Source organism: Nelumbo nucifera, chromosome 8 (assembly GCF_055504915.1).
Source record: "Nelumbo nucifera cultivar China Antique chromosome 8, China Antique-T2T, whole genome shotgun sequence".
In the NCBI taxonomy this organism is placed as follows: domain Eukaryota; kingdom Viridiplantae; phylum Streptophyta; class Magnoliopsida; order Proteales; family Nelumbonaceae; genus Nelumbo; species Nelumbo nucifera.
In genome coordinates, this window is record NC_142656.1 from 10,130,587 (window position 1) to 10,258,758 (window position 128,172).

General features: G+C 37.8%; 7 protein-coding genes, 2 non-coding genes and 2 pseudogenes across 11 annotated transcripts; 8 read left to right on the forward strand and 3 right to left on the reverse strand.

The window, feature by feature from the left end:
* Positions 1 to 23,692: 23,692 nt before the first annotated feature.
* Positions 23,693 to 25,216, forward strand: LOC104592180 (uncharacterized). The gene is made up of 3 exons (XM_010251402.3): positions 23,693 to 24,678; positions 24,842 to 24,919; positions 25,044 to 25,216. The coding sequence occupies exons 1-3, from the start codon at positions 23,944 to 23,946 to the stop codon at positions 25,053 to 25,055; spliced, it is 825 nt and encodes a 274-aa protein (XP_010249704.1). The 5' UTR covers positions 23,693 to 23,943; the 3' UTR covers positions 25,056 to 25,216.
* Positions 25,217 to 30,900: 5,684 nt separating this feature from the next.
* LOC148789610 (cytochrome P450 89A2 pseudogene) lies at positions 30,901 to 34,356 on the reverse strand (annotated as a pseudogene). Its single transcript, XR_016079222.1, has one exon. The product of XR_016079222.1 is annotated as a cytochrome P450 89A2 pseudogene (transcript).
* Positions 34,357 to 39,215: 4,859 nt separating this feature from the next.
* On the forward strand, positions 39,216 to 50,735 carry LOC104592182 (protein CONTINUOUS VASCULAR RING 1-like). Its single transcript, XM_010251405.3, has 7 exons — positions 39,216 to 39,770; positions 46,309 to 46,361; positions 48,226 to 48,335; positions 48,728 to 48,895; positions 48,977 to 49,074; positions 49,520 to 49,646; positions 50,229 to 50,735. Exons 1-7 carry the CDS (start codon positions 39,630 to 39,632, stop codon positions 50,324 to 50,326), a joined length of 795 nt encoding a protein of 264 aa, XP_010249707.1. The 5' UTR covers positions 39,216 to 39,629; the 3' UTR covers positions 50,327 to 50,735.
* Positions 50,736 to 52,662: 1,927 nt separating this feature from the next.
* On the forward strand, positions 52,663 to 57,047 carry LOC104592183 (uncharacterized). Its single transcript, XM_010251406.3, has 4 exons — positions 52,663 to 53,035; positions 53,435 to 54,012; positions 55,612 to 55,797; positions 56,453 to 57,047. The coding sequence occupies exons 2-4, from the start codon at positions 53,548 to 53,550 to the stop codon at positions 56,729 to 56,731; spliced, it is 930 nt and encodes a 309-aa protein (XP_010249708.1). The 5' UTR covers positions 52,663 to 53,035; positions 53,435 to 53,547; the 3' UTR covers positions 56,732 to 57,047.
* Positions 57,048 to 57,937: 890 nt separating this feature from the next.
* On the forward strand, positions 57,938 to 64,362 carry LOC148789611 (putative protein phosphatase 2C 52 pseudogene; annotated as a pseudogene).
* LOC148789612 (small nucleolar RNA Z43) lies at positions 60,891 to 60,988 on the forward strand. Its single transcript, XR_016079970.1, has one exon. It is a non-coding gene; the product is annotated as a small nucleolar RNA Z43 (small nucleolar RNA).
* Positions 61,371 to 61,463, forward strand: LOC148789613 (small nucleolar RNA snR60/Z15/Z230/Z193/J17). The gene has a single exon (XR_016079971.1). It is a non-coding gene; the product is annotated as a small nucleolar RNA snR60/Z15/Z230/Z193/J17 (small nucleolar RNA).
* Positions 64,363 to 68,120: 3,758 nt separating the features above from the next.
* On the forward strand, positions 68,121 to 75,891 carry LOC104592184 (protein disulfide isomerase-like 1-6). The gene is made up of 13 exons (XM_088893348.1): positions 68,121 to 68,371; positions 68,596 to 69,154; positions 69,251 to 69,380; positions 71,467 to 71,632; positions 72,013 to 72,131; positions 72,747 to 72,827; positions 72,912 to 73,001; positions 73,116 to 73,187; positions 73,274 to 73,342; positions 74,083 to 74,163; positions 74,265 to 74,399; positions 75,412 to 75,465; positions 75,545 to 75,891. Exons 2-13 carry the CDS (start codon positions 68,646 to 68,648, stop codon positions 75,662 to 75,664), a joined length of 1,626 nt encoding a protein of 541 aa, XP_088749474.1. The 5' UTR covers positions 68,121 to 68,371; positions 68,596 to 68,645; the 3' UTR covers positions 75,665 to 75,891.
* Positions 75,892 to 76,773: 882 nt separating this feature from the next.
* On the reverse strand, positions 76,774 to 80,671 carry LOC104592185 (chloroplast processing peptidase). 2 transcript variants are annotated; one of them, XM_010251409.3, is made up of 6 exons: positions 80,037 to 80,671; positions 78,893 to 78,961; positions 78,745 to 78,813; positions 77,567 to 77,653; positions 77,308 to 77,375; positions 76,774 to 77,190 (listed from the first exon to the last, which is right to left on the reverse strand). In XM_010251409.3, the coding sequence occupies exons 1-6, from the start codon at positions 80,643 to 80,645 to the stop codon at positions 77,064 to 77,066; spliced, it is 1,029 nt and encodes a 342-aa protein (XP_010249711.1). In that variant the 5' UTR covers positions 80,646 to 80,671; the 3' UTR covers positions 76,774 to 77,063. The 2 variants fall into 2 exon arrangements, with proteins under 2 accessions (XP_010249711.1, XP_010249712.2); XM_010251410.3 differs by lacking the exon at positions 78,893 to 78,961 and having other exon boundaries at positions 80,037 to 80,641.
* Positions 80,672 to 88,853: 8,182 nt separating this feature from the next.
* On the reverse strand, positions 88,854 to 93,444 carry LOC104592186 (sulfite exporter TauE/SafE family protein 3-like). The gene is made up of 12 exons (XM_010251411.3): positions 92,526 to 93,444; positions 92,236 to 92,395; positions 91,127 to 91,327; positions 90,936 to 91,000; positions 90,800 to 90,827; positions 90,612 to 90,703; positions 90,453 to 90,539; positions 90,252 to 90,302; positions 89,859 to 90,080; positions 89,590 to 89,683; positions 89,337 to 89,477; positions 88,854 to 89,217 (listed from the first exon to the last, which is right to left on the reverse strand). The coding sequence occupies exons 1-12, from the start codon at positions 92,739 to 92,741 to the stop codon at positions 89,132 to 89,134; spliced, it is 1,443 nt and encodes a 480-aa protein (XP_010249713.1). The 5' UTR covers positions 92,742 to 93,444; the 3' UTR covers positions 88,854 to 89,131.
* Positions 93,445 to 99,087: 5,643 nt separating this feature from the next.
* Positions 99,088 to 100,102, forward strand: LOC148789614 (AT-hook motif nuclear-localized protein 17-like; the record flags this gene model as incomplete). The annotated part of the gene is given in 2 exon segments (XM_088893067.1): positions 99,088 to 99,252; positions 99,254 to 100,102. Coding segments are annotated over 2 exon segments (408 nt in total), but the record flags the coding sequence as incomplete, so codon positions are not given.
* Between the last annotated feature and the right edge of the window lie 28,070 nt (positions 100,103 to 128,172).

Sequence of the window (128,172 nt, forward strand, 5' to 3'; positions counted from 1 at the left end):
AAACACTGTAGAAAACACCCAAAACAAAAATACTTTTGCAACAAAAAGTAAAAATTCATATTTTTCGAATAAATTGCATATTAGTATCTTATACTTTGAAGATAATCTCATTTTAGCACCTGAGATTCAAAATGTATCATTATTCATTGTAATACTTAAACTCCCAAAAACTAAATGTTTAGTCCTTCACCGTTAATAGATGATACATTGTGTAATAAAATTATCAAACTATCCTCAATTTAAATGATTTCCACCATTGTTCTTCAAAGTTTCAACCATGATTTCCACCATTACAATAGAAGGTCGAATGCATAGTAGATTCCCCAAGGACCTGTCCCAAATGAGAGTGGGCATGGGATGATTTCCCCAAAGGAATAGGGATGGAAAGTGGCACCTGATGGCCCCGCCTTGCCCTAATGCCATTTTTAGAGATTACATCAGCACCCCACATGTACATCTCCGTATGCATTGGGAACATTTTCTAAATTTGTCATTGGGAGATGTTCCCAATATACGATTGGAATGCACTGTGGGGACACTGTGAGGCATGCCATGTGGGGTGCCGATGTGTGTTGCTTGATCGATACATTGACATGGAATACCCTGATTGTGTGAAGTCTTTCAAACAGATCAATAAGCTTGTGGCGTTCTATAATTGTTGTGTGGCAAGAACATCAGAGTATCCTGAGGTGCAAAGGATTACCAACAAGCTTTTGGAGATACTGGAGGAGTTTATGAGAGGGATAAGGCAAGGAGGTCGAATAGCCTTGAGAGGCCCCCTGAGGAGACCCCTCAAGAAGAGGAACCAGCAGATGATATGAACAAGAAGATAAAATGATCTCTCTCCACTAGAAAATTATACTCCTCCACCCCAACTTGAGCTAGAACCCAAACCGTAGCCACAGAAAGTATCAAATTAAAAGACTTGGTGGGTTTAAGGGATAATGGGAATTCTGTTGAGGATCAATCAAACAGGTTGGGCCTGACTCTAATTTCTGGACTCGCTATTGGAAACGCCAGTGGATCATGGGAATTGGGAAGCATTCCCATTTAATGGCACTACACTTGAGGAGCATGAACAATGGTGGATCTATGTATCGGTCGGTGTGGATAGCGCAATTGCCCCCACTGAGATTTAAAATTGTTTTATATGTACATAAAGTTTTTTTTTTTTTTTTCAATTGCCTTCGTTCAAATAAAATAATAGGGAGTTTAAATTAAATATTTTTCATGATTTTAAAAAGCCAAAGAGGTGAGGTCATAGATATATCCCCACTGATCAAAAGTCCTGAATCCGCCTTCCACTCATTGCTACTAAACGCCATATATGATTGATTAGGCCTTAGGGGGCCGTGAGGCAGCATACGAGCACATCAAAGTTGAGCAAGCAGTGTGGCATTGCCGAAGAAAGCACTGTCAACACATCTAATAAGAGTCCGGATCTCCTGCTCACGAGAATTCTGCCCACGCGTTAATCGTAGTCACACGTGGAGAACATCTAATCCTCTGTATAGTATTGTATAGGGGGAGATGTTCTCAATTCACGGGGGGTAGTGTATTGTGGGTAGGCGTAGAGGTATAAATCGGGTCGTGCCGACCGCCGGTACAAATTTGGACTGGCCCAGCCCGGCATGATGGTCCGTGCCATGTTGGGCCTGGGGTTTTAGGTCCACAGGCCGGCACGGTCCATGTGTATTATTTATATATTTTTATATAATATTATATAAATAATAATATATAGTATATATTATATTAATAAAATAAATATTTTTTTAAATTTTATTATATTAATTTATTTAATTATTGTATAATAAGTAATTATATACACAAAATTCATATAAAATTAAAATTTTAAGTTTTTTATCAATTTTTTTAAATAAATTGCTTTAGCCCGATGTACAACCTAACCTGGCCCAAGGCTTGGCCTACAGGCCAGCCCGGCCCGCACGGGCCTGGACCATAGGCCGTGCCAGGCCGACCCCCAAAATTTTCACCAAAGAGGGTAGCACGGCCCAACATAACCCGCGGACCAGCACGATACGACATGACCCACAGAAAAAGTATAGGCTACTTTACACCTCTAAGTAGACATGAACAGGAGATCCGGAGTCATCTAACAATGCGATGCGCATTGCAATGCTTTTTTAGCTCTAGCTTAAAAAGACTTTTGGCGAATTAATGTGTTGGTTGATTAGAACCTTACAAGCGTCATTCGTGGTCGGGTAAATGAACTCAGAGGAATCTTTCCAAAAAACAAACAGCCACGTTTGATGGAGGTTGATTAGAACTGACAGACTACTGAGACGGAGACTAAACTGATGGTTTTCCGAATGTATTATAATGACGCATTTTAAACTTTGGCTATTAAAATTTTGGAGGCATCTTAATAACTACTTATTATTCTTCATGTTAAATTATAAGCTTCTAACTAAAAAGTAAGTTCATTTCTAGAGATGAATTTGAATCTCAAATGCGAATTTTGCAATGAAAATTAAATATATGAGCATTTGTTTATTATGTTCTCCTTTACAGAGCAGATTTAGTTAAGGGTGGGATCCTTGTTGTCGATCCCAAGTTCTAATTATAATTCGACAAATGATTAGTGGTCCAGTGCTTTGAGAAACCAATATTCTATTAGTGAACAATTTGTTAAAGAAAAGTGTTGCTTTGGTTTATTTGGATTAATAGAAATGACAAATGCTTTAACAATAAATCAAATATTGTTTTTCTTCCGGTCCCAATGAGATTTCTGAAGAATGGAATTTTATAAGATGGCGTAATCCCAATCATGGGACTATCAAAGTTAATTTTGATGCATCCTGCAGGTCGGATAGTTGGAGCTCCATAGGGTGCATTGCTGGGACCATATGGGTTTTATTTTGGACCTCAAAGCCTATTGTATTGGGGTCTCTTCAATTAATCAAGGTAAGGCCTGTGCTACTTGGGAGGCCGCCTGATGAAGGGGAATTTGGCCCAACCTCGCAGTTACCCGACACGTGGCAGAAACAAGCAACTCGGGACAGTAGAGCGCCCAAAGCAAGCACCGAAAGCAAAGTCCAAGCTCGCTACTAAGCCCGAACTCCAGACCGCCCTACTAGGGGCCCGAGCTTCCCACCAAGGGCCCGAGCTCCCCGCCAAGAGCCCGAGCTCCCTACCACGAGTCCGAGCTCCCTGAAAAGAACCCGAGCTCCCCGCCAAGAGCCCGAGCTCCCCACCAAGAGCCCGAGCTCCCTATTAAGAACTCGGAGCTCCCTACTGAGAACCCGAGCTCCCTCCAAGGAGCACAATATATTGGGCCCCAAGCCTCGCAAAGCTGTGACCCGAGCTGGCCCGTGGCAGCTCGGAACACTCCCCAAACCGAACTCAAGACATCTCGCTCACTCCAACACTTCACCTCCGAAACACCAGGTTGATCAAACGTACCTGACGCCAAGGACGTCTGTATCCTTGGGCGACGCACCTGACTGATTTGGGATCCGGCGCCTAACAGCCACACTTCAAACGGCCTCCTGCTATCGCCACCTGCCACCGTCGTTACTAACCGCAGAGACGGCTCTGGCAAAGGAACAGTGGCGGTTCTGACCGGCCAGAGGAAATGACATCCGAACTGGCAGGAGTTCAGAAGTAATCATGCCCGATCTGACAGAAGCCTGGGAGTGAGAGCGCGAGGTGGTTATAAAAGGCTCCTACCCCCCATAAACGAGGGATGCTAACTTTGCGCTATCTGGTTTATCTTGCCTTTGAAGGATTCTAACTTGAGCTTCGGAGCCCTTATGCCGGGTTCTCCCCGGAGCTTCTCTTCTCCTTCCGTTTCAGGTCCCTGTTACTCAGTTCAGAGGCAATATCGTTGACAGCTAAGACCGGCTAGATTGTGCATCATCAATTCGCGCCGTCTGTGGGAACGCTTCAAAAGGCCTCCCTCCAAAACTTTCATACCCCTTTCTTCTCCTTCGAAAAACTCAATACTCATGGCCTCCTCCAGCAACGCCGGACGCGGCACGGAGACAAACACCACCGGGGAACAGCCTCAAGTTCCCGTGGTGTGTGTTGGACAGTTCACCATCCCCCTCTCGGTGGACGGAATTCCCAATCTGAATATGCCACAAGCAGTGGCGCCTGCAAACCTACCTGCCACAAACATCCCCTTCCCTCTCCCCATCGAAACTACCCTCACTGAACCAACCGCCATCCCCCCGGCAGCTAGCCAAAATCGGTTGGACGACCTAATGCAGTGCATGCGGGCAATGCAAGCCCAGATGCAACAATTCCAGCAACACCAGCTTCACCAGCACCAAGTGTTGCACAACCTCTCCCAATATCACTATCAACAGCAGTTCCCCCAACTGCCACCGAACCAACCATTACTTCCACCTCGCCACCCTGCTCCGAAGCCGGTCAAGGCCTCTCCGCAGGATGGACGCTTCCACCAAGGAAAGGCCTCCAGGCCCCAGATCCCCCCAAACAGCCAGGCCTCGTCCCCAGGCCGGAGAGAGAGAAAAGTCATCCCCGCCTCGCAGCTCGCAGGCGGGTCAAGAACCTCGCCCGCGAGATCGGCACCTCGGGGCTCCAAACCGGAGTTCCCACTCGCGGAAAACCGATTCGGCGCACTGGCAGCAGCGGACTACCAGCACTCCGGGCCCATCAAGCTCGGCAACACGGAGGCCAACAGCGCCAGTACACGGCCCACTCAGCAGCGAAGGCGCCGTCGAGGTCGACGAACCACCACCCGCGTCCTGTCAGATCTCAGAGGCAAAGGCGAGACGAGCTCGGACGAGGTAGGAGTTGCCCCGATTCTCTCAGTTCCTTCCCCCCTTGCATCAGAACTCCTTGCAGTCCCCCTGCCCAGAGATTTCAATCTCCCACCTCTAGACAAGTATGACGGGTCCTTCAACCCCAACGACCACGTTGACGCCTTCCAGTCCCAAATGCACCTCGCCAGAGCCAGTGAATCATGCATGTGCGTGGCTTTCACCACCACCCTCAAGGGGGTAGCCCGCACTTGGTACAGGAACCTGGCCCCCAGATCGATAAAGTGTTGGGCTCAATTCGTGCAGGTCTTCACTGCACACTTTGTCACCAGCAAACGGTGCCCCAGAGCAGAGGAAAGCATCTTTGGGGTAGTCCAAAGGGAAGGAGAACCCATACGGGGCTACATCAAACGATTCAATGAGGCATGCTTACAGATACCGCGGTTAGACCCCGCGGTGCAGCTCGCCGCAGCAAAAAGAGGGGTGACGCACAAGGAATTCAAGTGGCACATGGTAGCTAACCAGCCCGCGACCGTGGCCGAGTTCCTCAAGCTCGCGGACAAGTTCATGAGGACTGAGGAGGAAATCAACCAAAGAACCGAAGGCGGAAACGAGAAAAGAAAGAGGGACGGCGAGCCCTCTAACTCGGCCGACCGAAAAAACCCGGCCTGGGACCCAAAATCGAACTAGTCGTTCCGAGCTCCCCTGCCAGTTCGGATGGATTACACGCCACTGAACACGAGGCGGACCGAGATCCTAATGACGATCAAGGACGCCCCATACGTGAAATGGCCACCTCGCCTAAAGGGAAATCCGAACGAAAGAAACAAGAATTTGTATTGTAGTTTCCATAGGGACCATGGTCACAGTACCGAGCAGTGCAATAACCTCCGAGACGAGATAGAGGGGCTCATCCGTCGCGGATAATTAAGAAACTTTGTACAACACAACAATAATAGCAATAAAGCAGATCAGCCAGGCGAGCACTTAAAGGACGCCCCCGAAACTAGCAGCAGGCCTGCTGAACCGATGCTGCGACAGCCTCCGGCAGAAAGGCCAGTTCGGGGAACCATCCATGTAATTGTGGGAGGTTTGGTGGTAGCGGGATGCACATCGGCTGCAGCCCGGACTTCAGTTCGCGAAGCAGTCCTCGAGGAACGGAACCCTCCGAAAAGGCCAAAGACCGAAGAGCCAATCCTCTTCACAGAAGACGACGCGCGAGGAGTTCGCTACCCTCACGATGACGCGCTTGTCATTAAACTAAGGATCAGCGACTTCGAGGTTAGGCGCGTACTCGTAGATTCGGGCAACTCGGCGGACATCCTCTTCAAATCGGCATTTGATCGGCTACAGCTGCCAAGGAGCGAACTAAAGCCCGCAAGCACTCCCCTGGTGAGCTTCAGTGGGGAGGAAGTCAGGCCCCTTGGAAAAATAACGGTGCCCGTGGAAATCGACACGTGGCTTTGTGCGGTCAGACTCAACCACGACTTCCTGGTGGTCGCGACCCCCTCCCCATACAATGCCATAATAGGGCGGCCAATCACGCATATCCTGTGGGCGGTGGTCTCCACCTACTATTTGGCCATGAAATTCCCTACGAACTACAGTGTGGGGGTAGTGCGGGGCGACCAGCTCGAGTCCCGCAAGTGCTACGTTGCCGCCCTAAAGGGAAAGACCAAGGCGGCCGACGACCTCGATCTGGAGCGGCCCGCGGAGCAAGGCGAAGAACGAGCCTCGCCCACAGAAGAAACAGTCGCGATCCCGACCTCGCCTACGGACCCAGCTCGCGCACTCCAGATCGGTGCTTCTGTCAAAGAACCCCTACGAACCGAACTAGTAAGTTTTTTACTCCAAAATTTAGACATTTTTGCATGGTCCGCGGCCGATATGCCCGGTATTGACCCTGGTCTTATAACTCACAAACTTAATACTGACCCTTTAGTCAGACCCGTTAGACAGAAGAAACGGAACTTAGCCCCAGTGCGCTGGAAAGCGGTCGACGAGAAAGTCGAGAAGCTCCTCGCGGCAGAGTTCATAAGGGAAGTCCATTACCCGAGCTGGGTGGCCAACCCTGTGCTGGTGAAGGCGAACGGCAAGTGGCGCATGTGCGTCGACTACACCGACCTGAACCGAGCCTGCCCGAAAGACTGCTTCCCCCTTCCTAGGATCGACCACCTAGTGGACGCGACCTCGGGACATGAATTGCTAAGCTTCCTGGATGCCTACTCAGGCTACAACCAAATCCGGATGGACCAATCCGACTAGGAAAAAACCAGCTTCATAACCGAGTTCGGCCTATACTGTTACAAGGTCATGCCCTTCGGGTTAAAAAATGCTGGGGCGACCTTCCAAAGACTTGTAAATAGGCTGTTTTGGTCCCTGATCGGCACAAAGATAGAATGCTATGTAGACGACATGGTCGTCAAAACACAGTTTTCACAAGAATTAATACAAGACTTAGATTCTGTCTTCCAAATCCTGCATCAGTATAACATGAAATTGAACCCCAACAAATGTGTCTTTGGCGTCACCTCGGGCAATTCCTGGGCTACGTTGTCAATCGACGCGGCATCGAGGCCAACCTGGACAAAATAAAAGCCATCCTAGATATGAGACCACCTCGAAAAATAAAAGAAGTCCAGAGGCTAAATGGCCGCATAGCCGCTCTAAGCCGCTTCATGTCCAAGTCGGCAGATCGCTGCCTACCCTTCTTCAAAGCAATCAAAGGCAAAGGATTCGAATGGACCCAAGACTGTTAGCCGGGTTCTCCCCGGAGCTTCTCTTCTCCTTCCGTTTCAGGTCCCTGTTACTCAGTTCAGAGGCAAGATCGTTGACAGCTAAGACCGGCCAGATTGTGCATCATCACCGCCAACATTGCTTTGAATTTTAAGGATTCCTCTATCATTATTGAAGGAGACTCGAAGCTCATGATTTGCTGCCACAAGGAAAGAGTAAAGCCCCCGTGTTTAGTCCAAGCATCTCCTTCCGCCATACTTATCGTGAAGCATACCAAGCAGCTGATTGGCTAGCACACAATGCACCTTCCTTTCGTCCATCTGGTTTAGGTTCAGTCCCAAAGAATCTCAGCCTAGGAAAGGGCTACCCCCCATCTTGTGTAGCCCTCAACTTTTCCCATCAAAAAAAAAATTGGCTATTAAAGTAATTACCCCCAAAGTACAGGATATTAATCTGCAAATTAACTATTTTTTTTTTATTTTTCCCTTTGAATGTAATTTCACACAAAATGCATAAAGCTTTGGGAAGAGTACAAAAACAAATATGTATAGTGCCAAACCTTAAATATTATATTTTTAAACCTTGTATTTGCATCGTACGAATTTATATTTGTATTCTTTCCAATGAAAGAGTGCAAATATAAATATATAATGCAAATGCATACAAAATATAAGGTTTTACACTCTACATATTTATACTTATACTCCCTCCAAACTGAACCTAAGGTGCAAATTAATGTCATATAAGGATGCAAGTCAACTACCGATTTTAGGATTTTACAATTCATGGAGAAAAAATCCCAACTTGAACTCACCCAAGTTGCACCCTAATGTCACATGGCAAAATATGTGCTACAAGGCACAACTATGGGTCATGATGCAAATAAATATATGCCTATGGCAGAATTTTTGACATACAATAAGATATATTGTTATGCTTATTGATGTTGCACGATCTGGGCACTCTTAGCTGGCTGTGACCTGGCTTCCGGCTGGAACAAACGACACCTGAGAGGAAGGAGGAAGTGAAGAGTTCCTGGGGAGATATCCCGGTGGGAACACTCTGACGGCTAAGTTAGAGCTGGGGAAGAACCTCAAAGAGAGAGTAGAGAGTAAGAGTGTTGAAAGTGTTTAAGCTTCAATACCTTTGCTTCGCGAGGGTGGTGGTCATTTTATACCGGAGGTTGGTCACATCAGGTGTAACCGTCACTGCCCTAGCCGTTACTGTCAGGACTGAGGTGGCAGGTGCAGGCCGCCCCTGCGAGCTACTGCTGCAGGGTACGGACTCGTCAGGCGTGCTATGCTTTTCAGGGACAGCAAGCACGACGCCGCCTGGCAAGAGATGTGGGCACTGCTACCAGATCCGGCAGCTACGGATGTCAGGCGGATCTTCCCTACAGGCTTCCGAACTACTTTGATCCGGCAGGTACGGATTCTGCAGATGCAGTCCCGAGGTACTTCTCTCTCAGGACACTTAGCAAAAAGCTGAGATGCCCCCTCCTCAAGAGAGGAGAGCTGGGGCTCCCTAGGAAAGGAGAGCTCGGGGTTCCCTTAGGAGAGGAGAGCTCGGGGCTCCCTAGGAGAGGAGACCTTGGGGATCCCTAGGAGAGGAGAGTTCGGAGCTTAAGGGGAGCTCGGGCTCCTTCGCGGGGAGCCCAGGTCCCTTAGGGTTGTGGGAGCTTGAGGCGCTTAGGCCTTGCGCTTGGGGCGGGCTAAGCCTCACCTCCTAGCGAGTTGTTACTCCCGCCGAGTCGCTTGGTCGGGCTTCGTCGAGCTTGTTACGCCGGGTTGTGGCTAGGCTATCATGCTGAGTTGTTGTTCATGCCAGGTCATGTTCACGTGTCCCCGTACAACGAGCATCACTTATAAATATATGACATGTGGCATAATAGCAAATTTGTGAATATGGCAAAATATACACCAAGTGTCAAAATTAACAATATATGGAAAAATATATGCCATGATACCCATACATATACAACACATTGCAATTTTATGAATATGATAAAAATATATGTCATGTGTCAAATTAGTAACATGACAAAATGCATGCCAAGTTTGTTATAGATATATGTGGGATATATGTCATGTGACATTAATTTGTGCAATATGACATAACCAAGGGTCATGTGACATTTTTTATATTATAAATTTCAATAAATAACAAGTTTGACATGTGGATATTATCATGTCATAGGTGGTATAGTAACGTGGCATAACTAATACTTATTTATACTTTTAATTTTAAAAGTCTGTTTTCACAATAATAATCAATGTTTAAAAAACTAGAACGGACCGGCCGGTCGAACTGGTTGAACCGTGACTCGGGGCATTGATTGGTTCGGTTACACCCCAATAACTAGACTTGCTCAAAACCCAATGAAAACCGGATGACCAGCTGGTTTAATTGGAAAATCAATGAACCGGTCCCGGTTTCATGAAACTGCTCGAGTTTATACATAAGTGAAAATTTAAAATGATGTTAAAAATATTTAAACCCAAGACCTCATTTTCATATATTACTTAATTATCACTAATCCACCTCTTTACTTATGCCATTTAATGACTCTTTATTGTACATATTACATTATTATGTACGTATTTTAAAGTAAACGTAAATTAAAAGCTTGAACTCTAGTTATTTGTTTTAAAAATTAAGAAGCTTTCCATCCATCCATCATATTTAAGTATATTAAAAATTATAAAATATGTTATATATATAGTATATATGACCCATGGTATATGTATGTATTTGCCACATCATCACAATTCAACCCCGGTCAAACCTCTGACTTGTGAACCTCTCCCTTCTGTAGTTCTATGACCGGCCCGATTCTCTGAACATTGATAATAATTACAAAAGTACAAAAGTACAAAGTAAAAGCACAAAATATGCTTCATGATTTTATGATCTAGAAAATACAAAAACTTATTCAAACATAAACTTAGTTTGATACATGCAACATCCTTTCTTGTGTGATAGGAGAGGTAAAAGGTGGCACACTAGTGTTATGTTAGGATGGTTGTTGGAAGTGTCTTATTTGATCTAAAACCAAGCCCCATATATATTCCACAATTTCCCCTTTCATTATCTTTCATATAAAAATATTATACTTTCTATTTGCCCCACAAATAAACAAAAATAAATGGGATAAGTTTGGACCATTATTGTTTTTTGAAGTAATGTTCGTATGGTATTTGGCATGAAAAAGTGGGAAATCAATTTTTTTGGTAGAAAAATATCATTCATTAAACAAAAAAAAGAACACCCAATTATAAAACTGCATGGGAGGGCTGCCCATCCTGAGTAGCCATGTCCTAAACCTAACTAGGACTAGGAGTGGATTCAAGCCGAGCCAAGCCGAGACGAATATTTGGCTATTTGAGCTTGACTCGCAGAAACAGTGTTGGGCTTGAGCTCGAGCTCGATTCGAGATAGACACTTGATCTCAAGTTCAACTCGGTTCAAATGCTCACAAGTTTGAGCTCGACTATAAGCCAATCCTTTTCTAAAAAATAATTTTACATACAAAAAATAAGAATTATAAAAATAATTTACTGTTATGCATAAAAAATAAAAATATTATATATATGTATATGTATGTATGTATGTATGTATGTATGTATGTATGTATGTATGTATGTATGTATGTATGTATGTATGTATGTATGTATGCATGCATATATATATATATATATAATAAAAATTATTTATTTATTATTCTAGGTTCGCGAGCCTCACAAGCCGAGCTTCACTGGGCTCGAGCTTGGCTCGATTAGCAAACGAGCCTATATATCGGGCTCAAGCTCGGCTCATGGCCACCCCTAACTAGGGCAATTGTTTAAGAAGAAACCATACTCATGGAGTCATTTTTTAGCCAGTTCATGGACAAGAACATTACCATACCTATTAACACAAATAACAAAAACATCTAGGCCACTAGCAATAACCAAAATATCTTTGCACAAAAGAAAGCATCTTTGGCCAAGCCACTTTCACTCTGGTTCAAGGCCTTGACTAAGTTTGCGCAATCACTTTCAATAACTACTTTTGTATTCTATAGCTATTGCAAAATCTCCCAACTCTTTTTTAACAATGACAGTTTCAACTTGTATTGGTGAGGAGGATTTGCCAAATTGCACTCCCACAATCTTCCCGATGTGATCTCTAATCACCACCCTAAAACCTGCCAGGCCTTGCTTCAAAAAACTCCCATCTGTATTCACTTTAAGCACACCAACCTTTGGGGGAGACCAAAAAACTTTGGAGCCTCTTTGATCAGTTGTTGGGGAAGAAAGTTGTCAGTCTTCTTGGGAAATCTAGCTCTTCTACTTCATCTTCCTGCAAGCCACAAAAACAGTTCTACTTGGATTAGGAAGCTCATTATTAAAGATGAAATTATTTCTATTTTTCTAGATTTCCCACAGGAGATAAATTGAAAGATTCAGAATTACAAACTTCATATCCCCCCATTTTTTGCACTCGTCAACCCAAAAGATAAACCAAGACTTAAAATCTACAAAAGAATTGAAATATGAGATTTTTAGGTATAAAGGGCTCGCAAATCATGTAGCCTTTGCATGATGACAAAGAAAGAAAGCATGGATGATTGCTTCATATTCAAAGTGACATAATGGACAAACCCCTGATTCTATCACTTCTCTTTTTAATAAAATTTCCTTTACTACTATTGCCTCCTAGTAACACTTTCATATGAAAGCCTTTATTCTGTGATCTACCTTTAAGCTCCATATTTGACTCCAATGTTTTTTCTCCAAATATCTTGATTCCCTATCTACTCTTGTCAAATCCCTTTGATCAATTTCGGGGTTGTTTTCAGCTACCCAATATATAGATGTCATAGAGAAACTTCCCACTTTTATTTGGTTGCCAAATCAATCTATCATTCTGGTCCCCTGTTGCTAAAGGAATGTTTCTGATTTTTTCATTATAAAATTCATTAAAGAGGTTCTGAATTTTTCGAACCTCCCATTCCCTCCTACCATCCAGCATTAGGTCTTTAACCCAAAGCCCAACATGGTTATGAGGAGCTGGCCCCTAAATTTTAAAACCTGAAATCATGGGAATCTAGGGTCCTCCAAGACTTTAACATTTTCCCTTGAGTTAACAATCCAGCAACACCCTTTTTGAAGAATACTTCCTGTAGCCAACAAACTCTTTGACCCCCATGAATCCTTCTTTGGCAGATTTGATTCAAAAAGCTCTTATTTTTCAAATATTCAGCCCTAATTATTTTAGCCTACAGACTATTTTATTCTGTACACAAGCACTAGGCTTGTTTTGCCGGTAAAGCTAGATTGAAACAGTGTGGGTCTCTAAAACCTAGGCCTCCATTCAATTTATTTCTACAATTTTATTTTGCCAATTTAGATAGTGCATTTTATTTTTTTGACAATTTTGTATTCCACCAAAATTTTCTTTGGATTTTTTTTTCAAATTTTCACACATTGACACTAGTAAAAGGAAGCAAGACATAGTGTAGGAGGGTATTGTTGTTATGACTAATTTTAATAGAACCTCTTTTCCTATTGATGAAAGACAAGGTTTTTAAAATCGACTTGGAGAACGAACCGGTCAGGGGTTCGGTTCCCGGGTCGAATGGTCTGACTGTTCAAGCCGAATAGTCAGCTCGTTCTGACAAAAAAAATTAAAAAATTAAAAATAAAAATGGTCAAAACTATTCGAATGGTTAACCGCTCGGGTCAGCGGTTTGATGACCAAAATCAACGGTTTTTGGGAAAAATCTAGTTTTGAGGAAAAACGGAACCGGTCACCTAACGATTCCCGATTTTCCGATCAGACCGTCCGGTCCGGTCCAGTTTTGAAAACCATGATGAAAGAAGAAAACTCTCTCAACTCTGAGTTCCGTTCCCAGACCTCTCCACTAAAAAGTTAAAAAATATATATTTTTTTACTTTCCTACATCAGTGGGTAGGCCCAAATAAACTGAAGGGTGATCTATTTTTTCATTCCTAAACATTTTATCCATCACTTTTTGGAGCCTAGGATGCATGTTCTTACTGAAAAAAAAAAAAACCTCAGATTTTGCCAAGTTTATATGTTGTCTAGAAACCCTCTCATAAGAATGGATAGCCTCCAAGATGACCAACCCTTCTTTAGGATCAACTTTTGATAATAAATAGTTGTCATCTATAAAAAATAGATGTGAGATGGTAGGACAATTTTGATTAAGCTTTAAACCACTGATTTGGTTATCATTGACAATATTATTTCAATTTAGTTTATAAGGCTTCAAAGACAGAGAGGAATAAATAAGGGGATAAGGGGTCACCCTGCCTTAGTCCCCTCTTAGGAATTATTGTGTCTCCCGAGGACCCATTAACAAGAATTCTATAAGTCATTGAAGTTACACAATCCATAATCTAGGCTATCCATCTTTCCCCAAATCCAATTATTTCCAAAACAACCCTAAGAAAATACCATTCTACCCTATCATACGCTTTACCCATATCCAATTTTCCTTTCCTTTGGTTTGCTTCATATAATGAATCACTTCATAAGCATTGAGGATGTTGTGCTAGATTAGTCTTCCAAGGTTGAAGGCAAACTGGTTTGTCCCTACTGTCTTGTTGAGAAGAGGTTTCAACCTATTTACTAGAACTTTAGCAATTATCTTGTAAACTGAATTGCACAAGCTAATAGGTAACTTAGGACTTTTTATTTTAGGGATGAGCGTTATAAAAGTATGATTTAGCTCTCTCAAGAGAAAACCTCCAAAAAAAAATTGCTTTCAAAACATCTTCCCCAACCACTTCCAGTATTTTTGGAAAAACAAATTTGGAGGCCCATCTAGTCCTAAAGCTTTCCAAAGAGCCATTTGGAATAAAGTTTCCTTGACCTCTCTCCTGAGTCACCTCTCTTTCTAGTTGAAGATTCTCTGATTCATCTATTCTTCTTTCTAAACAATTTGTGTTGTCTTCTATACTTTCAGGCCTAGAGAATTTGAAGATTTCCTATAAATGACCATTTAGAATATTCTCAGTTTCCTTATCATCCTCACACCAAACTCCTTCCTCATTTTTAGACTCAGAATTCTATTTCTTGCTCTTGTTTTCAGAGTAAGGGCAGGAAGTATTTCGTATTCCTATCTCCATGAAGCAACCAATTAATCCTTGCTTTTTGATGCCACATAATTTCCTCCTTCTTCATATACCCATTCAACTCTTTTTCCAACATTTTCAACATTTCTTTATGAAGCTCATTTCCTGGTTTCTTTTGGACTGATTCAATTTTTTCCTTCAATTCTTGGATTTTCCTCCATATGTTACCAAAAACTTCCTTATTCCATTTCTAAAAAAATTCCTAATTTCCTTACATTTTTTATAGAGTTTGAACTAATATGATCCCATTGGTTCAATTCCCCAACTATCTTTGACTACTTGTTCACATTGTTCATGTAACATCCACATTTCCTCAAATCTAAAGGGTCTCTTCCTCCATATTCTCTCTCTCTCTCTCTCTTTCTCTCTTAGTTTCCACCATTATAGGATTATGATATGATCCTAGGGCCACCATTATCCGAACAAAGGCTTCCTAAAATAACTGCTTCCACCCAATGTTGCACAGACCCCTATCCAATATACCTCTTATCATCTCATTGCCTTTTCTTTTATTAGATGAACTAAACCAAGGTCCTATACTAGTTAGCTCTTGTAACCCGTAATGATTGAAATTTTTTTTTTGTAGCCGAGAGGTCCTACTCATCCTACCCCCTTCCTTCTCATTTAACTGGAAGATTATGTTCAAATCCCCTAAACAAAGCTAGGGTTCTGAGGTTAATTCATAGATGAAGGAACAACACCAATTGCCATTAATTCTATATAGAATTCTAACATGGATAAAATTACTATCTGCATACAGGACTTTTAACTTTATCTCTTCCATCCATAACAGGGCAAGTCTCCCACTCAACCCACAGGAGTCCACTCCCCAACACTTCCATCTTTTAAGAAAGTTTAATTTCTTCCCATAGTTGATTATGGTTGTCTTAGTTTCCATTATGAAGATTATTTTAGGTTTTTCTTTTGTTTGGATTTCTTTTAGGGCATGAACTGTCAAGGAGGATCCTATTCCTTGATAGTTCCAGCCCATGATCCTCATTTAGCCCTTGGGTTCTATTGCGGGACAAAACCCCAAACCCATGTATTTGACAATCGAGAAGGTTTTGAAAGCAACAAAGGCACCATTTTTTTTAACTAACTCTCAATTTTTCTTTTAATTTTACACATAACTCTTGTTCCTTATTTTTGTGTTGTCCTTTCCAGAAAACATAATCAAATTCCTATGTTTTTTTTTTCTCCCTGCATTTTGCCCCATAAACCGCTTCATTTGGATCTCTTCCCTCTTTTTGCCTTTTGCTTTACACTCTAAAAAGCGGGAAATCGATGGTATTTTGTACATAACCCAACATACTTTTATGATATCTAGGCACCACATAAGATAAAAAATGAGAAAACACTTTACCATTACAACAAACATTGAGGCCATGTTCGCTTTTTGGGAAGTTACTTACCCAATGTAAGGTGACACTGTTATGATAGTCTTAGTTCTGGAGGATGTGAATAGAATGCAAAGGGAAGAACATGGTGAAAAAGGCAACTTTAAGGATGGATATAAAGGATGAAATCAAAATTCTAGGTGAATAATGAGAGAACTAATGTGTATGGAATCACGTCAGGGACCCTCTTATTTACAAGCAAAAGGGAAAGCCAGTTATATATATATATATATAATTCCAGAAAGTTCATTGGTTAGTTATGGGTTCAAATCCCTGAGCCATTGAGATGGTGACACGCATTGGGCTGCGATTCAAGGAACAAATTCGCTTTTATTCATTGTTCACAGACTCTTACCATGTGTCATTTCTGAGGGGACATGCTCTATCGTACTTAATGGGTGTTGTAATTCTTTGCTCACTATGTTTTGTCTTTAGTGGGTACAATTCACGGGCTCGCTTTTTGTACTTAGCGGCTTTTCAGCTTTTTCGCTCCCCATGTTTTGTCTTTATCGAGTACATCCGTGGACTCACTTTAGATAAACACAAGGATCTATTCTCTTTTTAAGAAGTCTACAGATTTGTTTGGTATTGTCGTAGTAATCAGTCTGTGGTGCAACATAGGCTGATCCTCTTACACCCAAGTACATGCATTTACCCATGTTTTTTTATTTCTCACGTAAATAAGATGATGACCATCTTAGCCATAAAATTCCATTATAAAAAGGGACAATTTTGTCCTAAGTGTTGGCAACTTTCCCCCAGGTGAGAAGGTCACTTACTTACCTGAGAAATGGGTATCACTTACCCCTAGGGAAAATAAATTTTCCATACACCCCACATAAATCTGAAAGGAACATGGGTATCTTGGTTAATAGGAACCAAAATCCCATTGACCAATTTTCACCCTTTCAAAATCCAAAAATAAAAAAGGCCCCAAATGTTTCTTCCAAAAAGTGGTTTTACATAACCTAAAAAAATGTTTTAATACAACCATTCACTAACAGTTCAACCAAACAAAAAGTGAAATTCCATAATTCCAGAAAATGCCTCTATGGCGCTGATCCACAACATTTTTCTAATAAACACGGTGATGATACCAAACCATGGTTTTTAAAACCAAATCGGTCAGGAGTTCCGTTATTGGGTTGAATGGTCCAACCGTTCGAACCGAACGCTCGGCCTGTTCTAACAAGAAAATAAAAAAATAAAAAAATGGTCAAAACCATTCGAACGATTAACCACCCGGTTCAGTGGTTTGCTGGCCAAAATCAAACGGTTTTGGGGAAAATCTGGTTTTTCCGGTCCGGTCCAGTTTTGAAAACTATGTACCAAACTACAAGGTCAAACTTTAAATAAAAATAAACCATGATTCTTTTGCATTTACATTACATCACAAATAAATTAATAAGGGAAAAAATGGAAAGCTCCAAAAACAACTTGTCTTACCATCATGTAGTTTAACGGTTTAAGAGCATACGATGATGATACTTTTGGTATAAGCAATCTGTTATCCGTTTGTGAGAAACTTGTACGTTAATTTCAAGTGAGAGCTACATCCGTCCACTTTGTCAGCTGAGCTAGGGGAAGGGAACTCCCTTCATCGAGTCCAGATCTGCTCCTCACATAGCGTATCTCACACCGAATTTACAGTCCCATTCCATCATGTATCATGAACATTTCATTATTCATGGAAAAATATTCCTAATGCACAGTAGATAGGGCTGTGAGGTCAGTGTAAGATGTGCTCTGTGAAGAGCAAATCTCAATTCCCCTTATTCATGCATCACGGTGAGCATCTAGGTCTATCATATATTAATTCTACCATGGGGAGATATATGATTCAACTGATTCATGCAGTTGGATCAAATATTTTCAGCAGTGAATTTTTTGCTAATATTAAATTAGGATGCATTTGGTTTACAGTTAGAATTAGAATGGGAATGGTATATTTCCCTCATCTATTTGGTTTACTTCAGACTGGAACTGAAATCAGAATTAGAAAAGGTTGGAAAAAATTCTCATTTCCAAGAAAAGGAAAGGGAACATCCATTCCCTCAAATAGGAGAATGTCATTCCAACAAGAATGAGAATGAGATTCCAAATCCACTCAACCAAATCATTCCAATTCTGATTTCAGACCCCTATTCCTGCAAATCAAACGGGCCCTTACTTATATTCCCATAACTTTTACTTTGCTTCTCATCGACTGCATCAAAAAGTCAAAAGGATTTATATCCGCTTAATTAATTCTTGATATATATAGTTTGTTTGCTTAGTTTAATGAATGTTTTACTTTTACTTATAAAAAAATTCATGGAGTAAAGTGGATTGGAGATCTTTGGGATTGATCACGTGTTCAATTTCATTGCCCACGTCGGTTTTGTTCTCTTACCATTTACGACACATCAAGATTCAGGTTGTATTTTTAAACCTGTAATTGAACTGTACATACTTTCAAACTGAGTTTAAGTATCAATGACACAAGGCATTGATGAGGGGTTGATGAGGGGGTAATGTATTAAGAATTTAAGATAGGTGGCATTCCATATTATTCTTCATGTGTGGGTATCAATATATCGACATGTCTGATATTAGGAGTGCAAGTCCGGCAGGTTAGGCTGTGTTTATGGTCAATTAGGGCTTGGCACTAAAATTTAGGCTTAAAGCCCGTGCCTGAGGTCAAGCCCGATTTTTCCAACCCGAGCTTAGCCCGTAGTGTAATTTGATACACTCGGGATAGGCTTGGGCCCGGGCTTGGGTTGGCCAATGAACACAATCTAAAATTATATATATATATATATATATATATATATATATATACAAATATTTATGTATATATATATATACAAATATTTATGTATATATGTATGTAAAATATATATGTAAGTAGATAAATATGTATACAAATGTATGTGTATGTGTATAGTTGGGCCGGGTTCAAACTATCTAAGGGCTAGGCCCAGGCCCGAGCCCAGCCCATGTAAATTTTGGGCTGGGCCGGTTCAGGCTTGGATTGAGTGTGCCTAAATTGCACCCTTATTTGGTATTCAAAATTGGGTATTCGTGTGCATTAATATCATTGACACTTTTTTTTGTTATTTTTTTACATTTTTTTCATGTGATAATCATTAAGGCTCAGTTTGGAAAGAGTATAAATATAAATATGTATAGTATAAATACATACAAAATACAAGATTTTGTACTCTACAAATTTGTATTTATACTCCTTCCAAACTGAGCCTAAAGAGAATTGGACCCAAAGTTCCAAAGTTTTAAATTCCTACATAACCCCTCTGGCTCTATTCCTGATTTCTATATGGGCCAATCGCCTAAAATTACTTCACTTCTCCAAATGGTAGGATTCTTGGGCCTGGTTGGGTGGGTTAAAGCCAACCCAAGTCCAATTACCCAATCCCAGCCAAGGGTGTCTCCAACTACGGTGATCATGTGATGGGCTGGCCAGCCTGGCCCAACCCACGCTTTTAGACCTAGGAATGTTTTTTTGAGTTTTGACTTCAAGATGAGTGATAGACTTGATGAAATGGTTAACCTATTGTATACACTATACTCTAATCATTATAAAACACTAAGGATAGTGTGCCATTTAATGCTGTGATGTATGGTTTGTAAATCTAAAAAATAAAAAAGAAGTAAGATTATGCAATATATTCAATAATCTTGATGGAAAAAGCAGCACTTATCTCCTTGTTAATTATAGATGCAATTTGGGTGTTTCTAATTTAAGCTCGAATTGATCTAGCCGAAATTTTACTTGGGTTGGTTTTAGATTTTTGGTCTTTGGGTTGGGCTTAAACTCAAGAATTCAAGCTTTTTTATTTTTCGAGTTGGGTACCCAAACCTGGCTTGATTGTACACATTCATACATATATAGATATTGGGGGTGAGCAAAATGGGTAGATTCTACCCGAAACCAAATGGAACTGGCCCTATCCAATTTATTATAGGGTAGGGTCTGGTTCCAAATTCTTGGAACCGGCCCCCACCCAAGTCGGTTCTAGGGTCTAGGGGTTTACCCTACCCGAATCGACCTGATGAATCGGCCTTGGTTGGCCTTGAAACCGAACTTGCCTTGAAATAAACCCCATAAGATTTTTAAGGATGTCAACCCTGGTGTCACTTGACCATCGATTTAATTAAGTGGTTTGATCATTTGTTTTCATTTTAATATTTTCATGTGTATAATAAATAATGTAAAAGGTAATATTTACAAAATTTAAATTATAATGACATTTTCAACTATATATTAATATATTATGACAATCTATATATTAAATTACTCAATTTAATCAATAAAGATAATATAAGTTTTAAACTATATATTATCATTATTGAAAATCAAATTTTTGAAGGACATATTTATTTATTTTTCTTAAAGGAGGAGAATAAAGAAATAACAGGTTCTACGGGTAGACTCTAGAACCAACCCCATAACTTCCAAGGCCAGAGCCGACATTCGTAGGGTAGGTTCCAGTTCCAAAAACCTAAAACCGACCCCTACAGGGTAGTTTCCAGGTTCTGCTATGGAACCAAACCGAACCGATCCATACTCACTCCTATATAGATATATATTTACATATATACATACATATTTGTGTGTGTATATATTAGAGGGAGTTCATTGATTGACCCAAGCCTAGCCCAGGCCCAAACCCAACCCAAGTGTATCAAATTTCAATATAGGCTAGGCTTGAATTCGAAAGATCATGATTGATTTTGGGTTCAGCCTATACTTGGGCCTTAAGACCAAATCTTAGGATTGGGCCTGGGTAAATTATAAACCCAGCCCAACCCGCCTGACTTGCACCCCTATTCTTAATTCAAGTAATTCTTAAAAAACAAATCCTTACAAATTCTAGTCATTTACATTTAAGGCGCCACTCATATGGATCCACTGAGAATGCAAACTTGATGATGACATAGGGAAACCTGATTCATGTTTGTACTTTGATCATGCCAATGAAGACGAGAATAAAATATTTTTTATTCACTAGAATAAAAACAAGATTTTTAAACTATCCAAAATGATTGATAAAAAAAGCGCCAACAATTGCTTTGTATTTCTGCATTATTCATCTAATTCTATGGATGTGTTACGATTTATTTGTCCCAAATTAGTACGGGATGCTGTTGTGGGGTATATATGTGCTTGGGTTCTCTTCCTCAACAGCTAGCTTTTAAGGGTGAGTTCTCCTAACAAATGGTATTAGAGCCTACACTATGCCTCTCAGTTACAATTATGCGGCGTAAGTGATGATATCAGTATTGTAGTGTTCAATCGGGAGTAGGTGGATTAGTGCAAAACCAATTTGCATGGGTGCCGTGACTGCGAAAAGTGGTGAAATATTAAGATCTATTTATTCCATATTGATAGTATGAAATGCTAATATGAGATATCCCCATCGATAATATGAAATGCTGTTATAGGGTATATATGTACTTAGATTTCCTCCCTCTAACAGTTACCTTTTAGGGGGTGAATTCTCCTAAAGGACATAACAGGATGATAAAAAGACAAATCATTATGAATACTCTTTTGTGACCGTTTGGGAGGGTTGATGAGCCGAACATTCTCAACAAAGTTATTTCTTCTGGTCTAATATAACGAGGCTGAAGGAGACCGGAAATAGCCCAAGAGATGACTGACAGTTGATTTGGGGGCTCCCAATTTTTTACAACAAAGCTTAAAAAGGTGGCATGTTTAGGGCTCACCTTAGAAAGCCAAAAGCCGCTCTACATTAACCACCCAAACGGGTTATTGGTATGAACCTGCTTCTGAATTTCTGATTTTTTTGTTTTTCTATTTATCATAACACCTTATTCATGAATTTCTCCCATTTTATTGTGGAGTTGAAATCAGCCCCTCACAAGATAATTTACCACGTCTCACAGCACATTCTCATCGTGTATTGGGAACATCTTTCGATGATACTCTCAATACATGGCAGGGATGTGATGTGGGACGTTGTGGGAAATTATCTTATGGGGGCTAATTTCAATTCTTTATTGTGACGCAAAATGAAAGGAGACATTTGATTTATCATGTATTATTGATTAGAAAAGCTGGGTATAGTTAAGTGAGTCTGGATCTTTTGTTTACACAAATTTTGCCTACGTTTACCCACATAACATTACAGTCACATATGGAGAATATTTCATCTTCCTACATGGTATTATGCAGGGGGAGATGTTCTCAATTTATGGGAGGTAAGGTATTATGGGTAGACGTGGACAGGAGATTTGGAGTCAAGATTAAAGAATGGAAAATTCGAATAATACATAAATAGTCTTAATTAGACCTGTTCATGGGCCGGGCTTTGGACTTAACTTTATACTATGTCGGGCTCGGGCTTTGGGTCAGACCTATTTAAAATTTGGCAAAAGCCAAGCCCGAGCCCAACTCATGAATAGGTCTAATCTTAATTAAACCAAACAACCGATTTAGCAGATTGACCCATAACCTAACCCAAACCAATTTTTCTGGATCAGGCCGGGTCATTCTCAAATTCAGGTGGCTAAATATGAGACCCTAACCTTATTTTTGTGGTTAGGTTGAGTCGGATTTACGAAATGGGTCAACTTTTTGACAGGTCTAATTTTATGAATAAATAGTAAATGACCTTCTAAACCTTCTCACTGTAAACTTATTTTGAATCTTAACTAAAACATTATAATTTATCATATATTATATAAAGTGAATATTGGCTTATTTAAAATGCAGTCATTAAAAGTTAAATAATCCAAATAAATCTATGATCGTACAAAGATATCATATAAAAGAGCTCTGACCAATCAAATAATTGGTCACCTTTTTATGATGCCGTTTAATTGGTTGTAAATTTTCTGCAATCATGTGTTTGCTTTTGAAGGCTCTAAAATTAAATCAAATTACTCCATAGAAAAGTACATATATATGGTTTTTAATTTTTTTCTCCTTATATTCTTGCACTGGTGGGTTAAAATACGATCTTTGACGGTTGGTAACCTCGTACTCGTGATTCCATCCAGATCCTAATCCAACGGTTTTATTTTCTTATATCAGTTGATCATTCCAGATTCCAGATGTGTGGTGCAGGATGAATTTCTCCTCGCTACAAGAAAAATATATATTTGTGCAGCCGCTGTATCAGCCTTGCTCTATCATGTTAGGTGCGATTCGTAGCTGTGTGACGCTTGATGATCAATTGTGAAAACACGTAATACCCATCGTAACCTACAATGAGTGCAAATCGACAAATGGAATCCCACTATTCTCGAATCTCAATCTAACTTGCGCGCTGTGTGCAACCGCTCAAACTTCTTTGTCTCCTGGAGCTTTGACAAGTCTACTTATCGAGTGAGTGAAGGGCTGTAATCTAATTACAAAAATTCTTTCAGAATCTAACGGACAGGCTTGATTCTATTCATCCTAGCACTGTAGTTCTATTGCACATCAAATTTTCCGTCGATGGGATGGTATTTGTAGCCGGAAAAATTTGGCTGCGACCCGCGAGGGAATGGGCTAAGGCCAAGCCAAGCCCACTTTTTTGGTGCGTATCGCGCACAGCAGCGCATTATAGAGTATAAAAATAGCCCAAATTAAAACCCAAGAGCCCAATTGCATTGCCGAACGTTAAAACCGCTCTCTCTGTTCGCTTCGGAGTTTCTCTCTCCCGAGTCCCGTGTATATGAGCTTCCCGGCGTTTTCAGGGGTCGTGATCAACTGAATTCTTTCTCGTTTCTGTAGATTCCCGCGAACTCCACAGCTTCGTCTTTCAAATGCCCAGAAGTCGACAGCTGCAATTGATGTACCAGAGAAATTGAGAAGAAGGTAAGTTTCCACCGGAGCTCTGCCGCTCAAGCTCTCTTTCCGTCGGTTCATGGTGATTTCGGGAATTTCAGAAGAAGAAAGACTGTAAATTTATGGAGATGGGTCCTGAGAAATCAAAGCCTTTGCACAATTTCTCGATGCCTCGCTTGAAGTGGGGGAATCAGAAACTTCTCAGATGCATGAAGGTTGATTCAAAAGGAGAAATTTCTTCTGTCGAGCGCAGGTTTTCGGCTGCTGCAGGTCAATCGGGAGCTTCGATCATCCGAGGTAGAGAATCCCGGTCATTGAAGCGGAGGTTCTCGAATGGTTTCGAGAACTCCAGGAAATCGCCGTTGCCGCCGCCTATTGGAAATTCTGTTGAGAAATCCAAGATTGACAAGGATGGAGACGACGGGATTGAAGCAATTAGGGAAAAACTCGAGCTTCACCTCCGAACGGCTGCTGATAAGCTAAACGTTACGATTCCGGAGGTACGAGAAGAAAATGAAGCATCGGCAGCGGCGAGGCCCTGGAATCTCAGAACAAGAAGAGCGGCTTGTAAGGCTCCGACTGAGACTACTGCCGGAAGAGGAGGGGGAGGTTCCTCGATAAATGAAGAGCGTCAGCAGAACTCATCTCCTTTTCGAAATGGTAATTCGACGATGAAATCGAATCGGCTGCAAGGTGTAACTACAGTCCAGGTCGTGGAGAAGGACAAGAAAGAGCGTCCGAAGTTCTCGATCTCTCTTTCTCGATATGAGGTAGAGGAGGATTTTCTGGCAATGACGGGAACGAGGCCACCTCGGAGGCCAAAGAAGAGGCCTAGGATTATACAGAAACAACAGGATGTAAGATTTTCTCCCACTTCAAAATTCCACTTCCGCTTTGCAAAAATTGCTTCTGTTTCTTTCCGCAAATACATATACGCTTGTAAAACCTTCGGAGTTTAAGAGTTTTGTTATTTATCGCCGTCGGTAATGAAATTCTAAAGCCGGTAATTGGGTTTTGCAGGCAATTTTCCCTGGTTTGTGGTTGACGGAAATCACACCAGATACATACAAAGTTCCTGATCTTCCTGAACCTGGAAAAGTAATGGTTTTGTTTTTCACCCACTTGTTGTTATTAGATTCTCTGGTTTCTGCTTCCCCTCTTCTTTCATATAATTCCTGTACTGTTAAACTATAAACTAACATCTTGAGCATGGTTTCTGCAGAGATCAAGGTGAACCCACTAACGGTATTTGGAAATTTCAAGTTTTCTGCTTGCTGACCATGGGCACACAGTAATCTCAAATGGTGGTATATGAAACCATCCATCTGTAAATTGGGAATTTGATAAGAATGTTGAATTTCCTGTTCTCTTAACATGATGTGCAAGTTCATTTAAGTTCAGTCCCATTTATTGTCTCCATTTTGATTCCTTTCTCTGCTAAAAGTGACATAAACAGAATAGATTCTTCGAGCTTGATTTAGTGAATACCAAGTAACATCTGTTCTGGGTAATGAGGAATTCTATCAGTTGCATGCCATGACCATGAAGATAGTTGCTTGTCTATTCAGTTAAGAGCTTAACATCAGATTGTGAAGTTCATATTTTAGCTGGCTTTTCAGCTGATTGACTCCACTATAAATGGGTGATGCAAGAATTGACCATGATGCAATTACTATATGTATTCCTTTCCATATTTATGATGGATGAGTTATTCTATTGTGGAGCAAAATTCAGATATTCAGGTAGGCATAGGTTTAATGGTGATTACTATCTCGTGTCATGGAACTTGGTGAAAATAATGTGAACAATGAGAGACAGATAAACCCAGGCAAAATTTCTATGTTACTGGTAGGACCAACCGTTGAAACTCTGCTACATTCTCCCAAACACCAGAGCAATTTATCCACAATAATTTTGTTGTTGTACTTGATAATTGATCCCAAAGCTATTGGGTTTCCTTCTGTTGAGATTTTAAAATTTGTTTGAGGGAGAACATTTTCATTTATACATTGGCCTTCTATTTGATTGGATTTTGATTATTGCTCAATCTTATTTGGTGCTCTGCGCATGCTAGAAGGGGATGGACTGCATCTGAGACTGAATGCCTCATGAAAACTGCATAAAAGCACGACTAGGATCACCTGGAAAATGGCTGTTCCAGCCATACGTGGTCACCTGGAAGATAAAACCAGTCAATCATCTCCTTCTTGTTCCTTACTAGAATTTGGATTTTAACTGTTAGTTCTTTCATCGAATCTAATGGAATAGAATGGTAGTCCATTAAGTGTAGCTCTTGCTTCTCGATCTCTGCTAGATACGCAAGGAAGGACCACCAGGATTAGGAATTAGGATAATAACAAGAAGAGGTGAAGAGTAATAAATTAATAATTCAGAAAAGAAGATATGTAATGGGTAGTGACCATTGACCAGATACTTTTTGTATAAACTTTTCTGAAAAGATTTTTTTGTACGGTCAATGATGTTTGAACTTTGAAGTTTGAACTATTGGTATGCAGTTTGTTGTGTTGTGCACGCCGGGATAGATTTTCATCTGGTTTTTAAAATCGTTAATCGTCTGATCAAATCATATTTTTGGGAAATTGTCGTGTCCAAGAGAACTGCCTTCTCAGGCTATGTTTTGTAATGTGCTGTCTGTCACATTTTCTTGGCAAGATGTGTGTTGAAATGAAAGGTGAAGCTTTGCAGGTTGCACTCTGTGAAGTCTGAATTACGCGGCCTTTTCACTTCCTTCTTACGCGGCAACTTTTTTTCTTTTTTCCTTCTTAAAGAAACCCGGTGGGCGAAAACGTCCAACTTAGACGTCGGAAAAATTGGAGGAGATAACGGAGGAAGCAAATTAACAGATAATAAACTCGTTCAACATCAAAGGCTCGAAATAATGATCAAGGAGAACGAAGAGTTACTAGTTGTGGGTCTCATTCTGCTTCAATGTAATCCTTGGAAAAGATAAGGCTTTGGTTCGCATGAATAGGGATCTGGAATCTAATCAGAATGGGCTATTTTGATTCGGTTGAACGGAATCGGAATCTCATTTCTTTTCTTGTCGTGGCCATTCCCTGCCCTCCTTTGGGAATGAAATTTTATTCCTGCTGGTCGACTGTAATCAAACGGGACACAAGAAAAGGGAAAACAAATCCGATATTAGTGAAATTTGGTCACAATTCCCACCACTTCAACGTGTTGATGAATGATCAATCAAAGATGCATAGACAGAGTCACAGAACAAAGAGGAGAGCAAACAGAATTTCATATTTGCTCGCTTTCGGCTTCAGCTATTTCACAATCTCACAGATAGGAATTGCAACGGGGCGGAGCCTCTCCCCATTTTTGTTCTCGCGAAAATCTCCATCTCCATTTTCGTTAATAGGGACAAAGTTATCCTCATTCTTGTTCTCACGAGGATCCCCATCCTGTGGAGATCCTCATTCATCGTGATTTTTTATAATGTTAATCATTTTGTTTTTGTTTTTATAGAAAAATAAAATTAAAATAATTAAAATTTATAATCCTATTAGAAAATATTTAATTATATTTTTAAAAAATATTAATATATAGATATATCTCGGTATTGGTAGGATACACGTCTAGTCGTGTGACAAGATATAGATCAATATATCACACTGTATCGATCAATACGTTCCGATACACACTGATACACATGCACATCTCTTGTCTTATTTATAAAATTCTCTATGAAGATTCAAACTCAAGTCTCAACACCCATACCACTATTTGCTACCATTCTAAGCCACTGTGTCATCATTCAACTTGTGATATAATGTGAAATAAAATATATTTTTTTTAACTTTACCGTTAACATGAACCTAGACAAATACATATATGCTTATATTCAATAATTCTAACATTAAAAAAAATAATATTAAAAATTACTATTTTATAAATATTAATGAAGTAAGCAAATTATCAAATATACATTTATATCAAAAATTGTTTTTTACTCTCAATAAATTTATACAAATAAAAATATTAATAATAGATAATTGTTTTAGTTCTTAAATTTCATAAAATTGTACATTATACGTATCTTCAAATTTTAATATTTGTTTATAAATTATCCATTGATATTTTAATTTAGACTAAATTATAACATATTTATTGTTTACAAAAATAAAAAAATGTTGTTTACAAAATATTCAAGAATATAATATTAAATTGAATCTATCAAATCCACTAATTTAAATTTATATAAAAATGGTTTGTCGTTTCAGAAAAAAATATAGAAAATAAAAATGTTAACAATGGAATCGTTACTTTAATAATTAAAAATTATGAATTTCATATGATATGTACTTTAGAAATTTTAATAGTTTTGATATACTTTTAGTTAAGATTAAAAGTAAAAATATGATAATAATATATGTATCTTAGAAAAATTATAAATTTCATATGATAGTAATTTTGATATTATCAAATATTTCAAAATTTAATATTTAATTGCCTTTTTGTTAATGTTGAAAAGTAAAAATAGAAAATAATTGCTATAGTAATTAAAATATAATAATTGCATATGTTTTGTATCTTGGACTTATAGAATTTAACATAATAATGGTTTTGTGCAAGTTTTATTTTGTAAAAACTATATAATATAAGTCTTGGGCTCTTGATTGTTGGATTATCAACAAAATTATATGATATTTATGTATCTTGTTATATTAGTAATATATTTCTTTATATATTTATGCTTTATTTGTGGCTATTTTGACTTTTAAAATTAGTGTAATTGATGTATTTACAAAATTTGTATCATTTTCCTAGTGTATCCATGTGTTTTCATATCTTTTGTTTGTATATATTCATATCCAAATTATCTGATACGATACCCGATACTTTGATATATATATCTTTGTTCATAAAGTTAAGTTTGATATGTGACATCAACTTATATCTTTGTCATTTATTTATACACATGCATGTGTCCAAATCCTATATTTAAGGTATTATTTCCCATTATCTCTTATTAAATGTCTTATGTAGGATATTTTTGTTTCTAATTATTAAATTCCATGACTTTAATTTATGGATAATAACTTTAATAGTATAAAAACCTATATTTTTAGAATCAACCCAAAAGTGAAACTATCTTTTTACATGGAAGTGAGCAATTCAACCATCTAAGTGAAAGTGAATCCATGATGCTATAATTAAATACTAAAAATTTAAGCTCCATTAATTAAATCCATGGAGAATAATTTTAATAGTATAAGAAACTATTTTTTAAAACCAACCCAAAAATAAATACAAGGTTTTTTATGTATAGTGGGTAAGTAGTGAATCCATGCTGCTATAATTAAACACTAAAAGAAAATTAAGGTCCACTATTAAAATCCATGAACAATAACTTAATAGTATACAAAACTATTTTTTAAATCAACCCAAAAATGAAACAAGTTTTTTTTTATGTGGCATATAAGCAATACAACTATTTGGGTCAAATAGGTGAACCCATGATCCCATAAATAAATACTAAAAATAAAAAAATATATAAATATAAATAATAAAGAAATTTTGTACAAAATTTTGGACACAACTCTAATATTATATAGTTGTCATATTAAACAAAACTAAGTTTGATAAATAATAAGTATTTTTATTGATGATGAAAATGAATTTCAAAATTTAAAACCAACCTAGATGTTTTCTATAACTATCCTTTCCTCACTTCTTCACATTGTCTTTTATTTTTCCTAATTTTTTGAATAAAAACTAAATGACAACCCCCCCCCCCCAAAAAAAAAGGGCCCTGCCCCAGGTCTAATTGCTATAAACTGCTTAAGGTTTAGCATTTCTTTACATGTTTAGTTTGTTTTCCCCTCTTTTACTAAAGCTGTGTTTGGTTACAATACAAATAAATTTGCACCGGTACAAAACTATGACAGTGCAAATGATTTGAGTGTAAATTCTGACTTATTTTTGTTTCAAAATTTAGATTATTTTGTTTGATTGCGGTACAAATGAAACAAATTAAGACATGAAGCAGAATAAAATAAAACCCAACACAAAATTAAACACTAAATTGGTGTGCAACCAAACATAGCATAATGGACAAAGTGATACCTCAAAACCCATAAACTGAATTCCAACTTAAATAAATGGCTTTTAGGTTTTTAAAATGTGTAATAAGAAAAATAAAAACTGCAAATTGTGTCAGGCCAGTATCGGGTCGAACCCTATAGGTTTAGGTCGGGTTCAAATAAGAACATTGGAGGGTTGTGTTAGGATCTAGTCAAATCCTAATGAACCCGACCCATTGTCATCCCGGGCTATATACAAGAGTTTTCTACATGTAAGGGTGCCAATGGATCGTTTTGAATTGGACCCCGTCTAATCCAAAGTCTATTTGGATGGATTGGATGGGCCAACAAGACATATTGGATTGGACCGAGCTGGTCCAAAATATTTATTATATTGAATTGGGCTGGGTCCATCCGTAGCAAATTTATATTGGATTGGGTTGGATTAACCAATATTTAATCCATTGATATAAGATAAGAATATATGTGTCAATAGATCGGATTTGGGTTTAAATCAATATAAATCAAAATGAATTTGAACATATTGGATGGTCTAGACGTTAAATTAGACCGGTCCAAATTAGTCCAAAACATTCATTGGATTAGATTGAACCTGGTCCATTTATAATGGACTCACATTAGACTGGATCGGATTGGATCAAATCCAATCCGATTGACACCCTACTACCATGTACTTTTATTAATGATAGGAACTAATTGCCTTTTGTTACAATCCACGAGTGGGAGAACTCATAGGGCTAGGGTTAGCCTCAATAAAGTTGGAAATGGTGAATTATTTAACTAGTTCATTTCACTACAAACTCCATGTAATGAAAAAACACATGGCTTAATTTGCAAGGGGAAAAAATATAGGCATAATCGGCAATTTGATTTCTCCATTTCAATCCTCAAGTAAACAAAAAGAAAAAGATCCTCTCTCTGAACAAAGATCAAACATATGCAGAAAAGGCCCAAGTGTAACATCAATGTCGAGATGCCAAAGCAAAAGCAAAGGCTAAGATCATAGAAGAAATCCTCAACTCAACTTTGTTATACATAGGGGTGTTCACTATATAAAAAACAGAAGTACAAAGTATGCGTATAAAAATATTTTTTAAAAGTCTATTCAAATAAAGCTTAAATAATTATTTATTCAGATAAATACATGTTTTTTAATCACTTATTTTTAATATAAACACTCTCAAACATGGCCTTAATTTGCACTATCCCCAAATGGAGCCATTTTGGAAGGAGCAAATGTGAGACTTCTATGATTACACTCTCCTTGGAGACATGTGGGCCCTTAGAGGTTTCTTCATCACGATGGTGAAGGTGTCAAGAATCCCTGACCGTCCACTCAAATTCCCTAACCAAATTGGCCATACAAAATGCTCCATATGAAGCAAGGCCAAAGTAAGACCGGGGCATATCCTCCTCCGGTCCTCCCTGCCCCAAACGGCATCATCGCAATCTCTCTAGTCCCGGTTATATCAAACTCTTCCGCTCCATTGCCACGTGTCAAGAATCTTTCCGGCCTGAACTTTCATGGGATCCTCCCAAACTTTTGGGTCCCACCCCATCTCTGCTATCATGAAATTCACTATATCGCATTGTTTGGTACAAGATACCCATCTATGGTGACATCCTCAATTACTGCGTGCGGCAGCAGGAAATGTCCCGGCGGATGTCTTTTCAGACCGCCGGATGTTATATCAGCGCTGCCGTTGAGAAACTCCCGCACAGAGAGACTATTTCCTTCCCCGTGAGCATCCGTCCTCCGTCGGGTAGCTGGAGATTGAGTAACGTATCCACGTAGCCGACGACTATCTCGCCCTTCCCTTCCTCGCTTTGCTTCTTCTTCTTCATCTGTTGCTCTCGTCGGGCTCGTATCAGAGGAATCAGGACACTTTCTTGATTACATCGCAGCTGATAGAGTTCGTTCCACTTCTTCCGAATATGAATTTTCCCGATTTGGGCAGCAAAGCAAGTATGTCGAATCGGCCGAAATTAGTCAAGAGCTTCCGCTGAGCACTCTCGACGTCTCTGATGACCTTCTCATCGAATTTCTCTCAAAAACACATGAATACCGATAAGCAGAACAGCGTGTAATGGAAGTGATCTTCCACACAGAGGGGTTCGCCGGATTTGGCTTGTTTCCTTAGCCTACTGATCAGTATGTCCAAGACCCATTTGCGGGCGTGGCCATAAGATTTGACTCGTGAAGGGTGGATGATCTCGGAGGTGAGATTCCGGCGGAAGAGACGCCAGAGTGGGCCGTATGCGACGGAGTTGATGGTGTATTGGTTGTTGGGTGGCCTAGAGCCGGCGGACGATCGGCAAAGATGGCGCCGTGCTGGATGAGGGCTGTATGGGCATGTTGGTGGGCGGCGAAAGCCGACGTCGAGCTTGAAGATGGAGCCGTACTTGGCGCGTAAGTGGCGAAGAACGGATTCGATTTCGGAAAAAGGTGTGTCCTTCCATAAGAAGTTGGTTAAGAGAGGCACAATAAAGGGACCTGGTGGGAGCTTTCTGTATATGAGATCAAGAAGGAATTTCAGGGATGCACAGAGAGGCGACCACGATGAACCACACCTCCATGGGAATGGTCTGAGAGCAGGTCCAGCAGGATCAAGGTTACAGACGATCCTGATAGTGGATTTGCTTTACTATAACGACTTTTGCTACGAATCAAAACCTTCGATGTATTCAACGAAAATAAAGAAAATACTTTGATGTATTGATGCAAATTGTAATGACGGAGAACGTAAGACAGCACATCGCCTCCGTGTATTGGGAAATGGGAGCATCCTGATGATTGATAATCCTAGAAATCATAATGCCATTATCTGGAGATATTCTCAATACATGGCCGGGATGTGCTGTGGGACGTTGTGGGGGGTTGATTTGAACTCTTAACCAAATCAACCCCGCCGTGTATTGAGAATATATCCCAATAATGACATCATAATTTTTGAGATTATCATGGATAGATGTTTGGCGGAAATGTGGTGTGAGCAGTTGTGGGGACAATCTTGTGATGGCTGATTTGAACTCGTAATGAGACCAAATCATCCCCTACAAAATTGCTCCCCACAACAGTCCTACAGCACATCTCACATCTCTGAAGTAGGACCACCCCTTTCTCTTTAATATATATATATATATATATATATATATATATATATATATATATATTAGAGAGAGGTCGTGTTTTGCAGGGCTATCACTCCATTATTTCAGTTGGCCTAAACAAAAATAAAAATTGTGATCTTTATAATTTTAATGAATGGGAGATGAACCATCCAAGTTATAAAACTGATCATGATTGACCACTCTGTTCCATTATGCGTAAAAGCATTTTTTTCCTATGTTTTTTATTGGTTTTAAGTGTTGAAGCATTACCAACAACTTGGCTGCTAGGAAATATCTCATTAGGCTTTGCCTTTTGAGTAGATATCTTTACATCTTCCTTTCAAACCATACCGCCTATAAGCCTTCTTGCACCTCCAATCTGCTTTTAGGTCGTGTACTATTAGGAGACCAGCTATTGACCGAAGCCTAGCCATGGTTAATTTAGGAAATTCTCTCCTTTTTCTTTTATATATTATTCAAATGCAATTCAAAATTAATATCAATTCAATCAACCATTTCAGCAATCTTATAGAGATTTATACAGGATATGATTTAAAGGAATTGGTTAACAAAAATTAAGCAATTAAGAACTCATAGCACATATCATTTAGGTAACAATGTAATACTATCACCAAATAACAATAAATAGAATCTATTAGGGAAAAAAATATCCGGAAAGTTAAACCCACAATAAATAACATATTATATGAATAAGATCAATACATTTAAACCATTTACAAATTCACACGTTCAAAATGAATCCAGATCACATAAATAATATGTTGTATGAAATACAGATAGTTATCCATCTTGATGCCTGGTTAGAAATGAGATTCGCAAATATTTAAAGGGCACAAGGAAGAATGAACTGGAATAAGAGATCAAGCTTCAAAATTAAATCATTGAGTGAGAATGTAAGATATGTAGCTGACTGAATCAATTGGTAAGAGATCAAACCTCAATGAACCAGTTTTGATTTTGTTAAAGTCTACCGAAATCCATCAGCATGAGGCCCTTACAATGATTTTCATGTGAGACATATCCCTATCCATGGTGCCAGCTACCAGCTTCGTTGTCTTGAGAACTGCTTCCCAAAGACTTGGTTGCCTTCACTCAGGAGCACATGTTGGTGAGGCTTTCTAGGGAGAGTAGCATAAGAGGGAAACGGCTCGCGTGACTGAAAAGAAGAGGGAAGGAGAAGACATATTGCGAGCATGAGAAGAGAGAGAGAGAGGGTGGTAGGGAACCTGCAGAGATAAGGAAGAGAGAGAGAGAGAAAGAGGCCACAGAAAGGGGGAACTCGAATGAAGTAGAGAATCTTTATAGGGGACTGGGGGAATCAATAAGGTAGAAACTCCACCGTCACGTTCACATGATGTTACACGGATAATACCATTCAATGGACTTCGCATGCTCGCTTTATAATTCACACATACTATATCTGCGGATACCGTTTTTTCAATGGAGAGGTTGCCACGAATATACCAATCCTAAAAAGTACGAATATCCTCAAGAATATTTTTGGAATTTTATAATGACAAAATCTACCCTTTATATTTAAATTTATTGATAAAAATAAGGGTAAATAGGATAATTGGTTATTGATATTAAATAAGTTGAAAAGAGGTAATTTTAAGATATCCAATTCATTCAAATCACTCTCATTAAATCCAACACTTAAGGTATTAATTTGCATTTACCTTCATTTAATCACATATTTAAGGCATTTTTGCTTCTTCTCATCATTAAATTCTATTAATTAAATCCATATATAATAAATTAATAATTCTAATAACATAAAAACTTATACTTTTAAAATCTACTTGAAAAAAAAAATAGTGTTTTCATCTAGGAAGTGGTAAGAAATTAAACCATTTTGGGTCAAATGGGCCAATCCATGTTGCTACAATTAAATCATAAAATTCAAAATTAGATAAAATGAAAAAAATATAAAAAATTGGGAATATTTTTAACATCATATATTTGACATATTAAACAATAATAAGTATGATAAATAAGAAATGTTTTTATTATTTATGGAAATATAATGTAAAATTTAAATAAAACCATTTTCCTATTCAATTTCATTAAATCCTATATTTAAGATATATTTTTTTCTCATCATTAAATTCTACTAATTAAATCTACAACATTAATTTTAATAGTATACAAAATATTTCAAAAAATAATTTGAAAACAATACCATTTTCTTCCCTCCTTGTGGTGGGAAAGCAATTAAACCATTTAGGGTAAAAAAGGTTAATAAATAATACCATAATTAAATAATAAAAATTTAGAATATATAATATAAAAAAATAAAAAAGAATTGGGCATGTCTCTAATATTGTATATTCGTTATACTAAACAAAAATAAGTATGAAATATAAGAAGTAGTTTTATTAATGATCAAAATGGAATACCAAATTTAAAATCAACTTAGAAATTAAATGATTCCATAGTCAAATAATACATTTTTTAAAATAAAAAATACAAATAATCACAAAAATTTAAAAAAAAAGAGAAAATTTGGGAACATATCTAATGTTATATATTTATAAAAAAATAAAATATTAGGTACATCTCTAATATTATAAATTCACTATATTGAACAAGAATAAGAATTATACATAAGAAATAATTTTGTCAATATGGAAATGTAATACAAAATTTAATGTCAACCTAGAAATCAAACTATTTTACTTTTTGGGTGGTGGGTTAGTAGTTTGGGTCAAATGGATTAATCGATGATATGATAGTTAAACAATAAATCTTAAAAAATATAAATAATCAAAAGAATATATATATATATATATATTGTCAAACAAAAATTAGGTGTAATAAGTAAAAAATATTTATAAAATATAGATGAACTATATAATTTAAAACTGATCCGAAAAACAAAGCTATTTTCTTATCTAGATGGTGGGTCAATGATCCAACTTTTCAAAGAAACTCATGATGTCATAATTGAATAATAAATATTTAAAAAAAGATAGAACATAAAAAAATGAAAAAGTATATAATTTTGTTGAAAACATTTGGGAACATTTATAATGTTATATATTCATCATATTAAATAAAAATAATTGTTAAAGTAAAAAATATTTTTATTTATAACAGAAATGGAATACAAAATATAATAATAATAATAATAATAATAATAATAATAATAATAATAATAATAATAATAATAATAATAATAATAATTGTTAATGTAATTTAAATTTTCCATGTGGAATGTGCATGCACATTTACTACATACATTTATGTTTATTTTTAATCAAATTGTTACTTTTGTTAATTTCCAATTTCTATCTTAACTATGTTATATCTAAAATTCAAGTAATTAATATAAAGAAAATTTTCTTACTTATATATATATTAGATAAGATTAGGAAACAAAATCAACAAATAGCAGTTTTGTGTGGTACAACTTGTATAGACTAGAGGCAGAGTATCGAATGATTCAGATCTGACTTTATGATTAGTTGATGACCAGCTAGCTCGTTTCATTTTCTGGTAACTCACTTGTAAAATATTATCCAGGTAAGTTAGTATAGATGTGTTATTTTCTAGATAAGTCTAATTGTATGTTTTTAAATGCTCTTTGATGGGCATTTTCATTTATATAGGTTCCATTTGCTTTTTGTGGTAAGTTATTTATTTGGGTAAATGCATTGTTTTAAAAGGTTGGGAAAAGAGGTATGGCCTCAATGTCAGACCCCATCAGCAATTAGGCCTTGAGTTGTTTGAGGCTTACACCTTTGGGCCTTTGGCCTCAAAATGTCCAAGGCTTAGGCCTCAACTAATCATCATATTAATGTGGAGCATGAATGTTTACATAGGGGAACATAAATTTAAGATAAAAAAAAGCCTTATTTTGTATATATTGGTGTAATGAGCAAATAAATAAACATATAAATAAAAAGAAACTTGCATATAAAATGTGTAAGGTAATAACTTATTTTATTGTTCATGCTTCATTCTTACCCACTTACCCATTTTTATCATACTTGATAATTTATTTCTTCTAAAGCACATGCATCATATAGATGGACACTCTTTGCTAATGTATACTATTGCAAAAAAGGAAATAGGAATGCCTTCTTCTTAAAACAATGTTGGTTCATATCCCTAAATTAAAAAGTTTGATTTCTATGGTTTTTTTCTTTTAGGAAAAACAATATGAAAAAAAACTACCTTGGTAAAATTCTAATCCAAATTGTAATGTTTCTTTGGGGTACCAATACCCCTTTTTACGGCATTTTAAAAAACTCTTTTTAATAATTACGTAATATAATTGTAAAACTAAAAAATAATTGAAAAAAAGGCATACATGGTTCAAAGTGTCGATACTCAATACATCCCTTTCAGCATATTGGGGTGTATGGATACTTTGAACCATGAATTCATGTCCAATATATCATACAAGCCAATCCATATAAGATCCTAATTTTATGTTTTCACGTCTTTATTGTTTATGGATCATATCATTTTCTTTTTTTGCTCAAGGCTGACACCTTAAAACACCTTGAGGTTTACGCCTCACCTCCGCCTTTAGCCTTTTAAAACCTTGGGTAAATGCACTTATCCAAGTAAATATTTCTTAGGTAAATAACTCAATGGCCATTTTAGTCATAAAAAAATATTGGCAACTATCCCCTAGGTAGGAAAGTTATTTACCCACCTGGGAGATGGGTGTAAGTAATAACCTTTCCCTAATCCCCACATATATGAAAAAGGAACATCGAATTCTTGGTCGATGGGATTGTGAATTTATCCACTTCCAGTTTGGTTCGGTTTGGAGAATATCTCATATCAAATAAGTAACTTATGATTTGAGAAAATCTCAAATTAAATCAAATTATTTTAGTATAAAAATCAAATTAGACTTTTAATAAATTTGGATTATTGTAGTGGGCTTAACCCAATTAGAAAGCACAAATAACATGGTACCTACATGAATAATTAATGGAACTTAAATATCAAATTGAAATATCAACAATTGCGACATATTACTATTATATAAATTATATTCACACTTTCTCAAATCAACATATACTATTCCACTATAAAAAATGAAAACCCCTTGCGTGGGTTGATTGTGATGTAGTACCTAAGCTTGAAAATCCCTTGGGTGGGTTGCCTGAGATGACCTGAAACACAACAAAAAATGAAAGGAAAAAAAAAACAGATATGAGATCAAGTATTATTGAGATAATAAAACACTAGAAGCCTAGAACTGAAAAAAATAAATAAATCTATAATAGACCTAAAACAAATCTACAACACAAGAAATTTAACATAAACAAATGTATTTGAGACCAACACCATCAAATCTAATGACAAGTTTGAAATAAATATATAACACATAGCAGATATAGAAAAAACACCAGTTCTAGAAAAAGGCAAATACCGGAAGCTAGATCTGGAGCTTCGGCGTTAAAATAAACGCCTTCAATGGTAGATCATATGTTTTTTTGGATCTATATGACCACAGATGGCTCTAGGCATTGGGAAAATTTCGTGGGGAGCTCATTCAATAAAAATAGGTAAAAATGGTACAGAAACGAACAAAAATCATGAGAGGAACCCAAATATGAGCTTACCTTCGAGAAAGGTTGCCGAAAATGGCGCCAGTGAGTATATGCTTGGACAACAGCTGAGTAGAAGACGACGCTCAACTTGCCTCCTTCGATAAAAGTTTCTCGGTTGTTTCCTTTCTCAATGGGGTCACATTTATTTGGTAAGACCCCACGTCCCAAAAATTGAGAATACAGTTCTCATCACATCTCATTATTTCGCCCAAAACAAACGTGGGAAAATAGAAATCTTTGAAGAATATTCTTATTTTCCCATCCCAGTCGCACAAACCAAATAGACCATAAGGGTACTTCAAGAAAATTTTCTTAAATTTTATTATAATTAGATTTATATCCAAATACTCAAACCCACATATTTTTAATACTTACCCAATGATGGAAATCATTCTCGCCTTGCATAAAGGTAAGCAATTCAACCAATTCATGAAAGATGATGCACAATCCAACCCATATTTATTATGTCAACTCATGAAAGATGAGGCCTAATCCACCCAACCGGCCCACCCCAACCCAAGCAGCAGAGTTGTACTCTTGAGACTCGAGTGTTTAGTCCCTCTCCCCTGTCAGTTATTTCCAATTAAGCCAGCTATCTGGAATTGATAGGAAGGTTCGAGTCTGTGGATGCCTTTGACTCTCAGTCTTTTCTTCTTCTTCTTTTTCCTTTTTTTGCTTTGATATGTTCAGGTGGGCCACTGGATCAATGACGAGTATTGAGCCAGCGGCCAAAGGGCTGTGGCGCTTGGAAGGCCGCAGGCCACCTTTGGGCTTTGTCCTTTGAAAAATCCGTTTTGAAGCGGTAGAACCGTAGAAGACAAGACAGATTGCCTTTCAGTTTTTATTTTAGTCTATGACCAGTCTTTAAGATTAAAATAAGCAATCTTAACTCAACTCTGTATACGTATTCCTGTTTTCTTTCTGTAAAAATCGTATAAAATACGAGAGGAAAGAAAGGGAGAAAAAGCAGCGAGCCAAGTTTCTCTGGATTTCCCCAGAGGAGCCGTTCGGAGTTGTTTGCTGGTGATGGGCGATGATAAATTATCTATTGCAATGGCGAGTAGAGATCGAGAGCTTCTCATACCAGTCGCCGATGCTGTTGACGATGACGCCTCTTCCAAACCTTCTTCGTCATCTGCTGCATCGTCTCATCATTCCGGTAGAGAGGTCAGCTGTTTCTCTCTCTTCCTAGCAATTCCTTCTGTTACTGGATTTGTCTTGCTGATTTGGTGGTGACTCACTGACTCATGCTAGGTTCTTCCCCTTTAGTTTGATTTGTTCTTTTTGGGACCTTATTACTTGATTCGGTTTGTTGTTAGAAACACATTTGCCTTTTTTTTTAGGTTTTTGCTCCTTGTAATGAGACGCGTCTTATTTTTCGATTGGGTTTTCGTAGAAACCTCTGTTTGGTTCCAGAGTTCCGTTGATACCTTATTTATGTTGACCCCCAAATCGATTTTCCTCGTTATCTCCACGATTTGTTTAAGGGTTCCTTGATGATTTATTTTAGCTTTGAAATAGCTTTTTCATCATACTGAATCAATATCTAATCAATGAAAGATTGAAAAGCTCTTTCGCACTAACTGTTCTTTCTTCAAGACCAAACCTTTGGGATTTCCTGCAGAACAATCAATCTTGATGTATCGTTATCTTGAACCATGCACCCAAATTTAGATACATGAGAAGGCATATTAATCTTCAACACCAAATTAGTTTAATGATGTATTGATCTAGTTTTCAGCAATCAAAGGTAACAATATATTTCACTGGCTTTTCTGGATCTCCCTATGGTCTTTCTGATGCAACTACACGTGGTGCTAGACCTTGGCTCTGATAAAAATGATGTAACATAGGACCCTTTAGGGAGGTGGAGTTTACTGTATTTAGGGGTTGGGGAAGGCAGAGGTTCTGCAGAATTTCTCAATAAAGTTCTAGATGCCAGATATAGCAAAAGAAAGGAAAGGCAGGATTCAAATTGGGTTTGCAGGAATCATTTGTAAGAGAGAAAGCATTTGAAGTATATGAAAAATTTTAATACATTAAATTTGTGATTGAGTCATTGAGAGGTATCTGAGCAAGTGACCTTGATGTAACAGTGGTATAAGGTTTACTGAAATCAGACATGTGGTGTGTTGGTAACTGATGATGCATGATCTAACGCTCCCTTCTGGTAGATAGCTTGGACGCTGAACTGAGTAGGTCGCCTAGCTGATCTGCAAAGAAAGAGATCAGAGTGTCCGGGTTGCTTTACCTGGGGTGAGCACTCCGATCCTTAAGTCAACGAAGAGTTTTGAGAGAGCTAAAAAGCGAGAGAACTAGAGAGCTAAATACCTCTTCTGATTGAAGGAGATGCCTTTATAGGCGCAGGTAGTTGTGACCGTAATGCGTCTGAGATCTCCGGGAGGACATGGCCATAGCAGTTTCTTAGTTGGAAATGGAATCCGCGTAGATTAACTCCAAAGCAGGCGGCGTGGGGAGATGGGTCTAACAGTCGAACAATGTGATCCCGTAGGAGTCGGGCATGGTGTTTCACTTTGAAGTGACTGGTTGCCACGTCAGGCAGGTCGCCAACTGGGTCCCAATCAGGTCAGCATGGTCTTAGGGGAGGTCGTCCCTAATGTCGAGGTCCCTAGCTTAGTTGTGATGAGGTCGCCACCTGAGTCTTTGTTAGGTTGGTGGAGGTAGGTCGCCTCTTTTGCTCACCTAGTCTTGTCGAGATCTTACGCCGTCAGGTCGGCGGAGGTAGGTTGTCAGTTGAGTCTCCGTCAGGTCGGCAGAGGTAGGTTGCTAGTTGAGTCTCCGTTACGTCAGCAAAGGCAGGTCGCTACTTGAGTCTTCGTCAGGTTGGCGGAGGTAGGTTGCCTCTTCCGTCGACCTAGTCGTATCGAGATCTTACACCGTTAGGTTGGCGAAGATAGGTCACTAGCTGGGTCTCTGTCAGGTTGGCGGAGGTAGGTCTCCAGCTAGATCTTTGTCAGGTCGGCGGAGGTAGGTCGCCAACTGGGTCTCTATCAAGTTGGCGGAGGTGTAGGTAGGTTGACCACCATGCCATGCAGGTTGCTACTTGGACCTCAGTTTGGTCGGTGAGACCTCGGTGGGAGGTCTCCCTTCGTGTCGAGGTCTCAAGCTCGGTTCTAAGGTGGCCGTCCCGATCTTGGCGAGGTGCTTACAGGTCGTCCATGGCGAGGTGGTGACGAAGCGCCCTCAGGGCGTGCGAGGCGCATCCGACGTGGTTCTAGGTAGGTCTTCGTCATTTTGGCTAAGGCAAGTCATCGCCTACGTGGTGCCGGGGTGTTATGCGACGATTCTGGGATCACCAGATGGTGCGCTGTCACTAGAGGGCCAAATCTGCCCTCATCAGTAACTAAAACAGCAAGAAGTAGGGCTGGATTGTGCTGTATATGCAGATATTTGATTCCAGCAGGTCGAAGAACATAGAAAGAAGTTAGCGAGGAGTCTCAGAAATATGCTGTTGTAACAGGATCGACAAAGAAAATAGGAGGGGAAACTTAACCTGCTTTATATGTTCAAACACAATATTCAGTTTCATCCTTATCTCCATTCAATCACAATAGGAGAGTCTATTGATAGATATACAACCATGGTTGGGCCAAGTCCTACAACTTATTCCTAAAAAATCTAATTGCTTGGTACTTAATACACCAACGTCACTTGTAGATGTCCTACCAATAAAATAGCCATAATAGTCCAAAAACATAAAACATATTGGATTTCCAATATCTTGCTCCCCATGGATGGATAGCTGAACAAAAAGCATTTAGAAATGATTAACCTATAGCTTCAACTTTTTTTAATTCTAAACATTCTAATAAGACTATTAAACTATATTGACCTTTTATTCACTATTAAACCTATTCCTGAACACCAGAAAACTAGAGATGTTTCTCAAAACTCAAATTGACCAAAAATAGGAATCCAGAATTTACAAAATTTCCATTGGTGGAGAGGAACCTGGAGAAATTTGTTTTCTTTGCCTTTTATCCATCTCCTTGTCATAGTGTCATACCTCCATGGAGATGAAAAAGTCATTCCTGTCACCTCCTTGTCACCTCAGAGGTGACAACTTCACCTCTTTTGGTTCATGATCAAGTGCTCCCCTTACTATCAAGACAAGTAAAAAAAGAAAAAAGAGTAAATCTAGATTTAACATGAATAACTATTGACTTATTAATGTACATGCAAACAACCCTATAAATAAAAAGCCAAATGCCTAAGAACGCTCTGTGATCCAATGCTTTAATCAGCAACAAAGATGGGCCAAATGGTATTTTGAGTCAAACACATCCTTTTAGGGGCAAGGAGGTGACAGGATCGCTTATGTTGTACTTGTTGGACAATGTTATTCAGGTTTTGATTTATGGGTTGCTTATGATGTACTTGTTGGAGTAGCATAAATGTGTATCTTATCAAATTAGTGTCCTGCACGCAAAAAAGTGTAAAACTGAGTGATAGATGTTCTTACTTAGTCACAGAGCTATGGTCGTAAATACTCGAGGCATGTAGGTAAGGGTTATGACAATTAAGGAGCTACATTAGGGTCTGTTCTTATACCTATGTTCTTTCACTCAAGAATTTGGAGCTGTTGTCTTTTTGGATCCTTAGGAGGCTAAATGAGATGGTATGTCAATGGCATCTTTTGAAGCTGGGGCCTAGTGACAGGATCCAGTGAAGATTCTTTTCTTTAACCATATGCTGGACCAAGGAAGTCCTGTATCTTTAAAAACATACCAAGTGATAGGATCCATCAAAAAACATACCAAGTAAGAAGTAGGCAATAGAAAAGGGGTAGGTGCCCTGTTAACATTGCCATCTGTTTTGAAATTCTTCAAGAAAGTAAAATTTTATGATTATATATGTGGTTGGAAGGATCCAGTTGGGAACCCAACGTTACCTTTACGTTGTTCTTTGTAATGGAACAAACTTTTTACCCACATTTATTTATTTGATTTTTTAACTTACTGTCTGCTGCCCAGTGCCCATATTTCTGTGTATCTGTACACATCCTCTTATATCCTCACATTTTTTATGCATAATCCTTCAATATGGTTCTCGTTTCTCAAATAGGATACATCTTGTAGAGCACATATTAAATCAAATGGTTTCTCCTTGTTAATATTTCCCTCTTACTGTTGTTGCACTGGGATAGCTTCTACATAGGGGTGTCAATCGACTGGTTTTGGATTGGATCCAATCTGATCCAAACCTTATCAAGTCGGATTTGGATGATCCATTATAATTATTGGATTGGGCCAATTCAAAATAAATTGGTCCATATTCTTATTGGTCTGAATTGGACCTAAACCAAATATCCAATAATCCGATCATGAAACCAAATCCTTGTCCAATTTGAAACCTATCAAAACTGAAGTCGGCATAAAATCATTTTTACGGAAGCACTTTTACGAAAACGCTTTTACAAAAGCACTTTTATAAAAGTAATTTTATGAAAAGTACTTTTATGAAAGCGCTTTCACAAAAATACTTTTACGACAGAACTTTTACGAAAGTATTTTTATGAAAGCACTTTTACAGAAATAGTTTTGTAAAAGTACTTTTATGAAAGCACTTTTATAAAAGTACTTTTACATGAAAGCACTTTTATAAAAGTACTTTTACATGAACACTTTTATGAAATCACTTACAAAAGTACTTTTATGGAAGTACTTTTATAAAAGCACTTTTATGGAAGTATTTTTATGAAAGCACTTTTATAAAAGCACTTTTATGAAAGTACTTTTACAAAAACATTTTTACAAAAGCATTTTTATGAAATCACTTTTATAAAAGCACTTCTAAGAAAGTACTTTTACAAAAACATGTATACGAAAGTACTTTTATAAAAGCACTTATATGGAAGTACTTTTATAAAAGCACTTCTACAAAATTGCTTTTTTGTATTTTTCAGATTTTCTTCATTTTAATATATTTTTGTAATTTTTATATAATTTTTGATATTTCATTCAGTTTGGATTGGATCCAATCCAGTCCATTTACATTTTAATGGATTGGATTGGATTTGGTTTGTATTGGATTTGGACTGGATTGGATTTGGACTGGATTGGGTCCAGTCCATTTGTAAGTGGACTCACATTGGACTGGATTGGGTTGGACCAAATCCAGTTCAATTGACACCTCTACTTCTACATTTAATTTTCATATTTTCTACCAATAATTACATTTTTTTATAATTGAAAGAACTTTATTAATTAGCAATGATAAATAGTACAATGTCTCCAAGGAGAGGCATGAGATGCAACCTCTCCAAGCTAGTTAAGTACAGCTTTCCAATATACTATAACAAGTTACAATGTAGCACAAAAAAGATCCTCCCTGGAAACCCCCTGTTTGGCCAAAGAATCAGCCATAGTATTAGCTGACCTGCTTACCCATTTTACCTCAACTCCCATATTACTAGTTAACCACTTTACTTTTTTGATGAGGTCTTTGTAGCCCCAAATGGTAGCATCCGGGTTTAGAAGCCACCTTGTTACCACCTGAGAGTCCCCTTCAACTAGGAGATGCTCCACCCCAAGTTGGTTAGCGATCTGAATTCCGTGTACTGCAGCTAGTATTTCTGCCCTTGTAGAGTGCCCCACTCCCACCGGTCCTGAGAATAAGGAGATGATGTTGCTGTCCTTATTCCTCAGGACACCCCCTATACCTGAAGGCCCAAGGTTACCTTGGCTGCTTCCATCAAAATTTAAATTGATGACACCTTTTGGACTCGGATCCCATTCTAACAAACTTCTATTATTCTTTGTAGAAGTATTAGCTATTACTAACCAATTCCTCAACAAGTCATCGAAAGAGAAATCAGCAAATATATCCAAGGTTTTCAGCCAATGTATTGCTTTTGTTAGGATACAGTCCTTCACTTCATCTAAGCTTCTTTCCTTCTCTAAGAAGACTCTTGCATTCCTTTCCTTCCAGAGAGTCCATAAGGTGGCTCCAAAAATGAATAATTACATTCTTCATATAGAATACATACATTTTTTAGAATATAAAAACAAAAAATGAAGAAACAACTTCTGCAGACAATTACCTCTGTTTTTTTTGGTTGCTCTTGTTTAACCATTCTCTGCCTACTTCTTGATCATAAATTCATAACTTGCTTCTCTGTCTAAATACCTTAAGGCATTCTTGAATGGGAAAACATTTCCATATGGTGGTGAACCATTTCATAGGGATGACAGTTTGTTCTTTTTGCTTTTCTTAGTGGCATGGCTTACTGCCAAAAAAAAAAAAAAAACAAAACAAAAAAAGTCAATACTTTCTAGTTCTTTTAAATTATCACTGTTTTGTAACTTTGTTCCAGTTGGAGGCACAGAAAACAAAGTTTACACTTTTAAAGAGGCAAAAAATATAACTGAGGTATTACACTCTGAAAAAAAATCACCTATTTTAAGTTGAAATAAATGGGTTTTTTGGTTTATATTAGTCCTTACTTAAGAAGCTCTTATGCTAGAATGTAATATGCTAATTCTAAAGTTCTAATGATTGATCCTCTTCTGCACATCGGTGGAATTTCAGGCACTGTAATATTCACCTTTACATGCTACTTTTTTTTTTTTTCCTGCTTCTACTTAGTTGAATGATTTATGTTTGTCGTTATATAAACTTATTCGCGTATTGTTTCTCAGACCTAGTTTAATAAATTAAACCACATGTGACTGTCAATTTGCAGGCTTTCTACAAAGTCATTCGAAGTTGGGCTTCAAAAAAGTTCATGACTGGATGGTGAGAATATACATACTTATCTTTGGATGCTTGTGCATGTGTTCCTTTTTCCCAGTTGTTGCCTTGTGTTCATATTGGCATGCATTGTTGCTTTAATTGTTGGTTGTGCTTTTTCCTAGATTGGTTCATTTACTTTTCTTATGCCCACCTTTTCTCAGATCAAGGATCGAAATTTCGATATGATACACCCTGTATCGGGCGTATTGTATTGTATCTTTTGGGTTTCAACCCCTCTTTTTTAATAAAAAATATATAAAAAACTATATAAAAATCAATTTTTGAAAAAAAAACTAAAAAAAAATGCGCAAGGTTTTTTAGTACCAATACACCTCTGCTGATACACAGAGGTGTATCAATTCTTTGAACCTTGTCTCAGATCCATTTATGTGAATCCATTAACTGAAACTGTAGAGTGTTGATGGAACTACCCTAGTTGGGAAAAGTCTTAGATGATTGATGGGATTAACTGATGGGGAACCTCTCTTCTTTTTTTAGAAGATGGCATTCCTTTTGCCTATCATCCCTTTTTGGGAAGGTTGAGCGGGGCCTGTAAGTTTATATGGTTCTAGGTATTTCTTTATGAGCTATAAATAGTTTTAAGTTCTAGGTTCAAGAAATGAACATGGGTAGTCCGTAGTCAGTAGATGTCCTTTCTTTGGAAATATATGTTGGTAATTTCTGATTCCTTGTTCTTCTTGTCAAAATTGAGTGTTGTAGAGGCTTTTGGCTGAGAGCCTGAGAGAGGCATTGCTCTGTGTTTTAAAAATGTACAAGGTTTGTACCTTGAGGCACATGCCTGCAAGTATAACAGTTAGATTCTTTTCGAACTCCTCGTATTCTTATGATTCTAGTTCATGTGATCTATTCATGTATATACTTTTCCTATATAAAAATATGCTCCTTAAGCATGTTTCTACACATTATGCATCTAAAGGTCTTGTTTCTTCGTTCCATGTCCAACATTTTTAAACATTGATTGCTACCTTCAACATGCTTCTAGATGTTTCCTCTGGATTGATATGACGTTGACTAAGTTGTTAATTCTGCCACAACAGGATCATTGTAGGATGGGGAATGCCAAGTGGCAGTAGGTTCCTTTCAAGGGTGGATGACCCTTGGTCATCAAGATTCATGATTAGGAAGTTGGTGGTTTGGTGTCCAATCTGAATTTCTCGCTCTGGTGGATTCTAAGGCCAACAAACTATTTGGCCAGAAGTTTATCAGGAATAGGTGTGAGCAAAAAATGCCTTAGAATGTGGAATGCCAGGCCCAGGGATAAGTCTAACATTTTAGTATTTTTAGTTCTGCTACCAGTCATGTCAACCGTTGGCTAATTCCATACTTAATGTCTCTATCTGTCTGAAGTCTTATGGAGAGTAGAATTTTATTTCTGGTTTCTGATTAACAAAGTTTATTCTTGTCACTGTTGTTGGGAGAGTTATGTTTGTTTCCTTATAAATATAATACTTTACCTTTTTAAAAAAAAGTTAGTTCTTGTAATTATTGTCACTGATAAAAAAGGTTGTTAATGATGCAAGTAGAGAACTTTCAACATATTTTAGGAAGTTAGTAATTTATTTATCGTTTGGACTCTGTTGATTCCTGGGACTTCCTCCATAAATGTGCATGGTAAAATTGCTGAGATTCATGTAAAAATCTAATTGAGGAACAAAATATAAACCTTTTGTTGTGGTTGTTAATGTGAACTGTGAAGTATATACGAGTGTACTTTGTGATGTTTTCGAAATTTGTATGGCCCTTATTTCACTAAATAATGTGGTTGCCTGAGAAGATCCAACAAAAAAAATCACAATTTATTGATTTTATTCAACGGTTCCCATTAATGTTGGTTTTTGATATGCAGTGTTATTCTATTTCCTATAGCAATCACATTCTATATCACGTGGTGGTTTATACATTTTGTGGATGGCTTTTTCTCTCCAATATACGCTCAACTTGGAATCAACATATTCGGTATGCATATGCTTTCCAATATTACCTATGTATTGTGTTTTTTTTATTTTTTTATTTTTTTTTTTATTTTTTTTGTGGTGTAGGCTGGGAATTAAGAATATCCAAAGTTCCCTTTTCCTAGGTTGATAGGTTTACATTTGAGTTGCATCATTTTGATAATTTAGAACAGGTGGAGATATCTAGCTAAAGGTCATCTGTACTACAATACTTAGAGTTAGAACCTTAATATTATAATATGAAAGTTAACAATAATGTTATAAAACTGTTGACTGCACTATACAGTGTTGAGTTTTTCTTGAGATTTTGTTGATTGTTCCCCAACCTCTCCTAGTAAACAATTTTGTTGTTATTCTTTTCTTTGATTGTTGAATTGACTTGTTTAATGCAATTAGGTCTTGGGTTTGTAACTTCTATAACTTTCATATTCTTGGTTGGGGTTTTCATGTCATCTTGGTTGGGAGCATCTGTTCTAAGCCTTGGAGAGTGGTTTATCAAACGGATGCCTTTTGTTCGACATATCTACAATGCATCCAAGCAAATCAGTGCTGCCATATCACCTGGTAATCATTTTAATTCTTTTTCCTGTCCACTTAAATTACTTCAGGCAGGCATTACTAAGGTGCTTTTATTTATTGATACAGATCAGAACTCACAGGCCTTTAAGGAAGTAGCCATCATTAGACATCCACGTGTTGGAGAATATGCATTTGGGTTTATCACATCTGCTGTCGTTCTTCAAGTATGAACTTATTTCTTTTTCATTTGTTTTGAGTATCTGCTTTTTCAAGTTCTAAATCATACCTTTTTATTTTTTGGTCATATTAAGGACGGAGCAAGTCATTTTCTACTGACTAGAAATGATCCCAGATTGGGTGTTATTAGTTTTCCTGCGTAGTAGTAGATTATTATAGAACCTGAAGTTCTACATCCTCCCTCTCTTATCCTGTGCATGTAGTTAATTATGATTGCAGCTTATTGATTTGCATTTGTATACATGGTCTTTTAGACACTAATCTTGGAATGTGCAATATTTGCCCCTGTGAATCTATTCAATATGAATAATAATCCATGATTTCTTTTTGGACTACCATCATTAAATGGTAAATGACTGGCTGCGAATAGTTGGGGTTAAAGTTGACTTGAGTATTGTTAAATGCCAAAATTTTGATGATGTATATATCCAGCATTATTCGGGAGAAGAGGAGCTGTGCTGTGTGTATGTCCCTACAAATCATCTTTATATCGGTGATATATTCCTCATCAACTCCAAAGATGTCATTAGGCCAAACCTGTCCGTGCGTGAAGGAATTGGTAAGTATCACATGTTTTCTTGCTTGTTTCAGTGTACATGCATCAGGACTGGAGGATGTGAAGAAGTTCCCAACTTGTCTTTGTCATTCACATGGTTCACCTGGGAAACAGTTGAACCGTCAATCTTGTGATAACCATTTGATTTTAGAGTCTTTTTGGAATAAGTTGGTATATGATGGTAAAATCATGGGACAATTGCTTGGTGTAATGGTGAAATATTGGGCTGACAAGTGTGAGAACTCAGGTTGAGTCTGGGAACAATCCAGTCCACCACTCCCCAAGACCCCAGATAGCTGGGACCAACATTGGGTAATGGCCTATTTATATATTTTGATCAGAGGGGAGGGTATAAAAGATGTACTCAGATCAGAATTAATCTTTGATGTGATGATTTGCACCCTCTGTGTCCATCCGTATATATCTAGACCCAGAAGGATTGCTCCTTGTTTATAATCTTCATACCCATCTAGATTTTGTTGCTTTTGTTTACACTATGAATTATTTAAGTTTAGTTTGTGTTATAAGTTATAAAATGGGGTTTGTATCAGAACTTGATGTATTCCAAATGTGATATGAATGCAGAGATCGTTGTTTCTGGAGGCATGTCAATGCCTCAGATCCTGTCAACCGTGGATTCACGGATAATCCAGGTGGACAGAAGTAGATCAGTGCGCAGCTGAGAACAAAACAACAAAAGAAGTGATAGGAAAGAGTTGACAGATTTTTGAAGATTCCAGTTTGAGGTGTGCTATCAGAAGTTGAGAACACGACCGACCACGTCATCTACATGTGTTAGACTGGAGGGTGAGGAGGGAATTTGGATGATGGATGGGTTGTTTGTTTGGCCTGGTCGGAATTGAATTCTGATAACATATGTGTAACATTTCTTTTACGGGGGAGTTGGCGATGAATCCCATGTACATTGTAGATGAAGTTTGATTGATAAAATACATGTTGTTGCTGTGGATAATTAGGCTTTTGGACACTTTTTTGTATTTATTTATCATTGGTGGTGTATGCTCCTCATCAGTCTCACATCTCCTTCTTCTTCCATCTTTGATTTTCTGTATCATTTGGATTGTTTTGTCACTATTTGTTCGTTCTTGTTACGCATTCATTCATGCATCGGCACTTGTATTACTGAAACACAAATCCACGCAGCAGTAGCACTGCACACGACCTTCATCTTTGTATCTCCTGCTACTTTCACAATGTTCCATGTGTTGCGATTCTTTTTGTCAGCAGCATTATTATTATAATTAAATATGAAGAGGCAATATGTTATAGGGGCGAGGCATGGCAGGAGATGATGGGACCAAGTATCAGTCGGTGTCGGTCGATTTGACGTTTTGAGCCAGAAAAGAATCTCTTTCTTTCTCGGCATTAGGCGGGACCCATTTATTTTTGTTTTGTATTAACCAATCCTTTATTCAATAATTTTAGAGTCCGTTTGGTTCACAATTGGTATTGACGTCAAAATCAAAATCCAATCACGAATAGTCTATTCCTCCCAACATGTTTGGTTCAGACTGGGAATCGGAATCGAAATCAGCTAGAAACTTAGACTCAATTCTCATTCTAAGGCGGACAGGGAGGAATTCCTGGGATTGGGATTTTGATTCCAGCCAACCAAACGGTTGAAATTTGAAATTTAGACTCTCTCAGCTGGCGTGTGGAACCCACACTTATGTTGCTGACGTGCCATATCGTGATTGGCAGCACTAAACATAATCCCTAGCCCTCTCGATTCTCCTATCTTCTCTCTCTCTCCGTCACTCTCGTCTCTCGTCTTGTGTATTGTGACTTAATTCTTAAAAGTTAAAAATTCTTCCTTTCCTTTTCCTCCTGTGTATCCGTACTTCTCCATTCTTTCTTTCTTTTGTTTTTTTAATTTTATTTATAATTACATGGACTTATTGCAAATAACAGTAAGTCCATTCCATCCATTGCAAATAACAATAAGTCCATTCCGTTCTTTCAATTTTCAACGTGCAGATCCTTACTTTTTACCAAAAAAAAAAAAATGCAAATTATTGCAAATAACAATCTTGAAGAGGGCCCCCCAATCGTAGTTGTTACTTGTTAGGTTAGCTCAGAAATTTTAGAAATCCGACAAATCTGCCTTCCATTCCATCCATTTCTTTAACAGAAGAAACAACTTCTGAACACTCTACTGCACACACTACATTCCTATTGTTTATCCCCCCAGGCCCAGCCCACACAGAGAGAAAATATTACCGCATTTGGATTTTGAGCTCCCTACTCAGTCGCCACGTGGACACTGTGGGCATCTCCAACTCTACACGTTGCACCCCCAGGTGTTTTTACGTTCTACTCCTCCAACTAACCACCATCAATGGGCCAGTGATTCATTACTCGTATTTCATTGGCCCATTATAGACAATATACTCAATGGGCCCCGCCGTTTATCGATTTTATTCTACTATTGCCGGTCCAATTTTTATTCCCTTTTTTAAATTTACCTTCTGATCAGAACCACCATGGCTGTGATTGATCCGACGGTTGAGAGAGATCGGCTGGTGCTGGAGAGTGGGGTAATAGTTTTGGCGGGGAACACGTGTCTGTTTGTCACGACCGCTGCCTGTAGCTTTGATCCAACGGGCAAACCGGCAGTTAATAGAAAACAAAACGTGTTAATGATTAATGAATTCGAGACCGAATCAGCCCCCCACAAGACTGCCCCCTACAACATCCCCACCGTGTATTGAGAACATCTCCCGATGATGATATCATCATTTTTAGTTATCATCGGGAGATATTCTCAATAGATGATGGGGATGTGGTGTGGGACGTTGTTTGGGGCATTCTTGTGAGGGGCTGATTAGGAGGATTAGGTAAGCATAAAGTAGAGTAGAGTAGAGTACGCGCGCAAGCATTGGCTGCCGACACTTGTTTCGGAAAAATCGGAATAACTGATTAGTTTGGGTCTCAGGCTCGGGCCCGAGCCTGATACCGAACCTACGCTTGTTGCTTTCTATACATATCACCTTCGTCCAGCTGCCTTTACTCTGTTCTGAAGATACGAAACCCACTCCCTCCGTTTCCATCACCATGCATACTAGAGAGAGAAAGACAAGACAGCAGTCAGAGTGGTTCAGATCTGAACAACATCTAGAAATTCCAACTCGGGGCAGAATTCATTGAAACACTTCTGGTGAAGGTTTCGAGAACCGATTCGAGATTTCGAGCTTATCTTTTTTCTCGGTTTCAGTGGTTTACAGAGACACTCTAATTGTTTGCCGTACCTCCGTATCCGTGCTTTGAGTGAAGTCTACTGGAAACTTTATTTCGAGTGCCTTCTTGTTGGCGGAATTGCCGTGCCGAGCCGAGCCGAGCCTTGTGGAGACATTCTTCTCTTCTCTTTCCAGGTGAGAAATTAAGAAAACTTGAGTTGAAGCCCAAAAAAAAATCTCGTTTTTTAGCTTTCTGTTTGTGAATTATGAGATTTAGGTTAGGACTCTGAAAATAAATAGTCGAGTATTTCTTGGGAGCTTGCAGAGTGTGGACGCTTTAGTTCTCTTTCTACGACTTGGATTTGGCTTTGACAAATAGTCGAGTAATTCTCATTTTTATTTCCCTTGTTGGTTTCTTTTCTCCCATACACGGTTTCAATCTGTCGAAGCTCACTTTCGGTTGATTTATGCGATCCTCTGTTTTATCATTTCTGAACACTCCAACAAACGGAAATTCTTTCTTTCTCATAGAGGATTTTCTTCTCCTTTTAGATTTGTGGAATAATCATCAATTTGCCTTTTATTGTGAAGCAGACAACAGAGGAGCTACCTGCAGGAGTTATTCTTGCATCGATGAGTTGAGCAATTCAACAATTCGAAATTAAATCTGAGTCATTTTTGTCGAATTCAACAATAAATCTTCAAAGATGATGCACGCAAAGTCTGACTCCGATGTTACGAGTTTGGCTCCTTCGTCGCCTTCACGGTCTCCGAAAAGGCCTGTTTACTACGTGCAGAGCCCCTCCCGGGACTCTCATGATGGCGACAAGTCCTCTTCCATGCAAGCGACCCCCATCTACAACAGTCCGATGGAGTCGCCTTCTCACCCGTCGTTTGGGCGTCACTCTAGGGCTTCTTCCTCAAGTCGGTTCTCGGGAACATTTAGATCTTCCTCGGGGCGGAAGGCAAACCGGAAAAGGAACGATAAGGGATGGCCCGAGTGTAATGTCATTCAGGAAGAGGGGTCTTATGATGATCTTGATGGTGAAAAGGGTCTCTCTCGTCGTTGCCAGGCCTTGATTGCTCTTTTGGGTTTTGTTCTGCTCTTCACCGTCTTTTCCCTCATTATCTGGGGTGCTAGTCGGCCTTACAGAGCAAAGATAGTTGTGAAGGTATGAAAATTTGCCTTAATGATTTACGACTGCGTTTGTTTACTTTAGTAGTGACAAAAATATTTCATTATGAAAGTAATTGGCATTTTCTAGCTAAATTGTCATTATCTGCAATTCTGCATTAGCTTCTCTATGAAAAAAAAATTGAGTCTGTGAAATGATATCACATCCTGATTGTTTATTAGAGTTAAATCGGTGATCTTAAGTTGAGAAAATCAACAAATGATAACCAACCCAAGAGAGAAAATAGTGCTGAAAACCGGAATTTCGTTTCAATCGCGTCTTCCCAACGTTCCGTTGACGGTGGACTTGCTTTTGTCTTTTGTTTTTCTAGGTACTCTTTGGCTTTCGTTCTTAGAGATAAACGGACAAAGGAATTTACTAGGAGTGATGGTGGGCTATTTGTTATATTCGTTTGCTTCAAACCTATATGAAATTTTCATCTTTATTATGCTTTATAGTCGGATTTGTTCTGTAAATTGGCTTCTCCATTTTTAGCTTCATTTTATCCTTTGAACAACAAACGAGGGTTACTTTGAATAATTGGGAACTGGGTACTTTTTTTTCTCTTATAATCTGCAATTGTGACACGATGCTCATCCATGGAGTTATTAGATGCCACATCTACGTTCGTCTGACTGGTTTTGCTATTTCCCTATCATTTATCTCTCTCTCTCTCTCTCTCTCTATATATATATATTAATTTTAAAACAGTTTGACTCAGCTTTGTTCAAATACATGGACCTGCATCAGTGAATTTCAGCTTTGCCTTGCCTTGTAAAGTAGTAGTAGTGTTTTTTTTGGAGGGGGGGGGGGGTAAAACCAATTGGAAGTGGCCTAAGTGATCAGTCGCTTTGTTACCTTCTCCATGAATATGGCTTAGCCCATTCAGGACCTTGTAACTAAATGAAGGGAATTGTGGATAAGCTGGACATGAGATATTGTTGAAGTTTGTTACCCTTCAAAGCCTCAATCACTACTTTGCTGTTGCCTTTGGATATGAATTTTCTGGAATCCATTGTCAGTTGCACATTTTAGTGCAATAAAGATGGCATTTTACCATATGACATCCTTGAGCTCTATTTTTTGGGGCCAGTGAAAATCCCAGTTCAACTTATCTATTGTTGCAAAGTGATTTGTGGAATTGGACACGCCCCCATCGAGTATTGTTGGATTTCTGATGTGATTTTACCTGTAAGGGATGGTAAATGGCTTTTCCATTACTCTAACTACAGTTTTATTCTGCTTATTAAAGCTTTGAGGACAACATTGAGTATCTTCCCCTTGGATAGAGGGCCCTAAATAAAGGGAGATAGTCTTGATTTGTAGCACCCCCAAGCATTCGCTTTGAAATCTTTTACTTTGTAATTGATGTAGGGAAAAGTAATTTCTGGTTCCATAAAATTTATTTTTGTCAAGATGGCTCCCTGTCTTCAAATCCTGCATTGATTCTCACAGGGTTGGGAAGATGTATTTGTTTCTGTAAATTAACTATTAATCTATTATTTTCCTTTCTGTTCTCCTCTATACGATAGCTCTGTTCTTACAGTTGCATATCTTTCTATGTTTATTCCATTAACAAGACTTCTCACATCACAGAGCATGGCAGTAAACAATTTCTATTCTGGCGAGGGATCTGACTCCACTGGTGTCCCAACCAAGATGCTGACACTGAACTGTTCATTGAGGATGAGCGTATACAACCCAGCCAACTTGTTTGGTATTCATGTTAGCTCTACACCTGTCAATCTCATCTTTTCGGAAATTGCAGTTGCAACTGGCCAGGTAAGAAATTTATTCACCTTAGTTTGTAGTTGATAAATGTGTTGAAATAATGTAACAATATTGATAGAATTCAAAGGTTGAATTGAACTGGTCGCCCTCAATTCTGCAATTCTCAAGATTACACTGTTGGTGGCATGGAATTTGATAATTTGAGAAACAATAGGCAACAGATTTTCTACCGGAAAAATAACCAACAAATTTTCTTTCGTAGCCTTTTAAGAAAACGGATTGCATGTTTTTGTGGGTATCCATATTCCTCTGGTTAGTTCATTTCAAATCTGTGAGATTGCCGTGGGAATGGAATTCAATTCCAATTCCACTTGGTTATTCTTTCAGAGTTTTAATGGAGAAAACTAAGAACCCACATGGAAATCGAAAAAGGTGATGGATTGAGAAGGCTAGAGTTAGAGAACTGTGCAAATATGGACTAGCCCTTGATTGAACCTAGAGACTGTTACTGTTAGGAGGGCCTATTACATGGTGTAATGGTAAAATCTCAGGTTCAAGTCTGACTATTTTTGAGCTGCCACTTTGTGCGAAAAAAATGCCAAAGGTAATGGCATTAGGTAATGGCCTCTTTTCAACATAAGACACGGTTAGGAGAATTTGTACTGAAATTTAAGTATGAATATGCATCTCCACATTGTGGTTGCAGTTGAAGAGATACTATCAGCCCAGAAAAAGTCGCCGTATTATTGCCGTGTCCCTGGAAGGAAATAAGGTTCCTCTGTATGGTGCGGGGGCAAGCTTGGCGGTCTCTGATAATAAGGGTGCAGTTCCATTGACGTTGGATTTTGAAATCAGAACACGAGGAGATGTGGTTGGAAAGCTGGTGAGGACGAAACACAGAAGGCATATATCTTGTCCTGTAGTCATTGATCCTAGTAGCACCAAACCTATCAAGTTCAAAGAGGGTTCATGTATATATGATTGAACTCAACCCTGTTCCAGGATCGAGTCCTTGCCATAGTCGGATGTTTCAGCCTTGAGATTAGCGTGCCGATTCTACGCAGTGACAGCACCCTGCTAGCCGAGGGGCAAGAAGTTCTATTCTGAGAAGTATCAGCAGCATCCTGGTTGCTGTCTGTGGTGATTATTATTTTTTGGTTTTTTGGTTGGGGTGATGAAGTTGTGAGAGGTTCATCTATATTGTCTTATTGAAAGGTTCGTTCTATATAATTTATTTGTTTTGTACTTGCTTCTCATAGTCAGTACACCGAAAAGGGTAATTTATTCTTCGTTCTTTGATATCTTATTTTCTGTTTCTGTAGTTAGATGATCTGATATCTTGTTTTCTGTAGTTAGATGATCTTTCCCCTGTTGTACCATTTTCTTCTTCCTATGTTGTTTGAATTATTTTCAGAGAAAGCAAAATATAATAATAACAATAATAGGATTTGGCAGACCGTTTGTTTTTTGAAAATAGCGATGGGTGGAATGTAAAGTTTTACATGATAAAATCGATATAACTTCACTCTATCCAAACACAAGCGAAACTGAACTGGAGTGTGGAGATTTACATCGATAATAATTACATCCTCTTTCTAAATGCCTACAAAACCGAACCGATGTAAATTTTACATCGGATTTTGATTTACATCACATCTAAATGCAAAGGGATTGTACAGACAGAACCATGCTCTCGTGAAAGTTCATCATAATCAAGCTATGCTATCTATTGGCCCTCGTAACGACATTCTTTCATTAGAGCGTAGGTGTCAATGAATTGAAGCATTTACCCCTCTTTAGATGAAGTATATGTTTGGTATTGATGCTGCAGTTGCAGCACCATTTTCTGATGTATGACTTGGAGCACCGTCTATTTGGAATCGTTGTTGTCAGGTAGGAAGTTTCTTGGAGCAACAACTTTTTCTCTGTGGTACCATTGTTCTAAGAAACGTTTCAGCACTGGTACTCATTATCCAATGCCACATTACTGTCCTATTGGCAGCAACGAGCTGTAGCTCCAGGAAATGTCAAATTTAGTGTTACTCTAAGCCATGGTTTCCCAATTTTCGAGACATGACTTGGAGTATCATTTTTTATGAAAAAACGGTTTCAAACAAATACTCATTTCTTAGAGTATTGTTTTTTCTAATGTGGTATTGATGTGGCACCGTTGCTCCAGGAAACGGCAACGATGCCAAACAGCCTCAAAGCAATCCGGTGCTTGAAGAATGAGGATGTATCTGTCTCTTTGGCCGTTCAAGTTTCAAGCAATTCTTTGGAGCTGGCCACAGGGCTGAAGTCAAGAGATGAGATAGGGCTTCGAATAAGTTGGATCTGATCTGATTAATTGGAATCTGGATTTGATTCATTAAGATTTAAGAACCAGATTCGGCTATCCTCCTTGATTCAAACAAATCAAATCGAAAAATTGTAAATTGGCTTATAAGCCTAAGCCTAACGCCCTAAACCAATCAAAATTGTCAAGTTTCAAATCAGCCATTAAGATAGAAGAAATCAAATTCAAATCGTAATTTGTAAGATCATCTGGAAAGTTCATATTAAATTCGTATCTCCTTAAGGTTTTGTCAAATTGGATTGGATCTTACTCCTAAGTCCTAACCGAATTCAATTGGATCCATTTGAAACCTTAAGATGATTGCTCAGAATGAGTGTCCATTAGAATGAGTGTTATAAGGTAAGAGTTCATATTTGCGCCCCACGAGTGTATCTCACCGTGCATTGGAAATATCTCATCTCCCTTTTTATTAGAATGTGCATTGGGGCGCCAATGTCAACTCATTGGGTAAGGGGTGCTGAATGCTACCAAAACTCAAGTATAAGTAGGGGTGTCAATAGTATTTGAAAATCTGATTTCGAATTTGAGATTCGATATAATCAAATCATATTTAGATAATTCGAATATCTAATCGATCGAATTCGGATATGATCTGATTCGATTCGATAAATATCCGAATTCGATCGATTATTTAATTCTTATATATAATATATAAAATATTTAAATGTCTTAGTTAATCTATATATAATAAATAAATTATATGAATAATTTATATATAATAATTAAATTATATGAATAATTTATATATTTATATATTTTTTATAAATAAAATATTTATTAATAACCTAAAATAATTAATGAATCAAATTCGAATTGAATCGAATATTCGAATATTTAATCAGATTTGAATTCGAATATTAATTTTTAAAATTCGTCTAATATCAAATCGAATTTGGATATCGAATTTTCTAATCAATTCAAATTTGGATATTGCTTGATCTGATTCAAATTCGACCTGTTTACACCCCTAAGTATAAGTGTAGCACCATTTGAGCTAGGGTGCTCACGGTTCAATTAACCGAACCGTGGGCCATTTTTCAAATACCAGTGGTATTGGTTTTTGGAAACCGATAACTGAAGCCAATCAATTTGGTTTGGTTCAATTAACTGAACCCACCCATCTCCTAGGTGGGTAAATAACTTTCCCACTTAGGAGAAAAGTTGTTAACACTTGAATGAGGCAAAAATGCCGCTTGTAATAATGGATTTTTATGACTAAAATGGTCATTGCCTTATTTACCCGAGAAATGAAAGAACATGGGTAAATGTACTTACTCGAGTAAGTGTTTCTCGGAAAAAACTTACTCAGATAATTGCATTTACCCGGGTAAGTAACTTACTGAAAAGCGAACGGAGTCTTCAAGAATTCTCATATTTTTTTGCTTTTAAGAGATCCATGCTTCATTTTTTAACACCAAGATCACATCAACCTTTTCCATCCATATACATATGGTATGTATGGTTAAATCTTGACTCAAGAAGGGCTACCTCCACTCTAGCTAGGGTTGAAACTTAAGTAGGATGGGTTGGATTGAGGGTCACTTTAGCCGCAACCCTAAAGATACAAACCTCATGTCCACTCTATGAATTTATCAACCCTGAAGGTACAAACAAGGTCAAACATGAATTAATAATTTTCATTTTAGTTTTAACTTAACCCAACACAATTGGGCCAGAAAAACTTTGGCCATAAAAAATAGCTTGGGCTGTTTTGGTAGGCTGATGTGGATGATATCTCATAATGAGTGTGGGCAAAAAATGTATTTAAATTCAATATTTTTTTAGTTGAAAAGATAAATGAGGACATGAATTAGCTAAGGTATCATGCGCAAAGGCTCCCAAAACAGCTCAGGCTGTTTTTCAAAACAGCCAAAGTGAATTCCAACTCAGCCTGGGGCTTAGGCTATTGGGCTTAATAGCCAAGTTTGGTGTAAACTCTCAAATGGTTTATACTTTATATAATTTATCCTGATGGGCTATCTAAGGCTATACTACAATTTTATGCAATGCATTTATGAACATGATATAAATGGGTCAAAAGTAGAAAATCACCTTTATGTGACTCTTTCTTATGATAGGGATGGCAACAATGATGGTTTTGTAAATTCTAGACCCTATTCATTTTGAGAATTCAAACTCTCTTTCCACATGAAAGTGTAAAACCCTTCTCGACCCTACCCTCCTCACATTTAAGGGTAGGGGCGAGTTGACATTAAAAATAGCATCTAATTTCCTAAAAATTCTTGTCATATATAAACAATAAATAAGTAAAATAACACAAATAGACATCAAAATTTGTAATTCTACATATAAAAAACACAAACTATCAATTTTTTTTCTCATAAAATTTAAAATATTATTAAGTTTAACACCTAATATATAAATTTTATATGCTTCCCAATAATATATAATATGAAGTGGAGAAGAGTTGAATTTAGGCTAAAACCGGATAGGGTAGAAATTGTCATCACTTATTAATCGTTGATTTGTCATTAGTCTAGAGTCCAAATCGGATACACATACACAATAGTACGCGCCGCGCGTATTATTTGGGTGGGCGTGCTGAACGTGGATGCCCGATTTATGAAACCCTAACCCTAACCCTAGAGCACCTTTATAAATACCAGCTGACGGAGGTTCTGATCAAATTGCATACAGAGTTTCAGCTCGCCTCTTTCGAGATTCTGGTTTCCTACTTCCGATCTGGTTTTTCTTTAGATGCAGTTTATGTTTTTGAGTCATGCATTGTTGATTTGAAGGTTGTATTTAGGTTTTCACAGGAGAAACGGGGCGATGACGATGTTATCAGTGAAAGGTCTCGTTCGTCGTAAGGGCTGATCCGCCTTGCCGACCAACCTGATATATCACCACCCATATTCCGAGTCCCTCCCGACAAAAGATTCAATTTCTTTTGAGGTTTTAAATTTGTTCCTTCTTTGTTATTGATTTTTATTTTCTTGCTTATTCGTTTTTTTTTTATCACAGTTTTCGTTAAAATTGGCCGATGATTAAAATCCATCAAAGACAAGCATATGTCTGAAATAATCGGTGTTGACAACTAATCTTCTCTATGAGGCCTCAGTTTTCTTCATTTATTGTTATTGAATCGATATTATTTCTAAGAGTCGATGATGAGAAGTGGTATTTCTGAAATTATTTAGTGATTACAAAACTCAGTACTACTACTGCCTTCCTTCTGAGGCTCTTTTCTTCTCATTATTTCATAACTTTTATTTTTTTTTTCGTTTTCTTTTGTTTCGTTTCAATGGAGAGTCGCGTGATGATGAGATAGTGCATAGTTCAGATGATAAACCCCTGATTATGTTATTAGCAAGTCTTTCGCTCCTATCTGATGACTCTCTCTCTCTCTCTTTCCACCCTTTCTGAGTCGTGTTTTTTAGATGGTTTTGTTTTTCCGCATGTCTCGAGGCTTTTGTGTTTTAAGTCTTTCTTAATCTATCTCTAACCTTTTTTTTTTCCTAAGCCTAGCTCTAAGGTGTAAATTAGAGCTTGGGGAACAGATTAATTCACTGAAAAAGGAATGCATCTAATTGTGTATACAGAACCCAAGTTTTAACCTCGAAAGTACATTTAGGAAAATAACACCATTGCTGCGCAATTGAATTGCACATAGATAAGATAGTATCAAAGAGATAACGAGGTATTGATTATTGAACAGCAAGAAGCATAAAGCGAATCTGTTAATTCAGCAATAACATCACCTAAGAGAGCTTGGATTTGAGTGCTCTACTCAACTAAAACCCAGCTATTTGAGATCGCTCAGAGCTTATCAAGGTTTAATTGCTTCCCTTTTTAACACTTCTCAAACCTTCAAATACTAAAATACCGAAGAGAACAGGGTGAATTGGGCGCATCACTTAAACCTGCAAATGCCTCGATTCATCGTTGTTCTTATTTGAGTCGGGACTTTTCTCCTATTTGCAGTTAAACAAGTCCCTAAAAACAATGAATGCCAATTCGGCAAATTCAGCCATAAATGTCGTAGATATCCCAGAAAACTTGTTCCCAGTCTGCCAGTTATAAGAGGCTAGATATACAAATTGGTGCGACCTGGTCTATCATCAAAACTCCTGGGTCACGATACAACAAATGGAGATGAAAGCTATGCACATTAGATGATATCTTGATCATTTGCTTAATTTTCTGACAACGGTAAAACCTGCTAACTAAGCTATTTTTTAACCTTCTGTCTTAATTGCCCAACAAAAGCCTATAGAAGTTCCTTCGCCATTCTGATATCCAATCTTTGAGTGAATATACGACACCATGGGGGCTTTACAATTTGGTTGGTTTTTTTATTGAAAACAAAATCAATTGCCATGTTACTGAAAATATTTCAATTTTACTGATGTGATAATTGTTTTTGTTTTCATAAATAAAAGTCGAGTCCAACATCCCCTTAGTCTTCCATACAAAGGCTTTGACAATTTTAATTTTTATCTTCCTTGACATCAATTCCTACCATTTTTTTTAATCCATGGCTCTCTAGAAAACCCTGTCCTAAGCCCATCACCACAACCGACATTGATATCATAAAAGTGATGATGAATCAATTGTTATTCATCAAAATTCACATGAGGATGTTGATTGGTAAAAGTTCTTAAGGCATCATACTTTTTTCGGATCATATACAGTCTCATTTTATAAGCAATATAATTTTTTAACAAGTATAGAAATATGTAATTTTAGTAGTCTAACTTTATATCTCACACAAGTTTAACTTCATTAACTTATGGGTAAAGTACCCTAAATTTAGGAAATTGATTAATTTTACCCCTATTGGTTAAATTAAGTTTTTTGATAATTGACTAAATCCTCTTCTAATATTAGCTTCACATGTATAGATTTTTTTTTTTTTAAACCCAATATTATCTTTTTTGGTGGAAGATTTTTCCTCTTGTTCACGTGTTCAGAGGTATTTGCAAGTAAGGGATTATGAAGGTAGATTCAATTGTGTCTACAAGGTAAGGGATTATGAACATAATATAAAAAGCAAGAACGCAGATGTAATTTAATCAGAACAAAGCTAACCTTTCAATTTTCACTGCAATATTCTCTGTAAAAACTTAAACATACAGTAGCAACGAGCGGATAGGGTGGATGAAAACGCTTATTAGACAGGCCCCTATAAATATTCATGGCAGAGATTTAAATGCCAAGCTGTGACCTATACTCCTCAACCTCCTTATCCAACTACCCTTTTATCTCTGTTCTCACTTACTGATTTGATTCAGACCCCTATAAATATCTAGCTTTTTTTTATTAGAGCTTATATATATTAACAATAACTTAGCTAAGTTATTTTTTAATTTTTTTTATGAGAAGGTTGAGATTTGGTTATACGTGTGTTAACTACTAGAAGAGTGATTCGGATTTCTGAGACGTGGTACCCATATGAAGGATTGATATTGGGACTCAAAATTGAAGAAGAAACAAACAAGGAGCTGAGCTGTAGCTATTCAAGTTTTAGGGGGAAGAGAGCTAGCATGGAGGACTTCTATGATGTTCAAATGTCAAAAGTTGGTGGAAAAACAACGTCTGTTTGGGATATTTGATGGTCGTGGTGGTTCTTGGGCTGTTGAGTTTTTGAAGGAACACCTTTTTGAGAATCTAATGAGGCATCCACAATTCAATACTTCTACCAAGTTTGCTATAAGTTAAACATATCAATAGACTGATATGGACTTCTTAAAAGCTGAAAGCAATACTTGCAGGGATGATGGTTCTACAATCTCTGCAACAGTTTTTGTTGGAAACCATTTATATGTTGCAAATGTTGGAGATTTACGAACAGTGGTATCAAAAGTAGGAAAAGCTACAACTCTATTTGAAGATCATAAACCAAATTGTTTTGATGAGTAGAAGAGAATTGAATGTGTTATGTGGGTAAGAACATGGAGAGTTGGAGTGTTGGCAACATCTCGAGCTCTTGATGACTGCTTATTGAAGCATTTTGTAGTGGCATAATCTGAGATTCAGGAACAGGAGATGAATAATAAGTTTGAACAAATAAGGAGCTATTGGTGTAAAATCAAATGGTCGAAATCGCTTAATCAAAATAACTTTTATTTAATGGTAGTGGTTGGCCATATTTTATTGTTTAATTAATGGCGGTGTTTCATCTAAGCCTCCACCTTCCCGATATCAAACTCAAGGAGTATTGCATTAGTTTTCCTGTATAAGCAAAAGAAAAGAAAAAATTCAAAATTTCAATATCGTCTCCACATGGTATTTATCCGTTTGCAAGGAGTTGCTGTTTTTGTTATTCAAATGTTTCATTTTTAAAATTTAAAGAAAGATGATGGTAAAGTAGTCTTTTCCATCTCTCCTAGGAAAAGACGGTCAATTGCTAAAAAACTTAGTGGTAGTTTAATACAATTCTTGAACATTAGAAGTGAATAAGTCACTTTCCTAAAACTTAGGGGTACTTTAAAAAATTTGCCCTTAACTTATATGGATTAGATGCCCAGCTTAGCTTGGATTGAACTGGGTCTAGTGGTATCTTATCAAGCTTGGGCAGCTCAAAATTCTCTTACAACTTTATGAAAATCCAACTGTCGCTTGGCTTGGCCAATGATCATCCATACCCAATGTTCAGAGAACTCGATTGGACCCTCGGCTGGATCGAAAAAAAATTGAACCAGTCCACCAACCCATTTGGTCACACCAAAAAATCGGAGATGATAAAAAATGGCTTATAACTTTGCACTTGATTGTTCCAGTTTCAACCAGAAAATTGGTGAATTAGTCTTAGTTTCATAAGATGGATCGATGTTTTATCATTTTCATTTGACTTTGTATGCAAATTTCTGAAGGCTATAACTTTGCACTTAGTTGCTCGGTTGGCGTGGCAATTTTACACGATATACATGTTCTAAGGTGCCCCCTCTACTTTTCTTTTCCAAAAATGCCTTTTTTGGCCTAAAATCTTATTTTTTTGAATAAAAATTTAAAACCAAGATTTAAAATTTTAACAGGATATACCCCATATCAAACATATCTTATTGTATTGGTGAGTCACCTAGGCAAATACATTGTGTTTGGCCTTTTGACTCATTTTAGGGGGTAGGTAGGCCTAAGACCTACCCTTCTACTCTATTTTTTAAAATAAAACTGAAAAAGAAGGATAAGCATTAGGTACAAAGTACGTGAAAACATCTATTTTGGCGTTTCGGGGTTCATTACTTTGAATCTTGATTAAAATTAGAACAAAGAAAATATCTTGTACCAAAATGTAGTATATTTTTTATATATGTATACAATTATTATGTATATATTATATAATTATACATATTACAATATTAATAATTATGTATACATGCATGATGACATAATATGATCAAGGTTTTTAAAATAGAACGGGAGAATGAATCGGTTAGGGGTCCGATTCCTGGGCCGAATGGTCCGATCGTTTGAATTGAACGGATAGCTTGTTCTGGCAAAAAAAAAAAAAAACGGCCAAAACTATTGGACAGTTCTAACAGTTTAACCACCTAGATCAGCGGTTTGCTGACCAAATCAACGGTTTTGGGGTAAAGCGGATTACGGAACTGATCACCTGACTGATTCTCAATTTTTCTGGTCTAACTGTCTGGTTCGGTCCAGTTTTGAAAACCATGAATATGATAATGCCACGATTTGACCAGGTCCACCAAGCCTGTTTTAGGGTGTATATCTTTGAACCTTGATTAAAATTAGAAGAAAAAAAATATATGTTATTGCAAAATGTAGTTACAGATTTTGTATATATATAATTAATATTGTTATATGTATTATATAATTATACATATTACAATATATACAAATTATATATACATGCACAATGACATAATATGATAATGCCACAGATTGGCCGGGTCGACCAGGCCAATTGAATTGATGAACCATGACCTAGAGGAGAGGAAAAAATGGTTCTACCTCTTTGTCTGGTTTTCTGGAAAATAATTTCACCTACAATAATATAGCAAAATTTTTGGAAAAATCTCACAATTTAAAAATTACAACACCTTCTCTTATGGTGCCTTACTTTATCCCTCCTTGTATTGGCACCAATTCTATAATAAAAATAAGGGAAAATTTCCTATAGGTACCTTGTACTTTAGACTGAGTGCCAATTTAGTACCCGAACTTTAAAACGCAACAATCTAGTATGCGAACTTTCGAAATGTGACAATCTAATACCTGTTGTTAATCAACCATTAAGTGTCAGGGGAAAATACACAAATACCCTTCAAATGTCATTTGATTTTCTTTATCAACCATTTGTTGGTAGATGACCCATGTGTTCCATTACTGGTTGATAAAGCAACAAGTGTGTAAGAAGTGCCCTTCAAGCAACCCCCGGTTTTCCTTTTTCTTTCTTTGCTATTCATCATCGTTTCAGACAAGAAATAGAGGAGTTGTAGTGGTGAAATTCCTTTGTTACTCTCATTCGGCTAACCCCTTTTGGCACAAACCCAATCGATACCCAACCCCATTCTACTCCCCATTGATCCCCCTTAATATTCCACTGTTTTCAAGCTCCTCTCATCCCATCGGCTCCATCCTTTGTAGCTTCAGTATTTGGTCAGGAAAGATCGATGCAGCGACCATACAGATCTCACCGGTTGAAGAAACTCAATCCTGCATCTCATCTTGCTCCCATGAGCCTATAATCTCCTGTAAGGTTATATCTGCTCGGAGGCGAATGACCCAAAGCAAAAACTGGTCGAACCTCCTCTGTTTTTTTTTTCTGTATACATCATCCATGGAGTAGATTTGGTCGCAACAGTTGTTGCTGGAGCTCCCTTTCATAACCAGCTAGCGTAGCTCACACTTAACGTTTCTACCCCTGTTCGAAGACAAATAGAACGCACCAGAAATCCAGTCGGAGCTTTCTCCTTTGATTCTTTCATTTTCTTTCTCCTATTTTTCACTACTATTGGAGCTTGAAGGAGGGAGAGAGAGTCGATAGAGTTGGCGAGGGGATTTCCCCATACCAGCTCCTGTAAGCTCTCGACATTGACTCAGCTCTGTAATAGCCTGTTTCTCATGGTGTGGGTCATTGGTTTAGAGGCCAGATGCCATCCAAGCTGGTTCCACTCAATGTGTATTTCCTCCATGCATAGAGTCCCTTGACCACAAGCATATGTTATCACAACACTCCGAAGCGTCAGATGGTCGGCGATTATCTGTAAGATGGCCGTTTGCAACACATCCATCCATCTTAGGTGCTTGCAACACATCCATCTTGCAGATGGTGAAGGAGCTGATCGTCTGCTTCAAGACTCTAGTCGGAGAGCATAGCAGTTGAAGCTTGAAAGTTTGAAATGAACGAAACTCAGAAATAAAGGCCTTAAGTCACGAACGAAATGGCTGAACGTCTTGGTCTGGAATGTTGAGAGCTAATTAGGTTCCGTTTCAAGAAGATGATGAACAATGTGTTTTTATTTTTAAGGGTAATTTTGACATTTTCAAAAGTCTTAAATCTCACACGAGGTCACATGATATACATAATTGAAGATAGGTACTAGATTGTTGCATTTTGAAAGTTTGCGTTTTAAAATTCAGATACTAAATTGACACTCATTCTGAAGCACAAGGTATCTATCGGAAATTTTCCCTAAAAATAAGGATCTGTGATGTAAAGATAAATGAAGATTTTTTCTTCTATAATTTCATACTTTAGTTCCATTTTTTAGGCATCATATTTAATTCAAATTTTAATTTGTTTTGGAATGTTGACTAATTAAACAAATTGTTTTATTTAACTTCTTTTTTTTGTGTTTTCTTGAACATGGAAAGCATGTCGCGAGAAAAAAAAATCCAATTAGAAAGAGGTAATGGTACAAACTTTTTTCTTTTCTACCGCTTACGTACATCTTGATCCACTCATCTAGAATATTGAGTAGTAGGGCGCCTGTACCACTACAATTGAGATCGACACATTATTCCATGTTTTTGTGGCACTGTGACGTAATGGGGTACAATATAGTCTCGTTTGGTTAGCATTAGCATTGCTCATTTACTCTTCCCAATCCCGATTGACCCGCGGAATTCAGGGAAAACCGGAATAGGCACAGTCGACAAAACAGTAGTTCTATTTCTAATTTTCTATACTTCTATCCAAAGATTTTTCGAATACTCGCCGAGAAAGATTTCTACTGCATTTAACAAAACGGACAATTCTCAGTATAAACTTGATTCCGTTGAGTTCATTTCATTGTGTATTTCGGCTCTTGCTTCGGTTTCTGCTTGATCCGCTCAGTAGTGAGTAGACCACTTTTCCGTTCTGTTCTTTTTCTTTTATTTTCATGTTTTTTTTTTTTTATCATTTTCACACAATAACAGAACCCACTTCTTTTCTTTGAACCAAATCTTATTCAATATTTAAGTCTGGAATAAGAAGTTCAGTATCCTTTCAGCCCATTAATCCTTTTAATCCAAAACCACAACTCTTTCGCACAGTAAACTCATATCGCTCAGTTGAACAGATCTTCTTCCAGACCCAGAGTCCCCATTACCATTTCGGGTGCTCGTTACAATGTCTAAAGCAAAACCCCCTTCCAGATTCATATACTTCACCGTCACACTTTTGCTTTTGTTCTGTTGCTTCGTCTCTGCCATGTCTTCTGAGCCCGATGTGGATGATGAAGATGATCTGAAGGCTTACGAGGAACTACTAGCATTGGATGAAGAAGAAGAGCAACAAGGGCCTCAAGTCAAATCGGCTGAGGCTGAGGCTGAGGTTCTGAGCAAGGCCCAGAGAATTGTTATTGAGCTCAACACTGACAACACTAAACGGGTTATAAATGATAACGAGTTCGTTCTGGTTCTGGGTTATGCTCCATGGTGTGTTAGAAGTGCGGATCTGATGCCCCGATTTGCAGAGGCGGCAACTGCTCTTAAGGAGATGGGCAGTCCTCTATTGCTGGCGAAGCTTGATGCGGAACGCTACCCTAAAGCGGCATCATCTCTTGGGATCAAAGGCTTTCCTACCCTGCTTCTCTTTGTCAACGGGACCTCTCAAGCGTATACTGGTGGATTTTCGGCGTAAGATCCCTTCTTTGTCAAATTATACTCATTTTCTAATTGCAGGTGCAGGTTGAAACCGGATTTTATTTGTTGTATGCTCTGATTTTTGACCAGGGAGGACATAATGATCTGGTCAAGGAAAAAAACAGGGTCGCCTACCATTAGACTAGCTTCGGTGGCCGAGGCAGAGGAATTCCTTAAGAAGAATGACATGTTTGTAATTGGTCTTTTTGAGAGATTTGAGGTAATGTGAACTTTGGTTGCTTGTAGAAGTAGGTTCTGTACATAAAAGATTAATTTGACTTTCATACTCATTATCCGTGTTAAAGTTGCGTTTATATAAAGGATTTTGTTTCTGAGAATTACTACTTGTAGTACTCTGACTGTGATATGATAACTTGTTTCTGTTTTTTCTTTGACTTGGTTATGTTTAATTTTGCTGTGGACAATGTGCATTACTCATTGGAGGGACAAGTACTAGCCCATTTTATTCTAGACTTTCACTTCTCCTTCCATGTCTGTCTTCATTAGATTATTGCTGGTAAAATGTCCTTAAAGTGCAAGCAAGTTGACGGGGGCTCGGAGACTGTGGAAGTCTAGAAACAGGGATATAGAACAAGACTCGTTTTGTTAAGCTATCAGAACTGATTTGAAGAATTTCTAGTCAAGTCAATTTACCACCAGAACAGCAAATGAACATTTCTTTTGCATCTTTTTACCAAATTCGACAAAAATATATGTAGTATTGCATGGATGTGAACATGGGATTGGGATCTGATAAAAGTCAGGGAGTCTGACTCTCTACTTATGAGGGAAGATGCTGTTAAGAAGTGGACTATATTGTAATCTTGTACTCTTATAAAAAACATAGATGTATGTAAAGGTTTATCTTTGCTATGCTACCTAGGACTGTTGATAACAAAATACGGAAATCAAAATGCATAGTAGATGTTCATTACAGGCCAAACATGCATTAATCTAAGGAATTGCTAATGGCAGGGTCTCCACAGTTATTAGGGGCTTTTGCTTGTTATTGACAATAATCCTTTTCTTTTTCCTTTTGTTGTCTTGGCCCTTTTTAAGTTTAAAATTTCCCCTCTTTTTGTTGGCCTTCTGGTGTTGTATCCTGCTTTTTTATGGCACATTCTTTGCTTTAACCATACTCATCCTTTTCTCTTCCTCTTCTTCCATCCCTCTCATAACTTCTTGTTATATATAAAATTTAAATAGATAAAACTTGTTTTGTCATGAGAACATGTAACGCAAATGTGTTTCTAAACCACAATATTTTTCTAGAAGTGGAGTCTCTTTTATCACAGTAGGCTTTTCAAAACCTTAAGGGTCAAAGAGATGAATTTGAACGAACAAACATACATCAAATCCACTTAAACAATATATAAAAACAATATCTGGAAAACAAAATATTTATTAATAGTACACCAGTATTGTGTGCCAGATTTTGCATTTATTCAGAAAGCTTAGTTTTTTTTAATCTCTCCGCAAAATAGAGCAAAACAGGATTCATGTAGCCCACCCCATATAGTTGGGATAAGGCATAGAACTAGTGATCTCTTTGCAAAATAGAACTAACTTTTTTTAATCCACCTGATCCTTTAAAGTGGGAAGGGATAGATGTCAAGAATATTTTTAGTTGTCTCCACTCTCCAACCTGAGCATTGCCATCTGACTTTAGAGAAAAGAACAACTACCATAAGGTTTTGGAGGCTGGAAGTTACCCCTTCATGGTATTACAAGTTCCTCCCTGCACCATGATAAGTTTTATGCATATATGCTGTCACCCCACTTAACGAGAATACCTTGCCCTTTGTGTTCAAACTTCCTAAACTGATAAATATTAAATTGTTCCTAGGTAATTTATAGGTTCAGGACCATAGTTTTTGGCTTAAATCATCTGTCCTGAAGACTTTCTTTTTACTCATCTATCTACATAGTATGTGGGGTCAATGCTTGGTGTAATTTTAAAATCTAGGGCTATCAAGAATGAGAATGTGGGTTTGAGTCTGAGCAATTAGTTTGTTGAAAAAAAGACAAAGCCTATGCCTGTATCCAGTCCACCCCTCTCAAGACCTTAGATATCTCGGACCAACATTAGGTAATCACTTTTTATATCTGCGTAGTATGAATATACATGCATACATATAATGCATATATAATATCTCTAACACCTCTTTTTATTTTTGAGCATATTTCATCCCTTAACACCATTTCAAATCCCTTTAGGGGCATCATGCTGTTATAGTCTAACCTGTATTTTCAGTTGAGAGATAAGTTAGGTAAACTAACACTTAGAAGGGGTTGAATATTTCCAGGGACCTTATTATGAAGAATTCGTGAAAGCAGCAACTGCTGACAATGAAATCCAGTTTGTTGAAGCTAGCACTACTGAGGTCGCTAAAGTTCTCTTTCCAGACATTAAGCCTAAAAATCATTTCCTTGGTCTGGTCAAAAGTGAGCCTGAGAAATATTCTTCATTTGGTAAGTTGGTGATTTATAGCAATGGGTTCAGCTATTATCCTACTTTTTCCAGATGAGGCAGGTTAAATCATCGGATAACATTATCAACAAAAAAACCAATTGGTAATATTGTTCGTCTTGTTTCCCAGATGTTGTAGCTAAGTTGGTGATTTACAGGAATTTGCTTAAGTGTTCCTCTGGAATCGTATATTGTGTTAAACTTGTTGTCTGACTTATCATCTTTTATTCATCTCATTATCAGATTGTGTGAATATCTTCTTAGACTTATCTTTATAACTGCATAAGAATACTTGCTTGATTTGCATATATATTATTCTAATTCCTGATAATACTTTAAGATTACTACTGATTAATCATGTTTTGTTTTGACTTTTGTGCAGAGGACAGTTTTGAAAAGGACAAAATATTGCAGTTTTTGGAATATAACAAATTTCCATTAGTTACTATACTGACTGAACATAATTCCATGAAAGTATACTCCAGCCCTATCAAATTCCAGGTTGCCATTACTCTTCTCAAATTTGTACAAATTCTACTTGATTGATTGTTTTAATAAAAGTTAAATTACTCTTCCAAGAAAATTACTCTTCTGAAATCTTGCTTTTGGTTTAACACTAATTTTTGGGGAAGGGGTGTTTTCTGATAGTGTAGGAAGGTTCAGCTAAAAAGCTGCTACTTTTTGGGATTCCTAAGCCAAACTGTGAAATCTGTAAAGTAGTGCAAATTGCAATTCCTTTTTCTACTCTGCATTTCCATTTCTACTGCAGTTCAAACACAAACATAAAGGAAAACTTACCCGAGCTGTCACAACTGGTGGTAATCCAGGCTGGTTGGTTGTTATCTAACAACCCAAAAATGATGAAAAGGAAAATTTTTGCGATAAAATAAATCAAGGCAAACCTGACCCTGGATCTTTGGAGAACCATAAAACTAGTATCCAATATATTTATCCCCATTGGCACCACTTACATGATTCTTCTCATGAGGCATGTTGCAGGTCTTTTATCCCTTGCAGCGGAAAACTCATTTTTTACTTAATCTCAAATTATGGATACTGATTTTGAAATATTTGTACGAGAGAATTCTTTTAATGTGGTCTTTGGATATTTTCTAGGTATTCATCTTTGCTGAGGCTAATTACTTGAAAAACGTTATCCTACCTCTTCAAGATGTTGCAAGAAAGTTTAAATCAAAGGTACTAGTCCTTGGAAAATATTTCATTTGTTTCTCACATTGTGGTAGCCTTTGTTGAAGTTCTAATGTTGTCTTCTGACTGCAGATTTTGTTTGTATATGTTGACATTGCAGAGGATAACCTAGCAAAACCGTTCTTGACATTGTTTGGGCTTGAAGAATCAGACGATACTGTTGTAAGTCTTCATACGAGTGTCTTTATTCTTTTAAATGCAAATTTTAATTGCCAATAACTACCATTGAAGCAGCAGCTAACTGATACAAGCTGTTTCTTATGTCTGTCTGAATAGGTGACTGCTTTTGACAACAGAATTAATTCAAAGTACTTGTTGGAGTCAGATTTGACACCAAAAAGTCTAGAGGTAAAATTATTGCTCCATTTATGAATATATGATCCAAGAAATGTTGAGTAAGGTACTTAAAATGGGTTTTGCGATGTTTGTTGCAGGAATTCTGCTCAGGGCTTCTAAATGGTACTCTGTCACCTTACTTCAAATCAGAACCTATACCAAATAATGTATGTAACTAGTTTATTGCTTTTCTTTATTTTTGGTTGTACCACTGTACTAGTGCCTCTATTCTGTCTTACAGTCCTAGAATCTAGGCTCAGATATCATGTGTTCTCAATTTGCCAATCTAAGAGTGCAGTTGCCTTTATGCATATAGAAATTACAACTCACTTGTGAGGCTTGTTGGGCTAATCAGCCTAGGGTTGGACATGCTCTAGAATACATTTCTTTCTTTTTTTTTTTTTGTTAAATTTGTTTTGGTTGAGAAATATCAATTCAATTGATTAATATCTGATCTAATTTTAGGAACACATTTCTCTTTTAAATTTTGTTTTGGTGGAGAAGTATCAATTCAATTGATTAATTATCTAACCTATTTTTCCATTGCTTTACTCATGCAAAATGTGGAAACTGAAAAGTTCCTTCTTGATTATTTTTGTCTTCTGTTTGATGAAATATTATTGGAGTGCCTGTTTAAACAACAAACCAATAAAAAACAAAGTCCGGTTTAAGTCCCTTATTTTAACCATATAAAATAAACTACAGAACCTTCTTTTATCATCATCATTAAGCTCTTCTTCCTCTTCATTATCTGATTTTCTTCTTAAGATTCTCATAGGTGTTGTCTGAGTTGGTCGCTCTCCATGTGACCAGATTAGATATAATGATCTGACTTCTGACACAATGTCAATTTTAAATATTTTCCTAATGTGAGTGATGAAACAGTTTGGTGCTTGTGCAATTGCAGAAGGGTGCAATTGTTCAGACCATTGTAGGGAGGACGTTTGATGACTTGGTTTTGAGCAGTCCTCGAGATGTTCTTCTAGAGGTTAGTTTGTTACACTGGGAGCATTTTATCAACTTCTCTTTCTATAGATTTTTCTATTTGACTGTTTAAAATATGTTTGAATTATTTTTGTCACATGGAAGGTTCATACACCGTGGTGCCTCAACTGTGAGACTACAAACAAGCAGATTGAAAAGCTGGCTAAGCATTTCAAGAAATTGGATAATCTAATTTTTGCAAAAATAGATGCTTCTTCAAATGAACATCCAAAGTTACAGGTATGTGTTCCAGAGCAAGTATAGAAACATAGCTTAAGATATTAGAGAAGGGAGAAGAAGTTGAAATTTCAGCACGATTATAATAAGAAAATATTATTTATATTCTTATAATATTACTCTTCAGACACTCTTCATGTTAACATAGTAAGGTTTTAGTCTCAAAAAACTGAACAAGAAGTCTTTTTTGCAACAGCAGCATGTTCTTTTATGATCAACTTCTAGTGCCAGGTTTTAAAGTTTGAAACTAAATTGTAGAATCAGGATTGGCACCATGAAGTGATTTGTTAATGGAAAGCCACATGTTTTTGCAAGGAATGAAGACATGTACACAAAAACAAACAGGGCATGTGCTCATATGTTTTGTATGTTACTAGACTTGGGGGAATAATCCTGGTCTTATATAATTCCTATTTAATGAAATATGTTGTTATTGATAAAAAAAATCCTGGTCTTATATAGTATAAATTAAATAATCAATACATTTAATATAGAAGACCAAGCATTGTCCCATTTCAATTTCACAAACCTATTTATCTGGTTATTTTGAATAATCTTTTGATATTCCTGTCTATTTGCCAATCTATTTATCGGGTTGTTTTCAGTAGTGTCTTAAGATTCTTGTGCACTATTAGTTGTCTTGGGTTTTAGAAAATGGTTACTATTTTTATGGAATCTATATAAAATCAGTTTGATCCACTGAGTTCTGTGTACCTGTTTTGAACCTTCTTTTGATCCACTAACTGAAGCCTGTACTTGTTTTGGACCTTTTTCTTGGATAAAGCTAGTAATGGGCATGGCTACTATGTTTTCCTGGTCCTAATAATTTATTAGGATGGGATCAAGTTAAAAGTGTTCTAAAGGGTAAAGGAAAGCAGTCACTTTTTGTAGGCTATGTGGGAACTTGGTAGGGGAAACGACTTCTTGACATTGTTTTTAACACAAAGCTGAGGGTCATGTGATACCCATAATGAACATGCTTATGATTGTTTCCTGCTTTTTGTTGGTTTTGCAGATAAATGACTACCCAACTCTATTGTTTTACCCATCTGGTAACAAGTCAAATCCGGTAATTATGTAACACACTTTATAATTTCATTTCTTTGTAACCCTTGCCTAGAATTGTCTAAAATGCATTAATTCGGCAGATCAAACTTTCCACCAAGTCAAGCTTGAAGGACTTGGCTGCATTCATCAACAAAAATGTAAAAGGAGTCGAGGACAAGGTAAAACCACCGGAGGAGAAAGCGACCAAAGACGAACTATAGAAGAATACAATTTGAAAGCATACCGCCCCCAAAAGATCTTGAAATCTAGCTAGATGTTTAGAAAGATAAATTAAGTTGATGGGAGCCTGGGAAAATGTTTGAGATGTTGATGTTATATGGCTAATTCACCATTTTATTGTTCCATCTTATCGGAGGCGTTGTATAAACTAGCAAGCAATATTGTGTTCAATAAGAGCAATATTTGGTATATAGAATCAGTTTATTGATATGGCTTTGCAGTTGATTTGCATTTGTTCCAATATGACGGAGACCTCTTAGAAATTTGCAGCTGCATCACAAATTTGAATGTCTTAGGGTGGGAGATAATGCGTTTCCCTTTCTGGGCCATCATATATGTACAATCTTAGTTGATTCTTGGTCAGGATCTTATACCGTAACCTTCTATTCTTTAGTCGTTTAGTGTGATTCATCAATTGGAGGCGTGGAGCCACACCGCATTGCATGACGCAGAGGTTTTACTGTGTCACCATTTATTAATCTCTGTATTTTTTGCATTTGCTTTATGACGTTTTACTGTGCCATCAATTGGGTAGGGTGGACCGTATTTTGCCCAGGGTTCTGCTACAATCTCTAAAGGCAGTCCTTCAGTAAAGTTCTTCAACACAAGGTTCAGGTTGAATCACGTCAAATGATCACTTGACGCAGAGAACATCTTTGATAGGGGTGGACATGAATTTAGATTTTTACGAGTTATTAGAGCTTAACTTGTGAAAAATTTGATTTGGCTCAATCAAAATTGAGCTTTATGCTGAGCTTGAGCCCAATATAAAGACTCATTTGCTAATTGAGCTGAATTTGAGCTCAATGAAACTCAGCTCACAAGTCTCGCGAGCTTAATTTGACTTTTTTTTTTATCAAAACTTAATCTAACTTTTATTATATTATATTATTTATATAAAAAATAATTTTTTATATGTATAATACTTTATCAATATATATTTATTTATTTTTATAGGGAGCTTGACTTTCAAACTAAGCCAAGCTCGAAGATATGAGCTTTTGAGTCGAGCTCGAGCGTTATGCTTTTTTTGGCGAGCTTGAATATCAAAATATTGGGCTCAGCTCCAATCCATTGTATACTACATGAGTGGGCATATAAGCAAGGTGGATTCACTCTATAGTATGAAGTACATCAGTAAAATATGGGTGACAATGACAGACAAAAGGTTGATGAAATAGGCATATCCCTGCTAAATAATGAAAAACATGAATATACAAGGACCATCCGCATCATGACAAAAGAGAGGTCTTGGAAGAAGCCTGCTTCAGAAAATAAATGGCTTCTTTCGTCCCAATGAAAGGCAGAACTCTGCAAGAAAAAATTGAGCAACTAGCATCCAACCTGAAGAACACAGCAACAGTGACCCAACAAAAGTCCTCATTCTGGTGCAGGACTGCTTTGCTCATCAGCACAGCCCTGCTGAAGAACTGTGTTACCAATCCTTGTCAATGGCCAATACCTAAATACTGATCTTCCTATGATGTTCTTGGTAGGAAGAGGTCCCCTGTATACAGGAATGAATGAGTGATTCAACTCAATTAAAAGAAAATGCATATGGGAAGATTTTGAGAATGAAAGCTGGAAAATGTGGAATTAAAGAAACCCAAACTTAATTTGCTACCATATATGTGAATCATAGCTATTGTTGCGGTTGTCACCCATCACAAATACAAAGTTTGCAGGTATTTGCTGCAGCATGACAAAGTGCAGGTCAGTTATGCTTTTCACTGAAATTTACAGTTTGTTCATGTATTCTATTTTGCAGATAAGACACGTGAAACAAGTACAGTTCGATTGAACAGTAGATATTCTTTGAAATTGTAAGTATTATATAGTGAAAGCGGGGCAGAGGCACAGAAATATGTAGGACTGAGTCATACAATTGGAGTCATATCATAAGAAGGTGGCTCAAGGATGAAATCTTCATTCCTGACAACTCCATTTACTAGCAACTTCCCATTGTGAACCTGCATTAGCAAAAATTACCAGTGATCAGATTCTAACTTCTTTGCAAATCTAAAAATGTCTTTGGAAAATGGAAAATCCTTGTCATATAAGGTCACATCGAAGTATGGAATCACAAGCCATACTAAACAATCATATACAAAGTGAATTCCTGGAAATACATCATTTGTGTATTTTGTCTTGCATTTCCCAAGTGACTTCATAAATATAACATGCTTTTTTTTCAGTGGTTAGAAAGATGAACGTAACTTAAAGGTAGTTGAACAAATGGCTAAAAAAACGCTGTGGGGCTTAAAACACCTTCGATTATGTTAACCATTTCTATTAGAGAATGTAATTTACTGAAACAAATTGGTGAGACACAAAAATAATGGCAAGCTAGAAAATTCTGGTTCAATAGAAAATGCAATTTCTAGATTCTCCATATCCAATACCTTGTCCAGCCATGCCCTTGCTGAATCCAGGTATCTACGCACTTCAGCACTTATAGCCATTGACCATGAAACCAATTGCCTTATTGCAAGACTCGGATTGACTGGATGGTTGAGCTGTTTGGACTGGGAACTGAAACCAAACATGGTTCTTGAAATGCTAGGTTATTAGAGATGTTGACTTAGTCTGAGTTCCCTCAAATAACTTTGTTGGTAGGTACTATAACTCATAATATTTGTTGTTTTAAGCATGTTGTAAAGTAGGCTTAAAAGGCGATCTGGTAGTACTGCTGTTTTTTCTTTTTTTCTTTTTTTACTTCCACATTTTTATTTTAGCAAGTCATGTGGCCGAACTGCAAGGTTGAATTGTTTGACCTGTGACCCAATAACTAAAACAAGTCAACATCCCAAGTCTGATAACACCGTGCAAAGCTATCATAAGTTTGAAAAAGATGCAGATTAATACATGACACTTCAGTTCTGGGGAGAAATCCTGCCATGCTCGTAAGCCTTTTACTCATAGCAAATGGAATTCCCTTAAGGCAGTCAACAATGTTTATCCTGGTCATAACATAAATAAATGTAAAAAAGGAAAAAATCATAAAGATTACTGACCGAGCAACCATCTGAAGCACTGCCTTTATTGATTTTGATAAACTTACCTCCACAACATCACCTTCCTTGGCAACAACTCGTTTAATAAAGACATCCTCTTCTGTATATCCTATTTCCTGTGGGGTAAAAACCAATTATTAAAATAATATATATCGGATTTGGATTGTAGAAATTTCAATCACTTACTGTTCTTACCTGCAATACTGGCGGGCTTTTGAAAATTACTATATCATTTGGACATGGCTTTCTAAAATAATATGAAACCTAAAAGTATCCACATAAAAACATCCGTTATGGATGAAACCTTCAAACTTTTAATTGAAAACCACATAAGATGATAGAGTTACTATCAATTTAACTTGGTTTATACCAGCCAAGAGGCTCCTCTATGGTTATCTATAGTTCTAGTGTTAAAGCAGGCAGAATCCATGTCATTTGTTAGATGCATTGTAGTTTTGTGTTTCTGGCCTTTTTTTGTATTGTGTTCCACTTGCCTATTGAATTCTTCTCATAACCAATGGAATAAGGTTCAGCTTCCTTAGACCAGCCTTTCTTATTAGTACCAGAGAATTGATCGTTGGTACATAAACACAAACCATTTCAATAAACTCTCCCTCATTTAAACCTGACAGGGTTTACCCCTAAACTCACTCCCACAGGTTCCTTCAGATCCAAAAGTGAATCTGCCCTTTGGAGTCATTTCATTGCATGGACTCTCTTAAATGGATGAAGTGTCCATGTTAGACACACATCAATCCATAGATTCTTGAAGGACACTTCATGTGATATTTTTCTTTTTCTCCTTGCTTATTTAACATAGATGAATATCCATTATACACAATGAATGCAATTTTTCATATGAAAAGTGATTATGTAACAAAGATGATCTTAGAGACCTTTTAACAACATGTTATATTTTTAAGAGTTTATACTTTTCTATGGGCGAGTCCTTGTTTAGAGGTTCTGATTCCCGTAAGCTATTTTTCTGACTGCATTCTGATCTATAAAGCATGGTTGAGCCCTTGAGGCGTAGCTCTTACGAGGACTTTTCCTTGTATACTTTATTGGTCTGCAGAGATACTTTTATTTTTCTTCCTAAGTTGATGATATTGTCATATAATTGAAGAGAAGAAACCAAAACGGCAAAACCTCATCCGCACTACTCTTCCTAAATGTTTTAAACAACCCCATTTTACTTCTTGAACAGTGGTTTCGTTTTCTGAGGCTATATCAAGGTTCCATTTCCATGTCTATCATGGTCCGGGGAAAAAAATGAAAAGAAAACTCCAAGCTTGTCAACAGGGGAAATAGCCAAAGAATGACCAGAAAAAATAGCTACCTTTTCAGCAACGATTCGATCTCCGACGTCGAATGTCGGATACATGGACAAGGAAGGAATGTATCGAGGCTCGGCAATGAAAGTCCGGAAAGCAAGGGAGACAGCTAATGCTGTAACAATAGTCTTTACATCGTCGGAGGTCAAATTCAACCATTCTGGCATGAGTCCCCTCTTATTCTCAGCCTCACCATCATCACCATCTTCTCCACCGCCATCCCCATTGCCGCCATTGCTATTCACCACTTTCAAAGATCGATTTTTGGTCCCCTCGGTAGACTCTCTTGCTCCATTGCATCCGATCCGCTTCAAGCGAGTTCCTGGATAGAAAAAGCGCTTAAACCCTAGGAAACTAGGATTTTTGAAGAAAGAAGTTAGTTGGGTTTGCTTAAAATATCGATTTCTTGTTAAAGGATCGAAGCTGGCGACGATGCAATCAGGATTTCTAGAGGTAGAGAGGGATGGAGTGGAATTGAGACGAGGGTTTTTCAGAGAGGAAGTGGAAGTAGAAGGGAAGAAGTTCAGTGATGTCATCTCTTTTCTCCACCTTCCCTCCAAATCCGATACCGGATAAAGCCGTTGGATGAAATTTATAATGCGCGGGCAGCCCATGGATCATTTAATGCCCTTTAAAACAATGCACTTAGGCCCGGCTCACTTCCCACACAAGAGGATCCGGCTATAATAGAGTGAACGGGATCTGCTCATCACATGGGCGCCTCACATGCACATCCACCGTAATACGGGAGATGTTCGCAATGCATGGTAGAATGTGCGTATGAGATCGGTGTGAGGCGCCCTGTGTGAGGAGCAGATTCTGTCTCATAATAGAGAGGAAAGGCATGATATCACACCACGATGGTAGGTAATTCTCTCCACTTTAATCATTAGTCCTAATAAAAATACTTGAAAATATTTGGTCCTCATGTGTATGTAAGGGTGCCAATGGACCGGTTTTGCATTGGATCCCGTCCAGTCAAAATCAATTTGGATGGATTGGACAGACCAACAACATATTGGATTGGACCAATTTGGTCCAAAATATTAATTAGATTGGATTGGACTTGATGCATCCATAATAAATTTATATTGGACTAGGTTTGATTAAGAATATCTGGTCCATTGATATAAGATAAGAATATATGTGTTAAATGGACTGGATTTGGATTGAAACCAATTTAAATCAAAACGAATTTGAACAATTTGGACGGTCTAGACATTGAATTGGACCAGTCCAAAATATTTATTGGATTGGATTGGACCTGATCCATTTATAATGGACTCGCATTGGACTGGATCAAATTAGACGAAATCTAGTCCAATTGACACCCCTATATGGAATACTGGTGTATTTGCTATTGATTAGGTAGCCTTATAGACAAATATACATGTTTATGTTTATAGGAGATTTAAAGTCCTTAAAGAAAGGTTATCACGGGTGGAGCCAAGATATTTTCATGAGGGGGGCCAAAACCTAAAGTAGATTAGGAATGGCCCATAGGGGGGCCCACCATTGACTGGGTTGAGGAGTGGGGGAGAGGGGAAATTTACATGGAAAATTGTATCACAAGTAGGAGATTTTTGGACCATAGGGGGACCATGACTCCCCTGGGTCCCCCTTGGATCCGCCCCTCTTGGTTACCACTTTTATGATACCAATTGATTGGTTATAAGGTTTTTAGATGGCATGCCTATGAATGATTGATTATGGTTGAGATAGGGTGTTAAAGATCAATTCAGATCTCTTGCCCACAAGAATTCTGCTCACACCTACCCACATGACATTACAGCTGCACATTGGGAATATCTCCCATGAATGGTAACATGCAAACATGGGAGATGTTCCCAATTTATAACTATAATGAGGTGTGGGTAGGAGATCCAATAAAGAGTGAGGAGACTAGAAAAGAACGAATTAGAAACAAATGCATCCCAAAGGACTAATGATTGCATTAGTAAGGAGTGACTTGGTAGAAGTAGAAGGCTTAAAAATGGAAAAAACTATGCTACCAGAAATACATGATACTTTGAAGAGCTTTGGCCAATAAAATCCACCCCACCTAGGGGTGTCAACGGTATTCGAAAATCTGACTTCAAAATCGAGATTTGACATAATTCAATTGAATTTGGATAATTCAAATATCTAACCGGTTGAATTCAGATATCTTATTAATATCAAATAGCTAATCGAATTTGAATTCAGATATGAATTGATTCAATTTAATAAATATCCAAATTCAACTGATTATTTAATTCTTACATATAGTATATAAAATATTTCAATATTTTATATAATTATATATATAATAATTAAATTATATAAATAATTTATATATTTATTAATAACCCAAAATAATTAATTAGTTAAATTCAAATTCGAATATTAATTTTCAACATCCGCCAGATATCAAATTAAATTCGAATATCGGATTTTCTAATAAGATTTGAATTCAGATATTACCTCATTTAATTCAGATTTGATCCACGTACACCCTAACCCCATTCTCATGAATTGGTTACTGCTTTTATGATATTGATTAAATTTTTGTATGATATCACGTCTTCCCAATATCATAGTAAAACCCTAAAATCAACAAATAAAAATTTAAAGAGAATAATACAAAAAAAAAGAGAGCATAATGATATGACAGTGTTGCTATAGCCCACTCCAAAAAATTCGCTGTATGCTTGAAATAGAATGCTGTCTTTAGCTGAGCCCAGCTGGCCATTAACAACTTTGGTGTTACATTATTTTCTAGGAAATGCCTTTCAATAATTATTTGTTTGGTTTGAAGGAAAATGTGAGGAAAAGAAAAGAAAGGTAGGAAAACTCTTACAGTGTTTGTAAAGATTTTCTTGTATTTCCTTTCCTTTCCCTACTTTTTCCTTTAAACCAAACACCACCTAAGGGGCTACATGAAATGGATGGGCTTTGAGTGGCATAAATTGCGATATGTCACACAAGGTTCAAAATATGCTAATTATTAGATGCATATCATATCATATGTATTTATTTTTGAATCCCACCCAAACACTAAGGAGATTTAGGACATGTGGCCAATTTTAAAGGTTAATACCATTCGAAGAGAGATGTGTTGACTCAAATCTTGAAACGTGAAAATATTTGTAGGGTCTGTTTGGTTTGTAATTGGAATTGGAATTGGAATTGAAACCGGCATTGGAATGGTCTATTCTTATATTTTGTTTGGTTTAGACAAAAATCGGAATGGAAATTAGAATTAATTGGAATGAGATTTTATTCCTAAGGGAGAGGGAGGGAATGGCCATTTTCTCAAATGAGTGGATGCCATTCCACTAGGAAGAATATAAATTTATTCATATTAAATATATATTATATATAATATTATTTATATTTTAAAATTTTCCTTTTATGTTAAGTAAACTTATTTTTCAAAAAATATTTTTAAGTAAAAAAATTTGAGGATTTGGGTCCCTATGGGAAACTTGTCTTCATCAGGGGTCGAGGATAAGGACAATTTTTATTCTTGATGAGAATCGAGGTCAAGAATGGAGAATATAATCCCCACCCCAAACCCTTCCCGTTGCCATTCAAAATCACCTTAATTATCCGGATCTATACGTTATTCTTTGGCACAAGAATGAGAAATCTGTTAAAATATTGATACTCTTTGAATAAAATGACTATGTTCCATGAGAGTTGGGCCTTTTTTTTTTCAATGGGTCACTTGGACTTGGGGTGTCGGGCTTCTGGGCCAGTAGATGGGCTTTCATTTAATGCGTCCGATGAGCCATTGATGGAATGATTGAGATTCATCAGGATATTCATCACCTAATGGGGTTTCCCAGTTCCCACCCGAGAGAAGGAATTCGTTTCATTTCACACATATTAAATACTTTGGCGCTAACTACCCAAAACCAGCAACGTGAACAAGATATCATGTCAGCCATCACCTAAATTGACATTCTTCACCTGAAACCATTTGTGAGCTCGACTGCAACACTTTCCTACTCATACAAAATAATAATAAAGAAACACATTTAATTCCAACCATCCAATGTTCAACCGTGTGTGTGGCCGTGGTGGGATCCATTCATCTAAATGTAACATTTGAGTCCTAATATTGGAAAATGTTCAGATAATCGGATCGGGCATAGAACTAAAAAAGGAAAAGGTTTATGGGTCAAACGTTCAATCGGGGTTGAATCATGATGATGTAACATATATAATGTAATATATATAATAATAATTATTAATTAAATAATCTATAAAAATAAGAGGTTTTGAGTTTAAATCTTATTAACATTTTAAAATTTCACTTATGTATGAATCCGAGCGATTTCATGAAACTGATACTAATTTACTGATTTTCCGATTCAACCAGTCGATTAATCGATTTTCAGCAGGTTTTAAGCAAGTTCAATTATTAAGATAGACCAAACCCCGGGTCACGATTCAACCACCCGGTCCGGTCTGATTTTCTAAACAACACAAAAAAGTCAACTGAATAACAATCGTCGGTTTCAAAAGTCTTAATGCCTTATAGACAGTTGAGTGATTTTAGGCTACGTTCATTCTGTTGGTCCAAAAAGTTTTAGTTCACTTGCTTACTGCCATTTTGCAAAACAAAGCTTTTCATTATTATCATCATCATGAAAGCATTATCCAATTAAATGGGTCGGTTACATGGAATCCTATTTCATCATTCCATTATATTCGATGTCCATATCCATTATTATATCATGGACCACTTCAGTCTTTTTTTGGTCTGACTAAGAAAAAAAGGGTGGCATTCTCATGGTAGAAGGTGATGCGTCTTTGACACATTTATTTTTCTTTACCATTCAAGTTTGTTTTCCAACCGTAAGCATGCATGAACAAGGTGATAGGTGGTCGGTCTCTGAATAACTCAGATTTCTACAGTTCACATCTCTCAATTCATGATAGAGATGTGTGGGTGCAATTCACGGCGGGTAGAAAATGAGTAGGAAAAGTGAGTAGGAAATCCCATTTAGTCTCTGAAAGTTGAAGAGAACGAGAGAGAGAGAGAGAGAGAGAGAGAGAGAGAGAGAGAGAGAGAGAGAGAGAGAGAGAGAGAGAGAGAGAGAGAGAGAGAGGATTTGGGGCCCTGTTCGGATAATGGTTGGGCATAGATTAATCGTCAGCCACGGGTTTGGTTTTGTAACAGGAGTTTGGAGACTGAGTTTGTTGGATTTTAATCTCATAAGAGATTAAATCCAATGGGTTTGATTGATCAATTACATGAGAAATTGCACCTGCACACTTGATTGAAAATTTGTTTTTTCTCTTACAAAACCCAGTTTTGAACTTGTCCCACATTGGATAATTATAAGTTTTGTTTTCAGTATTTCAATAGGAGCTGATTTACACTCCTTTAGTAGAGGAGAGTATGGGGATTCAATACTACACAACGTGCGTGCACGCGTGTGCGCGTGTGTGTGCGGCGCAATGAGGCGCTTTATAGGCGCACTTTGCTCGCACTCGCGTGGCTCGTGATGGGCGGCTTTGGTTTTGGTGCGTTGCTGACCGTTGATCACCGTTGAATGAGATCAACGGTCACGATTCGATCGGGTGTGATCAAGAGGCATAATTCAAAGTTAATAGTCACTAACTGTTAACTACTTTTTAAACAGTCACAATGTTTGAAATTGTGACTGTTCAAGGTGCCTTCTCTAAACCAGCACCTACCTTTTCTTCATGCATCTTCTCAAATTATTTAAGGAGCATGAATCAGACTCCAAAACACACAATTTCGAAATTCACTCACTCTCTCTCTCTCTCTCTCTCTCTCTCTCAGTTCGGTCTACTACAGTCTCACAGAAGGTTTCTTTGGAGACTCTTCAACTTTGCTGGTTGCAAATTCTCGCCCAAGGCTCTGTTGTATCCTGGGAACGAATTTGCCTGTAACCCAATAGCAAACTCAGTGAAACTGAGTGGGGGCAAATAACGTTCTAAAGACAGTGTTTTCAGACGCGCTTTAGAGCTTCTCCTCCAAAGTTACAGTGACCCCATCTTCTCCAACAGAGTTGGTTCAGTTCAGCTTCAAATTGGATTAATCGGATTTATTGCCTTTTATAAGGCTATGTTCATGCACCAACTAAAGCAAAGAACTAGAAAAATTAGGAATATGATTCATTTTCATATTCAATGGTAGAAACCATTCTTTTTCCTCTGTTTTATATAGAACCAAATTAAGTGGGTGTTTGACAATATGGTTGGTTTTGTTTTCAAAAACATAAACGAGTATCACATCAGTAAAGTTGTATTGTTTTAGATGACATGGCAGTTGTTTTTGTTTTTAAAAACAAAACCAACCATGTTGATAAACACCCCCTAAGACACCCTATTCCAAGGAAATCATTGAGTGTTCGACAATATGGTTAGTTTTGTTTTAAAAAATATAAACAACTATTACATCAGTAAAACTATTGTTTTAGATGACATTGCAGTTGTTTTTGTTTTTAAAAACAAAACCAACCATGCTGCCAAACACCCCCTAAGACACTATTCCAAGGAAATGTTTTCCTTTGTTTTACGTGCACGGGCAATGTAGCTTTCTGTTATGCCTTTCATAGTTTCTATGTCTCAAAGAACCATTCAACCTAAAAGCTTAAGCTGCTAAGTGAGGTCTTTGAATAGGTTTTATTCTATAACATGCCCCCTCACACGAAAGCCCATTGGGCTTTAAGTGTTGAAGCATGGACAGCACAAGCCCACTCATACCTTGTGCTAAAACTTAATTAATTATAATGGGAGTGATGAGAATTGAACACTAAACCACTTGGTTGAAGTGGCTCTCGTACCATCTCAAAGAACTATGTATTCAACTTAAAAGCTTAAACTGTTAAGTGAGATCCTTGAATATGTTTTATTCTATAACACTATGGTGATGATACTTCCTTAATATACAAATGCATGGCTCTTTATGATGGTTTGCTTCTCTTTTATTTTAGTATTGGCATCAATGAGGTGGAGGTAGAGAGTGATAATAAATGTTTAGTTGACATTCTCATTAGTAAGACATCTGCTCCATGGAGTGATATAATATTTACATTTTAAGGGATGTCAAAGAGCTGTGCAATATTCCATGAGAATCAAATTCTATCACACTCTTTGTGAAAGAAATCATTGTGTGGATCTACTAACTAGGATATCAATAAAAAGAGATACCGGGTTCTCAATTCTCTTCAAGGTCTTCCTGTGAGCTTAAGAATTTCTTAGGGTCCGTTTAGTTTGTAGTCAAAACTGGAATCAAATTGGAATTGGAACTAAAGTCAGTTGGAATGTGATTTCATTCCCAAGGAGGGAGAGAGAATGGCCATTCTCTTAAATGGGGGAATGCTATTCTACCAGTAATGGGAATGAGATTCTGATATTGTCCAATTAAACAGTTGGAATTGCAATGGTTCCAAACCCCTATTCCAATGAACCAAATGGGCCCTTGAAAAAGGATTCTATGAGTCTCACAGTTTTGCGTATTGATTGATGGGTTCTATGTTTTACTTTGTTTGAGATTGTTTATAGTTTTATTTTTAATGCTGCTAGTCAAGGTTGAGTGGGATAGGAAGTGCAAATGTTGTGGGGGCTTTGGGGCAAGGCAGGTTACATCTTCTCTTGTAGTTATCTTTACTTTTGATATTGGTTGATTAATAAAATTTTAAGGTGGCTGCCCCTCCACTTAGAGTAAAGTTTGGGGTTAAAAAAGAACATAGCAACCAAACATAACCTATAACTATAAAAGCATTATGAAACTCAAATGCAAGGGTAGTTGGGCATCCATTTTGCCTATATATCCTTTTTGGCTTTTGCACTAAGCTAGTCAGATTTTCTGTTTGAGATATCGTAATCCCATTTTTCTGTTGCCGTCAATAGTCAATGTATGGGCAATATTGTAAAGGTAGGGAGGGTTGATGCAAGGAATCATTATCCATTAGGTGCTTAATTAATTTTGGGCACATATATATATATAACTAGGGATTCAAATGGATCGGTATATTTGAATTTGATCCGATTCAAAGATTTGATCGGATCTATGGGACTCAATTTGAATTCGAATTCTATCGAATTTTCAGATCTGATTTGATCCCATTTGTTTTCTTTAAAAACTAATAAATTATTAAAAGAAATTAAAATATACCAATTTAAATAAAGAAAAACAAAAATACTTATTTTCATCAAATACATACATGTTTTTATAAAAAATAAATAATATAATAAATTTATAAAAATATAATATAAATAATATATTTATAAATAAATAAATAATATATGTATTATATATATTTATATTTATAAATATATAACACATCAGATCGGATTTCTCGGATTGGATAGGGATGACCCAAATCCGATCCAAAGATCTGACCAGGGGTACTAAATAGGATCCGGATCGGATCGGATCCATTTGCACCCTAGGCCAATCTATGCCTGGTCCATGTGACATGGTCATGGCCAAACAGAACTTGATCTTCTTGGCTTATAGATAAACACAGGTTTCACAAAGCCTAATTAATTCCAGCCTTCCAGGCCAGCTTCAAGAGAATGGTAATGGGTCTTCCACTGATGCAAAGAATTCCAACTATTTATGGTGAAGTCTGTAGAGCTTTGGAGGATGATCTATAGTACGATCAAGAGTCGTGCTACTTTCCTATCAGACTATCAATTGAGGCTATGTAGGTTTCCCTACCTTTACCTACTTTTTCCTTCAAACCAAACACAGCCTAATCGAATTATCACGGTTATTGTGGAAAGCATTAATTCCATAGAAGACAGTTTTAACTGGCAGGGGTTTTTAATGGATATTCTAATAACTTATCGACTTTGGAAGGAAGTCGCATTGCATATATATATATATATGGGGCCAAAAATGTATTCTAGCAATCACAAACATTGGCCATTACATCCAGTCTCAACAGAAGGAAATTAAAGGAGCTGATCGATCCGTAATTGTTAGTGAACATTAATTAAAGGGTAGGCTGCAGAGATAATTATATATGGAGGAGATAGATCTGAAGTGTGGTTGTTAGATATTAGAGTGGGTAGTCTTCAGTATTTTAGCTAAATTAAGAAATTAATACAAAAAGAAGAGAGGTTAATACTAAGGATTATAGTTGCAGAGGTTCTCCAAACCCATGTACTCATGTCGCTCAATCTTGTGAATCATACGTGATATGCCAATCCCACCTGTTAAATAGAACAAAAGAGCCATTAGGACTAAAGAAGCCGTAGTTTTGATCAGACTGAGAGTACTGAAAGATAAATTATTCTGTCACTTGTTTTTTTTTCAGCAGATTGATGCTCACCTAGTGAGATTGCACTAACAAAGATTGTAAGGGATAGAATGAAGATGATGAGAGACGCCCTCCCCAATAAAATGATCAGCCTTCTCACTACACGCTGCCCTACAAAGGCAGCCACAGTTGCCACGGCGGTGAAGTAGAGAGCTGCCAAATGAATAGCAAGTAATTAATATATAGGGATATATGTACTTGATTCAGTCGCTCTAAGCAAACTATACGAATAGAATCATGGAGTTTGGGTTCATTTGATGATTACCGTATGGAATTGGAAAACGCTTCAGAAGGTAATATTCCACCACGGACATGGATGAAGAGAACATCATGGCAAAGGTGGCCGTAGCACTTGAAACCTACACAGACCCAGGTTTTCTGAACTGATCAGACTCTGGATTATTATTTATTCAAGCCATATGAAGATAATACAAGAAGCTTTCACGTAAAGTGGTATCGCATTAATTGTTGTAGTTTTTTTATCAGAGAGCAGATTCAGAAGCTACTACAAGGAAAAAGAGGTAGAGGGCACACCTCGGGAGGGACGCCCATTTCCAAGAAAAGAGGACCCAAAATGAAACCTCCGCCAAGACCAAGCAGGCCACCGACTACTCCAGCCAGTATTCCGCAGCAGCAGTAGAGGATCAGTTGATGCACTCGCCAGTTTGTGCCCTTGTCTCCCTTGGATCCAATCACTTTCCATCCTTTATACAGGCTAACTCCCTCGTACAAACTCACACCGACGGCTACAGGGATCTGCAAAATATGGGAAAGAGTTTTCTTTTTCGGTTCTTGAACAGGATTTTTCCTGGGTGGTGGCTACAACAATGAAACTATGGGGCCACCACTCCGCTGAGCTTATTTAGTTCAGCTGAAAATGTAAAACCAAGGAGAAGTAACATCTCCGACCAAAGCTACAGAATGTACCTGTAATAAGTTCAAAACCCAATATATCGTCGAACAGGTTGTTGTGTGATTCTGTCTCCAAACATGTTCAGTTTTTCCGTCGGTTAGTTCATACGTTGAATGAAGCATTGGGATAACGATAGAAATAATGAGCAAGCTACACGGCTACACCTACCCCACCTACATACCTAGCTAGAGAGAGAGAGGGAGAGAGAGGCGAACCTTGACAATTTGCAGAATAAGAAAAGCAACCCAGACGAAAACGAGAAGGCCTAGTTCTTTCCAGTAGACATTCTTGAGAATGGGAACCTGGTTTTGATATAGAAGTTTAGTCTTGGAAATCCTAGGAGGCATAAATACAGCTTTAAATAGCATACTCACTTCTCTCTCTCTAGATTCTTTGGTCTCCTTTTGAGGGCCATTGCTTGTACTACTGGGTGGAATCTTATGTTCCACTTGTTCATTGCTGGTACCTGATACATATGGAGATATATATGAATCAATTCCAGGAAGAAGGAAACAAATTTGTTGCGTATCTGACAGTTAACAGAAGGAATGAGCTAACTCACCATTTGACTCCAGACGCTTGGCAGCTTCCTGAAATGATAAACAGGTTGGTTTCATCAGGAGCGAGAACAAATTCAGATCAAGTTGACTTTAGCTGATATATAATATCTATAAACAGACGGTGGATTTATGGTCTACCTTTTTCTTTATGGTTTCCTTTTTCCAGGTTTCGATGCCCTTGAAAAATGACTTAGTTGACAAGCCTGAAAATCGCAGTAATCAATCACAGAAGGCACCATTGCGACCACTATGGTCAATCAAGGATTCTTTGAGTTTGAATCAAACATGTAGCAAGGGAGAATACCATTCAATTCAAACAGCCATTATACCTAAGAAGAGGACGATTAGCAGTACTGTGAGCATCCAGTTAGCAAATATCACATTAAAAGCGACCCCAATACTGATTCCTAGCATAAGCATAGGCTGGAAGAGCATTGCCAAGTCGTAGTCGATAATGGGCATATCAAGAGTTGGATGCCTTAGCCTGAGATTGCAGTACACCGTTGATGCTGATGCACCCATGATCATACCTGGGGAAAAATGAACAGGACTATTATAATCTCAACTGTTGCTGTATGGTGGGATCAACAGAGCATAAATCGGTGAAATTCCCTTTTATCCTTCAAGCAAAAAAATGGTGGGTACGTTGTTCATGTCAAAAACATGGTAAATTCTGAAAGGTTTAACTGGGTTTTACTTCCAAGGACATTAAGTGACGTGACAGAAATTTGTGGGTACCTAGCAAAATTCTAAGAAATAATACAGTCAATTAATGGTTTCACATTTCCAAGCTCATCAAATTCATCAATAGTGTTCCAAAGTTCTATTTCAGAAACCCAATGAGATACCAGAAAAAGAAGGGTACAAAGATAAATTTAATTCGATCGGGTTAGATCTGGGTTAAGTCAAGGTAGTAGTTAATTTGTCAGGGCCTTTAAAATCCAGTGCAGGAGAAGAAAAATGAAACGGTTAATAAAAAATGAGTTAACTTCTCTACCTTGATTTAAAAAAATATTCAGTTTTGACACTTCAAACTTTGTATGCATCAGTTTTCTTCCAGTTTCATACAAATTTCAACTCGTCGGAGAGGAGCTTGACAGCTGCGCAATAGGTTTCAGCTTGGGAAAACCGAGGTATTTTGTCTAGGTTTCAATCTCTCTGCGAGTGACTAGAAGATGTTTTCAATGTACCTTTCCTTCTGAGAGAATGAACTGACCAAGGGGGGGATTCTCAGGCAGAAATGTTATGGGATCTTGAAGAACTAGGCCTAACTAGTAGAAAAAGGGAAGTGATATCTCAAGCATGAGATGGGTTTTCAACTTTTAATTCCTTCACCTCCGGCCGGCGGAGTCTATATATGGCGTTGTTTAGTTTTGTATGCATCATTAATTATTGTTCTAGCTAGTTTCAGAGTAGTAGACAAACTGCCATGTCTTACATTTCGATATTGCTGTGGATGATTTTGCATCAAACCCAATAATCAGGGTGAGCATGGGAACGAAAATTCCACCACCACCAACGCCTCCCACACTCCCAAACGCTGCTCCACAGAATCCAATTATGGTGCCAAGAACGATTTCCCACCCGAATTTCATAGGCTGTAAAGAGAAATAATTAATTAATACTTGTTAGTTAAAAGCACATACTTGATAGATTGATTCATCAATTGAGACCGGAGTTCGTCGACAAAGGAAACATTGAAATTAAATCTCATGAAATTGTACTTACAGGCCACACATGATGATAACCTGATTTACCCGCTTGCCAAATGAAAGTTTTAATTTGTACAAGATAATTTGAATGAACCTCTGCGGTTCCTTTGTTTCTTGAAGCGTCGTCTTTCAGAGTCCGCTCTGCAGAAGCAAACACAGAAACCAGAAGCAAGCTGAGCACAACCGTTGCTACCCATTGCAGAGTTTTCCATTTTGCTTCAGTTCCAGACATCGCAGCACAAGGGGAAGCAAAAGCTCGACTCCTAAACCCACTCTTTATCACACCGAGGTGCTTCAATTTCCCAAGTCTCTTATGTCGTCCAGATCAACAAGGGGAAGCAAAAGCTCAACTCCGCAGCACAATTCAGAAATTCACTGCAGAAAAGCTCATTTCGACATCAAAATCAGCTACTGCAGCAGCTGTTTGGCAGCAAACCCACGTGGTGGGGTGCCGAAAGGATTTAAAATTCGGTTTCGTGCAGAACGAAATTTCGGCCTGACTACAGAATGAGTCTTCAGGAAAACAATTCAACTCTTCAGATGATGCTTGTATGATTCTGTTGCCAATACTTTCATCTACTTATATATCACCCAAAATTTTTCGTATTCCCCCTCCCCAGTTTGGACCGAAATATTCTGCTGATTTCGTTCCGGAATTTCGGAAATTCTGACCTTGCTCAAACTGAATCCAGGGAGTGCTGTCCACTGTCCTCCACAGCCGAGTTCGTTTTATAGGCCGGATTCTATGGAATCCCACCGGCAAGTAGGAGCTGGTGAGGTACCACAGGCCGGAATAGGTGACTCAACGGCGACTGTAAAATCTAGAAGAAACAGCAGAGAAGAACTACGGGAAAGGGATCGAAATCTTTTGGCAACTAGGCCGAAGGGATTAACAATGTTAAACCCAATTTTCAATTGCTGCAGTTTCCGTCATGAGCTCTACGGGCGGGGAGATCCCGTTTATATAGCAACACTTACATTATTTTTTCACTGGTTCTCGTTTTTCTTCGAATGATAATCTAGCGGGAGCGATCACGCTGGTTCAACCGTGTGAGCTCTACCGTGCCGCTTTCTGATTGGACAGAATAAAGAATAACAAATTTCAGAATGACTCAAAAGTCCAAATTTGAGTCGATCTGGCAGAGAAGAAGAACAGGAAGAGCTATTTGTAGGATTACCGCCAGTGATCCAGCAGGACCGCTCCCGCTAGATCTTCAGTGGTCTTCTATTAATATTTTTTTTTTGTTTTTAAGTTTCTTTTTGGAAAAAAAAAATATTAAAAATGTAGACCGACATGACCCACTGAACCAGTAGAAAAAACGCACAAAACAACAAAGTTTGACCTACTTGCTCTCTGAGTCTCACTCATAATTAGTGTCAGTGTGTCAGAGCTACGGGTTCCCTAATAAAAGGGAAAAAGAATTTTTTTACTGTGACGCTAAGCTGAACTTTACGCGTTGTACCAGCATAAACCGAGTCTGAATCGTCAACAGTTATACTCGTAACAGTAACTGAATATGGGATATGGCGATGACGGTCATGTCGGTTGCCCTCGTCCCACGGGGCTTAAATGATGTGGGGGATATGATTGGCCCTGTATTTTAATTTTGATGAGGTGAACCGCTGGGGACTTGGAGTCGCGCGGAATGATACTTAATGCATGCACGTAGGGGGACAAATTAATCCAAAGGAGAACGAGGGTTCAACCGAGGTCAGCGTGGAGCTAAGATTTCTAAGATTTCTAATTCTAAGCGTGGAGCTAAGTTTCAATCGACGGTCAGATTGAATCCACTCCTAAAATGGAACTAAGATTTCTAAGGGTGGATTGAACAGTTAAAACCTTTAGAATTTTTGTGGTTTTTATGAATTTAAAAAATAAATAAAAATTAAATATGAGTCTATTTAAACTCTCTCACAACCCACAACCACTTTGGTTTCCCTTTTATTAGGAAATAACTCTCTCTGTGTAACAACCAACTGGTGAGGGCTAGTTGTACGTTCTCTATTTAAAGTTTTTATTTTTAATTGGGTATTTATTTTTTTGGTTTTTTATTTTTCGTTATTTTTTTTAAATGGAACAAAATAATTCAAGAAGTCAATCACTTTTAAGATTTTTTCCATTATCACTTTTTATTAATGAATTATTAAGGGCCCGTTTGCTTGGTGGGAAAGGGGTTGGGAATTGGAATTGGATTGACTCATTCTGATTTCAACCATTTGGTTGGGCAGAATCTGAATCCCATTCTCATTTCTGGTGGAATGACATTCCCCAATTTGTGGTAATTGTCATTCCCTCCCCTTCCCTTGAAAATGAGATCTCATTCCGGCTTATTCCAATTTTCATCTGAACCAAACAGATTATAAAAATAGACCATTCCAATTCCAATTCTAATTCCAAAAGCAAACCAAACAGACCCTTCTCTCCTTTTCTTACTAATTCATCCATCTATCTTCCATTAATCACAACACTTATTCTTCCTCCAAAAACTCCTGCATGCCACTAATTCTCTCTCCTCTCACTGATCCATTGAATTGCATAAAATTCCTTAGTTATATCTATTTATCTATCTATCTCTTCACTTATTAACTTATCACTAATATTCTCTCCTCTTTCTCATGGCTACCCTGGTTATATCTCCTCATTAATTAAGATATTGACTCTCTGTCCTCCAATAATTCATTCAGCTAATTCTCTTTTCTCTTGATTACTCCATTAAATTGCTTAAAATTTCTTAGCATATTAAATAATTGGATTTATGACCGATAACATTAGGATAAGAGTCACAAGACAACCTCTAGTGTTGATTATGGACCATTTTAGAGAGGCCACAACAAGTTAACATTTGAATCAAAATTGTTCTCTCCATGAAAGTGCTTTCGCATGTAACAACTTTTTGCAGAATTTGTGTTAAGCAATGGGTCCTCTTGATGTCATCCTCTCTACCACTAGATCTAGTTCTCCCTCTTCTTGGCAAATTAAGACTCTCGGAAGGACCCACCAAAATAAATGTAGATCTCTATTGGATGTGATACCATTGGACCTGCTCACAAAGTAGCTCCCTCTTCTTGGAAAATTAACTCTTGGAAGGCCCCACCAAAATAAATGTAGATGTCTATTGGATGTGATAACACCATTGGACCAAATGAAATCTCCATATTTCCTGTGTAAAGATTAACTAATGTAGCTGCTCACAAAGTAGCTCATTTTTTGCTCATTAATTATTGTTCCTGGATTACTACTTGCTGTTGTAACTTCTATTAATCAGGACTTGTAATACCAAGATTTGTTAATTGAATGGAAATGTCTTAGGGTTATAAAAAGAAAAATCTATATCCATTTCAATTTAATTATAATTTTATATTTATTTAATATATTTTCATTTAATTATAAATTTTAATAAATGAAATTCCATCTAATTATAAAAATTGAATTCCATCTATTCATAATTTAAAATCTATTTAATATTAAAAGGTAGGTTGTTAGACTAAATAGACTTCTATTATTTCAAAAAAAAATAATTTTAAGTTATCTAAGTTTATTCTAGAATAAATATGATTTAATTCACTTAACAATAAAATTATTAGTATTTGAAATGTAATATTTCATTTAGTTATAATTATAACCCATTTAAATTACATTTCCAAATAAATTCTATAATTTTTAGTAAACATACAAATTATATTTAAAATCCACTTAAATAGATTTCGTTTTTACTAATTTAAATTTCATTTAAAAATAAAAATGAGATAATTAATAAAACTAAAACAAGTTTAACTAGAAATAATTGATAAAAATTAAACTACTAATAACAATAAGTAGTTCATAAATTAAAAATTAAAATCTATTCAAATACTGTTAAAAGTAATATTAATAAAAATGTTAGGACGATTTAATAAAAATGATTAAAAATTATAATTCATTTAAATTTCATATAAAATAAAAAAATAATTAATTATAGTAAAAATAAATTAAGAAATTACTTAAATACAATAAAAAATATTACTTGTTATTATTGATAAGGATTAAATTTTAAATCCACTTAAGTGCAATATAAAAATAAGTTTTGTTAAAATTTATAAAAAAAGTTGTAACAAGTAATAAAATATTTTTCTCAATAAAATTAATAAAAATAACAAAATAGATCAATAATTAATATCCATTCAAAATCCATTTAAAAAATAATATAAAATTATCTAATAATGATAAAATGAAAATTAATACAAAATAATGTAAATTTATTAGTTTGAAATTTTAAGTATGGTTTGGTTGGACTTGGACTTTGCTCAACCTACTTAAGAATGATATATGGGGTTCTTTATGCTTAAATTTCACACAATTGCAAGTAGACCCCCTCTATTAGATTCCACTACCAAGAGGCATGAAAATGTCCAAAATATCCATGTACTTACTTTTGACCAAAACATTTATTTTCCAAAACTTCTCTTCACATCAATCATTACCCCAAACCCTTTTAATCTCTTTTCTGAAATTGATTTATTTTCCAAATTTGCCCTTCATATCAATCACCCAAAGGTAAAGCTGCAACTTTACACTCTTAATTTTTGTTGTCCATAAAGTTTGTATTATTATTATTATTATTTTTTGCATAAATAACCAGCCTTAATAGTAATAGCATGGGTATTTTGAACATTTTGTGGCTCTTGGTGGGGGATTCTTACAAAGGAGAACTACTTGCAACTATGTCAAAAAATTGAGGGAAGGTGATTGCAATTACCAAACTTCAAGGGAGGTTTCAGCAATTTACCCTAAAATTAAATAAATTATTACCTAATTTTGTGTGACCGCTAAGAGGGTGTTCACTTATTGTCAATATATATATATATATATATTTTTGCTTTTCAAAACAAAACAACTGACACATCAGCAAAATATATTGGTTTTGGCTGATGTGGCAATTATTTTTATTTTGAAGACAAAACCAATCTTGTAGCCAAACACCATACAAACTTAAATATATGCCGTTTGATCTATGGGTGCTCATGGTCAGGTTAATTGAATTGTGGACTCTTCTTTGAAACCGAACCAATATCAGTAATTTTTGCAATTCCTCAAACCAAAACCAAACTAATATATACTACCAATTAATTGGTTGACCGGTTTTGGTTTTTTATCAGTTCGATTCTTCGATTTAACTGGTCGGTTCAATTAACCATATTTTTTAGTTTGGTTTTCTCGGTTTGTTTTTGATGATGCACAATCCGGCCGGTCTTAGCTGTCAACGATCTTGCCTCTGAACTGAGTGGCAGGGGACCTGAAATGGAGGGGGTGAAGAAGCTCTGGGGAGAACCCGACGTAAGGGCTCCGAAGCTCAAGTTAGAATCTTTCAAAGGCAAGATAAGCCAGATAGCGCAAAGTTAGCATACCTCGTTCTTGGGGGGTAGGGAGCCTTTTATAACCACCTCGCACACTCACTTCCAGGCTTTTGTCAGATCGGGCATGATTATCTCTGAGCTCCTGCCAGTTCGGATGTCATCCCCTCTGGCCGGACAGAACCGCCACTGCTCCTTTTGTCGGAGCCGTCTCTGCGGCTGGTGACGACGGTGGCAGGTGGCGGTGGCAGGAGGCCGTTTGAAATGTGGCTGTCAGGCGTTAGATCCCAAATTAGTCAGGTGCGCCGCCCTTGGATACGGACATCCTCGGTGTCAGGTACGTTTGGTCAGTCTGGTGTTTCGGAAGCGAAGTGCTGGAGTGGCGAGCGAAATGTCTTGGGCCAGCTCGGGTCACGGCTTTGTGAGGCTTAGGACCCGAGATAGTTCGGGCTCCTTGCAGGGAGCTCGGGTTCTTACTAGGGAGTTCGGACTCCTAGTAGGGAGCTCGGGTTCTTAGCAGGGAGCTCGGGCTCCTAGTAGGGAATCCGGTCTGGTGGAGTTTGGGCTCAGTAGTGAGTTTGGACTGTTACTTTCGGTGCTCGTTTTGGGCGCTCTGATGCCCCGAGTTGCTTGCTTTTGCCACGTGTCGAGTGATTGCAAGATCGGACCAAATTTCCCTTCATCAGTTTTTGGTTTTTCAAGTTGTTATGAACACACATAGTTTAATCTGCCATGTGGTCATAAATTTAACCATATCAGATCATAGGTGAGTTACCTACTGTCAAAGAAAAACGTTTTTTAGGTCAGATATGCTACCCATATCTATCCACAAGATACTACAACGGCACATATGGGGAACAATCTTCTCATGAATGACAAATCGATAACATATAAATATGGGAGATGATTGCAGCATTCTTACGACTAGGTGTGGATATATAGTGTTCTCATGGGTAGCAGATGGAGCTCAACACTCCTCAAATAGCCATCTATATATATATATATATTAGGAAAATTAAAATCAAAGACAAAGAAGGAAATTTTAAATGATTTTTGGCTGCACTAGTTCTGGGGCTTGTCGGCAGTATTGAACCAGTTATTTATACCCAGTTCCGAGCTTGCATTGACGAGTGCACCCGCGAATGGGAGGCGAAAATGTGTTAACCACGAATTAATGAAAGTTTTCTCCGTTAGCTGGTTGAACCGGCTATTGTTGACTCTCCTCCACCGAATGCATTTGGCAATGACGAGCGGAAGTTGTTTGGAAACCGAGAGGTCGACCACCTGGGTCGAAGAACAAACCCAAGCCACCAATCATTATTATGAGAGACAACGACTACGCCATGTTTGGAGGGATTTTTGTAGGAGGTCATCGTTTCATCTTCCTCTCCGAAGTCGTCTCGGTTTACTATCTCTCTTGCAGGAGGTCACAGGTAGGTGTTTGGAGGGACTGTTGTAGGGTCACTCGTCGCTAGGAGAACCATAGTTCTAGTTGCAGTATCTTTTATTAACCCTATTTTCCACTGTCTTCCTGGTGAAGATGAAGAAAGCGAGGACATTAAAGCTGGTAACATGGTGGGTGGAAGCGATTCTTGCACGAGTAGCATGTCCATGTCTGTTTACAGTGTTGCAGTTCTAAGCTCTTTGAATTGCTAGATCCCCCCTCAAGTCTCGCCGTGGCCTCCCACCTCATGTCCTCCGTACTGAGAACTGTGAATACCAGAAAGGGAAACAACAGAAAAAGAGAGGAATGGAAGGTGGTTGCAACCCTGTTTGTCCTTCAGATTGGACCTACCACCGGAGAAGACGAAGAAGAATAATGGAGTCAAAGAAGAAGGGAAGAAGGATATGTCGCCACCGCCGGAGCTCTGTCGCCGTCGGTTCGCTGCTGGAACTCTGTCGCCGCCGATGGACAAGAGTTACTCTGTTGTATGAGTAGGGTTCAGTGGAGAGAAACGGAAGAAAGAACTGAAAGAAGAAGAATCAAAAGAAAAAGGGGCTTTTTGATGGGTACTCGACCGGTTTGTATTCACGCGAACCAGTTCATTTCTACGTGAACCGGACCAGACCACATTAACGTTCAAACGCACGTTAACGTTGACCTGTTCAACGTTTCGATCACCCCATTCGCGGGTGCATTTATCCAGTGCACCCACGGGTGCACAGAATGCGAGCTCCCCAGTTCCTAGTTTGGTGCAACTGTCTGCAATAAACCTGCTGATATTTTGGCTAAACCTTGATTTATTTATTTAAATATTTTGGCTAAACCTTCAATTCATCAAAACAGCTTAACCACTCTGTTAAATAAAATATTACAGAGATAATCAGGTGTTCACTGTTCAGTAAGTTCTTCCTTAGATGATGAAGGAATCTTTCACGTGACATTTCAGTAAGGTCCTTATCAGGTTGATCATTCACCACAAGTTGTACCCATCCCAGCAGACCTACAGTAATAAGGCATGACTATTTAGATCAGTTCTTCTGGTCGACCTCAACCGTGTATTGGAAAGGCGTTATCTCTGAAATAGAGAGTTCACTTCTGCTTCATCATAATTGTGCTAAATCCGACAGTCATTACGTTGGATGTATCGTTTTCCCCACAGTCGATCTTAATCTGATCTCAAGGTGGATCCATGGCGATACATCAAAGTTTTGATTTCACTGAAATAGTATTGTAGCGAGCAAACACTCTGAGTTAAGGGCATGGTTTTCAAAACCGGATCGGACCGGAAAAATCGAGAATCAGTCAGGTGATTGATTCCGTTTTATCTTAGAACCGTTATTTCATCAAAAAATGTTGATTTGGTCAACAAATCGCTGACCCGGGTGGTCAACCGTTCGAACCATCTAATGGTTTTGGCCGTTTTTATTTTTTGTCAGAATGGGCTGCCCATTCAGTTCAAACGGTCCAGTCCAAAATTAATTTGGATGGATTAAATGGACCATCAAGACATTGGATTGGACCAATTCAGTCCAAAAGAGTTATTAGATTAGATTGAACCCGGTCCATCCATAATAAATTTATATTGGATTGGGTTGAATTAAGCCAATATCTGATCCATTGATATAATAAGATAAGAATATAGGTGTCAATGGATAGAATTTGGATTGAAATCAATCTAAATTAAAACGAATTTGAACAGATTGGGTGATCCAGATACTGAATTGGATTGATATAAAATGGTCTAAAATATTTATTGAATTGGATTGAACCTAGTCTATTTGTAATGGACTCACATTGGCCAATTGACACCCCTACTCCGAATAATGGGTGTTATGTCCTGGAGGAGAATCACTAGTAGCTATCCTTTGACAAACCCCAGCCTATTTAAAAAAAACTTCAGATTTTTTTTTTTTAATTTTTTTTTTCAGATGAGGAAGGTCTTTTAGTTGGAAGCAAGGTTCAAAATATGGATAGGGCCATACATCAGTTTCTATCGGTACTGTTTTTATGCTTTTTTTTATTATATTTTTTGAAACTGATTCAGAAGGGCCAATTTAAGGCCAATCTACACCCTGAACTACTCGCCGACCCAAAACACCCCCTGTAGGGTGTATCGGAAAGGCTCCGATATGATGCGTATTAATTATACGGACGAATACGTGGCAAAATTTTGATGCTTCGTTGGAAGTGATTCTACCAATAAAAAGGCAGAGATAACTGTACAGAGGGTCATTCTTTGTCTCCAAATCTTTTATTTGCCACGTGGAAAGATTACCGGATCTTGACCGGCAAACTTGTATGGGTAGAAAGGTTTCCTAATTTGGTAAAGTTGATAGCTTTCCTGTATGATTTAGCCCATTTTACGGGATATGATATTAGTCAATCCAAATTATCCATCGGATAGGGGAGGGATGGGACCCCTTGGATTGGCCACGTGTTCAATCCCATTTCCCATTCCACCCTGCACCCCCTACCTTGTATCTTTCCTGTGTAATATTAGCATTTAAAGCTTCAATTATTTATTTAGAAAGTGTCCTAGTGCAGATAAAAGGAAAAATAAAAAATAAAACTTTGATTTAGATACATAGCTAAAGCTAAAACTTTGGAAGTGAAAGTTCTCTTCTATATAGAGGATGAAGAACAGATAATGTAGGCTCCTTTTGACCCTCAAACTATTTTGACACATGTAAGATTCCTGTCTCATTTAACGAGAAGGCTGAATGATCAAGGAATCTTCCACGTGGAAAATTAGGTAGCCCCCAAAATGGCCCTTTCTATTCCTCTTGCCATCCTTGGTTAATGGGACAAATTTAAGGCCAAAAACCCTTACCTAGTGGTAAGACTAAATCCTGTTTTCTTTTTGTTCAATTCCACACATATTAAAAGACTTGGCAGTTTGCAGTGTACAACTAAAATAAAAAGAAACTAATAAAAAAGTTGAATACAGGGTTGTATGATGAGAGAGAGCTGGTCAATCAAATCCACAAGATCTTGTACTTGGTGAATGGTTTGATCAGTCACACCCCGTTCCTCTGCACAGTATTTTCAAAACCGGATCGGATTGGATGAATTGATCATTTGATTGGTTTTATTTTACCTTAAAATCGTTTTTTGACTAAAAACTATTGATTTGATCAATAAATCGTTAATTGAGGCGGTTGAATCGTTAAACTGGATAATAGTTTTAGTTACTTTTTATTTTTTATTTTTTATTAAAACGGGCCATTTGTTTGGTCTAAACAATCAGACTATTTGACCCAAGAACCAGACCCAGAGCGTTCCCTATCCAGTCCAGTTTTAAAAACCTTGCCTCCACATGACAGAAATACAGCAGGTAGTGTAGTGTAGGGAAATCCCTAATTAACCCAACTGGGTTACCTGCCATTCACCAAGTAGGAGAGCCTGCAAGTTGCTAATTGGGTCAATTAGAGAAGCCATCTAAGAAGAACATTCCACCTATATTTTGGGCACATGAAGGATAAAATGGCCGATCCAAATTCCAAACCATCATCAGACAAGGGACCCACTGGGTTGGCCACATGTTCAATCCAATGGTCCATACATATGGGTTCTAAGTCAACCTTGTATGTGAACACTGCTCAATTGATAACATTCATCCATTCTTCAATCTTAAAAAGGCTTTTTCTTTTTTTAACATGTAACAAATTAACTCTAAGGGTGGGGAGATGAGTATGAAAACTCTTTCTAAGCTCCAATGCAATGTAGTAGGGTATATGGATGGTTCATGGGTGGGGTTAGCCATGAAAAGGGGCCAATGATTCCTCTTGGGAGGACTGTTAATCTAAATTCATACAATCAAAATTCAAATCTATTCTTCTCTTGCAACCCAAATACACTAACTAGGTTGTGTTTGGTACTATGTTGTTTCTACCTGAAACGTTTTGGGTTGGTTGCATACAACTGTTATTTGAAGCCGTTTAAAATTGAAACAGGCATATCTTAAAAATGCACGTATAAGAGGCTATTTATAGAAATTGAATTTGACATTTATGTTTCAATAGATGGAACTTAATGGTTCCAACTGAAGTAACTCTCATATATGATGAATTCACATCTGCGCCCCACAAGGTCCCACAGCACACCCCGACCTTGTATTAGAAACATCTCCTGATGATGTCTTATTATCTTCCATATTTATCATCGGGAGATGTTCCTAGTACAAGATCGGGATGTGCTGTGAGACATTGTGGAGCACAGATGTTAATTCATATATGATGTGACCACATATCTTTCATCGATTTGTATTAATCAATTCGAAACTTTGGAATAAATCAGCAATGACACCAAATACAACCTTAAAGGGCATGAATGATACATGACTATGTTGTACTTAGAAATAGATGATTTTTCCTAATTTATGATTAAAATGTCCTACCCACAAACTCTTCCCAACACGTAGGGATGTAAGAAGTGTTTGTGGATAGGAGATCAGAAATGCTTAATTTAGGGTAACCGACTGTGAACAAAATCAGTTAAGTAACCAATACTTCTTCCCAAGTGATGTAAACTATTAAGATGCCATCAATTTTTAACAATTAATAAGGAGACTAACTTTGCTGCCCTCCCCATGAGTTTAAGGAAAACTATTGTATCAAGGTAGGAGAGAACGAAAGCACCACAGAAGTTGGGCCATTTCAAAGCTACCATATAAGAGTAAGACAATCCCAAGTGGGGTCTAGATTCGCTTTACAAAAATGGGAAACCAGCCAGGAAGTGGCTCAGGCCTCTAGGTCTCCCCCAATTCATTTTCCATTTCCAAGTTGAAATTGAAAAATGAAGAACAGAAATGTTTACCACATAAATAATTTCACTAGTCAGAGCCAAAATAGGGTTTAGAGTTGTCCTTATCAACCGAAGTCTTTCCCTTCCTTGATCAGTTATCTTCAGAAAATCATTTGTGTGAAGCTGGTTGTATTAGTGGAAGATATGAAAATAGTGGTTCAAAATTCATTTCTGTTGCTGCCTTGGATGGGCTGAGGGCAATAAGGTAATTATGTTTTAGAAACACAGGTTGGCTGATAAGTCAAAGGTCTGTTGTGGCCAAAGGCCTGTAGGTCAGTCCTGTGAAGGAAGAGAACACATCAGAGGCCCCGAGTGCAAATCCGAAATGGAGATTCCGACAGTCAAGTTAGCAAGAGCGTAACGGGAAGTGGACGAGGCCTGAGTTAGGATAGCTCAGACAAGGCCACAACGGAAGTAATTGAATTCCAAGTAGTCGAGTGTCTAGATCCCTCACCTTAAGGGAGTCACCCCCTATTTATACATGAGACCGCCTAAAGGTAAATGTACACGAATGGCCAGGATGCAATCCGGACTTGTGTGCACGACTATCCAAAATCGCCATGTGTCGCCATGCCATTGGGCCCATGTCGCACACCGGCTTCTACTCCGTGCGACATCCCTATTGGGTCCGTGCTGTGCGCCGCCCTTTACCATGGGCACTCTACTGGTCTGCCATGAGCGCCTACATCAATTTCAACCATGCATCATGTGGATCCGGTCCCAATCCCCCAATCCTTATCTCATGAAATTAACAGTGCGGCTTAGATGCTAAACAGAACCGGTTTCAGATCAATGATCTCTGCAGGGACATGAGCTCTAAACAAGTCTGAACGTTGAATGTGTGTCAAAGGGACATAAATTAAAAAGCCAGCTTTATTTACTAGAGTTTGTACTTGTCCAAATCAACTCTCAATTCATCTCCAAAGCGCAGCGAAAGAAACAGACAGAAATATGGCTTGGCTTTGAATTAAAGCTCCTTCCTGGCCGGAAATGGTTCTGAGCAGGAGTTGCATATTCAAGAAATTCGGAAGCAGCCAGAGTTTAATGGGTCCTGTACTCCTGTTAACTAATTGACCCTAGAGATTTTCGTAAAAGACATCACACCACGTGTTCCATTGCATTTTGATTGAAAGATTGGATGGAGGGAAGAAAAAGTTGAAAAGCTTGAAACCATGTTTGGATCTAATGGTTGGAAGCTATATAATTATACTGATTCTCAGCATATAAACAACCTCTAAGTCTCATTCACTAGTGGGCCTCAATCCCCTATGAAAATGAACCAGGGGATGGGTTATAATCATGCATGCAAGACCTCCAAAAACACTGCAAAATTATTTAAGAGAACTCATATACTACAAAGCTTGTGACAAATGACAATCCTTCAAAAATCCTTTATTCATATTTTATGCATCAATGCTCGCCGGTGAATTGGCATTAATTCTGAGCTGGCATCTGCCCCAACTGTATTCTGTGCCTAAAAATTCTGATCCTGAGCTGAATCGTCATTCTCCCGTTTTAATTTCAGGGTATTTGATTGATATACTGGTGCTGTGTTGTCATTGCACTTTGGGTTGATCAATAAAAATTTGTGGGAAAGATTTTTTTTTATGTAAAAGTTTTTGAGACATGTTTTGAATTGGTCAACACAAATTGTTATTTCTACCTAAAATGTCAAATTTAATGTTTCTTTTTTAAGTTGAAATATGTGTTATCATATATGATGTGATAACATATATTTCTCATAAATTTGTATTAATCAATCCAAAGCATAATGGCAACACAACACCACTGTATCTAACATCCCCAAGGGATTTGGGTATTATCCCATTTTTACATGTTTTGATTTATGCCCATATTTATTGATTTTTATCAATAATAAACAAGGGTGTCTTTGTTTTTTCACTAAGGATGTACCTAATTTGTAATTAATGTTTTATTGTTTAATACACTAAGGATCAAAGAATGGCAACGTATATATTATGAGATATTGTATGATATGTATTGGTTTTTAGGATCAACTATGCATTGAATACTTAGAGAGTTAGAGTCAAGCCTATTTAATGTATTCAAATATTAATGTTCATCTTAACAAAGTAGGGGGGGGGGGGTGCAATATGGGCAGACTTGGGTTGGGGTTTTGTCAAAATTTGAATTGGCCCAGACTCAAAACCCAGACCTGATGCAGTGTAAAATCGTAAAATTTGGTACCCCACTTGCACCCTTATAACAAACATATTGGCAAATTATGAAAAAAAAAAACAAAGTATGGAAGTAATTAATACTTTGAACCATGGATATAACTTATAAATTTAATACTTTGAGCATGGTTTTCAAAACCGGACCGGACCGGATGATCAAACCAGAAAAACTGGGAACAGGTCAGGTGATCGGTTCTGTCTTCTCCAAAAACCGGATTTCCCCCCAAATCATTGATTTTGGTCAGCGAACTGTTGAACCAAGTAGTTAATCGTTCGAACCGTTCAAACGGTTTTGACCGTTTTTTATTTTTTTTTTAATTTTTTTTTATTTTTTTTGTCAGAATAGTCTGAACGTTCAATTCGAACAATCGGACCGTTCGACCCGGTAATCGGGCCCCTGACCGGTTCGGTCTCCAGGTCGGTTTTAAAAACCATGCCTTTGAGAATTTGAGAACCCATTCCGTTTTTAGATTTTGAGAGGGAGAAAAGTTGGTCAATAAGATTTTGATTTCTATTGATCAAAATACCCATATTCTCTTATTCAGATTTATGAAAACTTTATTTTTTCTGGGTTTCACTTACCCAGATAATTAAGTGATACCTATCTCCAATTGAGGGGGGAGGGGGTTGCCACTTTCCAACACTCAAATGAGATAAAATTGACTCTTTTAATAATAACCTTTTATAGCTAAAATAATCATTATCATATTTACCCGAGAAATAAAAGAGCATGAGTATGTAACTTCTCGAAAGTGAACGAAGCCTGAGTATGAATGTAATAAATACTTTGACATTATTGGACTTTGATGCCAATTTGAGGTCTATCAAATTTTATACTGAATGAATTCCACTTGATATAGAGGTCAAAACAAAATAAATAATAGGATTGGCTGGCTCTTTTCATTGATTTATATTATTTTAATATTTATGACTTGTTTGGATGCCACCAAGAGTCCAATCTTTCCATTTTATTACTTCTGCATGGCATTTGAGTTCACACTACAAATATATTGAATTGGATGGTGCATTTTAGCTTAAGAAAAACTATAAATAATTAGTTTATTTTTCAAGAAAATCCGACATGACTCTAATCCAATATTTTATCAACAACTGGGAATATACCCAGTTCAACAGTAATCTTTTTGGTGAGCAATGCGGATCATGGTGGAATCATTTCTTATTCTGTATTAAATACATAAATTTATGTTCTTATGGGCATCTTATACATCAGCAATTTATCTATAATCCACCAACTACAATAATAAATTATCTCTGAAAAATTAAAAATACAATGCAGGTACTATTGGCCATAGGGGTCTAAATTGGATGGGCTAGGTTGAACTTTTGTCAAAATTTGAATGGACTTGGCTCAAAGGCCCAAACAAGCAGATTCAGGCCAATCCCAGTCGCACCCCTTGTTGGCCATGTGGGTCTGAAAGGCAATGGCGGTCTGAGGTGGTGGGGTTTTCTCTATATATGAGAGGTAGATCATTTGGGAAGAAAGTCCCCTCTCTTCGAGATCAAGACATCTTTATGTAATCTATTCTCTCTCCTCCTGAATAGAGGATCCGAGTTCAGAGCTTCTTCTCACACCAACCTCACAACGTGCATCAGCCGCACATTCAAAACATCTCTGGTGCTTTGTGTTGTTATTCTTGGGAAATGTTTCCAATACATAGTGGGATGGGACTGTGAGATTGGTGTGAAAGTACTCTGTGGGGAGCAAATCTTGATTCCTGTCAATCCAAATTGATAAATTGCTATACCAGCTGCTTAGCCACCAATGGCATACAGGTAATCAACTAAGCAAGTTGTTATACCAACTTAGTATAAAAGAGAATCAACAATGCATGTGATATCTTTGCCACTTGATCCTCAATTGCTATTTCACCACTTGGGTAAATTTACCCTCTTGCAGCTAACTGTAGTATTTATCTGAAATTAAGATGAAAACATCCAAAGTAGTTGTAGCCTTGTGGGGGTCCAACACCTGCTCTCAGAACCTTAGTTTGTGGGGTGGAAAGGAGCAGGACCAACCATTGGTGGTCCCTGATTCTTAAGGAGGGCTCTGCATATTAGTTTTGTGGGGGCTCAAACAAAAGCAAGGAATCTGGATTTGTTTCTCATAAGGCGCACCTTACACCAACCTCACAGAATGTATTGAGAACATCTCTGGTACTTGATGTTGTACCTGTGATTGATATAACCCACAATTTCTTGACTTATTGGTTGTCCCTTCTATTTTAAAGAGTGTTTATCATATCAACTTCTGTAACTAAGCAATTTCTTAGCCTTTAATATAAGGGATTATAGTTGATAAGGGAAATTTTTGGACCTTAATACCAATAAAAATAATCCTTTTAATATAACTTCTAAAATAAATTAATTTAAAAAAAATATATATCAAATAAGAACAAAAATACTGTTCATCTTATTCCTCCTCCAAACCACTTTCGCCCCAACCCTATGAATTTCAATGACCATCATTCACTAATGCTGCCACTGCCTCTTTGCCCACCTCGGGCAATACCAATCTGGTTGATTCATTGAACCAGTGAATGAAAGAGTCACCATTTCCAGGCTATTAGCTTAGACATCTTTGACATTGTTTTAGACTTTTAGCACTTGCAGAGTTACAGTCACTCAATATTATTGTATTATACCCATATGGAGACAAACCAAATCTGGTAATTAATTATACATTTCTTTTCTTTTATAGTTTAGAATTTCAAACTGCATTGACTAGTGCAGGTCACAAATACAAGCTTATTGTAAGAATTTGGCTGCATTCATCAACAAAATGTTAGAAGGAGATGAGGACAGAGAGGAAGACCAATAATGAATTATGGATATATTAAAATAGAAATTTGGTGCTTTCACCGTAACTTATAGGTGTCATATACATATAATGTGAGGCATCAACCAGCTATACACAAGGAAAAAATTGTGCTTCATTAATTAAATGCTGAAACAATATTTAAGAAATTTGAATCAATATTCTAGTTAAGAGGTTCTAGAGCCAGAAAACAAATCTCAATGCTTTAATAATTAAATGATTAAAAAAAAAACTTATCATGATAAGAAGCAGAGTAGCACACTTGCCATTGCACCCAAACTTGGGAATTGTTTTTCTCCATTTTCACATTTTGGTTTGGCATTTTTCAAATGGACCAGAGTGACTCCAGATTCGATTCAAATTTAGCAGGGACTGTTCAGCCTACATATGACTTTGAGTGCAAAACAAAGCTGAAATTATATTAATTTGGTTTAGGTCTTACGAAATGGTATGGACCAGCTGGGTGACTCCATACAGAAGCAATTCAACCTGCGTTCCTTAACAAAATTATATAGTTGAGAAGCCGGTTGTATTTTAAAGTTTCAGCCAGGTTCATTTAGTTGAAACTTGAAACCCAACATTAATTATGTTTATGTGGTTGAAATTTGACAAACCCATCTGGGGCTGCAGGCTGCAACCTCAGCTGCCATCTGTAAGTACAGTGGTGATGAAAAGGATCTTGAATCTGTTCGATCAAAAGTCTAAACAATAAATTAGAACTTCGTTTTTTTCTGTTCAACTAAAGAAAAGAAAAGCAAGCTAACTCTACCAAGAAAGCCACCAAATACAAATAAACTGTTATTATAGAACATAATCCTTTTCATGCTGGTCAAACAACTGAAACAACTAAATATTTAAAGGAAAACCCAGAAGAAACGACTGATACAAGCGTCACACAGAGCTTTCTTTCTTTCTTTTTTTGGAGTTTCAACCTTGAATTAATACTAGTCCAACATCAAACCTAAAACTGTGTCGTCAATTTCTACACGACCCTGACTAATTAATGACCTATGGCCAGCTGAGTGGAGCGTGTGGTTTCCACAAGCCTCCATTTCTTTATTTGCTGAGTCATTGTTGTATGCAAGATTCATGCATAGTGCATAATTGCATACCAACAAAGTCTTAGCTTTGAGCGGCGGGCTCACGCTCACCCAGCAGACAAAGCATCGATTATGCCACCTTGGAATGAGATGGTGTCGGTCCAATTAATATTCTGAGTGAAATGAATATTAAGAGGTTGTTGAGTATTGTTTGATATAGTTTTTGGAGATTACTGGGGACGAGCTACCCGGCCCCCAGCATCTGTGTAGGCGTAGCTCCTCTTCCCTTGCAGATTACTCCAGAAAAAAGAAAAGGAATATATATCAAACACTTGGAAACTTCAAATGCTGTTCAATCTTTCATAATTAATGAAAGCCCAGAGTTTCTCTTCAGCTCTGTGTGTGACTGGCAATTCGTTGATTCGGGCAAATGACTGAAACTGTTCATTGTTATGCTTTCTTGCTCGTTTTCAGCGTGACTCTCCCCCAAAACATCCATTTAAATCTTGGGCTTAAATTCTTTCACCGAATATTTGGCAAAATTAAGGGTCCGTTTGGTTCTTAGTTGGAATCGGAATGGAATTAGAATGGTTCATTCCTATAGTCTGTTTGATTTAAACAGGAATGAGAATAAAAATTAGAATCAGCAGAAATGAGATTTCATTCTCAAAAAAAGGACAAAAAATGTCCATTTCCTTAAATGGGAGAATGTCATTCCAGAAAGAATGGGAATATAATTATAATTCCATTCAACTAAACAGTTAAAATTGAAATAACCCATTCCTATTCCGATTCTAAACCCCTATTAAGTGAAACCAAATAAATTAACCTAAACAACAAAGCTAGTTATGAATGCATTTGACACAAAAGACAGAATATCTACCAGGTTACTACTTCATTTGTAATCAAGGCTCCGTTTTAGGGCCTGGGTCATATGTGCAAGAGTAACAAAATGACTACCCCAGGCGGAATTCAGAATGGGTCTACTGTAGCTCATCCAAATAAACCCTATTTGACCCAACCCAACCAGCATAATTTGAGAGGAGACTGTTAGGAAAAAGAATAAAAGAAAAAGGTAATAACATCATGTATGTTTTCTACCTGTATGGGTAAATGACGTAAAGGGTAAAATAAAATTTGAATGGATTAGGTGCAGCAAGGAAAAAGATTGGTGGAAGAAAAGGCGGTAAAGGAAGTGCATCTGGTACAACTTGGACAGGCCTAAATCGAGCATTAGACTAGCCATAAGCACATAGCTTTTGGGCTTTTTTATTGGGCCTTGTCCTGGGTAGGGTGTCAATGGATTGGGTTTTGGTTGAATCCAGTCCAAATCAAAATTAATTTAAACAGACCGGATAGAATAATAAGACATATTGAATTGGATCAGTCCACTTAATGGTCTAAAGTAATCATCGGATTGGATTTGACTTGGTGCATTTATAATAGATTTATTTTGAATTGGGTCAGATTGAACCAATACCAATATAATAGACAATAATTTCTGATTTATATTATTTTAACATTATGGTTTATGATGTATTTGGAAGAGAAGGAACAGCTGTATCTTTGACAATACAAATATCCCTCCCGCTGATAATTTGTTCCAAATTAGTGGTCTTAGAGACGACGAAGATTTTGCTTTATAGCTCCAATAAATTCTTAGCCTGCATTTGAAAAGGGTGCAAATATATAGTGTAAAATGGTTCATGTAAATTATAAAGTTGGGTTAGTTTTGTATTGATAAATTTACCTACTTATCAAACAACTTTTAACTATAATGGGTAAAAACACGAATTCCAATAAAGCATATTTTTTTTTTGTCAAAAACCCACTTGAATGCAAATTTATTTCTTTTTTATTGATGTACTTTTACATCTTATTATCAATGTGCCTCTTTGGTAAGTTTTTTCTAAAAGACCAAAGACTGTTTGGTTGAAATGTTTTTCACAGATCTCATGAAAGACCATTTGGTAATGTGATGAAAATGTGTGTTATGTATATATGAATATCTCGTGTGTGAGCCAACGAACCTTTCATTTAACACATGGGACCCACATACATTTTTTAAGGTGGACCCCACATATCATTGGTGGGCATACATGTGGGGTCCATGTGTTGACATGTATGTGGGGCCTATGTGTGGACATGTATGTGGGGCCCACATGCATTTTTCAAGGTGGGCCCCACATACCATTAGTGGACATGTATGTGGGGCCCACATACATTTTTCAAGATGGGCCTCACATACCATTGGTGGACATGCATGTCAAGTCTATGTGTGGACATGTATGTGAGGCCCACATACATTTTACAAGGTGGGCCCACATACTTTTTCCGAGGTGGGCCCCATTTTCTCCCAAGTGTGTGCATCGTGCCACACGGTCGAAGAAGATAGGGGGGCGCTAAAAGATTGTAAAAGCTTCATTTGAAGCTTCTTGAAAAAGCCCAAATTCGGGTTGTTGGTGTCTTTTATGGGATGGAGCTTTTTCCCAATAGATCTTTCTATTGCCAAACGGTAAAAGCCTAGAATTCAGGTTTCCGAGCTTCTAAACAACCCGAAGCCCGCACTGAAAAACTTGCCAAATGCAACCAATGTAAATATGCATTGATCTGTCATTTGTCAATGTAAAATGTAATGTTGCCAAACACAGGCAAAAATGAACCAGGGTGCAAATTTACCCTGAACTGGGATCTACACTTGATTTGCATCGTTTCCAAATACAGCCTTGAGAACTTGTGATCAAAGCTCCAACAGCTCTTTTTGGCCACCTTTAGAAGCTAGATTGGTTAAGCTCAACATATGGTTCTTCCTCTTACCATCTTTCCTATGCAAGCTGAGGTTCTTGCTCTTATAGAAGGTCTAAAGTTGGTGAACAAGATGGGTCTATACAGGATCGTTTTGAAGAGTGACTATTAGTCAATTTGGCTCAGTTTGGAAAGAGTACAAATACAAATACAAGTATGTACAGTACAAAGACATACAAAATACAAGGCTTTGCACTCTACATAAACAAAGGGTGCAAATTCAGTAGAAACAAACTTCTGGTGCAAATTCAGTGGCCCATGCTTTAGTTCGCAGGGGTGAGGGAGGGGTCTGTTAGAACATGGAGAACCATTGTCATATTGCTTATGTTTGGTACCATGATCGTTTCTACTTGAAACACTACCACATCGGTGCCACCTAGACATTTTGATTTAGAATGCTTTTTTTTTGTTTGGTTAAGACTGTTTTTGAGTTAAAACAGTCATAAAACGTTTCTATTAGAAACATAAACAAAGGGTGTTGGGCCATCAGCTGCCCATTTGAAGAAACATTCCAATGGGCTGGCTCTTAGTTATTTTCTTTTGGTTTATGATTGTAGAACCATAGAAGTTAATGAACCAATCATCACAAAACATTTATTTCTAAAATTGACCATTGGACATGAATCATATAGTAGGGCTCGTCTCTCTCTCTCTCTCAGCTGGTTTTATTCTGCAAATTGTCACAATTGGGACAAACCAAATTAAATCCACCCCAGGCATCATTTATATGAATCACATATATATATATATATATATATATATATATATATATTCAATCCCCAATGAATTTTGAAGAAAAACCACCTAATTCTTTTCCACTTTTATGATTGATTGAATATATAAAGTATGTTATACATTTTATATCAACATATTGCAGACTAGGATGGTAGAGGTTATGCTTAAAAATGCAAAATATCCAAAGTAGATAATGGGAAGGATGGAGAGAGATGCTGATATGGATAACTGTATGTTAAATATATAGTTTAGATATATATTAGTAGGACCCCGTGCAATGCATGAGCTGGAATTGCCATATTTATTTTTTTTATTTTTAAAAATTCAAAGAAATCACAAAATTCTAAAGAGGTTGAGAAACAATATGTGGAATCTGACGTGGACAACTGCATTTTAAGTATACAGATAGATATATAACTCCTTTCACCAAAAATAAAATCAAAATCTATACACAGATTTTTGTGAAAAGGCTTGTCCTATATAGTAAGCATAGCATTGGCCCAAGCCCATTTGTGCAGAGTAAGTGCATATTTATATTAAGCAAGACATAGGCCCAAACCCATCTATGTACACTGTACAGATACATATGCTGTGCATTATACATAGTAAATCATGTGGTAATTATCTTGTGATATTTTTCTTTTAATTTAGGCTAAACAAAGAAAATAAGTCTGGCTTTTATCAGGACAGGGTGCACATGCGCACCGTTAGCGCAGCATGAGGATGCACCATGCGTCCTGTGCCTCGTGTGCGTGCTTCAAGCATGCAAGTGGAGTAAACGCCGATAGGAGCTTAGAGTTTCATTTCACTTCCCGCTCCTCTCTCGCCAGATTCCTCTCATTCTCACTCTCTTGCCACACCAAACCGAACCCTGTTCACACTCATTCTTTCTCTTTTCAACCGGCAGCAACCAATAGCCATCACCGATGATTGTTAACACCGGCGCCAACCCTATTCTGCATCTTTAACACCTCTTCGGTCCTTACCAACTCCTTACAACAAGTCTCCAACTCCTCTGCCTATCTATTCAGTACTACAGCCTTGCTTTCTACATCTCTTAGTTTGTGCAGTATCTGGGTTTGATCTTCTGCCAGGGATTTTTGTTCTTCAAGGAATATGACTGCATCCAAACCGGTTAGAGTCAGGTCTTTCATGGCAAAGATGCAGTGTTTGGGGAAAGAAAAAATTGAAAAGAGATGAATGAATGAATATCTAGGGTTTTTCTCCGGTCGTCGGTGTTAACAATCGCCAGATGGCTGTTGGTTGCCGCCAGTTGGAAAGGGAGAGAGCGAGCATGAACAGGCTTCGATTCGGTGTGGCAAGAGAGTGAGAGGAATCTGACAAGAGGACACGTGACGCATCCTCATGCTGTGCGAACGGTGTGCCTATGCACCCTGCCCTAATAGAAGCCGGACTCAAAGAAAACACTCAAACCGGATCCACCAAGTAAGGACCAAGACCCAGGGCCCCCACCTGGTCGTGTCTGGACTGGAGGGTTCATCTCCATATGGGCTTGGGCCGAACTTGAGAAACATTTATACAAACAATGCCACCACACTGCAGACTGCAGTGCACCTTTTATGTACCTAATAAATCTAACTCCACTCTAGAGTGCAGGACTACAACTCTCCTCCTTGTTAGTGCACTCAAAATCAACAACTGAGTTTGATAATACTCGCCAGTGGTCTTATACCTGCAAAGTGACAAGAGGTCCTGAATGAAGAATGAATCAAGAAATGCAGATGAACGCTGGCAAATAAAGAAGCTTGGCATTGGATATATGCGAATCAAATTTGCCACCCATCACTAAGGCAAGGCTTTCAAGATATGACAGCTGCTACATCTATAATGTTTTCTATAAACTATAGTATACAACAACGTTTTAAAAAATGATCCGGAAATGGAATTCTTCTGGGCACCGATTTTTTTGGTCAATAGTCTGACCGTCTGGTTCGAACAGACGGTTCGTTCACAAAAAAATTAAAAAATAATTGAAAAATTAAAATGGTCAAAAACTATTGAATGGGTCAGCGGGTCGACGGTTCAACCATCCGAGTCAACAGTTTATTGACTTTTTTAGTGGTTTTTTATCAGATTCCGGGTTTTGGGTAAAATAGAACTAGTTGTCTGGACAGTTCCTAGGCTGAATGGTCCGACCATCCGGATCAATGGCGGTTCAAAAACATTGATATACAGTTCCCTTAATTTCTTTTTTTTTCTTAAATTCCAAATTTTATCCCAAGAGTGAAAGATCATCTTTTAGCTGCTAGTTTTTCTTTGAGTTGGGATCACCTACCAATAAAATACGTTTCAGCACATCTCACCATGAGATTAAAATCCACCATAAAGAAAGGACCCACGGGTGTGAGATGTATAATATTAGATCATATTGGTAGGGTGTTGGAACCTATTTTGTTGGCAGGTGATCGCTTTTTCTTTCCTCTAAATCGAGATAATTGGGAGGCCCATATTGTAATGTGGGTCACATCAATATAATTGGTGTATTTTTTGGTTCTTAGAAATAAAGTATTTTTTTAAGAAGAAAAAGTTAATTTGTTCCAGCTAAGACTCTAGATAGTGAAACTGTTTGGATAACTTCGTATTTCGCGTTGAGGTTTCCATGATGAAAAGAAAAATGTGTTTTTTGGTGGAGGGTCGGTCCCAAGTCTAATCATCTAGACAAAAAGGAAATTACTGGGAAGGACATAACTCACCTTACCCCAAACCCAAAATACAGAATTTTCACTCTCTAAACCACTCAATAGTGTTAGATCAGAATTTTATAGCTCTGAAGTATAGGGAATGCATCATGACCGTGAATTGATGTTAAATTTATGAGTAGGATGTAGTTTATAGGGGGGAGAAGGCTAGTAGTAGGAGGGGCTGGAATTCAGAATTCTGTATCGTGTGTATCTGTACTTGTCCAAACTATTTTTGTTTCCGGATTGTAGATCACTAGTTTGACCCAGCTGGATTGAATGGTTTAGATCATGCCACATCATTGCATATATATATTTTAGGTAGGTTATATATATTATTTTATATTTAATTTATGTTTTTTAATTCAATTTTTAATTTTTTTATTTATAAAAAAGGGATTTTTTGCGAAAATAGCAGGGCAAGACACCTTGGAACACAAGGTCTCGAAACGTTACAAAAAAAAAAAAAAAACTCAATTGGAGTATGCAATCCACGACCCGGCCTCGAAATCAAATGGATCAACAATTGAACTAACCGGGTTAATGATTCTTGACCAAGTCAATAGCTTTTAACCATCTGGCGGGTCTTAAATGAACTGGACCCAAAATCCTAACTAGATGATGATTCAAACAGTTTGACCAGCCGAATCAATGGCAGGTTGAAAACATTGTCACTCAACCCAACCCATTACAAAAGATTAAAAAAAACAAAAAGTCAAGATTACTTAATCCTGGGATTGGAAAACCCGCAAACATCTTCTTGGACCAATCTTCTAACACGGTTTTGCAAGTTACTTCTACCAACAAAAATAACTTTTCTTCTCTGCTCAAACATGTTCGCTTTTCTACTTTTAGCTAGTAAGTGTTAATTTCAGAAAAATAAAAAAAAAAATTGGAATTATAGTTGCAGAAGACAAATGCAGTCGAACAAGAGCTCACATCAGCGCCCCACAATCACCTCAAACCGCATCCCAATCGTGCATTGGGAATCTCTTGATGATAAGTACGGAAGATATTTCTAATACATACTGAGATGCGCATGTGGCCTGTAGGTGCCCTCTGTGAGGCGCTGCTGTGATCTCGTTGAACCAGGCATGTTTGGTTTATTCTCAACGAGTTATCTCTTTTTCTTTCTATCCATAAGAAGGGGAAAAAATTGGAGAGAACCAACACTAAACAGCTAAATACTTTCTATTTTAAATATGTTAGTTGTAAGTTTATATATGATACAAACATTAAAAAGAAAAAGACAAATGAGTTCTTAAGGGAATAAGAGAGAGAGAGTATTCCAGAAGTTACTAAGCATTAGTAAGGTTAAAAGTATCAATATGTATCGGCGATACGTATTGTATTGGTGCCTTTCTAATATACCCCTATAGGGGTGTATTGGGTCAGACCATGGTTCAGAAGATAGATAAGACTTAAACCGATCCTTCTGAATCAGTTTTAATATAAATAAATAAATAAAACACAAAAAAAAACACTAATATAGGCCAATATGCCCTATATCAATATTTAGAACCTTGGTAACAAAAACAATTGAAATAGAACAATTCAGACACACACAGATTTACATTATTCAGTTCATAAACCCTAACAATCCAAGCCCTCTGCAACTTTATCTGATTGGATCATGGAGAGTAATCATAATTGAAATTCAAGGCACCAACACAATAATAGGGTTGAGACTGGACCATTGGGCATGGGCTTCACTTCCAAACCAATGGCTTATTCTATGTAATAGGCGACGACTCTCGGTTCAACTGAGGGGATGTTTGGAACTGTGGCCGTTTTTCAAAAAAATGGTGCCATGTTGGATCCACATGCCCATGTATCTTATTGTTTGGTTCAGTTGATTATTAAAAAAACGGGCATGCCTCAAAAATCGGGACCCCACCGATGCATGAAATGCCAAATTTGGTGTTTCATGCATCAGCGAACCGTTTCCCCCGACGATTGACTGATGTGTATCCTATGTGGTGCTTGCTTGTCAGCATATACATGAAAAATGGTGATGAAAATCACATTACCAAACAGCATAGTATTACTCACTGCCTATGTGGCAAAAGTGTTTTTTTTTTTTAAAAAAAACAGATATTAGAAACATGCATTTTTTCTTGAAAATCGGTCCCAAAAAGTGTCCACTCTTTAAAACAATATGTGAATAATTTCATCAGGATAAAGTGAAGATGTAAAATGAAGACCCACCAAAATCTGGATCACCATTAAATCTGATGTCCTATGTCTCCTACTCTAACTCTTGCGGCCTACTAAAATTGTGAATGGCCCTCGAATCTCATGATTCATCCCTTGACCCATGAACTGCTTCCTCATTCTCCACCACCGAATATAAGACAACATGACACATTAATTCTTTTCTGAACCTCCTTATGAGTGTTGAAGGAAACATCGTTATTACTAGAAGCAAGCCAACTGTTTTCGATCTCTTCGGTATCATAGCATCACGTCAGTGGAGTTTATCTTTTCCCCGCCCGATTCAGATAGACCTGGATAAGCCTTATGAACTTACATGGAGTCCATCTTTGGATGCGAAACCAACTCCAAACTAGACGAATCGATGATACCGGACACGCATTGTGAGGCCCATGGCAGCTCACCTATATAAAGGCCATGTCTTCAGTCTCACAAGGTACATACAACTCAACTCTCTCAAATTCTCTAGCAACCATAACTTTTAGCTCTCTCAAAAACCTCCAAATTGCTAATTTAAGCATCGGAGTGCCCACACTGGGTAAAGCACCCCATACACTCTAACATCAATTTTTTGCAGCTTGAGTAGGTGACCTTGCTAGCCCGACGTCCGAACTGTCCTCTAACAGGGAGCACCATATTGCACACCATCAGATTACATTTGCAATTATTTGTAATTTCTTTTTATATGTAAAATTATTCTTCATGGTACTATATTTTGTTTATTAGGAAATAACATAAAACTTCTTATATATGCATGTACAAATTTCATTGCACTGGTATAAATGCGTGGAAATGCAAAAGAGCTTAGTGCAAATTTTGACTTCCTTTTGCTTCATATTTGATTTTGTCTTGTTTATTTGTTAGCAGTAAAATGAAGTGGCAACCACTTTAAATCAAGGTTCAAAATATCGATAATCGGGCAAATCGATACTATTTTTTATTTTTTTTTGAAACCGGTTCAGGGGGGATGATTTAGGGCTCCTCTACCCCTAAACCGGTCAAACCCCTGATACACCCACTGTAAGGGCGTATTGGTGGGGTCCCGGAACAATAGTATCAGCCAATACGGGCTGATACATGTCGATACTTTGAACCTTGCTTTAAACAACGAAAGAGAATGGAGGTACGAAGAGGGTTATCTGTCTAAGAATAAAGTAGGATGCAACAACGATAAAACTTTAGTGTTGATGTTTATTTAAATATTAAATAAAAAACATTTTTTACATATAATTTTTTATTTTTATAAAACATTTTTCTTAAATCGAGCTTAAGCTGAGTCGAAGTCGAACTCAAAATTCTAGCTCAAACCGAACTCAAACTCGAACCTCGACTTGGCTCGAATCCACACCCCTAGTAGTATATCCACATTCATTCGAAAAATTCTTGTGGATTATATTTATCGCTTGCACGAAAGGAGAGCTGATGCTCAAGTGTACAAGGTCACTGATATTGTTTTATCCGGACTCCGAGTGTTCATACCCATTGGACCGTTGATAGTGGTTCGTGCTCAAGTGGACAATGTTTTTTAAAAAACATTGAAATGGTCAAAACTGCTGATTTAGATGATTGGACCGTTGATAGTGGTTCGTGAATTGCAATAAATAAAAGAGAAACATCTTTGTCGTTGACTAAAGCCACATTCGCTTGTTCTCTACTCTTTCACTTAATTACTCAGTCAAGAGAGAAGACTCTCATCAACCCAATGACGTCCTGAGGTTTGCAATATCAACCATCACTGAAGATAGAAGAAGAAGAAGAAGAGGCTTGATATCTACCCAATTTACGAACTAGGAATATCATGTTCATTCATGCGAATATCATATGAACGTTTAACAATAAACAACCCTTTCATCTTCATTAGTATTGACTTGCCTACACTTGATAAGGCAACCCTAGGTAAAAAGAATCATAAGATATTAAATAACCATATTGAGTGTGTAAATAAAAATTTGTGCCATGTCCTGCCCTCCCTTTCTTTTCGAAAGTATCTATCTCAATTAATTAATTAATTAGTGCAATTCCAATAATAATAATGGCAAATTATTTAAAGCACCCTTTGGTATAACGTGAAATGACAAACACTACCCTTTGTTAGTTGGTGACATACTGACATTTCATTTGCCTTGTAACATCATTAGGGATGTAAACCGATTGAATCGGATTTAAATCAGGGTATATTCGAATTCAATATGACATTGTTTATGCGGATTATTCAATCGGATCAGATCTGAAAGTACTCGAATGCTAAACTGTTGAATCGGATTGCTTTTTCTGTCGTTTTGGCCCTAGTGTATTTGGGTTTTGGATTTGTGATGGTTTTGGCCCTAGTGGGTTTCTGCTAATTACTCAGAATTGCCAGCTATCTTAAACTGTGTTATTTCTGAAAAAAAAAATTGGGCTTTATCACATTTATGCATTGAAAGTGAACTCAGTTGACCTAATTTCAGTATTAAATCAGAGATTTTTTTACTGTTTTCCTCTGGTTTGGCATCTTTTACAAGAATTATATTCCTTGTTAGATTTTAGGGTCCGTTTGGTTTATAGTTAGAATCGGAATCGGAATCAGAATTGAAATTCTTTGGAGTCAGAATGAGAATGATTTATTCCCATAGTTTATTTGGTTCAGACAGGAATGAAAATGGGAATTAAAATCAACAGGAATGGAATTTTATTCTCAAGGGAAGGGCAGGGAATGGTCATTCCAGCAGGAATGGGAATGAGATTCCGATTCCGCCCAACCAAACAGTTGGAATCGAAATAAGCCATTTCTATTCTGATTCCAGACCTCTATTCTTACAAACCAAATTGATGATGCACAATCCGGCCGATCTTAGCTGTCAACGATCTTGCCTCTGAACTGAGTGGCAGGGACGTGAAACGGAGGGAGAAGAGAAGCTCCGGGGAGAACCCGACGTAAGGGCTCCGAAGCTCAAGTTAGAGTCTTTCAAAGGCAAGATAGACCAGATAGCGCAAAAGTTAGTATACCTCGTTCCTGGGGGGTAGGAGCCTTTTATAACCACCTCGCGCACTCACTTCCAGGCTTCCGTCAGATCGGGCATGATTATTTCTGAGCTCCTGCCAGTTCGGATGTCATTTCCTCTTGCCGGACAGAACTGCCACTGCTCCTTTTGTCGGAGCCGTCTCTACGGCTAGTAACGACGGTGGCAAGTGGCGGTAGCAGGAGGCCGTTTGAAGTGCGGCTGTCAGGCATCAGATCCCAAATCAGTCAGGTGCGTCGCCCTTGGATACGGATGTCCTTGGTGTCAGGTACGTTTGGTCAGCCTGGTGTTTCGGAAGCGAAGTGTTGGAGTGGTGAGCGAGATATCTTGAGTTCGGTTTGGGGAGTGTTCCGAGCTGCCATGGGCCAACTCGAGTCACAGCTTTGTGAGGCTTGGGACCCAATATAGTTCGTACTCCTTGCAGGGAGCTCGGGTTCTCAGTAGGGAGCTCGGGTTCTTAATAGGGAGCTCGGACTCCCAGTAGGGAGCTCGGACTCTTGGTAGGGAGCTCGGGCTCCTATTAGAGTGGTCTGGTGGAGTTCGGGCTCAGTAGTGAGCTTGGACTTTCGGTGCTCGTTTCGGGCGCTCTACTGTCCCGAGTTGCTTGCTTTTGCCACGTGTCGGGTGATTGCGAGGTCGGGCCAAATTCCCCTTCATCAATTGCCCCCCACTCCCTGCGACAAGGGTCCTGTCTTGGCGCGGGGAGTTCGTAAGGTAGCAGAAGGGTTTTGGTCCGTATTGAGGGCGCTCGCTTTAATTTGATTTTCAAAAAAGGGCGCGCGTTTGGGAGACGTGACGGTAGTCGTTCGGGAGTTGTGCTGCAGATGCTTTTATTGCGAGGAGACGTGCGCCGACACCCTGTCATTTTCGAGAAGGTGCGTGCTGACACCCGTCCTCTGACTGGACGTGCGCGACGCCTCGTCAGTTTCGGAAAGACGTGCGCTGGTCGGCTTCAGAAGACGTGCGGTTTTAGCGCGGCTGTGGGCCGTCGGTTTGGCTTCGATCTGGGCCGTCGCTTTCCGGCCGCTGTGGATATAAATAGCGCGGGGGGGGGGGGGGCGTCCTTGCTACTGTACCTCTTGAGCTCGCGCCTAAGTTTCAGTTCGCGTCCAGGCTCTTCAGCTCGCGTCCCAGGTTCCTTGCTTGTTCGAGCTTTCGTGGTCTACTTCAGTCTTCTTCCCGGGTGAGTGCTCTTGGAATCCCGTTCCATTCCCCGATGTCTAGTTCGGGGGGTTCAGACAGTTCAAGCGGGTCTAATGTAGGTTCTACGAACCAATTTGCGTGCCCCGGTAGTTCAAGTGAGCCCGATGTAGGTCCTGAGGAAGGGGTTGAACCTACAGGCCGAGGTGCCTCGGGTAGGTCGGCGTCCACCTCCCGTCGTGGCCGGGTTTTAGATCAGTTCCGCCCTTCGACTATGACGCCTGAGGGACTTCAATCCCTCATAGACTACTACGACTTGCTCGGGGAGCACGCCTACTTCATCCCTACGGGTAGCTTCCCTTGGGAACACGGTCCTGATGAGATCGTGATTTTCCGGGAGCAGCTTGCTGCAGGGCTGCGACTGCCTTTTCATCCTCTTCTCGTCGAGGTTCTAAACCACTTCGGTGTGACGGTCGGCCAACTTCACCCAAACTCCATTAGGAATTTAGTGGGGACGATCTCCTTATTCTGTGACGAGAACTTTCCTTTGGATCTGGAGATTTTCTCCACTATTTTAATGCTGAAAAAGCAAACGGGTCCCCTACCCGGGCGTAGGCGGGCATACTACCTGTCTCCTCGCCCAGGCTTCAAGCTCTTACACGGACTCCCTAATAAGGTCCCTGCGTGGAAGCGGGACTATTTCGGGGTGCGAAGTGCGCTGGGGTGGCCGTTTCAGACCGGCTGGGGGATGGCCGCTCCCGACTCCGGCGTTACACTCGATAAGGAGACGGCGAAGGGCCTCCGGCAATGGGCGCGGCTTGGGCTGGAGTGTCAACAGTATCTGACGGAGGCCAAGCTTATTGCTGCGGGCCTGAGTTCGGGTTGGTTCTTTCCCTAGCAATCCTGTCTTGCTCTTCTTTTACGTGTCTTACTGATGCCGAACTCCTTTTCGCATCACTTCTTTTACGTGTCTTGCCAGGGGGACGGCGGTTGGTTCAGCGAAGGTAGTCTCGATGGGGAGAGGAAAGGGGATGTTTGTAGCAGGAAGGTTTACAAGCGCCACTGCTTGTGGCCCATTCAGATTGGGAATTCCGTCCACCGAGAGGGGGATGGTGAACTACCCAACACACACCACGGGAATTTGAGGCTGTTCCCCAGTGGTGTTCGTCTCTGTGCCGCGTTCGGCGTTGCTGGAAGAGGCCATGAGCGTTGAGTTTTTCAAAGAAGAAGAAAGGGGTATGAGAGTTTTGGAGGGAAGCCTTTTGAAGGGTTCCCACAGACGGCACCAATTGATGATGCACAATCCAGCCGATCTTAGCTGTCAACGATCTTGCCTCTGAACTGAGTGGCAAGGACCTGAAACGGAGGGAGAAGAGAAGCTCCGGGGAGAACCCGGCATAAGGGCTCCGAAGCTCAAGTTATAGTCTTTCAAAGGCAAGATAGACCAGATAGCGCAAAAGTTAGCATACCTCATTCCTGGGGGGTAGGAGCCTTTTATAATCACCTCGCGCACTCACTTCCAGGCTTCCGTCAGATCGGGCATGATTATTTCTGAGCTCCTGTCAGTTCAGATGTCATTTCCTTTGGCCGGACAGAACCGCCACTGCTCGTTTTGTCGAAGCCGTCTCTGCGGCTAGTAACGACGGTGGCAAGTGGCGGTAGCAGGAGGCCGTTTGAAGTGCGGTTGTCAGGCGTCAGATCCCAAATCAGTCAGGTGCGTCGCCCTTGGATACGGACGTCCTTGGTGTCAGGTACGTTTGGTCAGCCTGGTGTTTCGGAAGCGAAGTGTTGGAGTGTCGAGCGAGATGTCTTGAGTTCGGTTTGGGGAGTGTTCCGAGCTGCCTTGGGCCAACTCGGGTCACAGCTTTGTGAGGCTTGGGACCCAATATAGTTCGTGCTCCTTGCAGGGAGCTCGGGTTCTCAGTAGGGAGCTCGGGTTCTTAATAGGGAGCTCGGACTCCCAGTAGGGAGCTCGGACTCCCAGTAGGGAGCTCGGACTCTTGGTAGGGAGCTCGGGCTCCTATTAGAGTGGTCTGGTGGAGTTCGGGCTCAGTAGTGAGCTTGGACTTTCGGTGCTCGTTTCGGGCACTCTACTGTCCCGAGTTGCTTGCTTTTGCCACGTGTCGGGTGATTGCGAGGTCGGGCCAAATTCCCCTTCATCACAAACCAACCCTTAATATCTCTTTTAAGCATTTCAGTAGATCTAAAAATGGTGCTACGCATGAACTAGCTCAAGAAGGAAGGTCGGGTTGCATTTGAGCTTGGAGAAGCCCTCCAGTTTGGTTAGTCCCTCTGTTGAAAGATGATGGAGCGGTTTCAAGCCCAGATAGTTGAGAACCACCTTAATTGGAGTCTGACTGTGTGTATTTGATTGTGTTTCTTTCTTTCTGTTTTGTTTGCTTTCTTTCCTGTTGTTTGTTTGCTGTGTTTGTTCTGCTATCTGAGTTCTTTACATATAGGGTAAATCACCATATTCTTAAAAATTTATTTTTAATTATTTTTACAACTAAAAAAGAAATCTTCCATTCAAGTAATTTCAGAGGTTAAAAAAAAGGCGCCCGGATCTCCTGCACATGGCGTCCTGCATAATTTCCTACACCCTCAATTGCAGGGCGCCATGTCAGCATTGGCATCACATGTGGATTTTCCATGTACGAGTAGATGTTTAAAATTTTCCTGGATCTTAAAAATAAGAAACATTATATTAAATTTTAAATGAAATAAAAAATAGAGATTAGATAAGGGTTTCTATTAGGGGTGTGCAAAAAAAATCGAATCGACTGAAACCGAATTGAAAAATTGGTTAACCAAATCAATCGGTTCGGTTTCAGTTCGATGTTTTTAAAAAATCGAAGGTACCGGTTCGGTTTAGGTTAATTAATATAAAAAACAGACGGTTAACCAAACCTACTGGTATACATATATTTCTATATATTTTATATATATTATATTTTTTTATATATTATAAATTAATAAATATGCATTGTATATAAATATATATAATATATTATTTATTATTTAAAATATAATATTATATATATTTATAATTTTTGTTATATATTTTAAAAACTAAAAAACGATGAACTGAACCAGTTAATCGATTGATTTCGGTTTAATTCCGATTACCGGTTTTCCAAAAACCAGTACTACTGGTTCGGTTCAAAAAAATGTCCCATGATTCGGTTAACCGAACTGTGAGCACCCCTAGTTCCTCTGCCTATCAAAAGACAAAAAGGGTTTCTATGACACTATTTCTTCTTCTTGCTCAAGGCTTTTCTCCACCGAACAACATGCTGGAGTACTGATGGATTATAAATGGAGAACCGCATGCCTAAGCACTAGCCGACCATGGACAGAGAATTGCACATCTGAGACAATCAATACAGGAATTTAGTTTGACCATTCTCTGAATTTCATTAATTAGAATAGTAACGAGAATCTCAAATCTGGTCACAAATTTCTACATTTGAAGTACAAAATATATAGATTCAAACAATGCAAATTTCTACATCACCCAAAGTCTATAAACATTTTGAAAAATCAGGGCATTTGGTTAAACTCTAAGGGTTTTTACTGTTCAATCCACTCCTAGAAATCTTAGCTCCATCCTACAGATGGGATAAATCTTACGGTAGATTGATGACAAATCCATGGGTAGGATGTGGTTTATAGGAAAGGTACTAGTAGAATAGGAGGGGACTGTAATTTCAGATTCCTGTGAGGTAGAGTATTGTCTACTTATCCTTAAACTCTACCGTTGTTGCAGCTTGATAAGGCAACTCTCATACACCTCACCTTCTATATGATAAATTCAAGATAGAAGGCAATTTTATATTCTAAGATTCTCGTTACTTATTTGTTTAACAAAATCAAGAGAAAAGGCCAAACAGAATAACTTTATTGTTCATTTCAAATATCTTCCATCGGTGGTCTGTTGCTGGTCAAGCGTACTCAGTTAAGTGGTGAAAAGCTTTGAGTGAAAGAAAGAAGAAGAAACCTTATTTTTAAAAACCCTAGGAATTTCTCTATTTTTAATATTTCATCTATTATAATAATTTTTTTTATAAATTAAAAATAAGATAAAAATGTTGGAAACGTTGGTTAATTCTACTCGCGCATGGGAAATCTGCAGTACTGACATGGCACCCTAAAGTTATGGAGGACTCTGTGCAGGAAATCCATACTCAAAAAGAGCAAAAGGCCCCTCAGAGAAAGACGCGTGGCCATGAGGCAGCGACCCTGGCATTTATGATATCAATCTTTTTTCTCTGAGGTTGCTTGACAAGAAGAAAACTAGATTAGCTTATGCGGATTCCATTGTTAACGCAGAAATTGACAACTAGACAGCAATGATCGCAATCGATTGCAGCCTCTCTACAGAAATCGCAATTGAGATCTCTACAGCTTTGCCATTATCAACCTCTTCAGGCCGGCATCATCCCTGGGTTGCAGATTTTTATTTTCTTTATCTATAATCATCGCCTTTTGAATTGCGTGGAGGCAACCATGGATTCCGATTCCAAGCATAGTAAAAGGGAGAGAAAAAAAAAAAAGATTTTCTTTTGTTTTCTGAATGAAAGCATCGAAATCATCAGCATATTACTAACGAATTTGCGATACTGTATGGTATTATATTGATCCAGATTTAAACCAGCTTCGATCGACCAAACAATGCAGTCAGAATTCAAGATTCACCACGGATGGACATTTGTGTGAAATAAGGTCAAAAAGTCCAAACTAAGGATACATTCTTACTTGTTAAGCAGCTCAGGAACAAACAGAGCGTATTCAATGCAAGCGGATCAACAAATTATGCACCTTAATCCAAAGTGAGACCAAGAGAGATTCGGAGCACAGTCAACAGAGGAGAAATAAATCAAATTTGAAAACTTCAAGAATGCTTTAATTACCCTGTTAGAGAATAAATTACCGTCTCAAACCTTAGACATACTTAAAAATTACCTTGTTAGAGAATAAAAATCCACTCACGTACCTTATCTTTATCGCTTTCATTATAATTAGGGTAAAATACAAAAACCTTTTCTCAAATTTCTGACAATTATAAAAACCTTTTTTATAGTTTCATTTTAATAAATACTTTCCCTGAATTTTTTAGAAATTCAATAAAAACCTCCCTTCCGTTATTGTCCCAGATGGAAAACGTTAGATTGATGCACCAATTTTTTCCGAATATCCGTTTTACCCTTTTATAAATTATTTTACATACAAAATTACTGAAATAATCCCATTTTAACTCAGCAAAAAAACATATTTCAGTACTTTTGTATGTAAAATTACTGAAATGATCATTAAAAGAGGTTTTTGTTGAGTTAAAATGGGGTTATTTCCGTAATTTTGTATGTAAAATAATTTATAAAAGAGTAGAACGGATATTTGGAAAAAACCTGTGCATCAATCT

Coding starts and splice junctions, on each gene's coding strand:
- LOC104592180 (XM_010251402.3), top strand. CDS start 23,944: ATGGAGATGGGTCCTGAGAAATCAAAGCCTTTGCACAATTTCTCGATG. Junction 24,679..24,841: donor TTATACAGAAACAACAGGAT/GTAAGATTTTCT, acceptor TGGGTTTTGCAG/GCAATTTTCCCTGGTTTGTG.
- LOC104592186 (XM_010251411.3), bottom strand. CDS start 92,741: ATGTCTGGAACTGAAGCAAAATGGAAAACTCTGCAATGGGTAGCAACG. Junction 91,328..92,235: donor ATCCACAGCAATATCGAAAT/GTAAGACATGGC, acceptor ATTTTTCCCCAG/GTATGATCATGGGTGCATCA. Junction 90,828..90,935: donor AGGAAACCATAAAGAAAAAG/GTAGACCATAAA, acceptor TTATCATTTCAG/GAAGCTGCCAAGCGTCTGGA.
- LOC104592185 (XM_010251409.3), bottom strand. CDS start 80,645: ATGGGCTGCCCGCGCATTATAAATTTCATCCAACGGCTTTATCCGGTA. Junction 77,654..78,744: donor AGGAAGGTGATGTTGTGGAG/GTAAGTTTATCA, acceptor TTGCTAATGCAG/GTTCACAATGGGAAGTTGCT. Junction 77,191..77,307: donor AGCTATGATTCACATATATG/GTAGCAAATTAA, acceptor TCCTGTATACAG/GGGACCTCTTCCTACCAAGA.
- LOC104592182 (XM_010251405.3), top strand. CDS start 39,630: ATGGGCGATGATAAATTATCTATTGCAATGGCGAGTAGAGATCGAGAG. Junction 46,362..48,225: donor AAAAAGTTCATGACTGGATG/GTGAGAATATAC, acceptor TTTGATATGCAG/TGTTATTCTATTTCCTATAG. Junction 49,647..50,228: donor GTCCGTGCGTGAAGGAATTG/GTAAGTATCACA, acceptor ATATGAATGCAG/AGATCGTTGTTTCTGGAGGC.
- LOC104592184 (XM_088893348.1), top strand. CDS start 68,646: ATGTCTAAAGCAAAACCCCCTTCCAGATTCATATACTTCACCGTCACA. Junction 73,002..73,115: donor AAGAATCAGACGATACTGTT/GTAAGTCTTCAT, acceptor CTGTCTGAATAG/GTGACTGCTTTTGACAACAG. Junction 75,466..75,544: donor CTGGTAACAAGTCAAATCCG/GTAATTATGTAA, acceptor TTAATTCGGCAG/ATCAAACTTTCCACCAAGTC.
- LOC104592183 (XM_010251406.3), top strand. CDS start 53,548: ATGATGCACGCAAAGTCTGACTCCGATGTTACGAGTTTGGCTCCTTCG. Junction 54,013..55,611: donor GAGCAAAGATAGTTGTGAAG/GTATGAAAATTT, acceptor CTCACATCACAG/AGCATGGCAGTAAACAATTT. Junction 55,798..56,452: donor TTGCAGTTGCAACTGGCCAG/GTAAGAAATTTA, acceptor TTGTGGTTGCAG/TTGAAGAGATACTATCAGCC.